Source organism: Mesocricetus auratus, unplaced genomic scaffold (genome assembly GCF_017639785.1).
Source record: "Mesocricetus auratus isolate SY011 unplaced genomic scaffold, BCM_Maur_2.0 Super-Scaffold_100022, whole genome shotgun sequence".
Lineage (NCBI taxonomy): Eukaryota > Metazoa > Chordata > Mammalia > Rodentia > Cricetidae > Mesocricetus > Mesocricetus auratus.
In genome coordinates, this window is record NW_024429203.1 from 12,794,552 (window position 1) to 12,938,730 (window position 144,179).

Here is a 144,179-nt window from a genome sequence, read left to right on the forward strand (position 1 = left end):
TGGCTTGGGCTTCGGTTCCCATGTAAGATCCTTAAACAAAGTCTGAGACTTGCAAATACCAGTTCTGATTATTGCTACTGTGTGGAGCTCTCCTGTTGGGGTGATGAGCATAGACCAGTTGGAGTTTCCCACGGCTAGCTCATTGTCTTTTAGCAAGCATGGGCCATCTAGGCTGTGACCTTAATGTATGTTTCTGTCTTCGCATCTGTTAGGTAACACAAGAAGTGCAGCTAGGAATGCCCTTAGTTCTTTCCATTTTCTTAGCTTAGTATTTTTCTGGTCCCTGGTTAGTGAATCTCTAGGAAAGTGTTTAGTGTTCAGGATCATGTAAAAGGGTTTGCATTGAAAGTAAGCATTGTTGCAGAGAACAGTAATACTGCTGACATGTTGCCGAAATGGTTACTTTTTCTTTTCTCTGGAATGAAGCCTAAAGAACATTGTCTCTGATTTTCACCATGATAGCCCTATAGATAGGTAGGTGGTTCTGTGAGTACAGGACAGTGTGGGGTTTTGCTTAAGGATACTCTTTGGGATCTTAACTCTTAACCCTGTCAGAGTGAGTTCCCCAGGAACATTTCCAGTTATAATTCTTCTGTCATGACATGGACCCTGGAGTGGGCTCTGTTCCTAGGTCTCCTGTCTAGGCAGCTGTGATTGTTGCCATTCACCTTCCTCTCCAACTCTGAAGCAAGAGTTTGCCCAAAATTTCCAAAAAAAACCAACCAAACAAACAAAAAAAACCCAAAATGGTCCTATTCAATTCTGAGAATTGTCATTATTGAGGTTGAAAATTTGAAGAGACATAAGCTGAGACCCTAACCATTTTAACTAAACCTCACTTTCCATAGCTGGACAGTAGACAGCTTATCCTGGATGGTTTGGACCTGAAGACAAAGTCAGCCGTGTAGCACCTGTTGCTCACTGTGTTAAGCATAAAGGTTTGGTGAGTGCTATTCTGGTCAATTCAGTTGGTCTAAGTAGAGAAAGCACTGCCTCTGATTGCATTCCCCATCCACAGACAAATGTGGAAGCACTAGGGAAACCACGAGTAGATAACAGGATGGCATACAGGACTCACATGTGCATATACCGGACTTGCTGTTCTCATCGTCCTTCCTGTGGGTACAGTATTACTCAGCAAAAATTCAGGATGCTCTATTTTTAAGCTGTAATCTCACAAGGATATATTTCATTTAATTATGTTGAAAATAATTCATTTTTTCCTAAAACAACAACAACAATAACAAAAAAACCCCTTGAAGTCAGATTATACAGCTATATTTACATGACATGAGGATTATGCATTTCTATGCCTCACTGGGAGTGAGGAGAAAGCAGACCATGCTATTAGTTTAGCTGAATTTCATGTTCAGGCCAACCCTGGTTTAGCAGAGTAATCTCATGGGGTAGGATATGTCATTTTGGTGAAGTTTTAGAACACCACATGACACAAGTAAGTGCTCAAAGCCAAAACATGTGCAGGATTTTATCCACAGAATAAAAAGCAAATGGCATTTAAGGAACCATGGATCTCAATAAAGTATGAATGGGCTCTATAAGGGAACAAGGAAAATGAACTCAGGCATTAATAACTTAGTAATAAGAGCTTCAAAGTAATCAGCATTTCTTTTCTTGAATCTCCCCTTCCTTTTTTCATTGCCAATTTTTATTTCTATTTCAAATGCAATGATAGAAAATTTTAAAAACATGGAAAAGAGTAAAGAAAATGATTTAAATGCCACTTAATCCCAAAGGCCAATGCTATATAACTTCTCTTTTCAGTATATACTATTTTATCCTTCCAGATTTTTTTCTTATACTGGGCTTAAGTCAATGCTACTGAGGTAGGATAAGGATGTTCTGATGTGTTATTGCTAGAGATGGGGAGTGTACCAGCAAGGAGGGTATGTGGATGGGGAACTGCAATTAAGTCTGTAGAATAAATGTGAGCTGTGGGTGCTTCTGAGGCCACTCTCAATTCATTGAATGTTCTTGCAACTTGAAAAAAACACCTTTTAAGACAATTTGTTCATCTGGAGTTTGTGGAAATTATGTTCCATGAAGAGGTAAGGCTAGAAAGTGTTCTTTATTGTTCTCCAGGAACAATTCCAGGATCATGTCAGTTTAGCAATGATTGGGTTGAATAAAATCAACTGGGTTCTTTACTGTAGAATGTCTCCTGTCATTTGAAATGAGTTAAGAAGAGTGTTGCTAGTGTACCTGCTGAAGGGTAATATTCCTGAACTAATGACTGTAAATGGTTATCATGGGGGGGCAGGATTCCAAAGGTTCAATGTGTCTATAACAGAGATGATAGGTTCTGAAAAGTGTAGTATTGGGTGACTTGATCACTGAATAATCATCATGGAATATGCTTTACTAAGTGATGTAATCTAATGAGTGGATCATCATAGATGGCCCATCTTGTGCATGGATGTTTTGGGGGAACTTTGGGAGACTCTATATCCATATGGGCTGATGCTTTGCTCATGTTTCCAGAGATGTATGAGCAAGAAGTCAGGTATCCTACAAAGGCAAGTCGTGAAGCAGAAGCCACTGCAATGACTGTGTGCAGCATGGAAGAAGATACTCAGCTTATTTAGAGCATCAGGTGGATGCTGCTGCTCAGCATAGGCAGAGGAGGAGGCAGAGAACCAGATGTGATTCAGGAATCTCAGATACACAGGATCTCTCGTTCCAACTCTGCCTCACCCATTTTGGGTGGCTATGGAGAAAGCTGGCTTATCAGGCCTTCCTGGAAACCAGCAATTCCTGGGGTTTCTCATTAGGTGAGAAGCTGCTGTTTTCAGTGGTCATGGTCACTCAGGTCACATCACTGTAGACAATGGTATTGCTTTTGAACTTCTCCAGGGAGGTTACACACTAAATTGTTCAATAGAGACTAAGGCAAATTGTGTCAAGTTTGTAGAGGAATCTGAGTGAAGTCAAACTGTGGCAGTCTTCAGGTGTAACTGTTGTTGTGGATATCTTTCATCTTCGAAGAATGAGAGATTTTAGGTCCTAGCAAACTGTATGGTGGAGACCTTGGACATGGGAATCCAGTTTAAGAATGTTGAAGTAGCAAAGGCCTTCATTTAAATGTAGCTGGGATATAGAAGGTTTGTTTAGCCTCTTAAGACCGTGCGGTGCAATGCCCTATACTAGAAAAAAACAAAACAAAATGAAGTCTTCAGCTCTCTCTTTGCATTGTTCCCAGGCCAAGACTTTAGTCAAGGCATTCATAAATATAATGCCCCAGATCACTATGTTCTCTGAGCTTAGCTGTTTAGAAATGTGCTGAACATTTGACTATTTTTGTAAAACCTCAATTCTGCATATCAAAAAATTGGATTGGTGTTACTTAACACATAAGGTTCAAATGTTGTAAAATTTAAATGTGTATAGCATGTTCTACAAGGTTTTTAAGAACACAATGAGTGATTTTTTGAAAAAGTGTTCATTCACTATGCAGGTTAGTGACAGACTGAACACATTTCACCTCATTTGGGGTTTAAGGTACAACTCATCAACTCCTGACATTTTCTTTAAATGGCAATAAAAGGCCTTGACTATTTAGTGAGATGCCTGGGTAACTTCAAGTAAATTATTAAATGTAGCTGTCCTCTGCCTTATGTCTTTAGAAATAAATCCATCTTAGCCTAGCACAAAATGGATTTGGGATCAAAAGTCCTAAGCAGGAGGTTCAATTTCTTAACATTAGTAAGTCTCAAGTCCCTTGTTCATCAATGCTCATGCTATTTGCCAGTCTATGTCACAGTATTGCGGTCAGGGGCAATTGAGATAAAGCATTTGGAAGTGCCATGTGAACTCTGCCATGGGGATTCCTCTAAAATGTGGATTCATCAGCTTCGGAGGAAGCCTATCTGCAGGTGTCTGCTGCTAGATCCTTTAGGATGCAGGTGGAAGAGGAGCTGGAGGGGGAGGTAAGATGTCCTTGTTCTCATCTGTGTCTGCCTGTGTTGTCTTTGATATGTAATTTCACCTAGTTATTCTATCTGACTCTTTCAAATGTCCTCCCGCTGATGAAAGAAACTTGGGAAGTATAAGAAAGGAGGTCTGAATAGGATTCTAAGATTTCTTTCTGCTCTCCATTCTAGGAGTTGATTCCAGTCCTTTTACTGCTTGCCTTGTAAGGGATGCAGTCAACATTTGTGAGTCTAATTGGATTCAGTTGTTCCTAGAGAGATACCTGCCAGAGGCATAGTGCATTTTGATAAGCCTGCTGTGCTTCTGCAAAATTACAACTGTTATTCCTTTCTTTCTGAGAAAATAGAAGCACAGTCTGGTCTCTTTTGCCAAAAAACTTTGTGTCCTACATTTTTGCTGGGTGGACACCAGGTGCCAACAAGCAAGTGAGCTTTCAGGAATTTCACCTTGGAGGTGCTGAGAAGGGGTCATTTACAACTCTTCACAATTCCTGGGCAAACTCTGCACCTAGTGTGGGGCATGGAGCCTGATTAATTGGGCTGTCACTCTCAACAATTCTGAGCTTTAGCCTTTTCATTTGCCAGGCAAAAAGAAGAAAGCAACATTCCTACAATTAATTTTCACAACCTTGAACCAAGAGAATTCAACAGAGGCTGGGTATTTCTCAACCATGAATTTCTTCCCCAGATACAGCTTAACATCTCTGGTTCATTTCAATTGTCAGAGTGAGAAAGCATATAATAGCCTGAATGCCCCAAACCATTCCTATAGGTTTACTCCTAAGACACACCTATCCACCCCTGCCCTCATACAAACACACAGCTTGGAAAAACAAAGTATTTGAAAGTTCAAGTTTATTTTGTTTTGAAGTTCTTTCTTTATTTCTGAGATGGATTATATTTTCCATTGTGTATGTTAATTCAGTTAATTGTTGATGGCAATATTTATGGTGATGGCCATAACATCTGGTTTTTATTGAATGCTGATTCTAGTCCAGGCTCTAGACTATATTTTTACAAACAATATCGTCTTAGAAAATGTAGGACTATGTAGACTTGATACATAAAAAAACAGAAAGTTTAATAAATGATTAATAAAGTCTCTTGCTAGAGAATGCACATCTACGGAAAATTTAAGCTTTGGCTCATCACACATGTATGTTCAAATTTAATATTTTATTGCATTCACTTATTTTGTATGTGTGTACATACACTGGAGAATTTGAAGACAACATGCTGGAGTTGCTGTGTCTTTCCACTATGTGGGGCCTGAGGATTGAACTCTGGTTGTCAGAATTAGTGGTAAGTGCCTTTAACCCTCCTACTGACTCATATATATTCAAATTTAAGATCTCAGACCACCAGTGTATTTAAAAAGCCAGAATACTTAGAAAATCCAAGCAAACAAAACAATTTGACAGCAATTACCTCTTCTAATTTGGGCCCCGTTCTTGTTATGAAACAGAGAATGGGTAGAAGTGCTCTCCTAATGGGGGGGGGTTGGGGGGAGGGCACGGGAGGAGGGGAGGGAAAGGGAGAGGGACCTGGAACTGACTTGTGAAGCGACCTTGTTTCTTATCTAAATTTAAACTGAAAAATAAATAAAAAAAAAAGAAGTGCTCTCCTAATCACAAAGCAGTAAATGAGCAGGAACTTACAGGTACAAGTGTGTGTGTGTGTGTGTGTGTGTGTGTGTGTGTGTGTGTGTGTGTGTGTGTGTGTGCTGTGAATGATAGTGAGTGTGCTTGTGTATGTACATCTTCAAGCCAGAGATTAAAGTCCAAATTGTCTCCCTTCACACTCATTTTTGTTTTTGAAGATAGGATGTCTCTCAATATCTAGATCTTACTGATTGACTGGACTAGCTGATCAATGGACTACCTATCTTTTTCTGACTCCCACAGCTCAGGGGTTGCAGATGCCTGCTGCACCAGGCTTTTACACAGAGTCTGGGAATAGATCTCAGGACCTTACATTCAGGTTACAAGCGTCTTAGCAGTTGAGCCATCTCTCTGGCTGCCCCCACCTCTGCTTCTTTTCAAGGCAAATCTTACCTAGTACTAGGGTGCAAGCTTGTCCCATCACATCCAGCCACCACTGGCCATTTTAAACAACAGAAGTTGCAGTCTAATATGGAATAACAAATTCAAAGTATGATCATAAACCAGGGTATCACAAACTAGATCCAGACAAGAAATTTCTGGGAGCCAAACAAGAGACATTAACTGTGTGAAGCAATCAATAAAAGACCTAGACTTGAAGCTCAAACAGAATATGTTCTTAGCATCTTCAGCACTCTCCTTTCAATCCCCATACCTGGCCCTGTAAGAAAGACAAATTATATGGATGAACAAAATACTGGGAAGGGCAGCCTTTGACAGAAGACATTTCCATAACATAAAAATGAAATTACCAACAAAAGTAAGTTTTATTAGCCTAGTTTAATAATTAGATTTGGTAGCCATTACAAAATGAAGAATTATTCAGAGATTTGAAATTTAGGAAGCTGAATAGAAGGGCAGATTCCTGGAGAAAGAGCCCTTCAGGGCCATGGACAAGAAGAATTTCAGTAAAGTGATCACGTGTCATTTACTTTAAAAGGATACAGTTCTATAGCATTTTAGCAGGACACAAGAGTTTACATAATATCTGGATGGATGGAAAACCAGTTATGACACAATGTCCTCCTAATAGATTCTACTGAACAGGACAGTGAAGCGTCAAGTAGTCCCTAAACAGCTCTATGCCACAGGCTTGTGCCTGGTGTCATGAGAAAATTGTTTCTAAAAAGTTTGGTCTAGGGTCTCAAGAGATTCCTGTGCTCATGAAGTCAACAACTTGAGTTTTAACTATTTCTGAGTTTGGTTTTCTGTCCCCACAGGTGCTGGCATTAAAGAGGAAGCCCAGATCAATCCTGGTCAAGTGGTTACTTCTGTATTCCTTTTAGCTACTGTTGCTTTTCTGTCAAATGGTGTCAGCCTTTCTATGTACAAAGATATGTTAGCTTATTTGGATAGAGAGGGAGGGACCTAGGGTCTCCCAGCTTTTCCCAGGGGGGTTGGGCTCCAGGCTCACTGTCATTCCCGGGAGGGGGAGGTGCTGCTCAAGCCAAATTAAGTCAATGCTGGGACTGACATGTAAATGAGCACAGGCTCCTTGGCTCTGTCTGCCCTTTCAGAAGGCAATCAAGTCAAATTATCTATGAGAAGAAACGATGCTCATGGCTGAGAGAGGGTGTGCAAATGAAAACCAGATCCAGAGGGAGGCTTGCATGAGAAAGCAGAGAGAAGAAGAAGGTGTGTGTGTGTGTGTGTGTGTGTGTGTGTGTGTGTGTGTGTGTGTGTGTGTGGCTGGGAGAGGCATGAGGCTTTGTCTCCAGGCCCAGACTCCAGTTTCTTTATATATTTTTATCTGTTGGTATCGCTGCTTATTCTTGTCCCTTTTGTATCTTTACATATTTGTTTGAATCTCCTGAAACCAAGCAGAGGATTTCAAGAATGTGAGTCGGGGATAAATCTTCTGCAAAGGTGAGAAAAAAAAGTAGGGCTCTGGGCCCAGAGTGATTGTCAATTAGGAATGACAGAGGTAGTCTAAAACTCAAGGCTGACCCTCTTGGTCTAAGCCCTGGCTTATTCATGAACTTTGTGAAACTCTGAATTCTCAGGACTCTTGGCTGTATAACAGCAGTTTTACTCCTCAGAGGACAGTTGGCAGTATCTTAAGGCATTTGAAGTTGGCATGTCGTTGAAAGGTGAGATTTGCTGCCGACACAGTTGAGACCGGGCAGCTGCTACATCCTGTTTCAGAATGCCAGGACAGTTTTCCACATACAGAAATAGCCAGCTCAAAATGTCAACTGTGCCCAAACTGAGAAAGCCGACGAAGGGAAAGTAACAATAGCGGGGTCTGCAAGGAAAAACTATCCTTTCCAGCTCCCTCTAACGCTCTCCTCACTGTGGTCTTTGACACCATTGCCCTCCCTTCCTTTGAAGCCAGAGGCTGAATCTGTGTTGAGAGTTACTTCTCTAATAGTGATCTCTTTCTCTTGGGAATGCAATGGAAATTTGGTAAACAGTCATATGACATTTTCTTATTGGAGGTATTCTTTTATTTTTTATGTTTTTTTCTTTTTTTAATTTTTTATTATTTATTTTTAAGTTTAAATTTATATTCGAAACAAGGTTGCTTCACAAGTCAGTTCCAGGTCCCTCTCTGTTTCCCTCCCCTCCTCCCGTGCCCTCCCCTAACCCCTCCCTCAATATCCCCTCAGAGGTATTCTTATTGAGCTAGACTTATTCTTCCATCTAGCCTTGAAAACCATAGTTTCCCTTTTTAAATCAAAGTCGCACCCAGAAAGCATCAGTCAAAACTAGATTATGAGCACTAATAACATTCCTTTCCCATGCTTTCATGTGTGTGTAGGTGAAATCAAGGAGGTCTTAAAGAGGGAAAATATCCAGTACGGTGTACAGATGGAAAGAGAGGAAATCAATTTATTATTCCATAAGACTCCATACCACCAGAAAAAAATGAGTTCCTCACCTATACAATATTGGTAGACAATTTCAGGCTAGTCAACAAATGATCCTTTGGATTTATATATGCTTGGATCTACAAGGCAGCTCAGCAATGGGAAGGTAAGAGCTAGGCACCATAGTGCCCTTGGAGCATGGCTCATTTTGTTCCCTGACAGACGCAGACCACGTCTCTACATTCAGTTGGCGTGACGATCAGGCTGTCTACACAACCTTGGCAGTGTCTTTGCAACCCTCAAGGTTAATCTCTGCTCCTGTTTCCATGCAGTCTTCTGAGGGGAAGTCCACCATTTCCATATCTAGAGAAAATATTTAATCCGGGATGATTCTTCTGTAGGTTTAGTCAGCAACATGGAGAGATTTGACTGATCACAGAGCTCTGACCATGTGTAACTGGTGAGGTGGACCTGGGAAAGCATCATTGAATAGTAGGACTCTCATTTCTTCACACTAAGTGGAAGGCAGCATTGCAGGCCAGATTTTATTGGGGGCACAGCAGGAGCAGGAGAGCACACATCCAACTTATAGGAAGACTCTTTCTGCATTTCTTCCCTCTGCTTTCCTTTCTGCTCCCAGTCCCCTCGCTCCTACTTCTCTCCCCCTTAACTTTTTATCTCTCTCTCACTATAAAGAGCCTTGCAAAGTTTTTTTTTTTTTTTTTTTTTTTTGGCTGTGACAAAAGCATCATTTCACATTTCTTTATGGTTTAAGTGCTTGGAAGGAGACCCAGCTGGTGGCTTGAAACATTTGGGCCTCCAGACTTTTGAACTCAATGACTGTAACCCATTGAGAGGTATTTAGGTTACATTTCGTATAAAATTCTCACATGTTAAAGGAGGAAATGGCAGTTCAAAGAGATGCTAAATTGCGTTCTTTCTCAAGAAACTATGGACTGACAAGAATCATTCATTCACTTTGGCTTCGGTTTTCCTCTTTAAAGTCAGGAGGTCACACTAGATAACCTTTCCTATCCTTTCTACCAACTGGAGTTCCAATGCTTTTCGAATGTCTCAGTGAAAATTCACCCTGCCTGGACACTCCTTCAGCCTTGCTCTGGTGTCTTCCCATGGTCTTTAGAAAGGCACTAAAATTGATTCTGAGACTGGATTTGTTCAGTGGGCAACTTCCACTAGTTTTCATTCTGCGTCAAAATGAAGAAAGGAAAGGAAAGCAGCCCCTCCTCAAACAAACAGGCCTTGTGGAATGGATGCCCTTGTCTTTTCTTGCCCTCTGAATCATGGTAGCTGGGGGAACAGCCATGGCGAGGGGCTTCAGAACAGCCTCTCCAACGGGACGTCAGGAAGCTGCCTTATTTTACAAGGCTTAACTGTGCTTACCTGAGGGAGAAGCCCAGAGGCTGAGCAGTTTCTACCTTACAGCACAACAGTCCTTTATTCAGATGACCTCTGCTTGCTCGCCAGGAGCGGTGGCTCAAGTGATTGCAAACAGGTGCTGGGACGGTCACAGCAGGCTCTGAACAGTGGCCCAGCAGAGGCACAATGCTGCATTTTTGTGGGGCCGGCGGGCGGCGTGGCCTTAGGAGTCGATGGAGCTCTGCCCAGCCTGAGGTCACACTCCACCACACAGAGCATAATAAGCAAACATACAAACAAAAACAACCAAGGAAAACATCAGCTTCGAGTCTTGTTAATGGGCCTCCATGCCAAGACTTCCTCCCTTCACTCAAGAAAAGTTCACTGAGTGCTGAAGTGAGACAGGCAGCCTGCTGAAGGCCTGGCCATGAGACAGAAAAAGACAAGTGCTTCCTGCCTCTGAGAAACTGAGAAAGAGGGGACAAAGCAAACAAACCCTCAGGGGTGTCATGTGACAGCTTTGTACTCCCTGTATGATAGAACTGTCTTCCGAATCCCCCAGTCCTCTCACAGAGGGCCATTTCATGCAGTTGAATAAACAGAGAGATGGAATAATTGGTTCAGTTCCACTAGGCCTGTCAAGGGATTTCATAATCTTTCAGATCCTTGCTTCGAATTCCTTGCAGGGTGTCAGGCTCTCGCTCGGGAGAAGAGCATAACTCCTTGTGGATGCAGTCCTTTCATCTCTCCAGTACCCCTGATGGAGATAATTTCCACAAGGTGTTTCCCAAGAGGTTTCCATTTGATTGCTAACACATTGCAGGGGCTCTTGGTCCATAAACGGACTTTAAAAGAAAAGTTTTAACTTTATTATTTCTAATTATGTGTGTGTGTGTGTGTGTGTGTGTGTGTGTGTGTGTGTATCTGTATGTGGCTATATGCACAAGTGTAGATACCTGAGGAGTCCAGAAGAGGGTATCAGGTGCCTTTGCAGTGGCCATCCCAGATGGCTATGAGCATCGCAAGGTAGGTGCTAGGAAATAACTCCAGTCTCCTGGAGGACCGCATGCTCAACTTGTGAGCTATCTTCCTAGTCCTAGAGTTGAGCATCTTGTGTGTGTGTGTGTGTGTGTGTGTGTGTGTGTGTATTATTTATTCTCACTCCCTCTTCCCCCATGGTGTGTATGTGTATGTGTACCTGTGCACACCTGTTCTCACACACACATGTTGTGGCACATGAGTGGAGGTCAGAGAACAACTTGCCGGCATCAATCATCCCCCTCTACCACATGGGTTCAGGGATTGAACTCTGATTGTCAGACTTGGAGGTAGGTGCCTTTGCCTACTGAACTATGACATACCCTTAAAGTGGGTTCCTCAGACTGTTCTTTTTCTCTTGGAATCTTTGTCTTTCCTTTCTTGTTTCTGTTTTGGTCATTTGTTTGTTTGTAACATCCCCCCCCCCTCATCTTCAGCCTGCTTTTCTGGCCTCCTGAAATCCTGGTGCTGCCTGAAACCTCACTCTTGTGTTGGGCTCTCTGTTTCTATTTTTTTTATTTTCTCTGGTTAGATAATCTAGTAACCTGGTTAGTTAGCTCTGACACTTCAGTTAGCCTATAGCTTCATGGGCTCCTGTCCAGAGATTTTCATGCCTGCCCCAAGCACATACCTGTTTGCTGTACAAGTATCCTTGTTTTTCAATGTGGATTGGTACTCAGTACCTGTTCAACTATCTCCTAGTTATACTTTCCAGAGCATAGGGGACTGACACAGCTGTAGTTCTGGTGGGAAGCATATTCTACCCATTAGAAGAATTCAGAAGAATTCACATGATGTCTCAAAGGTGACAGGTGGTGGAGAGCACCTGTTGTTGTTTTTGTAGGGCACAGGAGCCAGTCAAAGATGGCACCGAGGGGAAGTCAGATGGGCGAGTCATGAGTTGTTTACCAAAAAAGATGATTGGTTGCCTAGATCGAACAAGATGAGGTCACTGCATGAACAGCTCCTGTTCACTAAATAAAGCAAAGGGCTCCTAGGATAGTGATAGGCTGACATTTAAAACCATTGGCTGAGCCGGGCGGTGGTGCATGCCTTTAATCCCAGCACTCGGGAGGCAGAGGCAGGCGGATTTCTGTGAGTTCGAGGCCTGGCTGGACCGATAGCCTCCAAAACAATACAGAGAAACCCTGTCTCGTAAAACAAAAAAACAAAACAAAACAAAACAAAAAACATCGGCTGGCTGTTTTCCCACTCTGCATTTTTTTTCCTTTAAAAGATGCTTGTTGTGGGACAATAAGTGAGTTCCTACTTGACTAGACTCCATGCTTCGTATGATTGTCTCTGGTATCCTGGGAGGCTGGGAAATGGGTGAGCAGCAAGCATACTTACCTTTCCTCAGACACAGTTCAGCCTTCCATGGTTGGGCTAAGACCCTGCATCTACCACCCGACCCTGGGGCATGAAGGAACTAAATCTCGTCCAGGGCCAAGTGGTCTCTCAGGGTAAGTGAGACTCTCAGTATGGGTAACTCTATTTTCTGTAAGAAGGGAGAAGGAGAAGGACTGGAGAAGCAGTCCAAAGATGAGGCAGAGGAGGAATGGGTTGAACCATCTGTCCCAGATAACTCCAGATTCCTGCCTTATGCTACTGGGAGCAAGGTTGGGTCCCTCATACCGCCCTCAGGGAAAATCCATGGGACCCGGACCCCTATGATTGGCCAGACAATGGCAGGTCGAGACCTGGAGGCCCAGTTTATGCAGAGGCCTACCCAATTAAGGAGGGACAGGAGGATGCAGCTAGGGCCTATACTGCTACATTCAGAGGATTGTGAAAAATTTGCTTTCTCTGCTCCTTCACTTAATTATTCCAAACCTGATCAACTTTTTGAATGGGTAGTACTATGACAGGGAATGGCTAATATCCCAGCTTTCTGTCAACAGTATCTTGCTAGTCTCTTAAGGCCTACCCTAAAGTCAAAGGATTCAATAATATATGCTTATATGGATGATTTAATTTTGGGACATTGGGATCCAGTGTATATGGAGGGCTTTAGGACATAGGTGCTCCAATTGCTTAAAAAAGGGGGCTTTATTGTGGCCCCAGAAAAGGTTGAAAATGTGTTTCCCTTCAAAGTACTTGGGTTGCATTTCACACTGACACAGGCTAGGAAGGTCTGTCTTGCTGTCCATCTCTCTTGTGTCTCTTGTCTCATTCATTCATTCCAGGTTCCCGTGGGCTTCAACCTGCTGTGCCCTGCTGGCCAGGGCAAAGGAACATTGGGAGATGGCCCTTGTCATTTAGAAGGCCTTGGACACATGCTCTCTAAGGAGGTATTTGATGACTAGGCCCTTGTCCCTCTGGCTGTTTGCTGGAGCTTCCCTGACTACAGGGGTTCTAACCCAGGAGGGGGAGCCATTGGAATGGATCCATACATCTTTGGGAGGAACACCCTGTGTCTACTCTCAGGCAGATCATAAAGGGCAGGACCCAGTCCAGTGACACTATGGGCTGGACCCCCATACTATTGTCCTTCTCTTCTGTGTGGTGGATGTTAAGTGGCTTGCTTGGGCTAACGCCCGCCTTGCTCTCACTTTAGGAGGATTTATGGGGAGTATTGATTGCCACTACACACCGTCCAAAGAGGCTGCTTTTTTACAGAGACTCCCGCTTAAGATGCCTTCCTTGTTTCCATAGGAGCCCATCCCTGAAACTGTTTGCATATTCACCGATGGGGGGGCAGAACAGCCTTCTGCCTACATTTCCTATAGGGGATACTAAGTGACACCAAGCCACCAAAGATTTCAGCTCTGCCAAGATTCTGTCCAATATAAGGAAATGCTGGCTGTGATGCTGGCATTATAGGACATCTCTGAGCCCTGTAATCTTCTTTCAGACAGTCTCTACGTGGTTAACTTACTTCCCCATACCCTACAAGCACACATCCAGTTAGATTATAACCCTATATCTCCCCTCATGTCTCTTAAGGCCTTTTTAGAGGGTCGAGGGGCACCAATTTACCTTTAACTCCCTTGGGGGCATTGCAGCCTCCCAGGGTTCCTGATTAAGGGCAATGAAAGGGCAAGTAGACTGATGACAGTCCCAGAGGCACTAACCCTACAGGGAGTCACTCAATTGCATGATCTGACCCCTGTCATTGGGAGGGTATTACATAATAGATTCCCAATGATTACTATAAAAGAACTAAAAAAGATATTTCACACCAGCAAATCATGTCAACCATATCTAAGATTTCCCCCTCTACACCCTCCAGGAGTTAACTCCAGAGACCTAAGGCCCAATACCTCTGGCAAACTGAATTTACTAATTTTTCAGCTTTTGGCAAACAGAAGTATGTTTTTGTTTCCATAGATATTTCTTCAGGGGCCTGTTGGTTCACTACACATACAGGAGAAAAAAAACCCAAACATACTTAAGCACATTTCTTCCAGTGTTTCTCAACCACAGGATTACCCACACAGGTTAAGACTGATAATGGCCCTTGCTTTGCCAATAATTCCATGGCAGAATTTTTCGATAGATGGCACATCAAACATATTGCAGGAATCCCTTACAGCCCTCAGGGACAAACAATTGTAGAAAGAAACCATCAATGTCTTAAAGAACAACTTTTCAAACAAAAAGGGAGAATCAGCCCCCATTTACAAATAGGAATGGCTTTATTTACTATTATTTTAATTTTTTTAAGGGAGCAACTGAATGTAAGTTCCAAAAACATTGGGGCCACCTAAACCCCAAACCCCATGTTAAGGTCAAATGGAAAGACCCTCTATCATCCCAATGGAGAGGCCCAGACCCATTAATTATAATGGGAAGAGGATTTGGATGTGTCTTCCCCATAGGGGAGCAAGTGCCCATTTGGCTTCTGGCTAGAAATCTAAAATTCCTTCCTGCTCCCACAATGCAGGAGGATGACCAAGAACAGATTAACCAACAAGGAAAGGAAGTGACAAAGATGGTCAAGGCTCATCTTCTGAAATAAGAGGGCCAATATAATGATACCTAAGCATGTCCAAGGGCCTCAAACCCTTGTGAAGTTCTTGTATTCTTTAAAAAATTACAGATAATGTCCTGCTTCCTGACCGTTCTGACACTCCCGCTGGTGATGCTGACTTCCCCAGTAATCACCCAACAGAACCCTCATCGTCTCCAAAAGATGATGTGGATGGTGATCAATGCCACCAATGGAGATGTCCTCAACGACACCATGAATGAGGCAGTCCCCTGGACCTGATGACGTACATTCTTCTTCAACCTCTGTGACCTGGCCTGAGGATTTTGGGATGTGGGAGACTGGGCTTCTCTTCATCAAGGATGGTCTGAATGTGGAGGGTTGTGGGGATGCTACCTGCCCCACGTATTGGACCTCCAATCCCTGGGCTACTCACATGTTCCCAATAGGGCAGCCTTAAGGGACATTGGCTTCTACATATTCCCAGAAAGCAATCCACTAGCAATGGACATATCCAAATGTGGTGGGTGGACGTATTCTACTGTGCACAGTGGAGGTGTGAGAAAAATGGGGACTGACTACTAGATAAGGCAACCTCTACCCTGTTGGGTTCCTTTATAGTAATAACCTTAGTTTGTGTCTTTGGGCCTTGCCTTTCAGTAGGCTGGTCAGCCTAATCAGAACAAAGACCCAAGAGACCCAACTGAAGACCCCTCCTGTGCATTGTTATAGACTCAGCCCTGAGGATATCTGCCTTTTGAGTGAACCTTGACAAAAGGTACTATTAGACGTGAACTTCTGCAGAGGTGCTGAGAGGCCCATATTTCGAAATAAGGTGGGTCACAGTCTAAAACAAAAAGGAGGAACCTGTTGGGCACACAAGCCAGTGAAAGATGGTGCTGAGGGGAAATCAAATTGGCAAGTGCTGAGTTGTTTACAAAAATAAGATGATTGGTTGCCTAGATCGAACCAGATGAGGTCACTCCATGAACAGCTCCCGTTCACTAGGTAAAGCACAGGGCGCCTAGGCACATGATAGACTGGCCTTTAAAACCATTGGCTGCCTGTTTTCCCTGCTCTGTGTTTTTTTTTCTTTTAAAATAAGTTTACTGTGGGATAATAAACAAGTTCCTGCTGGAAGAGACTCCCTGCTGCATCTGATTGTCTCCGGGATTCCGGGAGGTTGGGGAACTTACCCTTCCTGGGACCTAGCTCAGCCTTCCGTGGTTGGGCTAGGGCTAAGACCTTGCAGTTTTTGCTGTGCTGCTGGAACTTTTTTGTTTCTTTGGTTCTCTTCCCTTGAAGTATCATTGGCTCTTAGCTTCATGGCCGTTGAAAGCACTCTGGCTGATGGGATCCTGAGATTTGTATTGCAGGTACACCTTAGGGATTTCTTTTTAAATGTCTCTAAAATATTTCATTAAGTTGCAAAATAGCACACACACTTGGTAGCCACCACATAGGAACTTTCATAGATGTCTACAGGGTAGTGGTGTTTAGATTGAGAGGTGAATGGTAAACCCCAAGCCCTCCTGACTCCTCACACAGGACAGAGTTGATATGTTCGAATGCAGGGAAGACAGGGATAAGGATATGCACCTGTTTATAAAACTGTACAAGTGGTCTGTTGCCATTTATTGAAAAATTATTTTCCCCACTGTACTGAAGGGTCATATTTCAGACAAATAAGGTATAAATACATATCAGTATATTTTTATATTTCAGTTTAATTTGTGTATGTGTAGACTAATCCTACATGACCTTCAGATCATAATACTCCATGATGTCCACAAAGCTTTTCACAAAACTGTTAGTAATCTGTAGTTCTATGTTTTTTGCAGATAATTAGCTTATAGACTTTATGCACACAAACAATACACATAGCTTCTTGAATTTTAATGGGAATAATCCTGAATATATATTTTAATTGTTTCATGAACTATTAGTTTCAACCCATTATGTTCAATTAGTGCTGTCCATATGTGCATGGGTATGAGATCATTCATTATAACATGACCAGCCTACTAGTGGCCACAGCTCCAGAGAAAAATGACTCCCTCTCTTCCAGCATCCATCAACTACTAATAGCTTTTCAGATATGAATGGGTGTCCTGGGGCATGCCAATATACTGCAACTTTTAACTGGCTTGACCATATGTGGTTCTTGTGAAAACAGCTACAACTTCTATGAGTTCGTGTGTACAGCAGTAAACAGTTTTTTTTTAAGAATCAGCATTTTCCTGTATGGAGCTATGTAACCCATGAACATGATGGAGATTTTCACTTACAAAGATGCTATTTATCTCATGCGAGCTTTGTTGTATCCAGGGTGGATATGTTTGCACATCTTTCTTTAAATTTGTTAGTGAATATTGGATGGTTTTAATAGTAACATTAAGTGGTGTTATTTTACATTTTATTTCTTACTCATAGAAAATACATTTTTTCATATTTGCTTTGTATGCAGTATTCTTGCAAAATGCATTTACTAATTTTTAATCAGTGTTGAATTAATTTTGACCTATGATTTCTTCTAAATAATAGCCTTAATTCCTTTTCCATAATTATGGCTATTTTCCTTCAATAAATTTTCTAGAAGCTCTAATGCAATTAAACATTTTTAATTTGGGTGCGTGCGTGTATGTGTGTGTGTGTGTGTGTGTGTGTGTGTGTGTGTGTGTGTGCGCATACTATTTGCAGGAACCTGCAGAGGTCAGATGGTCAGAAGAGGCCATTAGATCCCCGGAGCTGTAGTTACAGATAGCTCCTGGGAACCAAATCCAAGTTCCTTCCATTAGAGTAGTATGTACTCTTATCCACTGCATCATCTCTCAGCACCTCTAATGTAATTTTGGATGAAAATGATATTAGCATAAGCCTAGTCATCATTGTTTCAGAAAGGAAACTTGCAATAGTTTTCTGTTAAAATCTGTGACTTAGTACACACACACACACACACACACACACACACACACACACACACACACATTTGTAGTTTCAGGAAGCATGCATTATTCCTAGTTTGTGAAGCGTCTCTACAGTGAATGGTTCCAAGAACTTATTATGCATCTTCTCTCTTTTTGTCTGTCATAGTAGGAGATTTTCAAATTGATTTTTGATATTTCCCATCTCTTACTGAAACAACACTAGATTGATTGGACTCTAGTTTTCTTAAAAAGTATGTTGATGAATTTAATTTGCTTTCTTAAATTTTGAATGATTTTAAGCCTGTGTGTAGGGAGAGATCTTACATACCCATAGTGCTGACTACACCCGTTTGGGCATAGTTACAGGTACATAGAACGTAAGGGGGATAAAAGAGCTTGGGGAAGGAGATGTGCTCTCTTTGGATTCCGGTCAAGTCTCAGAGAGCAGCGAGTGGACCTTTGGTTCTTGGCTTTCTCTGTTTCTCATGTAAGTGACTTCCCTACCTTGGGAAGCTCAATATTTCCACTATACCTGTGTCTACATCAAAACTTCATTTGGAATTTCCCATTCATACTTTAGTCTTATTATTGGGGAGGTCTTATATAAGAAACAGAGAATTGCTCAGTCCACTTTTCAGAAGACTGAAATCTATACTACTTTTAGACTTTGGAATTGAAGGTATTATTTTCTATTTCATCTGTTGGAAGCTTTTCAGTTTTCTAATTACTTTTTTTTTTGGTTTTTCGAGACAGGGTTTCTCTGTAGCTTTGGAGGCTGTCCTGGAACTCACTTTGTAGACCAGGCTGGCCTCGAACTCACAGAGATCCGCCTGCCTCTGCCTCCCGAGTGCTGGGATTAAAGGCGTCGCCACCAACCCCCGGCCAGTTTTCTAATTACTGATTTTGGTTGTTATTTGAAGAATAGCCTTCAGTATAGCAAAGGGTAGCTTCAAACTCTTTGTGTAGCTTAGCTAGACTAGAACTAGTGAATTTCCCACGTCAAATTTCCATGTTTTGGCTTTAGAGGGTACCCCTGGACTTTTAAAAAAATGGTTCATTTTATCCAAGGTGTCAATTTGATTCTTTTAATCATAAAAATCTGGCATTATTTTAATGTCTGTAAGATGTGCAGTTCTCATTCCCTCTATGTTCCATGTTATCACAGCATAACTGTTATTTTGCTCCTTTTTCTCTTGTTTTTATTCATTGTTTTGGTTAGTATACAAATCAACGGGTTTCATTATTATATGTTCATACACAGATAGCACTGTAAAACCACTCTTAGTAGACCATACCCTCAAATATCTGCTTCCCACCAGCAAAAAAATCTCCCTTGTACTTTCAAGGCACATGAATATATAGATGCTTATATATGTGTATGTTTATATACCACATGAGAAAATATGCAGTACCTTATTTTCTTCTCGCAGACATCACCTCCTTTTGTTTCCTCCTCTTCCCTTATTTTGAGCACCTTTTATCCTCTTCACAGAAATCCTAGTTTAACCACACACAGACACACACATACACACATACACACATACACACAGACACACAGACAGACACACACACACACACACACTCACACACATACTCTCACACACACTTTCTCAGTGAGACTCCTTTTGGAGACAACTAATTTTTCCTTTGTGAGCAGTTGTCAGTCCTTTGTGAGATTGCTTCTGAATTAGGGATTAGGGTTTGTTTCTATCTCATCTCTCAGCTCTGGAACCTCATCTGGCTTAGACCTGTTCAGGTCCTGTGCTTGCTGCCATGGTCTTTGTGAGTTCATATGCCCACAAGTCCTATTCTGCCAAAACGGTTAACAAACCTTCCATACCCTTTGAATATTACAATCTTTCTGCTTCCTTTTCCACAGAGTTCCTTGAACCTTGAGCGGAGAGATTTGATGAAGACATTACATTTATGACTGATTGTTAAATGAACTTTTACTCTGCAATTTGTTCTGTTATGGATCTCTGCAGTTTTCCCATCTACAACAGGAGGAAGCTTCTCTGATAATGGCTGAGCAAGACACTGATCTATGAGTATAACAGATTGTTGTTATGATTTATTTTATTCATATGATCCTTTAGGAGGATAGAATTTGTTTTTTCCTAAGTCCATTGTCTATCTAGTCTCAGGTTCTCAGATTTTTGGCTACCCAAGAAGTTTCTGGCATGGGTTCCATCTCACAAAGTAGGCTTAAAATCAATTAAGTAGTAGTTGTTCACTCTCACAACGTTTATGCCACTATTGCATCAACATAGGTTGCAGGAAGCTCACCATTGTAGATTGCAGGGTTTGTAGTTGGGTTGCTGTTTACTTTTCTCCTGGTAGCGTGTTGAGTACCTTCCAATGCTGTGAGCACTATCAGTAAGGGTTAACACCCAAGGGAGACATCATTTCAACTTCTCAGTGTTCAGAGATATGTAGATGTTGTCTTCAACAATAGGGCCTTGTCATCAGTTTGTGGATGATGCACCAACAGCTTGGGCAATGGCTAATACATTTGGTAGTTTTCTGGGGGAACCTATTGGCCATCAACTCAGTTCCTGAAACTGAAGGTGTTATTTGACAGCTAAAGATGTCTACTTGGAGCTTTGTCTCCCCTATTATTTGGTGATTCCATTTAGATTTCCTTCATATATTTTAAGATGCTTCTATATTGCAGTATGTTTCCATACAACCCCTCGAACAGCGGTTAATTTTAGGTGTCTAACTCTGTATTTCCTACCTTATGTTCCCTTTCTTTCCCCAAAGTATCAAGATACAAATTTAGCACACAGAAGTTAGTAGTCTTCATAGGAAATGAGAGATAGACTGAGAAATAAATCAAGGAAACAATACCTTTCACGATAGTCTCAAAATATATTGGGGTAATTCTTACCAAGCAAGTGACAAGGTTGTATAACAAAAACCTTCAGACTTTGAAGAAAAAAATGAAGGTATCAGAAGACGGAACAATCTCTCTTCGTGGATAGGTAAGATTAATATAGTGACAATGACCCTCCAACCAAAGCAATCTACAGATTCAATGCGATTCCTCTTAAAATTTCAACAAAATTCTTCACAGAAATTGAAAGAACAATTTTCAGATACATATGGACACATGAGACACATACACACAAAATCCAGAATCACTTAAACTATCCTGAATAATCAAATAACTACTGGAGATATTACCATCTCTGACTTCAAATGGTACTACAAGAGGTATCATAATAAAAACAACATGGTATTGACGCAAAACATGGGCATGTTGTTCAACTTAACTGAATTGAAGATTCAGACGTAAATACACACACCTATGGACAAATGATTTTTTTTAAAGAAGCAAGAAATACACAATCCTAAAAGACAGCATCTTCAGTAAATGGTGCTGGTCAAACTGAAAGACTGCATGGAAAAGAATTCAAATAAATCCATACTTCTCACCCTGCACAAAACTCAAATCCAAATGTTTCAAAGACCTCAAAACCAGACACACAGAAACTGGCAGAAGAAAGAGTGGGGAATAGCCTTGAACTCTTGGCACAGGGAAAGACTTTCTGAACAGAACACTATTAGTACAGGCACTAAGATCAACAATTAATAAATGGGACCTCATTAAAATGAAAAGCTTCTGTAAGGCCAAGGATGCCATCATTTGAATAAAGCAATAGTCTACAGATTTGGAAAATATTTTTCAACTGCATATCTAATATCTAGAATACATAAACACAAAAAACCTGGAGAGCAGGAAAACAATATAACAAGAAAGCAAATAACCCAAGTAAAAATGGGACACAGATCTAAACAGATAATTATCAAAAGAGGAAACAAAAATGGAAGAGAAATACTTAATGTTTAACATCTTTGGTCACCTTGGACATGCAAATCAAAACTCCTTTGAAATTTTATGTTTTTCTAGAAAGAATGTCCAGGATCAATAAAAAAATGACAGTCACTATGTGTAAATCTCTCCTTTCAAATCAAATTCAGCATGTTTAACAATGATAAGAGTTTAAAATTTTTCCGCAGAGGCTGTTTATTTTATTTTCACTTTCATTCTTGTTATTGTATACTAGGTAACCAATGTCTTAAGGTAACTATGCAACCAATATCTACCAATGCCTTAAAGTTTGTGGTTCTTCCTCCAGTCAGCTTAAACCTATTATGAGCCTCTCCAGTGAATTTTTCATTTTGATATGCTTGATATTCCATGAAACCCATTCCTGTGTCTTGAGCATCATTTGTGTTAAATTTGCTATCTGATGAGGTTTACTATCCATATCCTTTATTTGTGGAGTCCTTGTAGTCTTTAGTTCTTTGAACATATTTGTAATAGTAAATGAGCATTTCTACTTAGTCCAGGCTCTCTGTCACTTCAAAGTCATTCATACCTCCTAATTTTTATCCATGTATGACTCATACTTTCCTTTCTTTGCATAGATCTTAATATTGGTTGAAAACTGGCCATTCCAGGTAATATAACTCTAGCAACTCTGTATACAGTTTCCATTGAATCTTTCAGGCGATGTTAACTTTGTCGCTATTGGCTTGGAGACCTGATAGTTACAGTTAGTGCCTCAGCAGAACTACCTTTGTTGAAGTGACTGATTTCCTGCATAGTTTATAGGCCCCATGATATATCCATGTTCCTCTTTCTCCTTGATTTTTACTTTTTAAGCTGAGTTTATCTTTTATTCTCCAGCAGGTTCTTGGGATGGCAAAAGCTGCTTATTTTACACAGGTTCTGCTTAAGTTTCCTTATTTTTAGTTGATTATGGACTGTAAGTATGTCTTTGAAACTGCTATAAAAATTAAGAGCATTTTTGCCATTGTTTTGCCTCCCCTACACACACCCACACCCATACACACTTTGGTAGGGTTCAGTTGCTTGAGGACTTTCTCTCTGATTGCTTCTGGGGGACACAGCATCAAATATGGGCTATTTGAATTTGCAGTCTGACTTCCTGCCAGCTAGTATTCTGTCAGAGGCCACATGTGAGACCGGTAATGAGCCCAGCTTCCTGTATATGCTGATGTGTTGATGTACAGTTTAGGAAATACTTTCAAATGTGCCCAGTTCTGGTTCCTTCTCTATGATGTAGCAATGGGCACACTCATCATTCCTGATCTTCATGCTAAGGGAGAGTCCAGGAGGGGATGGCCTGCCTGTCTCTATGGAACTATAGGGCTGCTATGCCAGTTCTATTGTTTTGTGGTTATTAACCTCGTAATTTCCCTCCAGAAAGGTTCCTGCTGTTTCACAAGATGCTTAGGTATGGCATTGTCCACACGCTAGTACATATTCAGTCTCCTCACCTCAGGGGGTTTTACTCATAGTATGCCTCTCTCTTCTGTGTTCACTCTGTAGCAACCAACAGAGGGCAACCGCTGTATTTCATTCCATTTCTTGGTCTGAGCACCGAGGCAGGTGGCACCTTCTGATTTATTTTCAGCTGTGACCTTTTATTCTGGAACTTTCACTCTACAGAAGCTCTGTAAGAAGAAATCAGGACCCCAGCTTGTTGAGCCCCCAATGCCTAGACTGTCTGATACTGTTGGCTCAGGCTGGGTGGTGGAAAGCAGAAATGTATTGGGTCATGACCACCTAGAACAGAACTTCTATAACTCAGGTCAGGAGGAGATAAGAAATATAAATTTTCAACTATATACTCTTGCAATGAGGGAAGATAGAGGCCCTGGCTGCTTGCCTTGACCATAGCAGAGACTCTGCAATAAAGCATCTGTAACAGAGCTTTAATAGAGCAACTAAGTTGAAGAAGTGAGGGAGGAGGAATATAGCTCAAAAAACTTGACACCATTTTTTAAATAATTAGTAGATTTTCTTAAATGAATATTTTATCCTTTAGCATATTCCCTTAGGAGAATTTTCATACATTTTAAATGTCTTCAAAAATAATTTCCATCATCAGTAAAATTGTTTTTCAGGGAAGATCTGTTGAGTTCGTTATTCTACCATCCCTGATCAGTTGACTCACTTTTGGCTTTATCCATCCTTCTCTTAATCTATATACTGTGGTAGTATATTTTAATACAAGTTTTAAAATTCATACCATATTATAATCTATGCTCCTTTTCTCTTTGTATTTATCCTTATATTCATCATTTCCTCTGTTACACATTCCTTCTGTCTCAAGCCATCTCATCTGGGATCACTTTGCTCCTAAATAAAGTATGTATTCAAAAATTTTCCTTTAATGGACTCCATAAATAAACACAAAGTCTTTGAGATTTTGTTCACTGTTTGCTTTGAAAGACATTCCTACCAGATATAGACTGTTGGCACTTTTCCACAATGAAGTATGCTTTATTCCCCCAGGTTCTTTTCTTCTTCCATTCCCTCTTCTCTCTTTACTCCTCCCCTATGCCTTTCCTTTACTTCTTCCCTCTCCCTTTCTTTTTTTATTTTCTTTTGGCCCTGGAACTTTAGCCCAGGGCGCCATTCATGCTAGATCAGTTCTCAAGCACCAGTCAGCATCCCCAGTCCCTTGTTCTCTGCACCCACATGGAAAGTAATTCTTCCCATTCATCAGGAGACAGAACCAGCTCTCAGCATCTTTCCTCTCTGGCTCACCATTGTCTTCGGAATTCTAAGCCTAGTTCTTTTATTTTTTAATTAGAAACAAGCTTGTTTTACATGTCAATCCCAGTTCTCTCATATCATTTGGAGCAGGACCTAGACCGTCCCCTGTGTGTCTAGGCTGAGAGAGTATCCCTCTATGTGGAGTGGGCTCCCAAAGTCCATTCGTGTACAAGGGATAAATACTGATCCACTACCAGAGGCCCCATAGATTAACTAGACCTACAAAATGAAATCCTCGTTCATGGGATCTGGGACAGCCCTGCGCTGGTTTCTCAGCTATCAGTCTGGGGTCCATGAGCTCCCCCTTGTTCAGGTCAGCTGTTTCTGTGGGTTTCTCCAGTCTGGTCTTGACCCCTTTGCTCATCACTCCTCTGTTAAGAGAAGCTTTTTCTTTTGCTAGCCGCTTTGGTTTATTCCCCGCCAGTTGCCTGGGCTCTGCCACGCCAGCCTGGTTCCAGAGCCGCATCAGTCCCAAATAAACACGCAGGAGGCTATATTAATTATGAAGCTGTTGGCCTTGCTTGTTCCTTACTGGCTAGCTCTGACTTAAGTAATTACCCCATAATTGTTAATCTAAGTATGTTTCTTACCGGAGAATAGTTCCCGGCATCCTACCCCCATGGCGTCACATGTTGACTCTCTTGTGTTTCTCCTTCCCAGAGTTCTCCTGGACTCCTAGTCCCTCCTATCTTGGTTCTCTATAGGCTCAACAGTACTTTATTGACAAATGCACAGGACTTCCCCCAACATCTCCTCTTTTCTGTTTAAACAAAAAGAAAGGTCTTAACTTTAACACAGTCAAATTGTGTATAACAGAACAGTTATCAAGTAAGAACATAGTTACAATATTTTAGCAAGATTTAAAGAAAATATCATCCATCCCATTCTTGTGAGTCCAAAGTTCTATATATAGCTTATCTTTTATCATCACTAAGGAAAACTATAACTATAACTATCTGTCTTCAACTCCATCAAAGACCACAGAAGGATAATATATAAACACTAGGATTGACAGAGACATCTTGCTACCTGGACAGTCACCCAAAGTTCCTCTGTAGCGTTGGGGCATCCATCTTCAGCCCATAGGCCACAATGTGTCTGGAACACTTCTCAGCAAAGCAGGAAATTTCAAACTGTCCATCTGCATTGGCAGTCTGTCAGTCATTTTTCTGTGTCCTGCAGAAAGTCTGATAGACTCTTCCATGAAGCAGGATCCCTGTAAGACTGAATTCAGCAGTCACTTTCCTGTGGGTCCTGCATGTTCAGTTTGTACAGCAACAGTCAAACAGTCTAGGGAAGAGCAGTTTCTTGCCCAAATGGCTAATCTTGCCATGTTGAAAGCAAACTCCATAACGAGTTTTTTCGATGCCCATCTTCCTCTCAGACATAATTGGTGCTGCCAGGAGCAGACATTTCTCATTGTCAAGAAAAACCCTAAACCATTTTAAATGCCATTTTCTGAAGGTCTTTGAAAGGTTTGAAGACTACCTATCTCAAATACATCTCTATATATCTAGAAAACCTAACTTACCTAACTATAAATTCTATTATAAGTAACTATCTATAGTCTGTATTCAATTATGTATTATGTTGTAAAAGATCAGTATAAGCACAATACTTAATCAAAAGGAGAAATATACATGTCACAAAATTGACCTTGAATTTGTATCAATAAATGAAAAACAATACCCATACCATAATTCCCTTTTTTACCATTAAAAAAGACTGGCTGTGATCACTAGCCAATTATAAATAATCCCATTTAAATGAAAACAAATATTTATAAACAAGATGGGAATTGGGACGTCGCTCATTCCAAACTGCTTCCTGCTGGAAGGGGGCGCTGTTCATACCATAGGGATCATGACAAAACTCAGAAACCTGTATAAGTCCTTATTTTCGTGGTCTGTAAATCTGCATCATCTTAGCTGTCTCAATTGTTGGAACACCTGGTCCACTGCTTCCGGGGGTCTTGGTTCGTGAAACCACAGAAGCCTGGAAGAAATCTTCAACTTTTCATTTTCTGTAGAAACATAAATAAAAACTCCTTTTCCGAGTAACATATCCTTATGCTTAAATTTTGAAGTCAAGGTATTTTCAAAAGATATAAGTTGTATTAATTTAGCAGCATTTATAAGCAAGTGTACTTTAGTAGCAGTTCCTTCCTGAGCAAGCAAAAAAAACTGAAAAACACAATAGCGTACAGTATCCAGACTCTCTGTGTATTTTCCATCTTTACATGGCTTTTTTATTTATCTATTATTACTTTATTTATTTTACTTTTATTTATTTTTCTTTGAGACAGGATTTCTCTTTGGAAATCTGCCTGCCTCTGCCTCTGGAGTAAATCATACCGGCGTGCGCCACCACAACGCCAGCTTTTGTATTTATATACCACTTTGTCGTTTCATTTTCTCTCTCAATCTCACGTATATTTTTAAACACACTGTAAACCTTTAGAGATTTTTCTTTATCCAAGTCTGACTTTACTGTAAATCCTTACGTTTTTCTGGCCACGTGTCTTATCTGTAAAACCGTGGCTGTTTTAAACTGCCGTTTCAAGATGGCGGGCGTAAGCGTGATTCCAGCTTACCGCCTCAGTCCATGCTGACATCCAGCAAAAGCTGCCACTTCCAGCTGTACGTACACACCTTTAAATCGTTAGCAGAGTCTCTTAAAACAACCTTGTTGTTGTTGGTTTTTTTTTTTTTTTTAACACCGAGTCAGGAAGACTCCAGTAAGTAATCCACGTGAATCTCGGCTTGTCGCTAGCAAAACAGAGCACACCTGAGAAAAATGCTGCTACCAAAATCTGTGCTTTTCTCCGTTCTTCTGTTTCTAAAATTCTTTTAAATCTTTTGTTATTTTGCGTGGAAATTCAATCCCACTCCTGACAACCATTATGTTAAGGGGAATCTTTTTCCTTATATTGTTAAGAGAAGCTTTACCTTTTGCTAGCCGCTTTGGTTTATCCCCCGCCAGTTGCCTGGGCTCTGCCACGCCAGCCTGGTTCCAGAGCCACATTAGTCCCAAATAAACACACAGGAGGCTATATTAATTATGAAGCTGTTGGCCTTGCTTGTCCCTTACTGGCTAGCTCTGACTTAAGTAATTACGCCATAATTGTTAATCTAAGTATGTTTCTTACCGGAGAATAGTTCCCGGCATCCTACCCCCATGGCGTCACATGTTGACTCTCTTGTGTTTCTCCTTCCCAGAGTTCTCCTGGACTCCTAGTCCCTCCTATCTTGGTTCTCTATAGGCTCAACAGTACTTTATTGACAAATGCACAGGACTTCCCCTAACACTCCTCTGTCTCTGCAACTGGATTCCAGAGTTCAGCTCAGCATTCAGCTGTGACTGTCTGCTTCTGCTTCCATCAGCTACTAGATGAAGGCTCTAGGATGGCATATAGGTAGTCATTAATTTCATTATTCGAGAAGGGCATTTAAGGTCACCTCTAGGCTATTGCTTAGATCGTTAGTTGAGGGTCAACCTTGTAGATCTCTGGGCCTTTACCTAGTGCCAGATTTCTCTTTAAACCTATAATGACTTCCTCCATTATGGTATCTCCTTTCTTGCTCTCCTCTATTCTTTCCCTGACTTGATCTTCTTGCTCTCTTATATCCTCTCCTCCCTTCCTCTTCTCCCCTTCTCTTTCTACAACTCTCTCTCCCCTTCCCCCATGCTCCAAATTAGCTCAGGAGATCTTGCCCCTTTCCCCTTCTCTGGATGACCATGTATATCTCTCCTAGGGTCCTCCTTGTTTCCTAGCTTCTCTGGTGTTGTGGATTGTAGGCTGGTAATCCTTTACTCTGTGTCTAAAATCCATATATGAGTGAGTATATACAACTTTTGTGTTTTTATGACTGGGTAAACTTACTTGGGATGATTTTATCTAGTTCTATTCATTTGCTTTCAAATTTCAAGATTATGGATTTTTTTTGGCTGAGTAGTAATCCATTGTGTAAATGTACCACATTCTCTATCCATTCTTCAGTTGAAGGGCATCTAGGTTGCTTCCAGGTTCTGGCTATTACAAATAATGTTGCTATGAATATAGTGGAACAGACATCCTTGTTGAATGAATGTGCATCTTTTGGGTATATGCCTAAGAGTGGACTTGCTGGATCATGTGATAGTCTAATTCCCATTTTCCTGAGGAACCATCATACTGATTTCTGGTGTCTAGTTCTTCCAATCCTTTAATTTATGCCTACATGATTTCATGTGTCACCACAAATCTCTTTGTTGTAGCTGTTGTTAGTCTTGTTGCATCTCTCATTGATTTCTAGAGAGATTCTCAGCCATTAGTTCTTTCCTAAGCTACCTCCAGGTCACTGTTGGGTTTTCCCTTCTTGTCCCTGGCTCTGGTTCAACCATCCTGCTCTGTTCCTCAGGTCTCTTTAACCAGATTTTCCTGTACTCCAGTCTCACTGCTATTTGGTGCAATATTTCCAATGATTCCTTTAAGTCCTTTTAATTTTCACTAGTTTTTCATTTGTTTTTTACCTGAGCATATTTTCAGTTTTTCCTATTTCCTTATTTTAGTGTCTTCTACCTTCCATTTATCATTCATATTCAGTTTGCTGAATTATACCCAAAAGAAGAAATCTTGCTTTCCTTATGAAAATAAATGTAATGCATGATTCTTATAATCTTTATAAATGTACAGAAACATGTCAGCTGTCATCACTGTAAATAATATAATATGCAAATTGTTAGATATTAAGCTTCCCTACTGCACCTCTTTGACTTTTTTTTATTTCCTTCTCATTTTGTACGTCTTTGTTTTTCTGTTTCTCGTGTGGCCATTTATTAGGTCCCTCTTGTTTAAATCTTATAGTAAATAATGCTTTGAACTATTTCTTTCTTTTTATTTTTTCTATTCCATTTTAAACACATATTTATAATATGATAAAGTATTAATGTAAGTGATATGAAAATAATTTTAATATGAGTCTGATTTTCCAAATAAAGACATTGTATTTTACTTTTATATAATCAGTTGGCATTGAATTTATAAAATCTTAGCATCTCATAACTCAGCATTCTAAATTCTTTGTGTGTGTGTGTGTGTGTGTGTGTGTGTGTGTGTGTGTGTGTGTGTGTGAGGGGGGATGCCTGGTAATTTTCTTTGTGTGTGCATGTGGGGGGGTGTACAGGTTCCCATGCATACCAGTGGTTTTGGAGGAGGCCAGCAATGGCAGGCCAAAGGCATAGCCCCATGTCCTCCCATGCAGCATCCTAGGAACTCACTTTGTCTTTTAGAGACTTGGACTCAAACAAACCCAAGACTTTCACCTTCAACCCAGAAAAGGACATCCAAACTAACCCGTTATGAGGCAGAGTTGGAGATTAAAAAACCTTTTAGTAATTACTACACAAGAGTTAAGAGAGAAGTGAGTAGAAAGAAACACACACACAAGTTTGTGTGTGGGGTCCTTGAGGGGGAAATGCAATTAACCGCCATAGTGCTAGCTATACATGCTATTTTGCTGGCTGCCAAGTTACATCACAAAAAGTCGTTAGGAAATGTTCTTTTTTCTTTTTCTTGTTTTGTATATGAGATGACAGAGTGGCTCTAGAAGTTCCTTGGATGATTTTATACCATGACAAGGAAATTCAGGAGCCACTGGGGTTGCACAGTGATTTGGGGGTGGGTCTTTTATTATAAAATTTATTTCTTTCCAGATGCCTAAATAGTTTTGGGTCTAACACTAAGAAAGGAAAAGGCCTTAAATTGTTGTTTGTGTTGAAGTTCTTTCTTCTTAACTGATGAGAGCCTTCAATGAAGGCAACAGCTTCCCACCCCAACCCCAGTCCCATAGTCCTATAATTTTAACCAACTTTATATCCGGCCTCAGAGGCCAGAGGTCAGACTCTGTTGTCATCCCTTAGGCTCTGTCTACCTGCTGTTTTCAGACAAGGCCTCTCACTGGGATCTGGGCCTTGCTGATTGGGCTGGTTACCAAGTCACAGATAACTATGCATCTCCACTTTCCCAGTGCTTGGGATTATTCCTTGCCTGGATTTTTATGTGGATGGTGGGGATTGAACTCAGGTCCTCATGCTTGCATGGCAAGTACTTTATACTGACTGGGCCATCTCCCCAGTCTTCTCACTGTGTTAAATTTTTCCTGTTTAAATTGATGCATTTTGCTTCTTCTAACTAATCATGTTCCGTTGTTTTAAAAGATCTGTGGTAACAGTTATATAAACCACTCACTGGGGTTTTAGAGCTGAGCATTTGAAAAGTTGTCAGTTATCATTTGACTCTGTGCCTCTTTGCCTCCTTGACTAGATACATGACCATATGGAAGGCTCTCAACTCTCTTCCATACCCTTGAACGTGACATGTACCTTTAAGGCTCAAGTGTTTCAATGCATAAGACCCCCCAGCAGGGAGCAGTGCTTTCTAAGATTGTGAAACATTTGGGTCTGAGACCTACTTGCCAGACTGGGTAAATAGGGCGGGACTAGAAGACTATACTAGCTTAATTTCAGGTCTCTGTCTATGTTTCTTGAGTTGCTAGATGTAAACGTGAAGCCTAATTCTGCTGCTGCCAGAAGCCCAAGCCATCATAATGGACTTTATCCTTTCGAACAGTGAGCAAAAATATACCCTCCTCCTACCTCCCCTCTCCTTTCAGGTGTTTTATTACAGAAAAATGTAAGTAATCCAGGAAGAGAATGAGAACTGCTTGACATTTGCCAAGTCCTGATTTTACATCTCTTTTGGGCCTTGCAATGTGATTGCTACTGCTGCTGGTACCCATTTAGGTAGCATTTGTTTTATCTTATTGTCATTTCATATTTTCATTTCCTATTTAAGAGCTACAAGTTGCTGGCCAGGCAGGTGGTGGTGCACACCTTTAATTCCAGCACTTGGGAGGCAGAGGCAGGTGGATCACTGTGAGTTTGAGGCCAGCCTGGTTTACAGAGTGAGTACCAGGACAGATTTCAAAGCTACACAGAGAAATATTGGCTCAAAAAAAAAAGGACAAAAAATAGACCTACAGGTTGCTATAGGAAGACCCACATTGAACTTCTAATGTATATTAGTAATGGGGAAGTATTCATTGCCCCTTACTTGGTCAAAATGGCTGCCTTCCTTAGTTTTACCATTATGTAATTTCATTCAATGTAATATGATGCACTTTATTTTATATAATTTCTGTCTATATTTTTAAACTTACTATTGACATTAGGCAACAAATCTTGTTGCATAAATCCAGCAATTACTATTCATTTTAACCTACATAACTAACTGTGATTCAGACTGGATTTAAAAACATGCTTAGAAACTCCAGTAGAACATAATCATATTCCTACTTTTTTCTTTTTTGATTTATTTATGTGTTTATTGTATATGGGGAAGCTTTCTAAGTATATCTATCAAGATGTCCCTGTAAGACACACACCATTAATATCTGAGCAGGGTTCTCACAATTTGTCATCTTAAGGTATGTAATCAATCTAGCATATCCTCTGTAAAATTCTGTTAGGTTAGTTCAGACAGAACCACTTACCCTCATTATTTGGTTGTAGTTTTCTTCTGTCCTCAGGACTTTATCCTATTCCAGATAAAATACCACTTTCCCTTCATTTTTGTACAATCTTCTTTTCTACTACAAAACTCCACTGTTGCTATACCCAATCCTATTGGGAAAATCCTGAAGGATTTCTGGCTTACTATGTTTTTGTTTGCTCATCTTTATGTTGTTGGGATTGAATCCAGGGCTTTATTCATGCTAAGCAACTGTTGTGTTACTGAACTGAACACTAAGTACCCCCTTAGGATGTTTTCATGTCTCACTAAATAATTATTGTTCCTAGCTGTTGGTGTAAGATAGGAATCAGAGATTCTTTATAACATGACATAGTTAATGAATATTATAACAGTTAGAACAGTGATTATGTCAAAGGAAAAGGAAGTTCAATGATGGTAGGATGGAGTATTGGCAGTTTTATTAGACTAGTATTATATTTACTGTCTTCTTTCATGAAGTTACAAGGCTACTTATAGTCACCCGCTAAAACATACAAGTGTTATGTTCACATTATGAATAGCCTAACATTTCTGTATTTTAAAATTAAAAATGGATGAGGTGTAAAAATTTAAGAATATTTGACACATCTCCTCATTTTGTGAAACGGAGGGTGTGCTTCAGTACATGTAATATAATTTTATTGTAGGCAATGTATTTCAGGTGCTTCTATATATTCTCATTATCACTATACTCCTTATAATGGTATGTGAGACTTCAGATCTATAGCTGGTTCTTCTTTGCTATCTCTAGCAGCTTATCATCCTTCTGTCAGATGTTTCAATTAACTTGACTTTTGCTTATTAAGAACTTTCACTATTTGCAGATGATACGATAGTCTATGTAAGCGACCCAAAGAATTCTACCAGGAAACTCCTACAGCTGATAAACACCTTCAGCAAAGTGGCAGGATACAAAATTAACTTAAAAAATCAGTAGCCTTACTATATATAGACAATAAAGGGGATGAGAAAGAAATCAGAGAAACATTACCCTTTACAATAGCCACAAACACCATAAAATATCTTGGGGTAACACTAACCAAACAGGTGAAAGACCTGTATAACAAGAACTTTGAGTCTTTAAAGAAAGAAATTAAAGAAGACAACAGAAAATGGAAAGATCTCCCATGCTTTTGGATAGGTAGGATCAACATAGTAAAAATGGCAATCTTACCAAAACCAATCTACAGATTCAATGCAATCCCTATCAAAATACCAGCACAATTTTTCACCGACCTCAAAAGGACAATCCTCAACTTTATATGGAAAAACAAAAGATCCATGAACTTCCGGAGGCATCACCATCCCTGACTTCAAGCTCTATTATAGAGCTATAGTCCTGAAAACAGCCTGGTATCAGTACAAAAACAGATAGGTAGACCAATGGAATTGAATCGAAGACCCTGATATCAACCCACACACCTTTGAAAACCTGATCTTTGACCCTGATATCAACCCACACACCTTTGAAAACCTGATCTTTGGCAAAGAAGTTAAAAATATACAATGGAAAAAAGAAGGCATCTCCAACAAATGGTGCTGGAGTAACTGGATGCTGGCATGTAAAAGACAACAGATAGATCCATATCTATCACTATGCACAAATCTTAAGTCCAAATGGATCAAAGACCTCAACATCAATCCAGCCACACTGAATCTCTTAGAGGAGAAAGTGAATGAATTGGTACAGGAGACCACTTCCTGAATATAACATCAGTAGCAAGACACTGAGATCAACAATTAATAAATGGGACCTCCTGAAGCTGAGGAGCTTCTGCAGGGCAAAGGACACAGTCAACAAGACAAAATGACAGTCCACAGAATGGGAAAAGATATTCACAAACCCCACATCTGACAGAGGGCTGATCTCCAAAAGAAGCAAGTCTCCAGAACACCAAAGGATCCAATTAAAAAATGGGGTACAGAACTAAATAGAGATTTGTCAATAGAGGAGTCCAAGATGGACAAGAGACACTTGAGAAAGTGCTCAACATCACTAGCCATTAGGGAAATGCAAATCAAAACAACTCTGAGATACCATCTCACTCCTGTCAGAATGGCTAAAATCAAAAACACTAATGACAGTTTATGCTGGACAGGATGAGGAGAAAGGGGTACACTCCTCCACTGATGGTGGGAATGTCAACTTGTGCAGCCACAGTATGGAGATTCCTCAGAAAAATGGAAATCAGTCTACCACAAGACCCAGAAATTCCACTCTAGGCATATACCCAAAAGATGTACCCTCATACAATAAGGGCATCTGTTCAACTATGCTTATAGCATCATTATTTGTAATGGCCAGAACCTGGAAAGAGCCTAGACATGTGACATGTGTTTGTCCTCCAAAGGACATTACAAATTCCTGGTAGCATCAAAATGTTCAGTCATGTCTTTAAATGATATGTGGTTCAGACCTTTCTCTGCTCTGGGAAAATCAGCTTCATTGGCTTCAGTGTTCCTCACATAGACACTGGGCACATGTTCATGTTTCTTCTGACTTCATCCACATTCAAGAGAAGTCAGAGAAACCAGCCAGGTTTTAACTTTTTCCAGAACAAATATTTTCTAACCAGATGAGAGATTTATTTTCTATGCAGGAAAACATGTCTTTTTTTCTCCCTCGCTTCATGGAAAAGTCTGAAGCAAAGTTGCTTTGAAAAGTCAACCAACTCTTCTGATTTGTCTTTCTCAGGATTGGCCTCCATAGGTAAATTTATTAGTAACAAAGGCCACAGCATGTTCCCTGAAGCTACAGGAAAGTATCCTCTAATCCTAACCACTGGTAAACAAACGTCTTACACCAAAAAGTTCATTTGAATTATGCCCTGAAAAACATGCCACGAGATTCCAAGAAACTTGGGAAAAAATTGGATCTTTCTCTCAGTCTCTAAACAAAACACTTGGCCTACTCAAATGTTTCAAATTAAATATAGTTAAACTTAGTTAGAATCATTTGTACCTTTCAATCTAAGAAACATAAAGCAGTACAGTTTCAAGAAAATTCTACAAGTTTCACTAGCTGTTATATGCAAGTAATACCTGTTACACAACACAAAAATCCCTAACACATTGATAGCCACACCACACTCTGTTAAAGTCATGATTTCCAAATGAATGTGTGATCATCTTGCTGCTGTTAAGTCTATGTATGCTTGATTCTGGCTTAAATGTGAAATCTTGGAAAGAAGTTGGCAGGAGAAGATGCTGAAAGCTGAAATTGCCTGTGGTGATGCTATGCTTTGAGAGACAGCATTATAACTCATGGGAAAATCCTTCCCATTGCCAATACAAGTCAGTTTTTCAGTGGAAAGTGATCTCTTTGTGGCAGTACTGTTTCTGGGGACATTTTCACACATTTGGTAATAAAAGTACACTCTAAAAACCAAAAATCTTTGGTAAATACAAAAATCAATTATAGGTAAGGCATAGTGCCTGTAATTATCTGGAACTGTTACGCTCATGATTTTTAGGTTATTAGATTACTAGTGCTGGGTGTGATAGCACATGCTGAGTCAGGAAGATCACAAGTTCAATCCCAGCTGGGCTACATATCAAGGCTTTATCTAAAAAAAAGACAAAAGCAAATAAACCAATAAATAAGATAATCCATTTAAAAAGGGTGATCAATCAGACAGATTTTATTTCTAGTTCTGACATGAATTATGTAAGTCTTGATAAAAGAATGTCTTCTCAGAGCCAAAAAATATTCCCCTCAGTAAATTATATCCTTCAAATAATTATTGATTTAATGACTTTTGCTAGAGCATCTTACATGGTATATATACAAGATAAAAGGATGGAAGATGAATTTTGTCCTCAAAGAGCTCATGTCTAGAAAGAAAAGGAGACATTTTAAATGCAGATAAGTAAAGTACAATAGGCACTTAGAGAGGCATGGAGATAGTTTTGTGACAGCACTTCTGAGAGATGTCTAAACTATTCAGGAGAGTCATGGTGGGTAATCAAGACAAAATGATAGCTGAGTAAAGTATGAAGTGCTGATGGGAGTTGCCAAGCCATGATAGGTGAGCACAGGAAGATGCTCAGTCAGAGGAAACATCAAAATCACAAAGACAATTGAGAGAAGCTACAGTATAGGAAACTGAAAAAAGAGTTCAAACATGCTCTACATTCAAACTGAATTCTGGGTTTTCACATTTACCTGCTTTTCAGAATTCATTTTAAGTATTGAATGTAGGCTATCAAGGAAACAGAAACAACAAGAAAGAATATAGATTTTGTTTTCAAAGACAAGAAAAACTTATTTTAAACTTCTTAAGGATTCTTCTTAATAAAATCAGTGCTACAACATGATTACTTTAGAAAAGTTGCCACCGTAAACAGCACACATTCACACAGGCTTTGGAGAAATAAAGTTGGCTCAGACATAGAAGCTTCCTTCCTGATGATCTGCTTTCACAATGTGAGAAGGTGCTATAAAATCGATCAGGGCAGAGATGTCATCAAATCTACCCAGCTGCAAACCTTGCAAACTACAATGACAACCAACAAGAGGTGCCTAATGGTGCAATAGTGGCATTAATATCTTGGGGGTAACCAACAGCTGTCTACTTGGTCTCAAACCTGTTCAGTAGAGGGAAGCTGTAAACATAGACAAGAACTCATGACTGGAAAGATCATATGCCCAAGATAAGTGAGAACTCTCTAGTATCATTTTGATAAAATCACCTTTTAAAAAGTCCTTCTTTTACCCTTAGATAAGTGCAACTTTCACTCCTCCCCCAGAGAATACCCCTTCCTCCTTTCCCCCCAGTAGGCAGAGGCTGTTACAAAGATCCACAGCTGCTCAAAATTCTGAGAACAAGTAACTATGGAGTGCCTAACACCACAGTAGGCTGCCTTTAATACAGTCCTATTCCTAAGACACATGGCACTTTAGAGAAGAGGAAGTAGGTAGATTATAAGAGCCAGAGAACCAGGACGACTCTTGCAAATTAACGTCTTCTGGAATGACAGGGAAGTTAAACCCAGGAACACTCAACAGTGTGGTTACCCACACAGGTCTTCGGAACAATACCAAAATCAACATCCTGGCATGACTCCATTTCTAGTTGAAGAGATACAGGCAGTATTTGGCTACAAAGGCAGGGAGAGTTGGTTTGTTTCTGTGATGAATCTCTTGATAAGTTATCCACACCTAAGTGGTCAGCCCTATACCTATGTACATGCAGACAACTCTGCTTGGATTCACTAGGACAGTAACACACATACACACACACTCTCTCTCTCTCTCTCTCTCTCTCTCTCTATATATATATATGTATATGTATGTGTGTATGACACACACACACTCTATACATATGTGTGTATACATATATATTTATATTGTATGTATATAATGTGTGTTTAAGCAATAATAATTGTGAAAGACTACATGAATTTGGGAGGGCAATAAAAAGGGGGTCATGAATTTGAAGAGAGGGAGAGATGGATATGATGGACATACATTGTACTCACATATGAAATTACAAAATAAAATAATTTAAAATTGCCTTTTTTTAAAAGGAAGTAGATTGGAATTTCTTCACATGCTCCCAATATAAAACTAAATGCAATGCTGCTTCCAAAAAATGATGGCAATGAGATATCTTTGGCTTTTATAAAATTCTGCAAAGCCAAGAAGTTTCATAGGACACACTTGTCAGTCTTCACGCATTAATAGTTATGTATTGCTTCATATTGGTGGCTATGTGAGACAGGCTGGCACATTATTGAACCTGGCCAATAAATGTCAATTAGTTTTGGATTGTTATTATAACTGGAAAATGTATTTGTTATATAATCTCACTGCCTCTTGCTAAATCCTTTATTTCCCTTACTATGACCTCCATTTTCAAATTGTAGAAGTTCATCTAGGCATCTGAACAAGGTGTATTCTTACAGAAATGTTAATCCACTCCAGGTCTCCGGGCTATGGCAGTGCCATTAAACCTTTGCAAGCATTCGCTGAGAGGAAGATCACTGTTTCTTTGAAAATAAAAAGCCTGCTTCCATAAACTGGCCTGTCTATGGGATCAGAGCCAACACCTGCCATAAAGCAATACCTCAATTGATAGGAAACACATCCATTTTGGGAACATCAGCATTGTGTCAGTAAAATCATGGCAGGTAGTCATAAAGTAGGAAAAACTTAATGTCAAGAAAGAAAAATATTTGGAAAAAACCTTTGAGGTAATAAATGAGAGTGTGGACTTTGATTAATTTTTAGTGTGTCATATTGTACAACTTCAAAAATTTTCAAAGAACTCAAAAAATAATGAAAGCAATGAGAAGATATATACATATACACACACATATATAATGAAGTTTCATTATATATGTATTTCATAATATGTACATATTCATGTATAAAATATATGCCTTCATTATATTTCCATGCATATTATATATATAATGTATATCATACAAAAGTCATGTAATGTATATTGTATAAACACATAATGCATATAAACCAGATGATGTATATTATATAAGTGAAGTATATAATTGATATATATTGCATATACACCTTATATAATACATATAATATACATATGGTTTTGGTTCTAAGTTTAGAGTTTCAAATGTGATAAAGTTGAAGAGAGGACAAATGAAATAATTAAAAACAAACTTTTCTTAATCTAAGTACTATTAGACTTTATCCTAATCTAAATACCATTACAATGAAATTGATAAGAGTAGAGCTATGTAAATAGAAAAAATACTGGTGCATTTATGCAAAAGTCTGAGTGGTAATCTCTTAAGAGTTAAAGTGGAAAAATGTGTTTATAAATTTTAAAAACACAGCTATTCATATTAACTAAGAGATTAATCAAAATAATAAGCTCCAAGCCTGGGGAATGTGCACTATTATACTCACAATGAGGTCAGAAAATAAGAACTGGATCTTAAATGCCAAACAGTATTTTTGAAATAAGAGATTTATTATGAAAACAATAAGACAGAAAATAAAAGATCCTAGTAACTAAGGTTGAAAAGATATTCAGGTAGCTGAATTAATACTGATGGTGTCCCAAGAAGGAAAGTCAATACAGTAGAACATTTGTTTGGTCATTTCTTTCATGATGAACCCTTAAATGAGTTTTAAAATATTTTCAAGTATAGTTTATATCTTAAAGTAAACTATTATTATAATTTTCAAGCATAAACACACACCTTTCAAAATGTCAGAAAGGATTAGGAAATAAAGCACTGTTTACATGAGAAATAAATTTAATTTTTAAAAAATACAAGAAAGGAACATATAAAACAAACATCACACAACTAAGAAAACAGAGTAATTTAACTTAAAAACTTACATAGGAAGCATAAGAGACATTATGATAGAACAATTATTTGGTTTTTATTTGTGAAAGATGAAAATGTAATGAAAAAAACTTAGGCCCACTAAAATGGAGAAGCAAGGTAGATAATATCAATAGTATACATAATGGAATTCAGAGAGAACAACATATACTATATGTATTAGTGAGGACTCTCCAAAGAAATAGGACCAATAAGAGATGACAAAAGATGGATAGACAGACAGACAGGCAGAGAGACAGATTTCTTATAAGTGTTGGTTCATAAAATCAAGGAGCCTGAGAAGTGCCATCCTCCACACTCTGCAAAATGGAGGTCTAGGAAAGGTATGTCTACTGCATCTGTCAGACTTCAGTCTCTGGAATCACATATGTGGCATAAGGGAGGGAAAGCTTATTTGAGCTCATGGTTTCAGCCATCATGACAAGCAGGAAATGGGAGAATAGAACAGCTCACTCATGATGGCTAGAAAGTAGGAAGAGAGAATGTATACTCTCCTGAAATTCCTGTTTCCTTCTTTTATTTTATCTTGAACCATAATCTTAGGAATGGTACTGCCGAGAATCAGGGTGGCCTGGTCTTCCGCAATTCAGCTAATCCTCTTCAGAAATGTTCTACAAATGCAGCATGGTTATGCCTTTGTAGATATTTCTCAATTTAAGCTAGCTGACCATCGAGATTTGCTATCACAAGTCCACCTGTTGTTAACCTGTTGACCTCATATCTCCTTATACCATAGCCATAGCATGACTCCAAAAGGCTGGTGTTCATCTGTAATGTAAATTATATTCCATAGTCAATCTCCAAGAATTCCATGGTCTTAATAATTCAATCATGGCCTAAAAGCCTAAATTAAAAATCTCTTTTGAGATTCAAGGCAAACTCCTATAAAATTAAAATAAGTTGATGCTGCAGAGATAGCTCAGCAACTAAAGGCACTGGAAATTCTTCCAGAGAATCTGGATTTAATTCACAGTACTCACATAGTTGCTCATAACTGCCTGTAACTCTAGTTCCAAGGGATCCAACTCCTTCTTTTGGCTTCTGTAGGTACCAGGCGTATATGTGGTGCATATATAAATGCCTATACACATAAAATATTAGAGTATAAATTAAAATATTTTAAAATTATAGAATAACAAGTTCCATGCATATTGTATATGGTGGCATAAAGTAAACCTTCCATTCTTTTCTCAAAGGGGAAGAATGGGAGAATAGCAAGCAAGAATTGTATCAAACAAATAACAAAATCTAGTGAAACAAACACTAATTCATAGAGATCTATGTTTGATAGCTGAGATATGTACAGTCCTGATGTAAGCTCTGATGGATTTGAGTAGCCCACGTCCCCCACCATCATATTGTCTACTTTAACATAGGGTCTTTCATTTTTGAGTGGTTATACATGCTATCTAAGGTTTTCCTTAGTAGATATTACACAATTCTGACATCACCAATATCTTGGGATCTCCAGTTCAGCTTAGGTTTTACCCTTATTGCTTCATGCACAATCCTCTCAGAAATTGCCTGTGTAGACCCTCTTACACATTTTCTGCCCTTCTAAACTTTCCTTACAAATCTTGGTGGAGGTATTCACAACCCTCTGAATCTTAAATTTTACATACTTGGTAAATCAATATCTTTCATCTGGACCAGTCTGCCACCAGCTCAAGTGTAGCAAGGGCCCATTGGACAATGTAAGGATTGACCCCTCAGTGTCTGAGCATAGTGAAACAAACATTGTGCAAATTCCAGGGCAGTTCTGTGAGCACAAGGTGTCCTGTGCTTTATTCCCGGGGAGGTGAATTTTTTTCAAATGAGTTTATTCTTTATTACCCTTAAGTCTGAAATGGGTAACATATGGCTAATTCCTGAATCACAGACAAGACATGTTTCCTATTGTCTCCATGCAGAGCTCTTGGCTTCTTTTTAAACACCACTAATCTTTTTTTTAAAACCATGCTTTCCATACATAGTCACAGATGTTTTTGTTTCTTTTTTATCATGTTTTAATTAAAAAACAATCCTTTCTCATTTTGCAATACAACCCCAGTTCCTACTCCCTCCCTTCCTCCGGCTACCCCCTTCATGCCCCCACGTCACCCCTCATCCACTCTTCAGACAGAGCAAGGCTTCTCATGGGGAGTAAATGAACTTGGGCATCTTACTTTGAGACAGGACCAAGGCCCTCCCCGCTATATCTAGGCTGAGCAAGTTATCCCTCCAAAGAGAATGAACTCCAAAAAGCCAGTTCAAGTTCTAGGGATAATTCCTGGTCTGCCAAGCACCCTACTTAGCCTTAGATTTATACAGACTTTCCTACCCAAACTTAAAGTTTTTCAAGTCCTTGTGCTTTTTTTAAAAGAAATTTTTATTTAAATTAAAACAATCTTATTTTACATACCAATCCCAATTCTCTCTCCCTCCAGTCCTCCCACATCCCCCACCAACCCCCCATAATCCCCCCATACACTCACCAGGGAGGGTGAGGCCTCCCATGAGGGATCATCAAAGTCCGACACATCATTTGTGGCAAGACCTAGTCCCTCTCCCGTGTATCTAGGCTGAGAGTGGATCTCTTCATAGGGAATTGGCTTCCAGAGCACATTGATGCACTAAGGATAAATACTGGTTCCACCGCAAGAGGCCCCATAGACTGCCCAGGCCTCCTAACTGTTACCCAAGTTCAGGGTGCCTGGTTCAGTCCTATGCTGGCTCCCCAGTTGTCTGGCTGGGGTCCATGAGCTCCCTCTTGTTCAGGTCAGCTGTTTCTGTGGGTTTGTCCAGCATGGTCTTGACTGCTTTGCCCATCACTTCTCCCTCTCAACAACTGGATTCCAGGAGTTCGGCTCAGTACTTAGCTGTGTGTCTGTTTCTGCTTCCATCAGCATTGGGTGAAGGCTCTAGGATGGCATTTAAGGTAGTCATCATTCTCATTATAGGGGAAGGATATTTAAGGTAGCGTCTCCACTATTGCTTAGATTCTTAGTTGGAGTCATCCTTGTATACCTCTGGACATCTCCTTAGTGCCAGATTTCTCTTTAAACCTATAATGGCTCCCTCTATTAAGGTATCTCTTTTCTTGCTCTCCTCTATTCATCCCCCAACTCAAACTTCCTAATCCCTCATGTTCTCCTCCACCCTCCTCTTCTCACCTCCTTTTTCTCCTCCCTCCCTTCCCTACCCTCCTCCCCTGTGCTCCCAATTTGTTCAGGAGCTCTTGTCCCTTTCTCCTTCTATGGGAGACCATGTATGTCTTTCTTAGGGTCTTCCTTGTTTCATAGGTTCTCTGGAGGTGTGGATTGTAGGTATTTTCTAATTGTTCCTCCATACCAGTTTCTAAGTTCTAAGAAGTAAGGTTTAGTCACAGCAGTCATCCTATTGCTGTAGGGCTAGTTCCTATAAAATCAGACTTTGGTCACTGTGATTGAACACTTGAGATGACTTAAGGCATCAAAGATTTCAGCTGGTAGTGGAAGCATAGTAGAGAGACAAGAGAAAGAGGGAGAGGAGAGAGAGAGAGAGAGAGAGAGAGAGAGAGAGAGAGAGAGAGAGAGAGAGAGCACATATGCCTATATTCTATATTTCTATATTTTTGGGTTCATACCTTTTCTTTTATCCCATTTGGTTGCCTTTCACATGGGTTGATGCTGCCCTCACTGAAGATGAGTTTGCCTCAGTTAATTCTTTTGGAAATGTACTTTCTTTCTCCTCTTTCTATCTCTATCTCTCTCTGTCTCTATCTCTGTCTCTGTATTTCTCTGTCTCTGTCTCTCTCTCTATCATATATCTAATAATATATTATACACTATATAAGATAATATATATCTTATATAATATTATCTTATATAATGTATACTATTACTATTGTATAAATGTATAATCTTCAGCAAGTTCTTCACCTTGCATTCTTTCTTTGTATGCTGAGATAATCCAAAAATGCTAGTGAAAGTTCTGGGCCCTTATCTCTCTTTCCTGGATTGATTTGTAGTTTTTGTTTGCTTGCTTGTTTTGTTTTGGTGTTTTTCACCTTACTCATAAGCTGTGGTAATGCTAAGAAATAGCTTGTAAATATATGAGCAAATAAATAAGCTAAAATAAAATTTATCAATCAAAAGAAAGAAACAAATATCTTGTATTATAAAATTACTTTTTGATAGCCATCTGCCTCCATTGTGAAGTAATTTCCCTATGGTGATCAAGATCAGTCAAGACAACCAACACAGTATTTCCATTACCTGTTGACTCAGAAGTATGCAGAGCACAAAGTGCTGCTAGGTAGCAATCTTAGTGTCCACTCAATGGAATGTTGATTGTGTTCCCTGAAAACAGCTTTATTTTTCTCTTGAAATTACATAGGACTAAGAAAACACCTAACTAGTGAATCACTGAATGAAATGGTAAATTATATTGCCTCTAGTTTCTTTGATTGAAGAATCCATGAACAGTGGATATCAGAGAAATCAACAAGTTCACACTACATCATGACAGATAATATACAAGAGAACCTTGTTACAGCCCTGGAAGATATTGCTACCAAGAAAGTCACATAACTGAGTCTTCAAACAGCCTTCCCATGACTCTGTAAAGCCAACTTCTCCAATAAGAAAAGAAACATGGTAAGACCAGCAAACTCCTTGAGACAGGCCCACTGCTTCACTGCTGTAAGAAATACCACAACAATGGAGACCATATTCAGTATGTAGATAGAGTTTTGAGAATTTTGTGCAAAGAAGTTGAACCCATATTCAGAATCTAAGTCTAGTAAGGATAAAAATAGTAATACTTGTATTGTATTTTTCATAATAGAAGAGGTCCCATTTAATCTGCTTACCACATGGTAGTGTGTGATCGCTGCAGTTGACCAGAAGCTCGTTGTTGGTGTATTCTGATGGGATATTCAGAATTCAGTGATGACTGTAGTAGCTTAGATTTCATGAATAAACAAAGTTACTAAAGTCACTTATAAATCCATCATGTCTACAGTGGCTGTTTTGCTTATGAATCACTGGGTGTTGACAGTGAAGGGGAAAGAGTCTGATTTGTGCCTACCCACACAACAGACCATTATATACTCTTGATTGATGAACACTTGCACTGCTGATTTGACCATTTTGTGAGTGTTCATATGGAGAACAAACATCTTCACAGTTTTGCCTATTCCTAGAGGTTAATACACAGACCCTTCTTTAATTATTAGGTACCAACTTTCCAATTATATTCTTTCCAAGTTCCTGACCATCCTGATAAACCAGATGATGAGTGGTTGAAGCTCTGATTATTGGGACTTTTTCTTTTAATAATTGTCCTCAGAGAGGTTGTAAGACTGCAATTCTCTGTTTCTAAGTTTTGTCTCCCTATCTTGCAAAACTTTTGGGACACAGAATTTTTTTTAAGCTAGTTGACTTTCTGGGCATACTTATGAGTACATAAATGCAGAATAGTAGAGAGAAAACAATGCTGTACAATTGAGGACTGCAGCAATTTGTGCCACTTCTTGTACTGACTTGTGACTCAGGAGCCTTTCAGCTTGCTCATATACATCACTTTAATCTGATAATAAAATGTTGCAGTAGGTTGTGGTACTCACAATCCTTTTTGTTTTTAGAGACAAAAGTTATACATGAGGTAAAGGCATGGAGAGGAAGAGACTTGGCAGATCATAATTATGAGAGAGGATACACATTCCTTGTTATATCATGGAGTTAAAATCATGATAAGCATGGTTTAATATAAATATATATATATAAACCATTTGGATGATAAGAAATGGCATTTTAATAAGCCCTATTCAATATTCTTCCTTAAATTCTTTGCATACCATAAGGGCAGTCAACAGTGAAGAGACAAAATTTTATTCTAGGATGTTCTATATTAATTTCATTTAAATTAATTATATTTAAATAATAATTATTGAAATGTGTTACATTTGGTTACAGAAAAGCTGGAATGATGAAACGGAAGATAGTTATAAAGATAATTAGTAAGAGGCTAATGGTTTAATACTTAAATACACTTGGGGTAGGGAAATGGCTCAGCAGTTAAGAATATGCATTGTTCACACAAAGGATCCAGGCTTGGCTCCCAGGGCCCAGATGTCTTGCAAACCTCATGGCATGTGACACCTCAAGTCCCTGTGGACACCTGCCTTTCATATGCATACCTGTTCCCAGGCACACATATCTACACATGCATAAATAAAAAATAAGTCTTTTAAAATGCGTTTAAAAGTTTGGTGTGTGTGTGTGTGTGTGTGTGTGTGTGTGTGTGTGTGTGTGTGTTAATAATACAACTTCTGTCTTGTTCAGCCAGCAGGTCCACCTTGCCTTGCTAATGTGGAAACTTTATGGACTGTTTAAACTCAGCCTTTACAGAAACAACATTTATTTCTTGTTAATTTCTATCCTATGACAAAGCTCTCCCTCTTTACACAATCCTACCCCTTTTATCTATGTCCACTGTGGAATAAATGTATACAGTACATGCATTCTTTCTCCTAAATTCATACTTCAGTTCTTGGTACAACAGATGTTTCCTGATAACGATCAAACTATGCTGTGCTGGATGCTGCAGAATGCCCTTTGAACCTGTCCTTTCTTGTTTGAGTGTCATCTGTAATGACTCAGTAAGCCTTTGGTTTTCAACGTCTGTCCTGTTCTCTACAGTTCTGATTCAGGATTCACTTCTCCTTTCCAAGTAAACATGTCCCTAAAATAAAATTAAAAATTTAGTTGTGTTTTGTGGGTTTATTTTTTAATTTTGTAAAGCAATGTCTGAATTACTATTGATCTGATATACTTGGCTGACTATGGAGTACTCTTGAAATTAATGTGCTTGAAGGGCAGAGAAAAACATATGGGTGTTTACAGCAAGTACATGTGTTTGCTCAGCCATGGAGTCATTTACAAGACACTGATCTCCAGGAAAGAATCACTATTGGTGCCCCTGCACTTACTATGAGGTTGCATATCAACACTAACTAATTAACTAATGTTTCATGTATATGACTATTGTTGTAAAAGAAATAACTGCATTCGGAGATAAATTTATTCTCTAGCCATTCTGCTTAATAGAGATATTCCAAATCATTTACTTTCTGTAACAAACAATAACAATTTAATAAAGAAGCCCTAGATGAACATTTTATGAAATATAAGGTGAATAGTTTTTCTAGTTGAGTTGATAATCAGTGTAAACAATATGCTATTCATGAGCAACTGATTTTCCAACATCTGACAAATAATATATGCTGTTACTGCAACATGCCCACAGAAATGTGATTGATTAATTTCTTTTTTCTCTTTTATAGATAATAATGAAAGTGCCATACCTTGAAGAAATACAGATCTCAAAAATACTATGTCATTTAAAACAGTTAACTTATTGAACATTGTAGCCTAGACTACAATGTTTTCTGCATGTTTGTTTACTTTGGCCTAGTTTTGAGCAACATCGTCTAATACAATGCATTTTTGATAATAGAGTGTTGAGTGGCTCAATTAGTTTATTGAATACAATTGGGAAAGATAAAATTAGTGTATAGGCATGATATGTACCTATAGGCATTATATAAACATGATGGAATTAAAAAAGAAGCACAAAAGATCACATCAAACACAACATCAAATGTATAAACAAGTAAAATATAGAATACTGACAGGAAAACACTAGCTACACGGGATGCTGGAGCATCCATAGTTTCCTCTCGTCTCCAGGATATCAAGAAATGGAACCTGGTGTATTTCTCAGCATCAGAAGAGTGTATGGCACTATGTATCCCTGGCTTAGAGTTCAAAGGCTGAAACTTGGTTCCTGTCTAGTGCATATTCATTTGTAACAACATAAAATCTATCAGTGATAAGTCCAGCTGCCAGAAGTTATGATCTGTTTTTTTTTCCTCAAGTAGATAACAGTGTAACTTCCTCTAGTCAGACACATTTAATCACTAAGGGAGCACCAAACAATAACAGCACAACACAAATTAAAATCTTAGTGTTGGGTTATAATGACTCACACCCTTAATCCCAGCACTCAGGAGGCAGAGTCAGGCAGATCTCTATGAGTTGGAAGCCAGCCTGGTCTATAGCCTGGTCCAAGACAGCTAGGGTTGTTACACAGAGAAACCCTGTCTCAAAAGACCGAAAAAATAAATCTTAGAAAATATTTCTCTGGCAGCTTTTTACCTTAAAGAAAAAAAGCCTAGAAATACAGAGTGGTAAAGAAATAAAAATGAAGAATTGTTACACCTGAAAGCAAAGACCATAAGTTTAGAAACATGAAGGCAAATTTTGCATTTCTAAATATTTTTGTTTTCATTAAAATAAGTAAAAATAGACTCAATAATTTACATAAAGTTATAGAAATGAATCTGGAATGCAAATAGTAAAGGAAATACATACATAAAATAATAGCAGACAATAAAGAAAATACTATGCTTATTCTTTATATGATTTTAATTTGTCCTGATGAACTGTTTAATTGAAATGCCTAAAAGACATTTCATTAAAGTTTGTGGTTATAAAACTAAAAAAATGAAATATATTAAGCATGCTACAATGCTTCGGAGATAATTGGGATTGTACTATGTAAGGTTTTCACCTGTTGTGAAAGGAGTGAAATATTTGTAAAGATGGAAGGGAGAATGGAAGGGAGGAAGGGAGGAAGGAAGAAAGGAAGAAGAAAAGGAATGAGGAAAGAAGGTCTTTAAAACAAATCCAAACTAATGCTTAAATGATTTTTCAAGAGACCATGTAAGGAAGGAACATATCAACTTGAGAATGACCTGTCCCTAGTGATGCACTGGTGGGCCGGTGGGAAGCTAAGGCAGGAGTATCACAGTTTTGGGACACCCTATGCAATAAGTGACATCCTGTCTCAAAAACAAATGCGACCAAATCAATCAATCGATCAATCTGACAAAGAATCCCCAAACAGAATATTAAGTTCACATTCAACCCAATTACATCAGCAATTAAAGGAACTAAAGGACTAAACTGAACACAGAATCAAGATACAGTTAAATGCTACTCACAAGAGTAACAACTGAAATGCAAATGTAATCAGGTTGGAAATACAAGTATGGAAACAGATATGCTATTAAAAATAATCAAAGAAAGTGGTGGTAGATGTATCAATACCAGAAAGGGTAAATTTCAACAGTAGGAACTATAAAAAATAAAGAAGATAGGCAGTCAGAAGTGCTTTGGAACTAAACAGCAGATATTTTAACATAAAAAGTGCTAGACAGAATTGCAGGGAGTCATGAAAAGTGCCAATCTATACATGAAGATGTAAGAACTCTGTTTAAAGCAGATAAATATGAGTGAGATGTAGAAACTGTGATAAATCTTATCAACCAATTTAAATAATAGGCAAGAATAAAATGTTACAGCCAAACAAAATATGTCTTTAATTTTTAAATGGAAACTAAAAATTATGCAACATTGGCCCATCCATATTCATTGTGGCCAAGGCAGATCATATAGTATGTTATGGCACTGACGAAAAATTCAATACCAGTAAGTTCATTTTATGAGTTATATGCAACCTTAGGAAATGTAGGGTGCACACTACTAGAGTAGTCAGAGCATCCAAAACAGGGATTCTTTGAACTGACTGATAATGAAATCACATCATATCAAAACTTGATGCTTGTTAAGCATGTTACAATTTTATAGCTGTAACTGGCTGTGGGTTTTTGTTGTTCTTGTTTGCTTTTTTTTTTTAGACTTAGCAGAGGAAAAATTAGCCACAGCTTGGAGATGTAGTATGAGGAAAGAAATAAAAAGTGGACATAACAGGTCAGAAAACAATGTAGAAAATCAACAAGGCCCACAGCTGTTTAACAAAATTAATAAACTATTACAAAGTATGAAAAATGAGCCATCAATATTAGTAACCAGATAAGGATATTATTGTAGAATATACTTACACTAAAAACATAACAGGTAGTCTCTATGAAAATGTTATGCATGCAAAATCAACAACATATAGTATTCATAAAAATTTTCTTACTGTGAATAAACAGAAAATTGTATATCATTAACTTTGTGAAGGCAAATGAGTATACTAATTTAGAAAACTTTCTACATGAAGAACTCTTGTATCTCCACTGGTAAATTCTAACACTTATTTAAGGTATAATTAATACCATCATGAACAATTTTGGAAAACAGAATTAAAGTTTTATGACTCTAACACAGCCCTGATACTTAAAATATCAACACTTTGTAAGAAAAGAAAATTGTAAAGAACATTTCTTGCTAGCAAATTACCAAATATTATGTGAAAAGCTGTCAAATCCAGTGAGATAAAAATAAAGCATGTTATAACTAAATGAATTCAAAGGGGAACAGGTTAGGCATTGGTGGCACATGCCTTTAATCCTGGCACTCAGGATCTCTGTGAGTGAGTTCAAGGTCAGCCTGGTCTACAGCGCGAGTGCCAGTATAGGTTCCAAAGTTAAACAGAAAAACCCTGTCTCAATAAACAAAACAAAACAAAAAAAAAGGAACCAAAGTGGGAACAGAAAATTAGATGAACAACAGGAATTCAACCCCCTGATTGACTAGTACCCAAAAACAGACAACCAAAACTGAAACAGGAAAGGCAGACTGTTAAGAATAAGTTGATCACACTGAGGTCCTGTTCGTCATACATCCCAGAAAGTGCTGCAGTCTAGGAATAGACTTTCCCAAAATAAAGGAAAGTCGATAGAATTAAAATATCTTAGTACTGGTAAAAAATGAATCCCACCCACTATGGCTGAGAACAAAGCTGGGATTTTCTCTTCTTTTATTTGACTCATGAAAGTCAGAGGTATGGAAATGACAAAAGACAATAACAAACACCACACTGCAGGGTAAAGAGACATAAACCTCTGTTTGTTGTTGTTGTTTTGTTTCACGCACAACTTAATGTCATACAGCATCCCAAAGAATGGACACAGTTATGATCTGAAGCTGTCCTCCAGAATTCATGCACTGATAATTCTGAGTGCACTTGTATTGGAAGGTTAATCTCTTTAGGTTGGGAGTGTCCACCTTAGTGAAGGTGTCAATGTTATTATTAAAAGGCATAAGGGGAGTTCATTCATTCCTAAGTGAAGATTTAGTCTTTCTCCTCTCGAGAGGATAGAGCCGCAGAATTCTATCTAGAAAGGGAACAGATCATCACTTAGTGGACAGAAAACTTGCTGCTTCTTGACCTTGGCTTTTTCCAGTCTTGGGAGGCATGGGAAATAGTTTTGTTTTTACTAATACCTAGGTGCTCTCTTGTTGCAAAGCAAAATGGATTGAGACAACTCTTAATCTAGTGTCGAAAAATAAGATTTGATCATCAGCATTCTTTATAGTGGGAAAAATCCACCAAGTACCCTCCAAATATGTGTGCAAGGGGCCAAATTTAAAGAAATATGCTATGAGAAATTGAAAAATGCTTGCATAAATGGAATGGCAGGCAATATTTATGATCTTACGTATTCAGTACTGTTAACATGTTCACTGTGTACAAACTGGTATTGACACTATTCCCAGAAGGAACTCTAAAATTCACATGATAATAGGATTGGGATGTAAGACCAGGACAACCTGAAGACAAGAACCTGTTTGGAGAATTTGACCTGGTTTTAAGATCTGAATATAAAGCTGTGTCAGTTATACCAGCTATATCCTTATAACATGATTCCATAAATAAAGATATATCTTGTAATATCATATATATTATCATACATGTGTGTGTCCAATTCATTTTCAGCAAAGTTGTCAAGCCAGCTAAGCAATGAAATCAATTTTTTCTGCAATATTGTGCTGGGACTTGGATATTTATTTATAAGAATCAAATTGTACCTTGACCACCCCATGCACAAAAATCAATTTGGTACAGAGTTCCCTATGCAAAGCATAGGACCACAGACTCCATAAAGAACAATAATCATATATAAAATGCCCTGTAAGTGGGACTTCTTAGAAATTAAATATTTCTTCTGGATAATATTCACTATCACATATATTTAAAACATGTTCCTGAATATTATGATAAACATGGGACACCTTATAGAGAAACAATAGTAAGGGAGCACAAGGAATAATAGATATTTAAATATTTTAATAGATATTTAAAACAAAATGTTTAAACAGACAACTTACCAAAAGCAGGTGAAGTGACTAGTAATTGACTCGAAAACTCCTCATCAGTAAACTTAGCAAGCTTTCCCCCATCCTATGGTAGTATCACACACCACCAGCTATGCATTAAATCAAGTTAACAAAAACTGATAGCAGCTCGTCTATGGACCCTAGCATGCTACCTCTCCACTCTAGACTTACTTATTTTTTTTAACTAATTGGTCACAATTGTTCAGAGAGATTTCTTAGTCTCATTTCCAGCTGCTGAGGTGAAATACTCTGACAAAAGCACCTTCATGGTAAAGGGGTTTATTTTAGCTCAGAATTCCAATTTACCGTGCTATCAGGGAAGCCACAAAGGCAGGAGCTGAAAAGATCTGTTCTTTACCTCCTCAGTCAAGAGCTCAGAGCAATGACTTAATGCATGGATGGCTGCTTTTAGCATTCTTTTTATTACTCTTTCAGGGTTCAGGATCCCCTGCCTGGGGAATGTTGCCACTCACAGTGGAATGTTCTTCCTGCTATGACTAATATAATGAAGACAACCTGATCTACACAATCCCCTATTGAGACTTTCCTCCCAGACTACTTTAGATTGTTCAAACAGGAAAAAAATTGCAATGGGGTACTGAATCTATTATAGTTCATCAATTCCTTATACTGCCGTGATTTTTTCATGCACACAATGTAAATACTTATTAATGCTCTGGTGAACTTAAATTCTAAACATTTAGTTAGTGATGCTTTTTACCTTTAGAATAGTAAGTCATAGATTTTAAAGATAATTCAATGTTGTATCTATTAAATAGTAAAGTACTGCCAACTAAAAGTAAAATATATATGAGTTCTCAGTTTCTTTATGTGTAGCTTTTCTTTGTTTTTATATTTCAAAACTTCTTATCAGCTGCGTATCATGGAATTTTTAAAAAGTAGTTTGAAAAACTGCTTTTTTGTTTTTGTTTTTTGCTTTTGTTTTTGAGACTGGGTTTCTCTGTGTAGCTTTGGAGGCTGTCCTGGGACTAGCATTTATTTAAACTGGAATGTTTATGTGTTTGTCCTTATAATAATTTTATGTTTGTGCACTTGTGGTATTTTTGCCTTCTTCCTAAGTCCTGTTTGATTTATTTCCCTCCTGATCAGTACATGTATTTTGTTGGTTTTTGAAACTTTTATGTGTGTCACAGGGAGTTTATTCTTATCTGTTATCTTATCTGTTAACTTGCTGGGTTTTTTTTTCTGCCTTCTAGGAAATCTTTTCTCCTCTGGTCACCCCTTTGGCTTAGGAGCAATTCTTAAGAAGCATCTTCCTGGTTGGGAATCTCAGGCAGGAGTAAACACTGCCACCCAGAGTTCCAGAGATGCAGCTACAGTCTCTGGTGCTTCATTCTGTGATCAGATAATGTGCATCTAACTCTCAAGAACAGCAGTGCCCTGCATGTTTAAGAATATGCAAAAGAATATCAGCACCATTTTGTGACCACCAGTTCCAAGTCAGTAGCATTGGCTAGCTGGGGCACCTCTACAGGGCTCAATATTGTGAAAAGCCACGTTGCTTCTCTAAAGTGTGACATCTATTTCAGACACAGAGGTTTTTGCATACATTAAAAGTTTTTAATCTGCTGCCCACCCATCCCAAGTATACACACGGACTTTGGACTCCCATAGAACAATGTGAGGTGCACTCTCACCCTGAACTCTTAGGGAAGGGTCTAGGCCCTGCCCTATATGAAATGACACACTATGCACACCCCCATGGAGGGCCTCACCCTCCCTGGAGAAATGAGGGGATAACGGGGGGGAGGGCACGGGAGAAAGGGAGGGAATGGGAGAGGGACCTGGAACTGACTTGTGAAGCAACCTTGTTTCTTATCTAAATTTAAACTGGAAAATAAAATTTAAAAAAAAGTTTTTAATCTTCTTATTTAGCATGCTTTTTGTGAAATTTCCTAGGTTCATGAACAGGAGCCCCTTTCCAAGATCACCTCAGGCTCTCTTGAGGAAGAAGAGGCATTTGCTGAGATTTTATAGTTCATTTTGTAGTACTATTATGGTTCATAAATTGCACCTGCGTTTCAGTCTTCCATTTGATTCAAGTATAGTCATTGTATAAATGTTTCATGTTTCTGAGATAATAATATAATTATCTTCCTTTTCATCCCCCAAACCTCCCCATATACCTCTCTCTTGCTCTCTTTCAAAATTCATGATTTCTTTTCTCTTGTTACAAATACCTTCCTTTGTAAAGCAGAACTCAGTCAAGACTCTTAAATGTAAGTCAATACAACCCAGTGACATCCCTTCTTTGCTCAACCTTACTGTTCCATCTTTTTCCAGTATTTGGGGGCTGTTATGTTTTAAATTAGGTGCTAACTTTTTATTATTACTTTATAGCCCAATTTAGTATTTTTCTTATATCTCATAATCTATTCCATAGCATCATTTCTTTCTTACTAAAGCCTATAATTCAAATAGTCTTTGTCTGAGTCATTTGAATTAACTCTATCACTTTAAAAATATTCATTGGGTGTGTGTGTGTGTATGTGTGTGTGCAGGTAGGTATTCATATATGTGTGTATATGCAAGTCAGAGGACAACCTTAGATGCCATCCTCGGGAATGCTATTCACTTTCTTAGAAACATGGTCTCTCAAGGGCATGGAGCTCATCAGCTAGTCTAGGCCATCCAAAACCAGGGATACTCCTGTCTCAGTCTCTTAAATGTAGGGATTATGGATGAGTGTCACTATGTCTTACATTTTTTACAAGAGGATCAAAGTCAGGTTCCCATACCAATAACTTTGCCAAATGAACTGTCTCCCAAGTTCCAGCATTCTAAAAATGTATCTAATAAAATGTATTTTCCCACTATCTTTCTTCAACAATAATTCATCTGTGCCTTTCCCAGTATATGAAAGGCACCATTTCACTGACATTTCCACTCCATACTTAAAGTTAAAAAGTCAGCTCTGAGTTGGGCCCTTCTTCCCAGGTAGTCTCCTTTTATGTTGGGGGTCTTTGAAGTCCTCTTTCTATCTATCCTCTGTGTCTTGCAGTCATTTAACTTTCTACCTTTTCACCATTATCATCACTATTTTTATTATTGCTATCATTGAGTTAGTAGATTTGTCTTAGGGTTCCTTAAATATCTCAAATCTAAAGAGATTTTTCTAGACTGAGCAGTTTTTTATTTAATCTGTTTATCATTTACTTATTCCATGTGTAAGTGTATGTATGTAGTGCTCACAGAAATCAAATGAGGGCATCAGATTCTGCTAGAGGTGAAATTACAGGTGACAGTAAGTCCCTTGTCATAAGTGTTGGGTACCGAACTCTGCGCAATCAATCATCTCTAACTGCTGGAATACCTTTCCAACTCTCTTTTTTTGTTTGCTTGTTTGTTGGTAGGTTGGTTGATTTTTTGAGACAGTGTTTCCCTGTGTTGCCCTTTATCTGAAGTACTGTTGAATAGGATAGTTAAGTAATCTATTAACTTTATAACATTTCATTAATAAACATTTTCAGTATTATATTCCCCTTTAGGTCTGTTTGGAAATTCATCACTCTTTATTCATGTTTCACAGGCCCAATTATTTAAACTACTTAACACCTACATTTTTTACGGGACTAGTCCAGACCATGAGGCTCTTATTGCAGTATGTGTGTTAATTATTTCTGCTGCCTCAACTCTTAGCTTTTTTCCTTCTCTTTCGAGATTTGTGACTGAGGATTCTTTTGTCCTGTCTAAAGTGAAATGTTTTTTAATCTCAGCCACAGAATGGCTCAGTTCGGCTGTGCCCTTTACAAAACAGATCCCTTAAAAATTCAAATTGTATTATTTTTCATGCCTCATAGAATGGCATATGTTCTGTGTCTCCTGTACAGCAAGATACATAAAAATTCCTTTCTTTGTGTTTCTGACTGTGCATGTCTTCCTAAAACATTATTGATAACTTCAAGACATTAAGTTAGCATGACATCACCACTTTAATTCTATCATCCCACCTTAGCATCTTCTTTCTTTTCAGTACACTGCTATTTAGTTTTCCCAGTAGTACTGAGGATGTATCTCTCCTTTGAGTAAGTTTCATAAACGGTAATATATTGCTGGGGTCCAGACTTCACCTCTCAGTCATATGCGTTGTATCCAAGTATGGTGTGTCTGTGTGTGGTGGATCCACCTGCCTCCTGAAGCCAGTGTCATGTAACTTTATGCTGGTTTCTTTATTCCTTCCCCACCCCACAGGAAGCACACTACCTCTGATTACCTTGCTATTGTTTTAAAAATGGAAATCCCTGTGCTTTCACTTGTATTTTTCTAAGCAAATGTCTGGCCACATTGCTGTCTACAGGTAACTGGGTTTCCTTGCCCTAGCATCCTCTGACCACCCGTACTCTTTGCTTGGATCAATGTAGTAGCTGCCATTTATCCCCAGGGTTAGTACAACCTTGCTCTGATTGTAGAGACTTTGAAATGGAATCCCAGCTTTAATTGATAACTATTAAAACTAAAGATAAACTGAGGGATTCATACATTGTTTACTTATCCTTATACTATTCTCAGTGTAAAGAGAAAGGACTGAGGCAGAAAGAAATGAAAAGGGGAGATGAACGAGGTGTCAGGAAAGTTATGTGTTACTACACAGGAAAGTGAGAAGATGAAAGGTAAGCTGAGGAGTCTTTGAGAAAGCACTTTCTGTTTCTACCCAGTTTTCTTCCAGTTAGGCCATATGACATGAACTCAAAAGGCATGGAATCCCTGAATTGAAGTGAAGGGGGGATAGGGAATGTGTCACTCACCCTGCAGAGGCTCGAGTGTAATAAATTATATGCAACATGGCAATGCATCCCATTATACCTTGGGCACACGCTGATGGGGTTTGGATGAAGTTCAGTGCAATGCACCAGCTCTGCAAACCTCCTAGGTTGCACTACTTATAGGAGCAGGGAAGGCCGAGCAGGGGGGTGATGTTTGGGGGGAATGTCTGAAACAGCTGAGTTATTCTCTGACAATTCTATTTGAGAAATGATGGAAGATAAAAAAGTAGGTAAAATCAAGAGGAGGAGCAAACACATGTGTCCTGAAGGATTCTGAAGGGTGGAGGACCTGCCTCTGTGAGTCTTTATTACCTCTATGACAGATTCTTCACAAGACATCCATGGCAATCAGAACCTCAAAACAAGACTAAGCAGATCTGAAATAGTCACAGCTACTGCCATTCTCCACACTCTGGGATGACAAATGAAGGGACACAAAAATAAGAGCACATATGTTGAGCATAGGAAGAATAAATAAGCAACACCCATGACTCTATATCTCTAAATTTCTTCCTTACAAGGTGAGTGAAATAACAACGACTCCAATCTGCATCATTCCATGCAGTGTGATGATTAAACTATGCTCCGTTCTGTGAAGAAAAACACAGACATACTCTCTGAAAACAAAGCAAACAGCAATGATCAAAATAACAGAATTCAATGGAATAGATGGAAAGGGATATCACTCACTTATCTTTTCCTTCTGGTAGACATATAATAGATGTAAACCCTGCTTTGTTTAAATGAGAGGCACAGACTCTGTAGATGATGCCCTGATGGGGTTCCAAGTCTTGACTGCATTTGTGTGTTCTACAATTTGGAGACTTTCCTCTTTTGTTAAGTGTGATCGTTTGGATTGTAAATGTAAGTCTTTACCCATCTTGAGATGCCTACTGTGGTGATCAGAACCTTCCAACTCAAGTAAAATCCAGCTCATGGCCTCATTTGGTAATGGCTGTCCAGGTCAAACCATTTTGGTAGCTTCTTCCTCTCACGGTGATACACACTTTTTAAGAGGATGCAGCCTGAATGGGAATGCCTTGGGAAACTTTGTGACTATCACTGCATGCTGATCTCAGGCATCACCACTGGACATTCTGTCACACAAAATGATAGGCAAACATAGCTTTTCAATGCCATTGAACACATAGAGATGCTGGATACAGGGGGGGAGGGTGAAGGAGTAGCTAAATCATTTTTTGAGGTTGGAACATTTTATTTTGGAAACAAGGCCTCACTATGGGCTAGGATTATGAGTAGCTAAACCTCTTATATCATAAGCTGGAGAACAGAGAGGAAAGTCTCCTTCTAGAGCATACCCTTAGTGAGTTAAGTCCCCTGAAGACTTTCACAATGCTCTATCACCTTTTCACAGCCCCAGCCTGGGGACCATACTTAGGCAAGGATGGAATTTGAGACAGTAATTACCAATTGTCAAAGAGAGTTGGGGGTGGACAACTAAGTGTTGTGTTAGTCCTGGTGATAACAGCAAAGAGAAAACAGAAGTGTTTTTGATATATAATCACCAAACTGTAATCTACCTGTTTGATGATGAATGGATCACAAAGATGACAGAATGTCGATCCTGGCTGATGAGTCCCAGCTTTTAGAAGAAGCTAGCCTTCGCACAATAGCATGCAAATGAAGAGTAGTCAGGAAGACCCATGAGTTATAAATCATTCATCTATTCATGTCTCATTCAATTTTCCTCTTCAAACTGACACTTTTGATCAGCAAGATCTGTGAGCAACAAGCTGGTTTCATACTTGAGTGATTTCTTTCCCTACTTATATTTGTCTCCAAAGGCTCTATTAATAGAAACAGAGGAAGCAGAAAACAAAGTCCTAGGAAGGAATAAACAAGTGTCAACACTTGGTAGAAGAAGCATTTAGCTGTGACTGTGGAGCTTTATTTGAAAACTGTGCTGAGGATGAGATGGTCAGAGTTGAGAGCACAAATCTATCCCTAGAAAATTGTTATTTGCATTGGACACACTTTCCATCTGTAAAAGAGCTTCCTGACGTGCGCTCATGTGTAGTGCACGCTTTGATGCGGACTCCTACCTAACCTTAGGAAACACATGGGCTACTATCACCTCTCCTAATTGCTGCATGGGATTCTCTAAGAAAGAATGTCAAAGACCATGCTGTACTTGTTGCTATGACAAGGAGCTCTTTTACCTGCCCTAAAGCAGAGGCAGCTAAGATAATACAAGGTTTAAGAAGATTTAGTCTAAACAGAAGTGACTCATTTGAAATGACTCTGTTTGCATAAGAGAGCACTCGGTCAGTTCTTAAAGGCAAATACTGATTGAGTTGAAAGTCTTCCTTTGAGCTAGTAGATTCTGCTAGCTAAACTCCAAAGTGTTAGAGGTAATTTGTTTTGCTTCTTTAAAGGAAATATCTTTCTGTTATAAAAAAAATGGTCACCAAGTAATAAGCATCCCTCAGTGCTCAGGTGAGAAAACAGTCTCTCTCCAGGAGCAGATTATTGTAGGGTAGCAAAAGCATTTTTGGGTTGGAAAAAAATAGAGTTAGAACACAGATTCTTCACTCCCTCTGAGTAAATTACTTAACTCTCCATTGCCTTAAAGTGGGTTTTGAAAGCCAAGTACTATGATGAATGAAGAGTGCCTGGTGTGGAGCCTGCTCTGTGGTGAAGGATGGGTGAGACGCTAAGCACAGGGTGTGTGCTGTCACTTGCCTCTTGTCAGTGTGAGATTTAGGGAGTGAATGACAAGCATTTGCTGAAGTAATCACACATTCCATCCTGAACTGCTAGATTCATCCATCAGCCAAAATGTAGATTGTAGTCAGCCCCATGATTAGAATTTGGATCACAAACCTCTTTGAATATATAATTAAAGTCATCGATATTCTTTCTCCTAAAGAAAAATACACATATTTCAAAAACATTAACAAAGTACACTATGGTTCCTAGCAATTTTATTCACCATAGCCAGAAATAGAATGTGTTCAAATGTTATACATGAAGAAACAAAATATGGTATACACTGGGAAGAAAATTCACACTTGAAAAAGCATAGAGAGCTGAGATACATACTGCAAGATGAACTTTGAAGATGTTATGCTAAGTAATAAATTTTTCTGAGAAACAAGCAGTGCATGATCCTAATTTCATGAAATACCAAGAATAGCAATGCTATGCATAAAAACAATAGTAGAATAATGGTTACCAAGGGGCAGGAGGATGGGAGAATCCCCCCAGTTCAGTTTGAGATGATAAAAGCATTCCAGAAATGGATGATGATGACCGATAGTAGCACAGCAAGGTGAATACAGGTAACGCCTACACCGTATATACAATGATTAATGGTGAATTTTGCAATATATATCTACAACTTAAAAGAACACAGAACCAGAAAAATCTGCTTTCTGCCTCTGTCTCTCTATCTCTCTGTTTCTCCCTGTCTCTGTCTGTCTCTTTCTCAGATTTTTATGTGTTCCAATGCTTTGCCAACATGCATATATGTGCACTGTGTACATGATGCCTGGTGCCCAAAGAGGTCAGAAAAGGGAATCTGATCCCCTGGAATGGAGTTACAAATCTCTGTGAGCCACCATGTGGGTGACAGAAACTGAACCTGGGTCCTCTTAACCGTTGAGCCATCTCTCCAGCCCTCGAAGTCTGGTTTAGTAAGTTTGGCGGAAAGCTAAAAATGTTTTAAGAAGCTATATAGCAAGGTAATATATACACAGCTAAAGTTCTTCAACTTTAAGGAAATGATTAACTCCGTGTCAGTAAATTCAAGTCTATGTACAGCCATACCCACAATAGCTTTCTAGTGTTTCCATCTCCAAAACGTTTGCTTCATGTCCATTTGTGGTGACTTAGTGTTTTCAAATTGAATCAGACAAATGGCTGAGTGATCTCTGTCTTTCTAGCTTTTCCTTTTCCTTTTCTAAAAATGTTACATAAAAATGAAATTCCATAATACATACTACTTCTTGTCTTGTTTCTCCCACACAGGATTTTATGATTGGCTTTTGTTTTTAGATTCATCCATGTTATTGTAGGTATCAGGATTTATTTCCTTTTGTGGATAAGTAATATCTCATTATATCACTGTGCTGCCAGTCACCAGTTAGTTTGCTGAGAATGGGATTCTTTTAGTTTGTGGCTACTGTGAGTAGCGTTTCTGCGAACCATCATTTGCAGGTGCTGGTGTGGACATATGATTTCATCTCTGACCTAAGTGCCTGGAATGGAACTGCTGGTTTCTGTGGTGGTGTACACGCAATTGTTTAGGAAACTGTGACTTCATTACAGATCATGGGAACCTTTCAGAGAAGGTAGGCCAGTTCCGGCTCCCTGGGTTATTTTGTTTTCATTTTGCAGTTCTGTAGAGATTTCAGGAGCATCTGGGTATGAAGGCAGAAGGGGCAGATGGAAACCAGTTGATTAGGGTGTTGAGCTGTTAACTAAAATTCTGGGGGGGGAGCAGAAATTCATTATTCTTTCACTGTCCTTTATTCTAATGTGAAAAATCTATATCTAATTTTCTCAGTCTTTTTCCATCTTCCCGTCGGACTTTGTCTAAGACCCTAGTTTTGAAGTCACCACACACTTCACAGAACATGGAGAAATTTAGCTAGTAATGATCTGGAAGCTTCCTCCCTGATTTTTGCTGCTAACAACACAATACCACAAAAGGGATCAGTTACAAAGAGAAGAGGGTTGAAGTGACTCACAGTTCAGTTCCAGGGTCAAGGGGCTATGCCTGGGGATGGCTTTCTGACTGACAGATATGTAAGTAGCACAGGGCATTGCTTGGTGAGAGATGTGGAGCACAAGGAAACCTTGTCAGTCTGGCTTCAGAGCAAACCCACTGTGACAATAACTCATTAACCATTAGTCACATAGATGGATGAATCCAGTATGACAAAGTCTCATGGTCTAGCTACCGCATAAAGGTTCGACCTTCGTGTAGTTTTTAGTAAATCATACTGGGAATTGAATTTCATCATGAGTATCAGAGAACAAATGCTATCAGACTCTCACCTCCTCTCATTTCTTACCCTTGAAGTGTATAAGTTTGAAGAAACGTCAGGGGTTTTCAGAAGTGATACAGTAAAATCTGTCTTTAGAAATGGAGCAGTGAAGTCCAAGTAGGTGAAATGACAGTACCATAAAAGACACACTTTCAGAGTAGGCCTGGAATTTTGAAATTTTTTTTCTTCAGGCTAAATTTTGCTCGGCCAACTGGTCTTGGCATCTTTGACTTAGAAGGAATGACTGTGTAATTGGGAAAGGTCAGCTGTTATTTTCTCAAGTGCCACTAGAGCCTTTACATTTCAGTCTGACACTTGCATTGCATCAGCTTACATGTGCTCTCTAAGAAGAAAAGCCATGCTTTCATCCCCATGGAAACCAGATGCCCTGATACTGTGCTCTGATATGACTGTAGAGCTCACATCAAGCATATATTGCAACAGGTAAGCCAATATTCCAATATTTACCTCCAACCTGCTTAATGTACCCTCCTGTGTGAGACCTGGAAAACAGCTTCTGTATCTCAGTATTTTCTTGTCTCCAGACACTAGAACTTAAGGTTCCTAAATGAAAGACTTAAGGAATGACCCTCAACTGTAGTAAATGGGCCAGTTTTCCCAAATCATTGAGAAACTTCTGGAGTCTGTACCTGAGTGATGCTTTGGTTAATGGCTTCTGTGAGAAGTCAACAGAGATCCAGAGACAAAGAGAGATGGATGGCTGAAAACTTGACTTAAAACTTTCTTCGAAGTTCGATATTGCATAGATATGATAAAAACTTAAGGATCTGTGCCTTAAAATGCTAATGTATTTACCTGAATGCTGAAGAAAAGTATCTGAGAGTGTGGATACCAAGGAATTATTACATACATAGTAGCTATTCATTGATAGTAAAGACAGACATTTCTCCTAAATTTTTGTCAATTGGGGCCCATTTAGTCCACATACTATTGTATAACACAACATAGCTTATACCAAGAGTAGCTAATACAAAACAGACCATATATGTTACCAAACATGAATACTTAGAATATGGGAGATACTCATTTAAAACCATCCCTCATGTAGGGTATCATATATTCTTTACAGAAACATACTAATTAATAATACATTATATAAGTTATATTAGTTATCATTCTCTTATAGTAATATTAATATAATATTCCTTTACACAGCAAGTATCTGAAACTGGGTACTGAGTCACCTGTGAGTGGCTATCCCCGGTGACCTAATGCCTCCTTCTGAGCCTTAATTCTTAGAGTCTGCATCATCTGCATTACCTCCAAATAGCATTATGAGCTCCTAACTCATGTGGTTTTAAGGGGTATTAAATGTACACATTATAATAATTCTTCTTGATGATTCCTGTAGCACATTTCTATTTTATTGTGTTGTGTACTTGTACTGTATTACTGTTAGTAACACCAATAGTGTAGTTTGATTTTAGGTTCAGAGGCCATCAGTGACTGAGTGAATATAATTCTTTGCTCCAAATTTTAGGTGCCATATTGTTACATGCTTCTCTTGTCCTTCATGTATGTTTTTATGTCCTCTTCCTTCCTGCCTGCCTGTCTTCCTTCTCTTTTTTGGACTATCAAATTAGACAATATGCTAAGCAAAGAATTTGATCACTGGCTTTCATCATCCCTTATTCTCTTCAGGAAACATTTGGAAACATCTGTGGCTCTTCTGAGAGTCGTTTGGGGAGGCTGGGAACTGCTATGCTGGATGGAGGCCACCGAATATCTTACTCAAAACCAGCACAGCACAACTCACTTCAAGAAAAGCTCTGCATATCATCAGCGTTGAAAAATGGGTAGTGAGATATAGAAGAATCAAAGGTCTCACAGCAGTTCATTGTCGGTGGAGGGGCAGCTGAGTGATAAATCATAATAACGTGTATAGCTAAGCACCTTGATGAAAGGATAAACAAGTTATCGGGGTGACCCAAGAGAGACATGTTCACATGGAGGCATAAAGAAGATTGACAAAGCAAGGCTTGTAGGGCCTGAAAGTTCAAAGCTCAGACGCAAGTTTAGCCTAACTCTGCTGGGGCAGCAGAAGGACTCTGGGAATGAAGAGAGTGCAGGGAAGTACAGTCTGTCTGGAGAAGCCCTAAATGATTAGGATTTCTGGAGAACTGATTGCAAGGACCTTAGGTTCTGCATTAGGAATGTGCCCTTCATTTATGGATAGCAGAGAATCACTGGGATGATTAAGGTAGAAAAATGGCAGGATCAAATGGACTCGTGGAAAAGTTACAGCCTACAGCAGAAACTCAGTTAAGGTAAGAAGACACTGAATGCACCACTGGAAAAGATGCTGTGGCAAGAGGCCAAGAAAATGGAGGGAATGTGAACCATGGCACTGGGATTTGGGATACAGACAAAGAGAAAAAATGAGGAAAATTTTATAGACAGATTCAATGACCCTAATGAGTAACCCGCAGGTAGTGGAAGAAAACAATCAAGACAAATTTCTTGCTTTGGACCTGGGAACTTGTGCAGAAACCATGAAATGTGTTACAGACAAAGGAGCTTGGCTCCCAGGGGTGGTGGGTTCACAGAAGTCACTGAGCTTTTTAATGAGCATGGTGAGTTTATGGAAACTGTGAGTAATAGAAATGGAGATTTGGGGAAGCCTTTTGATGAATGTGGCACTCAGGGAAATATTTTGGATGATGGTGTTCTGGAGAATATGGAAAGGGGAGAGCACAACTTTGGAGGAGACATCAGCTGTTCACTAAACAACAATGAGGAAGAAAGGCACAGCAAAATTAATCCTTGGAGGTATCAGACCTATGAGGTCCATTCTGACGGACCAACACTCATAGCAGGGTTTCTAGAAAGAAATGATTTGTAAGCCATGATAAGTGATCAAATTAGGGCTCTGGGTACAGCAGGCCAACCCAAAAAGCTGCTGTCTACTTGTGCTATGGGCATCTAGCAATCAATTAGTCCTACAACAGCCACTTGGGTTAAGGATATTGCTCACTAATATTCTTTCAGAGATCATGTAGAAAGGGATCAGAGAACATAGGACTAGCTCTGGTTGCTGAATTGCCCTCTTCAGGCAGTGCCCTAGTGATTATACCTTCTTATTATTCAGTGTAATTTAGTGATATCATTATAGATACCCATTTTGATCTTTCTTGTTAAACTGCCAAACTCCTAAAGATCATGCAACAGTTATCTTGCATGGAGCTGTTACTGACAACTCTGGTTTTGGCTCCAATCTTCCTTCTTTCCGTTTGCTCTACAAATGCAATTTTCTATTAATTTACTGTAAGCTATGTCACCCTAAATTACAGGACATGTGTTTTTCTTGATCTTCTTTGTGCATTGGGTATAGCAAGAAACCAATCAGTCTCAGCAGATTAAAAAAGAAAACTAATAGTAACTTCTTTAACTTATGTCTTGATTTGGGTTTGTGTTGACCTCATCTTTTAGCCACTGATCTGGCTCATTTAACCTCTAACATTTCCAGTTCTGTTAGCCTATGCATACACAGATGCACACGGAAGCACACATTTTTTGTTCAACAGTAGCCTCCATCTCTTAAGTCTAGTGCTTTCTTGTTCTAATATCCTGTCTCAAAATCACCATCCTCTTCTTGCTTCATTGGATACATTTGGAGTTTGGAGAAATATTTTGAAAATACAATGTTCAAATTATATTTAACAGAATATACCATCTTTCTCTTTCGCTAGTCCCACACTAACAAAGAATGTGATCAGATTTCCAAAACAATGTAAGAATTAAAAAATTAACACAGAAGAGGTTTCCCAGCTTAAACCCAAGCTATCCCACCACTGGGACTTAGAATTGTTTGAGCCTCACTGCTAAAGCCCCTGGCAGCCAGAAAGCACAATTGCACATGGGAGGGGAACCTACAGTACAGAATGTGGGTAGGAAATACCTTGGACACCACCTGTCTATGATGTTTTAGGTTCTCTGGAACAACAGCATTAGTAGCTCATGTCTGAGTTCTGTAGGAAATTAGGAACAACTAACTATATCGTAACTGAATTATTTTCCAATGCCACAGCCTCTTGGGAAGCTCTAGAACCCAGTCTCTTAGGTGTTAATGGTTTGGTGACAAGGCTGGGAGAGGACACTCCTCTTTACATTTGTACTACATCCAGCAAAGCCTTGGAATGTTGAGAGCTCTGTACTGTCATTGAAAGGTGTGCAGATCTGTATCACGGTGCAGTGGTTTGAATAAAAATGGCCCCCATAGGTCCATAGTGAGTGACACCATTAAGAGGTGTGGCCTTGTTGGAGGAAGTAGTCACTGCTCAAACCATACCCAGTGTGGCATTTACTTCCTGCTGCCTGTGGATCCTTCAGCAATACCATGTCTGCCTGTGTGCTGCCATGATGACAAGGGACTAAATCTCTGAACTGTAAGGCCAGCCCAATTAAGTGTTTTCCTTTATAAGAGTTGCCATGGTCATGATGTACCTTCACAGCAATAAAACCCTAAGACACATGGGTATAGAGAAATATTTCATGGTCAAAATCTCAAGAAAAGTAAAAGTGTGACTCTTTCAAGTACTTTATCAGGAGATACTTAGGGAAGTAAGGATGCTTCTTGTTAATGTTCAAGGCTGCTGTGGCCCAGGGAATTGTTTGCAAACTCTAGGGGTAAACCTCCAAGCCACCTGAGGGAACAACTTTGTGAGACTGGAGGGTGGCAGTAATTCTATGAAAGCAGGTGGCAGCTGGTGTTTATGAAAGAATGGCTATTCATTACACACAATGTAATCTCAAGTTGGCAAAGCCCACAGAAGCACATTCCAGTTTTCCATGCAGAGGCATCTGGGTGGTACGTCACTGAGGGTTAGAGAATTCAGCAATGTGTTTACTTTCTTCCTTTGTCACAAGATTTGAACTCACATATTTTCCAAAACGAATACTGTTTTCCATATAGAGGTGTTTTAAAATTGCCACTTGCAAATGTTACCCATTTATTCACTAAGTATCTTTTCAGAGGCTTTGAGATATAATGGATATGCTGTAGGACTCCAGATCAGGGAGATGTAGGCTCAGATTCTGTCCTCACTACTTATTACCTGGTCAGCACTGCCAGGATTCTTGTTTGTTTTTGTTTGTTTTACTCTATCTGTGCTTCAGTCTTTTCCTACGTAAAATGGGAATAGAGTCGACATATGTAAGCACATTCACTTTGAATTGTTACAAGAATGTTAATTAATTGTTCATGCTAGTATATGGATACAGTAAGTACTCCGTGGTGATAAATAACAATGTCCATTTGTACATACATCTGTTTCTGTCTTGAAGTCCTACTGTGTTATCTGAGTATAGAGAAGCTAAACTTCATTTATTGTCCACAAATTCCAGTTCTTCCTTTGCATAGGAAGAAAAGCTAAGTCACCTTTTTCCCTAGAGTAATCATGTCAGACCTGTCCTCAGGTTCATCACTTCTTCCTCTTGCAGTGGAGGGTTGCTGGCTTCTTTTGGAAGTTCTGTTATTTAGTGAATAGTAAAACCATGTAATGATTTTGTTGGCTGCACATGGTTTTCTATCTTTTCATTGGTGTTTTTCTTTAATGGAAAGGAACATGAATGATGATAATGAAGACAAGAAAATATAAGAAAGGTGACTGGCCTGTCCCCTTCCTCCCACTGTAGATACCTCCAGCCTATTGTGAATACTTACAGCTATAGCTCAGTGTTCTTTCCTTTGGACATAATCAGGACTGGATTTCCTTCAGCTTTTAGAGAAAGGATAAACATAAATTAACTATTACTTTCAAAATAAAAAAGGTGTTAATAATGGTGTTAATAAAAGTAATAAAAAGTGGTAATCAACAGATGAATGGGTAAATAAAAAGTGGCATATCCATATAATGGAGTGTTATTTGGCAATGATAAGAAAGTAGTTAGTAGCTGCTAAGACTAGGATAGAAGTAGGTTGGGACAAAACAAATAGTGTTAATGTGTATATGGTTTCTTTCTGGTTGAATGTAAAATGTTCTAAACTTTATTGCAGTAAATGTTATACAATTCTGTGAATATGCTAGAAACCGTTGGATTGTTAATTTTGACTGAATGTATTGCATGGCATGTAAATCACATCATAGTAAAGGTGAGACTTAAGAAATTTGTTTGATACAGTATAGATAACAACTTTTACTTGTACTCCTATCCCATTACATAGTAGACTCTGAAAAACCAGCACAAGATGTGAAAATCTATCACAGGAAGAAAGGGTCTCTCTGCAAACTTGGAAGGGTTCTTGAAGACACAATTAGGATGGTTAAGAGACTCATTGCTGAGGACCACCCTGCATCTCGGATTCTACAGGCAGCTTCCCATCACATGTGCTATAATCAGATCTTCATGCCAGTACATTCTTCTGACCCACAGGTTCTCATTAGGAGGTACTCTGTGAAATTGTCAAGACAGCCAAGCAGACAGAGAACAAGCTGAAGGAAAGATATCACATCTCCTTATCATACTACTCCATGGGCCCCCAGATCCTGAGAGGGGACTGAGTCACCCCACAAAACCACCTACAGGGGGCACATATAAAACTGAAACACGGCTTTTTCTCTGAAATAATCCACCATTTGGATTTAGCTATCTAGCTTACTGGCTCCCCCAAGGCAGGTGTGAGGAATGCCATCCCTCTCCAGAGTGTGGAGAGAAGTGTAGCAGGGTTACCCCACGGAAGCTCACTCCTAGGGAAGAGCAGAGGCCTGAGCTTCACTTCCATGCCCTGATACCATGGAAGCAGGCATTGAGTGACTGCAGGTCTGAGCTGGGAGCTCTCAGGAGATGCTGGGGCAACAGATCACATGGACAGGCTCAAGGCTGCTTTTAAACCAGATGCATCTGCTTCTTTTTACATAAAGAACAATCAGGGCAGGGCAGAGGTTAGCTCAGAATAGGGAGAAGAGAAAGGAAACAGCCAGCAGATGCTGCTGTGGTATTCTTCACACGTTTTCTTGCTGCAATGCTCCTGAGTGGGACCCATGTCCAGATACTTTAATACATATTACCTCTGCTTGGTGCTCACAAGACATCCATATGCTGCATCTAATACCAGTTTCACAGATGTGGAAACTCATGTGAAGACAGGTACATGAGGCCCCAAGATCCTGCACATAAGCGGGGGGGGGGGGGTCACAAACCAGTAACTTTAATCCATAGCTATTGATTTCCAGTTTATCCTTTTTCAGTCAGTGAAAGGAATTTCTAATAGATTCACAAAACATTATGAAACATTCTGATTTTTCTCTAAACGTTTGAATCGTTATCCATTTTTCCTGAATTCTTTTTCTTTTTGATAAAAAAAAATCCCTTTTTATTAAGTTTCATGTGTGTGCGCACACGCATGAGTCAAGCTGAGGTCAGAGGACACACCCCAAGGGCTGGTTCTGTTCCCACCAAGTGGGCCCTAGGAGTCTAACTGAGGTAGCCAGGTTTCATGGTCAGTAAGTACCATTACCAAGTCACTGAGCCAATTCCACCAAACTTTCCTGAGTTCTTAATCTCCCATCATATTTATGCAAAGAACTTTCTATTTAATTTTGATATTAATATTTTCCTTGAAAAGCCAAATGCTCAGGAACAAGAGCGGAGACTAGATACCATGGGCATGTATTGATTTGTAGTAAAGGTTCAATAAATGCTTAAAGAAAGGCATTCTTCAGACACTTCTCTATTGTGTTTCCTATTGTCTTTCTCATTTTGAGCTGTTTGCTTGTCAGAACCTATGCTCAGTGCAATTCATGAATGCGCACATAAAGAGACTGTTGTTATCTGCTCCTTCCTTTCCAGGGAATTGAGAAACAAAGGCACAGGGTTTCTTCTCACAAGCACCCAGAGCCTATACCTTCATCAGTCTGACCTCAGGCCTCTACAGTATTCTGCCACAAGACCACCCATCAATGTGGTAATGGGACCTGAAGTTGAACCCATGAGCACTGGCTCCTTGGCTGCTGGCCTCATCATTAGACCCTCCACCAGGGGAAATCAGCTAGTCAATAAGTATGCATCCCCTTCTGACCATTTCCCTCCACCTGGCTGACAGGGTATTCCCCAGCTGCTGTCTACCCTGGCACGCAAACTACACGTTAAAAAGCCAGAGCATCAAACTCCAACATTAGTGCGATAAATAGTGCATCTAATCACCCTCCTAAATCATCATGCTGAGCCCCTGGAATGCTAATTCTCCTTCTTTCCATTCCCCTCAGTCTCTCCTGAGGTTTTCATTCGAGCCTTTTCCTCCCAACTAAAACCAGATATGTAAGGCTGGCATTATATTTCTTCACAGCTAATAGCCAGACTATGAAATCATCCAGCAAGCAACTCCCAAGCCATGTGAATCAGTCGTAACAAATTTCCTTCATTTTTATAACCCTGGAGATGGAAGAAGGGCCAAGAGGTAGATGAAGGGAAGGGTGATTGCCAGACATGGTTAACGTTTTCCCTGGGTGATCAGGGAGAGAGAGAACAGCGAGGTCAGATGAGAAGTGGGATCTCTCTGGAAAATCGAGGGCCTATGGGGCCTGGTTGGACCATATTGGATTGATTATGATGCAGGAAGGGAAATCTGACGTGACTGACACTTAACACTCTCACCGCATCCTGTCTCCTAGACGATGAGAATAAAGATATTGTATTTTTGGGGGCATTGACATTTTTATTCCTCTTAACAAAAAGGGAAACTGTGTTTGGGGACTGGTTGAAAGGATAAGGAAGCAGAGAACACCTTCAGTGCTTCTGGGAGGGTAAAAATTTTAAGCTGGAAGTTGTATAGGAAGGAAACATCCAATCCTACATTCGGGGTAAATAAAGGAAATTCACTGCCTTTGTCTAAACAAAGAATAGGTTATAACAGTGGTTCTCAACCTTCCAAATGTTGTCACCCTTTAATAAAATTTCTCATGTCATGGTGACCCCAACCATAACATTATTTTCTTTGCTACTTCATAACTCTAATATTGCTACTGTTATGAACTGCTGCAAACATCTGATATACAAAACTTGTAAAAGGGTCCTTTGGCCCCAAAGGGGTTGCAACCCACAGCCTGAGAACTGCTGGGCTATATGAAATAAAAGAAATCAAAATAAACCAAATTGAACCCCAATATAGGAGCATTCATCACGTGACAGAGTTGTTCTGCTTTTAAAGGGATTCATTCTTGACACCTTCCCTAATTCCAGAAAGTGAAGGGACTTAAAATTGTGTTTACTGTTAGAGGTTGCGGTAGGGTTCATAGAATTGAAGCACAGCTGTTTCTGTCCACATTAATAACAGCATACCGATTGGGGTTTACTTCTGAGACAGAGTCCTACAAGAGCGTCTAGGTGGCCTGTGGACTAGTGAGCCTCCTGCTCCAGCCTCTTACATACATGCCATGAGCCTAGGTAAGCTTTGTAGCAGACCTTAGTCAATAGACAGAGCTTCACTGTCCTGCCTGAAGCTTTGACCTACTCCCTGGAAACAGTCCCTTCCAGTGGTCAATCTGAGTTCCATTCCAAGAATGTCTTCTAAACAAAGAAAAAGAAGCAGTGAACGATTATTTCTTGCCATCTCTGGGTAAGCAGTGGTTCTCTGTCTTTCATTGATGTACCTCCAAGCTTAAGTCACTTTCTGAACCCACGTCCTTGCTGCAATTTATGACCAATTTATCAAATTCTTATTACATGCAAATAAAAATAACTAGCTTGCTATCTTCCCATGATACGGTGTGGAGGTGACATCATAGAGGAGGCCTGTTCTACTGTCTCTGGAGGGCTGTTTAGACAGTATGTTCTGTATGGGATGGAATCACAGCCAAATATGTTGGAGCTGAACAAACCAATGGGTCGGCCATGAGTGAGCTTCAGGAAATACACTGTGATGACAGTTACAGTGACTGCAGCTAAAACAGCATTTACTACCACAATAGAATTCTATGGTTCACAGAGAACTTGACACAATCTATTCCGCTGGGTAGACATTTTAATATTTTAGAATATTATTATTATGATTATGTGTATATTTGTGCAGGAGGTGTGGGTGTGTGCATTGGAATACAGTGCCCATGGATGTCAGGAGATGGCATTGGATTCACTAGTGAACTGTCTAATGTGGATATGGGGTTCTCTATAAGAGCAGTAACTCTTCTCTCCAGATACAGTTTAGTATTTTTTTATTATTTATTTGTTTATTTGTGAGTGGTCCTGTTTGCAGTTTGAGATGTCAACTCTCAGCAGCTGCCCCAGCTCTCTTCCCTGCTGTTAAGAGAAGATTTTCTTTGCTAGCCGCTTTGGTTTATTCCCCGCCAGCCGCCTGGGCTCTGCCACTTTGTAGTTCCCAAATAAACACACAAGACGCTGTATTAATTATGAAGCTGTTGGCCTTGCTTGTTTCTTACTGGCTAGCTCTGACTTAAGTAATTACCCCATAATTGTTAATCTAAGTATGTCTCTTACCGGAGAATAGTTCCGGGCTCCTACCCCATGGCGTCACATGTTGACTCTCTTGTGTTTCTCCTTCCCAGAATCCCCCTGGACTCCTAGTCCCTCCTATCTTGGTTCCCTATAGGCTCAACAGTACTTTATTGACAAATGCACAGGACTTCCCCCAACACCCTGCTACCATGGACTATTGTCCCTATGAAACAATTAGTCAAATAGATCCTAAATAGATCTCTAAATTGCCTTGGTCATGGTGTTTTACCAGAGCGATCGAAATGTAACTAAGATTGGTGCTATTCCTTAGGTGTTGTCTATCTTTATTTTTGACATATGGTCTCTCCTTGTCCTAGAACTTGTGAACTAAGCTAGGCTGACCAGCCAGGGAGTCTGAGGGATCTGACCATCTTTAGCACCCTGATCGGGGATTAACAGTTGGTGCTCCCACATAGGACTTTTTAAAAACTTTGCTGACTGAACAATTTCTGCAGTTTTGATTTCTGCAGTTTAATTTACTTAGAACTCCTCCCTGATGTCACCACGAAAGTTCCTTTAAAAAAATTCTAGAGACTATTTTCTTTTTGTTGGAGCTCTCAAATGCTTATTGTTTTCAGTTTTATTATTTTAAAAATGAATTTAAATTCTCATCTCTAAAGCATTTCATCTTGATTTTGGTTGTTTTCAGTACTCTTTTCCACATCTAGAGGGTAATTCTCAAGCATGCATTGTTCCCTTTTTTCTCCTTTCTTACCCAAGGGAAATAAGTGCCTTGAAGAGATATTTGCACAACCCACCCAAGCAGCCTTACTCACAGTTCAGTACAGTAATTAGCTGTGAGTGTCTGCCTCTGCTTCTACCAGCTACTGGATGAAGGCTTTAGGATGGCTTGTAAAGTAGTCATCAATCTCATTATTGGGGGAGGGCTTTTAAGGTAGCCTTGATGCCAGTTGGTGTCATCCTTGTAGATCCCTGAAAATCTCACTAGTGCCAGATTTCTCCCAAACCTATGGTGACTCTCTCTATTATGGTATCTCTCATCCTGCTCTCCCCTATTCTTCCCCTGACTCAACCTTCATGCTCCCCCATGTCCTCCTCTCCCCTCATCTTCTCCCCCTCTCTTTCTTCCAGCTCCCTCTTAACCCCCCCTCTCCCCATGCTCCCAATACCCTCAGGAGATCCCATCACATTCCCCTTCTCTGGGGTACCATGAATATCTCTCTTAGGGTCCTCTCTATTTCCCAGACTCTCTGGTGGTAGGCTTGTAGGCAGGCAATCCCCCTGCATCATGTATAAAATCCATATATGAGTGAGTACATACCATATTTGTCTTTTTGTGACTGGGTTACCTCACTTAGGATGGTTTCTTCTAGTGCCATTCATTTACCTGCAAATTTCAAGATTCCATTGTTTTTTCCTGCTGAGTAGTACTCCATTATGTAAATGTATCACATTTTCTATAGCTACTCTTCAGATGAGGGGCATCTAGACTGCTTCCAGGTTCTGGCTATTACAAATAATGTTGCTATGAACATAGCTGAATTGTATGAATGTACATATTTTGGGCATATGCCTAAGAGTGGAATTGCTGGATCTTGTGGTAGACTGATTCCCATTTTCCTGAGGAATCTCCATACTGATCTCCAAAGTGGCTGTACGAGTTGGCACTCCCACCTGTAGTGGAGGAATGTTCCCCTTTCTCCACATCCTCTCCAGCATAAATTGTCATTGGTGTTTTTGATTTTAGCCATTCTGACAGGAGTGAGATGGTATCTCAGAGTTGTTTTGATTTGCATTTCCCTGATGGCTAGGGATGTTGAGCACTTTCTCAAGTACCTCTCAGCCATTTTAGACTCCTCTATTGAGAATTCTCTATTTAGTTCTGTACCCCACTTTTTAATTGGGACCTTTGGTGTTTTGGAGACTTGCTTCTTGAGTTCTTTGTAGGATCAATCTGCTCTTTAGAAGGAGATAACTCCAACTACTTCTTTTCTAGGTATCTCTCCATTTTCTCTGAAATTCAGGAAAATGTTGACTTTGTCCTTTGTCTCTGGCTATATGATGTGTCATTCTTTACACTCTTCCCAGATTCCAAGACAATTTCCTACTCCAAATTTCTAATTAAACTGTTACATGCATATTGATTCTCAGTTTACAATCTTCCTTTTAGTCCTATTTAAAAACACACATGACACAAGAGAAGCAAGCAAACAACAACAACAAAAAACTGCTGAGCTTGTTGCCTTTCCGCCATTTACTCTTTTTAACTTCCTCCTACCTGCCATTGGCAAGCAGAGCTGAGCCACAATGACATTTATCATAGAGCAAGCTTAGCAGTGAGATCTGCCCGCCCTGGAAGATGGCTTTTCAGGACATTTTTGCCTCATGGCTGACTTCTTAAACTGCCAAGCTTGCCATTCCATCCTTTTCTCCTTCCTTCCTGGATCTCTAGCTACTTCTGTTTAATCCTTTCTGCCTTGATTTCCTCCTTCCCCAGGTGGGTTCAGCATAAACCTCCTTGCTCTTGGCCTTCATCCTGGTGTCCCAGCATGACCTCCCTTTTGATTTTTGCTCACTCAGAGCGCTGGAGTGTGAGCTTTGATTCTCCTTTAAACTTTACTTGGTTCATGGCTGTTCCCCTGTCTTTTAAATTTTCCTTCCTGTTGGCCTTTGTTATTTCTACCCAAAATTCCTTCCCTTTTCCCTCCCATTTAATAATTCATTTGAGTACTCCCACAACTCGAACTTTCCGTTTAATTATCTTAAGTGTCCCCTTGAGTACTTCCTCTCTTCTTCCTTCCTTTCTTCTTCCTCCCCCACTCCTTTATTTTGCCTCAACTTTTAGGAATTAAAAATTGACTGGTCTGGTCCTTATGTCTCTTACCATGGTTCTAAATGTGTTTTTTTTTAACCTGTGGCTGTTTGTGCTCCATGTATCTTTGTCAAATTGGTGTCTGAGAAATTCAATTCAGATTTTACTAGAACATAACTAAAGCAGGTATTAGTACTCACTTAACACTTCTCAAGCTTCTCCACCCTGCCCATGAATCTTGCCTGCTCTGTGACTCTCCCATTTTCTTGGTCAGTGAATGTCAATGGTAGGTCATTTCAACAGTGCGTCATGTTCACAGGTATGTCACAAATCTGTCAGCACCATGCTTTTTGCCCTGTGTAGAATTTCTTATATACACAGAAAAAGTTATCAAAACAATGTTCAGGTTAAAAAATACTTAATGAGAATTTATGATGGACAGCATACTGTATTATCTTATTACATCAACTCTTTTTGATGTGTAGCTCTTTGGTATTCTATATGGCAGGTAGAGTAATAGATCAATTTTATACTTACTTTACTGTAACCTATAATGGCAATTTCCTGCTTCAGCTTCCTGAGTGGTGGTATTTTAGGAGGAAACATGAATATTTTAACATTTATTTTTAATTTCTCTAGATCTCCCTCTTTCTCTTCCCTCTCTTTAAGTGTGTCTGTGTGTAGTTTCTGACCAAGGCCAGAAGAGGGTACCATATGTGAGCTGCCCTATTCTCTGGAAAAATTGTGAGCACTCTTACATATGGAATCATCTCTGCAGCACAGGCTTGCAAGTTTCTACCACATAGAAAATAATGGCTGACAAGAGTGATGATCTCGGTGGTAAAATCACTATTCAAATACATACCTCCCTATTTTCACTGTGTCACACAATACACTATTTTTCTTAACTATTTTATTGCTAGAAAAAGCTGTAAACTGTTTTTGACACACACACACACAAAGGGGAAAACAGAGAAAATAAATAAGCTGGCAAAATAATGACTCATTTTAATATTTCCCCATGTTTATTTTAGAGTTTTTTAAAAAAGTGGTAGTATTTTACATAAATAAAAATATCATTGAAAATGAAAGTGTAGACACTGCGGTCTAACTCAATATTATGCTGAATAATTATTTCCAGTCAATACACAGTGCCGGGATGGAGAGAATGTTTGTTATTCATCAACTGATGCAGCTTGCATTTAGTTTGTTTGTGGTGCTTCATGTCACTAAGAGCAGGCCCTTTTGATTTCTAGGCTGTGTAATTTTTGCCAGTGGTGTTAGCAAATGGCTAAGGTCAGGAGATGCCTGTGCAGGTGAGGTACTGTCTACTTCATCTGGAGTGATGTAAGAAAGCTGGTTCTCAGTTTTCTGAAGTCCACGGCTATGTTGTATTTTACGACTGCTTAGCTTAGCCTGGTTAGGAATTCCTTACGTTTAGAGGAAGGTTGAGAATTTTGGGAAAATTAATAAACTTCACAAAACCAGCAGCAATCATCAAGAGTTGACAAACAGTATCTTTGAATGTAATAAAGCTAATTATCATGCAGTTACTAGGATTAGTGGAAACTGCTTTAAATAAGTCTTCTTGCTTAATATTCTATTGTTTGATTAAGCATTTTTATTCTCTTTTCAAATAAGAAAACTGAGTCTTAGTGTAAGAAATGTAGGCAGGAACTCCCTTATTAAACAATTACCTGTTTAAATGTTTAAATCTGATTCTTTCTCCTCTCCTCTCCCTCCCTCCCTCCCTCCCTCTCTCCCTCCTTCCCTCTGTTTCTCTCTGTCTCTCTGTATCTCTCTCTCTCTCTCTCTCTCTCTCTCTCGTGTGTGATTGTGTGTGTGTGTGTGTGTGTGTGTGTTAGTGTGTATTTCAAGACAAAGTTTCAGAATACAGATTTGACTGGATTTGAACTCACTAAATAGATCAGACTGGTCTAAATTTTGCAGTTATCTTCCTGCCTCTGCTTCCCTAGTGCAGTAATTACAGATATGAATCACCATGGCCCATTTTGGAGATGCTCTTTTATCTACCTTACCGGAGGGTGACCTTTTTTTTCATGGGACCTGCCAAATCCTAGTGTTTAATGTATTAAAGTTCCCTAGTGAAACAGAAAAAAGTACTTTTCTATTTTTCTGTGTTTCCACAGGATGTGCTACATAGTAGCCACTGTATTCATCTCATGTAGATTTTCATCTGCTTAACCTTTAGTTTGACACTTTATACAACAATGCTCTATTATATTTCATATAATCTAATGTGCATAGCATCAAGAGCTAATGAGAGATTTTCAATAATTTGTTTTAACTCCAGACAAACAGTTCCCAAGATTCAAGTACCAACATCACTTTATTTATTGCACAGCACACTTCTTCACAAAGTTCTGTTGGCTTTATTTTCAAACTAAAGATAATCACGATTGCATGTATGGCATGCTTGGAATACCATAATGCTCCTAGTATGCAGAAGGTGGTAGGTGGAGTCAGATCAAGTTAGTGTAGCACCTGGAATACAGAAAGTCATCAGTCAATGTAGTGTAGTCTCATTATATTTAGTCAAGACATTATGACAACAGAGCTGTACCAGGGCAAGAGGGGGGATACATAGCATGAAGGATAGATAATGACAACTTTCAATAGGCTTCTACATTAGCTACATTGACAGAAAATGCACAGAAAACTATTAGTTAGCATTTGAGTAGGTTCTAAATTTCTTTGTTAGGTTTAAGAGACTTACTTAATGCTTGCAATGTAGATTTTCTAATATAAACTATTTTAACCAGACTCTTATTTATTTTCTTTCCAAGAGATATTCACGCTTCAAATAAAGGAAGAGCCTTTGCTTCTGCAGGAATTTATATTACATGAATATATTGCCCCGGGATCAGTCCCTGCTAACAACAATTTTCATAGAACTTGCTTAGGATTTTCACACAAATTATTTTACCCTTTAGAACGCTGTGATTGAATAGCTTCAGCAATTTGCAGATGGGGAGACTGAGAAGGAGAGGTTAAATAACATACGTGATGATGTGTGATAAACAGTCCACATTTTTCATCATCAAGCCAGGGTGTTTCTGATATCCAGGCTCACATCTGGGGGTGTGAAGCCATTCCTAGCACTAATTATCATAACAAATTGAGGCGAAGTCACTTCAAAACAATGGGTTATTATGCTTGGATAACAGCAAATAATGGAACCTTCCCAAATTAGTACATTTATAATGTGCCTGAAAATTGAGAAGGGCTTTAGTTGTGTGGTTGGCTGCAGGGCTCAGAAGCTCATTTCCCTGGCGTGCGGAGCCTTATTGACTGGCTACTCCATCAGGACCTCACACTGTGAAGTGTTCTGCTCCTACCCAACAATGATTCCCCACAGAAACGCTATCTATCCTGTGGAATAGAGGAGGCTCCCTCCTCATGGGGATTAGTCCCACAGACTCTATGGCTTTGTCAGTGAGGAGCACAAACAAGTCACGAAGCAGAGGGGTCAGAAACTGGAAAGCTCTGTACACTCAAAGCTCTCTCCTGGTGACCAATGTCTGCTAGCTAGGCACTGTGTCCCAAAAGGATCACAATCTTCTCAAACAGTGCTGCTAGCTGCAGAGCAAAGATTCGAACATCTGAGCCTATGAGGGGCATTTCACATTTACATAATCGCAACTCTGTGTGCCTACCTTCTCAGGAAAGGGACATTCTGTTCCCTTTTCTTATTGCTCCATGACACTAGTTCCCATTCACAGCCACCATTTGCCACAACCACCACACCTTCCCAACTTTATGTGACTGAGGAATTTAAGGTTAGCAAGACTTTCAGTAAAGGGGAAAACTGCTAATGAAATAATTTTGAATACATAAATCTCCATTGTAGACTATGAGCTGAAATTTTTGTCCATTCATAAAAGACAAAAGTCCAACAAAATTGACTTTTATCCAAACATTTTTGCACTGAGAATAATAATTAAAACACTGGTGTCAATAATATCTAATATATGAACTTATTCCAAATAGAATTTTGTAATACCTTATTTTACAGAAGGGAAAAGATACATGGGGCACTTATGAACATGACAATGACTCTTTGGTAAATTGGTAAGAGTGAGTAGGAATTTGGACAGAGGGTTCTGGATTCCTCAGTCTAGAAGCCATGAGGATCAGTTCAGCAGAAAGTTTCTAAATGGTATGATTAGCAGCTAGGGAATAAGAGCCTTTAGGTTCACATTTTGAGAGAAGACTGTCAGCATCAGGCTCTACATAGGCCATCAGATGTGGGTAGACTATTTCAAATATATTGGTCAAAAAATTTCATCATCACCTTATCCACAAGTGAGTCTAAAATATGCCTCCTTTGTATTTTATTGTTTATTATTATTATTATCATCATCATTGTTTTTGTTATCATTGTTCATGTTGTTGGTGGTGTTGGTAGCAGTGGTTCTGGATTATTTGTTTTGAAGCAATATTAAAGAAAAGTGAGCCTGGGAAGAGGATATTGCATCCTCTGAAGGCTACTCCAAGAGGAGAATGACTGAGAATTGGAGTCATGGAAAAGCTGTACAGAAGATGATGGGGGGAAATCAAAGAGGACGAAGAGACTGTTTTCTGGAAAACCGTCAAATGGTTTGTTTACAGAAAACTAGATGAGGAGAAAATCTAACGGTGATTCATTTTGTAAAGCCGCAAGAACAGAATCCATAAGCTAACAGAAGGTGTAGCAAAATGACAAAAACAGTCACAAGAATTTGTCCATTGATTTACAAAATTTTGTATTGTCATCAAAATGTAAATGTATTTGTTGAACCGTTATCTGGAATGAACCATGTTAGGAGCCCACCAGTTGAGTATCTGGGATAGTAGCAGGTACACAAATTAAATCCTTGCCTCCAATAAGTAATAGCATTCAAAATGTGATATTTAACTTTTTTGTAGAAAGTCCCTTAGGCCTGGTAGAACCAGCATACATACTATTTAGAAATGCAGAAGCAGTGATCATTTGAATTTCCCCAAGGAATTAGGAATGCTTGATAGAGGGGTGGAAAGATTGAAAGAAAAGTCTGAGTGGGACAGGGTGCTTCATGCTAAGACTTAAAGAGTTATTTCACTCCAGTGATTAGAGTTGTACTGACAAAATATGAAAGCTACTTTAAAATCAACACAATTTGTATGGTTGATAAAATTTTAAAGGAAGAATCTGTAGCAGAAGTAGGGGAATAAAGAGTGCTCTCTGGTAGGGCTAGAGATGCGGCTCAGCCATCAAAGGCTAGGCTCACAACCAAAAAGAGGAGAGTGCTTTTGTCTTTTGGGATCAAAATGTAGCCCTGACTACTTTTGTCTAGCTGCTCAGGCAGTGTGGACAGACTCCAGTATCAGGGATGCGACCTGTGGATTTGAAGCTTTGCTTGACAGTCCCCACATCATGAGTCATGAAGGGAAGGTCACCAAAAGATGTAGCCTTTTCCTTTATTTTTCTTTGTTGCTGATACCCATCAGTGTAGACCCGCACATATGTTCTTTGAGCTCCATCTCAGCTGTGGACACTAGGGAGCACTCTCAGTCTCTTAGTTCACTCTACCCCGGTTTGCCTCACAGGAAGAGAGGCTGCTAATGAGCTGGACCATGGACAGTCACTGCACCCATTAATCACGCTTGTGACAGCCATCCTATCTCGTCCATCTCTTCTGGGCCTGATTAGTCAGGGCAGCCTTCATGTTCTCTCTCCCTGACAGGCATACACATACCCTGCACTGCTTTGACCAATACAGCCACTGATTTCCGTTCTGATTATGAAGCAGATTGGATGGGTGAAAGTCAATATTTACATACTGGCCTTGGGATAGGTGGGATGGCATGGTTAAAGTTAGACCAACTTGAACTGTAGCTCCAGCCTGGTATGCCAGACCAACATTTCCAGAAAGTTCCATGTTCAACTTTGGAACTAGATTCCGTTTATAATACAAGGACACTCTGTATTATTTGAGTTTTGCTCTTTTATTGTGGGTCACTTAGAAACTCAATGGGGAAGGTGTGTATAGTTTTAGGACAATGCTGTAGTAAACTTGGGTCCCAGTCCCTAAACAATATGTGGGAATTGAAGTCATGGAAAAGCCATACAGAAGATGATGGAGGAAAATCAAAGAGGAAAATATTAACATATTTTTAAAATGTGCTATGGGATTTTTCTTATTTGAAGTTCGTTTTCAAAGTGAGAATAATACTCTTTGGACTTAGACAAGATTTAGATTAATGAAACAGAATCATCTACACTCAGTAGGTGAGATGACAGAACAGGCCTAAATTCCTGTGGACATTATTTGAATCTCTGCTACAAATATCACATGGATGTTGGTCACAAGATACATAGATATATTATCTTAATTTCCTAGAAGGTGAAGTTTTGCTACTGTGAATTCACACTCTCAGCAATTCCCTTATGAGAAATGTGGAATCTGAAATTATCTCCCAGTTGTGCAACAGTTTGATGTGGTCAGTGGGTGTGACTCAAAGGCAGTCTCGCTGGCAGTGGGCAACCTGAGGTAAGCTTTCCTGAAAGGTTTCTAACTCCAAAGCTGATCAGGAGTGATGTTCCTAAACTGAGTAATTTTTTTTCCTCTTAGAAGCTCCTGTTACTTATCTAGCTTCACATTTTAAACCTGGATGTTTTATAAAAAGGAAGTTATTCAGATGTGTTGAAATATTCTCTGGTGAAAACTCTTAAAATAACATGTCATTTCAATACTTACTCCTTCAGGGCCAGTTGTTTTGACATTTCTGGAATCTCAACCCATCTTTCAGGCCAATGTCCCTTCTGACTGCTGTCTGAATATTTGTGTTTTTGCCTATCAGGAGAAGCTCTGATTTCTCTCTGCACATGAGAGATATCAGGGTTCTGTCACTTGGCAGAAGCTTCCTTAGGTAAGAGAGGGTTATGTATGATCTTTCTTCCATCCCTTCTCGGTTCCTCCTCTTCCTTTCCCCTCTCTTGGTTCGTATGGTTAGCATGTCTGAAGTGAAAATTCCAACAGCAATACTATGCCTATTGGTCATAAAAATATCAATTATCAACCTAAAGGTGTGCATAAATGACACAGAAATGATCACTATGAGACCCCTGTGTTTTGCTAGTTTCACTCATTGTTTCTTTGTCCTAAGTGTTACTAATAATGTTTTGCATTACCTATGTGCAGATAATAAAAATACTTGAGCGAAACAAACCAATTAAGCGAGGAATGCTAACCATCACTATCGTAGCTGCTGTAGAAGAGCTGCGGGTAGATGAACGATAATGCCCACCATAATAGGGCTAGCAGGGAAAACTGGCATCTAATTAGTGACTAATGCATAACATATCGTAATAGACAGTATGACATATACCAAGCAATATGGAAGGAGAAGACATGGACTTAACAATTGCTAATATGCATCTGAATGAGAGAGATCAATAACATATTACAAATAAATTCTTTTTATACAATTCTCTAACATATTTCCCCAGCTTGGTCTCACAAGAACAAACAATGCATGAGCTATTTTTAAGGCCCTCTCTATTTCTCTGTCACAACCCACACTCAAATTATTGTCTGCACTTTAAAATTCGTCTTCTAGGTGTCTGCCCCAAACACCCACTCTCTGAAAGATTGCCTCCTTGCCACACAGTACTGCAGAGCATTGCCAATGTGGTGAGCAGACTGTAGGATAGGCCAGGAAGCCTTTGTGAAAGAGTAGTTGTTGGTGGTTTGGCTCAAAGAGCACAAGTCTTTCCAAGGGTGTCTTTGTTGCTAGCTTTAGACATGATGGATGGAGACCACAGGCTGTTTTGGACAGAGCTCAGAAAAAGTTCATGAAAAATGGCATTATTGCACTTGGAGACTAACCCGGCAACCCCCTCTAAGCTCACTCACAGGGCACAAGCCCTCCTTTGGTCAGAATTTGTTGTATGCCATGTCTACTCTAGGGGAAGGCTTTTTAAAAGTCCATACACCCTTGTAATTGGCTTTAAAAGGGTGTGCATGAACAGGGTAGTCTGAGATATTAAAATTTCTCCACACCACACCTCCCAGCAAAAACCACAGAACAGGCCACCCATTCCCTGACTCACTGTTTGGCACTGATAAAGGCCCTGCTCACCGCAGGCCTTAACACTAGGAAAAACAAGAGTTCTTTTCCAAAAGTCCCTCAAGAATATGCTGGAACGTTCTTTGACTTAGTTCTTCATCTCTTTCCCTCTACAAAGAGGAACAATATCCATCACATTCTCTGGGAAGTTTTGTGTAATGAAAAAGCAAACAGTGAGCTTCAGAACCAAAGCGTACTCCCTTGTTCCCATGAGCAAGAAAGAGACACAAACCCCACCTGGCATTTTAAATCAGAAGATGCAATGTGTATAGGACTAGACATTCAAATAATATTCTTTTCAACCAACTTTGTTCCTGATCATCCGTGGAGCACCATTTGAGCTGCAGCCATTACAGAAGATGTTGGATATTTGAAGATGCCTGAGATGTGTCCGCCAAAACCAAGGATCTGAATGAACCCCGGCAGTAACCTCTCACAGTGACTTATGGGAGAGTTGGAACAACAGCTGTGCCCAGGGCACAAAGGCAGTAACCACAGGCTGGGCAGACCCCCGCCCTTAAAAAAGATGAGTATGCTGAGGTGGAGGGGAATGTGTTGAAGTTGTTATAAACACAAATTGAATGATATTCTCAATCTACCTACAGGGGAAAACTATGGCCCTGAGAGGCAAGGTGACTTACCTTATATCCAGTGACTGCAAATCGGTGCTCTTGCTCTCAGACAAGAGTAAAGAGAAGGGAGTGGTTGGAGAGCAAGCCACTTGACAAGCTGGACCAGAAATACCTAAAGCACCTGGAAGACTTCATAAATGAGGGAAGATTTTTAAAGAACCATGTAAACCACATAGAGGGACTCTTCTGGGATATGCTAGAAGGGGCTATTCCAAGAAGATTCTACAAGAGGGAAGAAAAGTATGTGAAGACTTTCAGAAAAGTTCTATGGAACAATATATATCTAATGTAATTTTTTATTCTTTTGATTTGTAGCCACTTGTATTTAATTCCTATTCATGTCTGTCCTAGCTCCAGTTCTTAAAAAGTCCTGGTCAGTGAAATGACATGTTAGTGATCCACAGGATGACCCACTGGTATTATGGCCAGGGACTGAATCACAGTACGTCCATTGATGAATCATTGTATGACTGGTATTCTACTAAGGCCTGCATTGTACAAAAGAGCCCCTAAGTTACAGCTGAATGATACGTCTTCATGGATAAATGGAATAAAAAGAAGACAGTAAAACGCTTAAAGCTTAAGGCATGTGCTCTCTACAAATGCTTCCCTTTACTGCTGTTGACTGTGCGCCTTCTCCCCTCTCTGACTGATGTCATTCCTCATTGCTCTTCTGTCTGCTGGCGTCTCTCCCCCAGTCTTCAGCCAGGCATTCTTCTTTCCATTTTTCTCTTCCTTCATGTTGCCATGGCTTTGCTGGCAAGGCTGATAGCATCCAGGTATGTCATCCCATCCATAGGCGGCTCACGTGTACTGGAGAGAAACTCAAACACTTTTTCACGAGGGCCAGTGTTTGTCCTCAACAATTTTCCTGGCAAATAATGCAAGAATCACATCTGTATCAGGAATCTGACCAGCATCCTGCTGTCTCTCTGGCTTGTTTTCTATGCCTTACCTAAGAGCCGTGGGCCTCCAGGAAAAAAACTCATTCTATATGGACTGTATAAGGGACACATTTAAGAAAACAATGGTAGAGAAGCACAGGCATCCACAGGAGTGATGGAATGGTGTGGTCTACAATGAAGCTTATGACAGGAACTGGCCTTCAGGCCTGAGGTTGTCCTCCAGCATGCAAGAACCTGGGAGATGGCTTCTCTCTGCGCCTGCCTCCACTCCCCTCTCTCTGTATATATAATGATATATATATATATACATATATGTGTGTGTATATAGATTTATGTATACTTATTTATTTATTTGTGTAATTGTCATAGACACAGAGTCAGTCCTCCAAGAATGTGACTATAGTTGGTTTAAGTTGTTCTTGGTTTTTACCTTGGGGATTATCACATTGGATTCTCAATAGCAATGCATATCTAGCTCACCCACTATATTCCCACAAGGCTGTGAGCTTCTTGTTCATATCTATATTCTGCAGGATGCCTTATAATCTGTGACATAATGGACATTCCTTAGAGGCATGCAGAACAGATGCTAATCTCTGCCTTCGAAGGGTCACCTTTTGTGGTAACTGCAGTATAAGTTGTCTCATTGTGACATTGCTACATCAAGCTCATCTCTGTCTTCTCCTACTTCCAACCTAGCTGGATTCCCCTGTCTCCCCTCTCTGTTGCCCACATTTCAGCTGGAGTGATTACTTTGAAACCAAAGGGGGATCTACTTATGCCTTTTCTAAAGTTTCTGATGACTTTCCATCTTCCACAAAGTAGGAGCCAATGTTTTGTGTTGTCACAGGAGGCGCTGTAGGACGTGATCTTCCTCTGCCTCATCCACCTGAGCTCCTACCCTCTGCACTCAATCACAGGAGTCCCTTTAGTGTCTCCATTAAAGCCCACCAAGAGGCACTTCTTCTTTCTTTGCCTAAGAGACCTGTCGCGGGTAATGTCATGATTGCATCTTCATTTACTCTGTCTCACCTGCCACGCAGAAAGGCCCAGGTCATTCCAGGCAGACGCCCCTGCACTTCTTCCCATGCTGTGATCCTTCATGTGGCATTTCACAATGAATGCCTGTCTCACATTCTATATTATTTTTGTACTCTGTATCTCAAAACATTGAACTTGTGTTTACGGTAGAAGACTTTTAATTTGTTCTTTCACCCAGTATCTAATTCAGTTCCTGTCTACTTTTAGGTGTTGAAGAATGATTTTTTGTATGGATTCATAAATAAACAGCAAGATATCATGGTGATTTTTCCATTTTTCTCAGTTTGACCTATTCTTCTGGATTTCTTTTTTTAAATATTACCGCTCTATTCCTTTTTTGACAAATAGGTCGTGTGTCCTCCACCTTTGATTGGGGGAGATAATTTTTCTTCAATATTTCAGTTCAAGCATGTTGCCTCCCTTCCATCCCAGAAAAAAGAAACATTCCAACAGGGCTGGCTGGGAGGAAGAGCTGTCAGTAAGAATGCAATATTTCTTAAATAGATGTACATGCACATACTTGTGAACTTTGGATAGATGCTTGTACAAATATTCTTGCCTTAGGTGAATGCACTAACTTGTGCACAAGCATATGTGTCTATGCATAAGTGTGCAGATACTTGCAATCCTGCCCATCAGGACTATTGAAGGACATCCTAGGGGATAAATAAGTGAATAAATAAAATGATTTGCATCCAGATCCTGGTCTCCCACTCTGAAAACAAAGGGATCCTCAGAGTAATGGCTGATGGCAGTGTTAGGAGATAATCCAGAACTGCTTATGGTAGGAAGAATGGCACTGATTAAAAGCACAGGAGAGGATATGTCACACAGAGGTAGCATCTATCCTAAAAATGTCCTCATTGGCTAAATTTGAGTCTTTGAGCATCATGGTTACTTGGTACAATGGTCGACCATGAACCACCAAAAATGCATAGAGTCTTGAGTTGATGTTGGTAACAAGCAAACAAAAAATAAAATGAGATGAAAATGTTTGGTGCTGATGGGAGGGAAGTTGGGGCAGAAAGCCATTATTTGAAGCTGTCACAGTAAAGATTGGCTACTACAAGAATAGGGATCATAGATCTTGGGGTTAATTGACAAAGAGATGGACAGCACTTTGATTTTAATTCCCCACTACACATTGCTAATTACAAAAGGGACAAAGTCGCAAGTGCACATTGGAGAAATTAGATATCAGAAATAATGAAATTTTCTTTTATCAGTAGGAGATCATTTATATGGTATGCCCCCAGGTGGACCTCATGAGATGGACTCAGCATCATCTAGGATGTGTTCAGAGTGGCAATGAACAGTCTGTGTTCGTGTCTATGAGTCTGTGTGCCACACACACTGTAATGAGAAATGCTTTCCTTTTGAAAGGGAGTAAGTGGTATTCTTCAAATAAGTCAGTTTAATTAAAACTACAAAGAAGAATTCAGAGTTGCTTTATATTAGATACGACTACAGGGACACAACCTGCAAATATAATTAACCAACTCCTGGCTACCTCTTACTCTGTAAGAAAACAAGTGTTGTTGAAGACAACATTGAGGCAATTGACAGAGTTGTGTTGTTGGTGTCAAATTACAAGATTACAGGGATGTTAGTGCTACTGACAATGTTGGCAATGACCCTACATTTAGTGGCAGGACATTCTGATGAACAAAAATGTACACTCTGGTGTTTAAAAGTGATGTGAAGCACCTTAGTGTATAAAATTTACCCCCACGTTTTTCTGTTTTAAAAAATTGCAATGGTGTTTTGATGAACTTAGAACCAATTATAAAGCAGAGTCAAATATCAGCTACAGTCTACGGGAAAGGTCTGTGGATCTTTTGCACTGTGATGATTCTTTATTTTCTCTTAAGGTTGAAATCACCTAAATCTACAAAGTGGAATTTATTTTAAATGCACCATAGGGAACATTCTGCACACCCAACAGAGTCCATCTCTACTGTTGTCTGCGTTTGCTATAGCAACACTATGTAACTGAGACACCTGACTGCTACCTTCCTCTACCACAAGCAAGTGCACTTCCAAAGCAATATAATAAAAGTAGGAGACCTTTGCTGAAGACTCAGAGCTTGGAAGCATGGTGACTTTACAGGATAATTAGCCTTTCAGAGCAGGGGGTGTGACTCAGTGGTAGAGCATGTGCTTAGCATGTGTGAGGTCCTAGGTTCAATTCAGAGCATCAGAAGAAGAAGAAAAAAAACCCAAGGGTGGGGGAAACAAGAAAAACAAGAATCAAAAGTCAGACTGTGTGCTACTCATTCTTCTAGCGTCTGGGTTGATAGGAGCCATTCTCAAGGTCTGTTCTTAGGCTCTAAGTTCCTGCCACCGCAGAGCACCAGACCGCTTATCTCTCCAGGCCCAGAATCATGGCATGCTGCCCTCTCAGAAATGCTCTAAACCTTCCTTGTGCTGAGAAAGCCAGCTTGTTCATCACAGCCCGTACCCCTCCCGACCAGTCCATCAAAGCTATTTCTAACTAACTACCCAGAGGTGCATCAGCCCCTATGTAGACCGAAATGACTGACTTCAGAGTTCCGTTAGCAAATACAGTTTTATTTTATTGCCATGTCTGTTACTCTTTCGTTTATTTCCTACTACTGTGATAAGGCACCGCTAGCAAGGAAAGTTATATAAGGGAGAGCCGAATTGGATGTAGAGTTTAACTGAATAAGGGTCCACGATGGTAGAGACAAGGCATGGAGCAGGAGGCTGGAGCAGCAGCTGAGAGCTCACATCTGGATCCACACACAGGAGCTGAAGTGTGCACTGGGAATGGTTGGGATCTTTTGAAACTTCAGAGGCTACCTTGGAAAACACACCTCCTCCAAAAAAGACTACACGTTCAAATACTCCCCAAACAGCTTCACCACCTGCTGATCAAGATTCGAACGTATAAGCTTATAACACAATTTTCATTCAAACCACCACAGCTACAGATTGCTGATATTAAGACAAAAGACAGATGAGAATGACTCCTAAATGTAGTCATTGAATAAGAGTCCCACTTCCTAGGCGATAAAATCTGGAGTTTGGTGTCCAGGCTCATGAATCATCTGTTTGACCTTGGCTTTCTGATTCTACAATGGCTGACTTCCAGATTCAGGGAAGGTTACCACAATGAGTGTGTGTGATGTCTAGAAGTAGACACCATCATAGGGCAGGTACAACATAGGTGTTTCAAAGATCAGTTTTCAGGACTTTAATTAGCAATCATTGGGACATTGGAAGTAGGACAGGAAGAACTCTGCTGCCATCTGGTGGCCACATTGGAATATGAGTCTCACTGAGGGCTAGAAGTTCATTCTGTGTAAAATCAAACAGCGAACATATCATTCAGAGGTTGAGTACCCATTTCATTGTAACATCAAATTTGGAGGAAGAGGGTTGTCAAGCCGGAGCCAAAATACAATTGCTTCTGGAAATTGGCCTGCATCTCAGTGCCAAGTCTCTCTTCAACATGCCTCCCTATTGAAGTAATGTTTTTTTTCTTTCATTGTGTTTGTTTTAATTCACATTACTGGAAAGTTTATAACATGCTAAAACATACCCTGAATATTTAAATTTCCATAACCCTCCAATGGAGTAAAAACATGCTGCTTTATAAATGTGAAAGGTTGAGGCACAGCGACTTTGGCTGTCAACTCCCACATACTCCCTGGGAACTAGGTGGCCACGCCAGCCAAGGAATCAGACAGATGATCTTCAGACCTTCTTGTTCCCTCCTTTCTTCCGAATCCAATCCCCCTGTCTCACTCCCAGCTCTGTAGCAGACCACAGGTTCTAGTCTCCCCTCCATCCCTGACCCCATTCTCAGGGAACTAAGCAGATTCTGGCAGCACAGCATACTTGTCCCCGTCCTGTGGACCTCATCCAGGCCATTTCCTTCCCTAAGTGTCAACTCCCAATTCCAGAACCCATAGTGGCTAAACCTGGTAGGATATCAAAAGTGTTCCCACCAGACAGTCACCACACTGCCCTAAGAACCAGAGAGGGCAACAGAAACTAAGGAATGAAATACCTACCCAACAAGCACAAGACCAGGTATCAGAACCTAGAATTACAGTTATCCCAAATCCAGATGCCTATACTCCAGCTTAAGACCACAAACCAAAACAGTCAGGAAGATACATCTCCACTAAAGCCCAGCAGCCCTACTACAGTGGGCCCTGAACAATGCAACATAACTGAAGCCTATGAGGACTTCAAAATAATCTCTATGATTATTTAGAGAAATCTATGAAAACACAATTAGTGGAACGACGTGAAGAAAACAGTTCAGGATTTGCAAGAGGAAATAAATAATAAAGAAAACCCACACTGGGGGAAAATTGAAAATTTAGTAATTGGAGTAGGAAACTCAGAGGCAAGCCTCACCAACAGAATATAGAGATGGGAGAGAAATTTTCCAATTATTGAAGGCAAGATAGAAGAAATGGATAACTCTGTCAAAGAAAATGTTAAATCTAAAATAAAAATCCAGACATAAAACACACAGCAAACTTAGACACTGTGAAAAGACAAAATCTATGAATAATAGTAATATAGCAAAGAAAAGAAATCCAGGTCAGAGCATAGGAAATATTTTCAATAAAATCATAGGCCCAATCTAAAGAAGGAGGTGCCTACCAAGAAGCTTACAGAATATCAAATAGGATGTACCAGAAAAGAAATTCCCCATGTCACATAATAATCAAAAAACTAAATATGAGCCCAAAGTACAAATGGACTTTGGGCTCCCATCCAACAATGAGAGATGCACTCACACCCTGGACTCTTGGAGGAGGGTCTAGGTCCTGCCCTGGATGAAATAACAGATTATGGACACCCCATGGAGGGCCTCACCCACCATGGGGAAGTGAGGGGATACTGGTGGGGGTTGGTGGTAGGGCGTGGGAGGAAGGGAGGCAAAGGGAGAGGGACCTGGGATTGGCATGTGAAGCAACCTTGTTTCTAATTTAAATTTAAATTAAAAAATAAAAAGCAAATAGAAAATAAAAAGAAGTTGAAATGAAAGAGACTAAATGTACAGAACAAAGAAAGGATATTTAAAACTACAAGAGAAAAAGACCAAGTAACTCATGAGAATAACATTCAATTTCTCAATGGCGACTCTAAAAGTCAGAAGGGTCTGTTTTGCAGACTCCAAGGGATCACAGGTTCCAGCACAGACTACTATAGCCAGCAAAACTTTCAATTATAATATATGGAGAAAGAAAGATATTCGGTGATAAAACCAAACTTAAGTAGCGTCTGTCTACAAATCCAGTTTTATAGAAGGCACTAGAAGGAAAACTTCAACTGAAGAGGCTAATCACATGTAAAAAACACAAGGAATATATAAAATAACTAGCAAATCAAAAGGAAGTGGGGGGAACTACCCACATCAACACAACAATATAGCAACAATCTAAAAACACTGTTGATTGATAACTCTCAACATCAGTGGTCTCAGTTCCCTAATAAAAAGATACAGACGAACAGAATGGGTTCCAAACAGGACCCATCCAAGAAAAATCAAGGATAGACATCACCTGGGGTTAAAGAAAAAGATATTTCAAGCAAGCCAGTGTAGCCATTTTAATATTCAACAAAACAGACCTCAAAACAAAACTAATCAAAAGAGATAGGGAAAGGAACTACATTCTCATCAAAGGAAAAATCCGCTAAAAGGGAATTGCAATTCTTAACATCTGTGCACCCAAAAAAGGGCTCCCAATTCATCAAGAAACACTACAACAGTTTAAATCACATATTGACTCTCACTCAGTAATAATAAATGACTCACCAATAGACTGGTCATCCAGATGTAGACTAAACAGAGAAGTGATTTAGCCACCTGACACAAATCTCAACAGATACAGGAAAATTCAAATAACACCCTTTATCCCATCTGACCACTGTGGTTTAGAGCTGGATATTAACAACAACAGAAAACTTACAAACCTGTGGAAACTTAATGCACCACTGAATGAAAACTGACACAAGATGGAAACTAGCAAAAGAATTAATAGTGTTTTAGAACTGAGTAAAAATGAAAATACAATATATCCAAACTTATAGAGCACAATGAGGTGCACTAAGTGCCTACATAAAAAGTTTGAGGGATCCCATATTTGCAACATTACAGCTCATCTAAAAGCTGTAGAATAAAAAGAATGAATAACACTCAAAAGGAATAGAAGCAAGAAATAGATCCCTGATTGATTCAATAAAATAAAAAAAACAACAACAAATATGTTGAGTCAACACAATATAGATTCAGTTATTTGAGAAAATCAGTAAGATTGGCAAACCCTTAGCCAAATTAACTAAAAGGATAAGAGAAATTATCCAAATATACAATATGAGAGATGAAAATGGCAACATAACATCAGACGCAAAAGGAATCCAGATAAGGACATACTTAAAGGCCTGTCATCTACACAATTGGAAAATCTAAAAGGAATGGATACTTTCATTGAAATACACCACCTACAGCATTTAAACCAAGTGGCACTGTGACGAAGGTATATTCATTTGTGTTTGGATAGAATGTTCTATAGTTGTCTGTTAAACCCAATTGGGTCACAACTTCTATTAGTTCCTTTGCTTCTTTGAAAATCAGTAGCCCTACTATATACAGATGACATAAGGGCTGAGAAAACAATTAGAGAAACATCACCCTTTACAATTGCCACAAACAACATATAATATCTTGGGGTAACGCTAACCAAACAAGTGAAAGACTTGTATTGCAAGAACTTTGAGTCTTTAAAGAAAGAAATTAAACAAGACACCAGAAAATGTAAAGATCTCCCATGTGCATGGATAGGTAGGATCAACATAGTAAAAATGGCAATCCTGCCAAAAACAATCTACAGATTAAATGCAATCCCCATTAAAGTCCCAGCACAGTTCTTCACAGACCTTGAAAGAGTAATTCTCAACTTTATATGGAAAAACAAAAGACATAGCATAGCCAAAACAACCCTGTTCAACAAATCAACGTCTGGAGGCATCACCATCCCTGACTTCAAGCTCTATTTCAGAGCTATAGTACTGAAAATAGCTTGGTACTGGAACAAAAATAGACAGGAAGACCAATGGAATCGAATAGAACACCCCAATATTAACCAATACATGTATGATATTTGACAAAGATGCTAAAATTATACAATGGAAAAAAGAAAGCATCTTCAACAAATGGTGCTGGCATAGCTGGAGGCTGACAAGTAGAAGACTGCAGATAGATCCATGTCTATTGCCATGCACAGAACTTAAATCCAAATGGATCAAATACCTCAGCATCAATCCAGCCACACTGAACCACTTGGAAGAGAAAGTGGGAGGTACCCTTGAATGCATTGGTACACGAGATGGCTTCCTGAACATAACACCAGTAGTACAGACACTGAGACCGACGATTAATAAATGGGACCTCCTGGAACTGAGAAACTTCTGTAAGGCAAAGGACACAGTCAGCAAGAAAAAAAGGCAACCCACAGAATAGGAAAATACATTCACTAACCCCACATCTGACAAGGGGCTGATCTCCAAAATTTACAAAGAACTCAAAAAACAACTCTCCAAAACACCAAAGGATCCAATTAAAAAGTGGGCTACAGAACTAAATAGAGAATTCTCAATGGAGGAGTCTAAAATGGCTGAGAAACATAAGAAAGTGTTCACCATTCCTAGCCATCTGGGAAATGCAAATCAAAACAACTCTGAGAAACCATCTTACTCCTGCCAATATGGCTAAAATCAAAAACTCCAATGACAGTTTATGCTGGAGAGGATGTAGAAAAAGGGGAACATTCCTTCACTGCTGGTGGGAGTGCCAACTCGTAAGGCCACTTTGTAAATCAGTATGGCGATTCCTCAGGAAAATTGAAATCAGTCTACCACAAGACCCAGCAATTCCACTCTTAGGCATATACCCTAAAGATGCTCATTCACACATCAGGACATCTGTTCCACTATATTCATAGCAGCATTGTTTGTAATACTCAGAACCTGGAAGCAACCTAGATGCCCCTCAACTGAAGAGTGGATAGAGAAAATGTGCTACAGTTACACAATGGATTATTCAATGGAAAAAAATGGAATCTTAAAATTTGCAGCCAAATGGACCGCACTAGACGAAATCATCCTGAGTGAGGTAACCCAGTCACAAAAATAGAAACATGGTATGTACGCACTCATATATGGATTTTAGACATGGATCAGTGGAGTGCCAGCCTACAATCCCACTGCCAGAGAGTCTGGGAAACAGTACCTTCATCCAGTGACTGATAGAAGCAGAGGCAGATACCACAGCTAAATACTGAACTGAACTCCTGGAATTCAGTGACAGACAGGGAGGACTGATGAGCAAAGGGGTCAAGACTGGGCTAGTTTAACCCACAGAAACAGCTGACCTGAACAAGGGGGAGTTCTTGGACCCCAGACTGATGGCTGAGAGGCCAGAATGGGACAGACCCAGACCCCCTGAATGTGGTTATCAGTGAGGAGGCCTTACGCAATCTATGGAGCCTTGGATAGTAGATCGGTATTTATCCCTGGCATACAAATGGACTTTGGGTGCCTATCCCACAATGAGGGATGCTCTCTCAGTCTGGACTCTTGGAGGAGGACCTAGGCCCTGCCCTGAATGAAATGACAAGACTCTGGAGATCCTCCATGGAGGGCCTCACCCTCCCTGGGGATCATAGTGGGTATTGGGTGGGGGGCTGGTGTGCCTGGTAAGGGTGCTGGGGAGGAAGGGATGAAGAAGGGGTTGGGATTGACATGTGAAGCAAGCTTGTTTCTAATTTAAATAAGAAAAAGAATTTAAACCAAAACCAGATAAGCAATTTAAACAGACCTTTAACCCAGCCCAGTGAATTAGAAGCAGTAATTAAATCTCAGAACCAAAAACTAAAGTCCAAGGCCAGATGCTTTTAGTGCAGAATTCTATCATACTTTCAGAAAAGAGTTAACCCCAATACTCCTCAAATTATTCCACAAAATAGAAACAGAAGTAATGTTGCTCAATTCTTTTTATTAAGCCACAGTCACTCTGATACTTAAGCCACATAAAGACCCAACAAAGAAAGCATTACAGGCCAGTTCCCCTTATGAACACAGATATAAAAATTCTCAATACAATACTTACAGACTGAATCCAAAAACAATCAAAAAGGTCATCATCATGATCAAGAGGGCATCAAGAAACCGACAGTCTGCCCTTTCAAGTGCTGAATGGGGCTCAGAGTTTTAGAGGCTGTTTCAGTCCTGGACACCCACCTCTGTCTTTCCCTATTAGATGATTTTATGTGTTTGTTTGTTTGTTTAATTAAATTTTAAAAAGGAATGGCAGATTCCAAAGCTAGAAACCATTAGGGAAAGGAAACTATCTTCTCTTAAAGAAGATTTGATAATAATAGACAATATAGGTGGGCTAGCTTTGTTAATCATTTTCTGAAAGCCATAGACCATAGACATTTTGCCCAGGCCAGAAAACAACAGCTTGACTTCGGTCTTGTTTCTTTCTTTTTGCTCTTTTGTATTGATTCTTTCTTCTTCATGAACTCCCTGACTCCGAGAATGGACACAAATAGCTCTGTACAGGAAATCCATTATACATTTTCCTCGGGGCTGTCCTGGGAGCTGAAATAAAACTATAGGAGGACTACACTGCAAGGCAGTCTCTGGGTAAATCTCCCTTCTTCCTATTCACTTCTGCTCAGTGACCGTGACCTTGGGGTTATCCCGAAGCAAGGTCATAGCCTGTCTGTCAATAGCCACTGAAGTTCCCTTTAGCCCCTGAGGTATGTGTGTGGGGTCTTTCTAGAAGTCATCTTCTGTGTGCTGTGGCATATCCAGTTCCTGTCTTGTGCCTGTACTATTAAAAATCCATTTCTTGCTTCTCTTTCCGGTGTCTATATATAGTCTTGTTGGTGTGTCTGTCAGTGCTTGCTTGCTTCCTACCTTCTCTTTGTTGTCTCTAGGTTTCATGCCACATGGCTCTCATTGTGCCCTAGTGGACTCCTATGAATACAGACCCAAATCCTCTGCAAGAGTTCAGACATTATTAGGAAGGAGGCTGCTTTCTTAGAGGCTAATTCTCTTTCATTAAAACGCTGTGCCAATCCTACTAAATTAGCTTCTTGTAATTCTTCCTAACACTAGGATTTTGTCATGGAGAAAAAGCAGCCCACTCCCTTCGACTCTTCAACCTGGCATGGTTTGAGGTCCACTGGGCTACAGAGCTACATTTGACTCCACAGTAGAAGCTGCCAGATAATGGGTCAGTGGGTCCAGATGGCAAAGGTTTTGGTTTAGTGACTGCCATCTGGGCAAAACTAAGAAATAACTCCTGTAGCAGTTCTTGAGTTCTGGTTTTCATCCCTCTTGGAAAGCCAAGGTCAAGGAACTTGTGGCTGTCAGTAGGAAAAGGTGTAAATGAATTTTGTAAGTCAACAGATGGCAAGGGCCCCTTACCATCTACTGGGAGAGTCTATACTCGTCCAAGGGCCCAGTCTTCTGCGTGGTAATAAACTTTGTTATTTTCTTCTTTTATTCCAGATAATGCTGCAGCTTGACATCTATTAACCACATCATTCCTTTCCAAAATTTTCCAGGAAATGCCAAATGCAGACAAAGAAGAGGGAGGACTTTCTGTTTCTACAGCTAAAGGGTTTGTTCTGGTTTTTCTGAGCTGAGAAGTTGGAATGCCCTTGTAATCTTTCTTTCATTTCATGGATGTATCTCAAGCCTGCTTAGCTTACAGAAGTGAATTGTCCTACAAGATGGCCAGCTTTATCCTTAGGTACAAATAGCTACCTGGTGAAGAAACATGACTATTGGCATCTATCTCATCGATGATTATAGGGTTTCACAGAATTCATCTGTGTTGGGTCAGGGACAATTGGAAAAGTGGGCAACGGAACTCTTGCCAACTACTGTCCTCTTCACCTGTTTTACTCAATTCAAATTCTTAATTAACACTCAGCATCTTTATGCTTCTATATGTGTTAAATGGGGATAAAAGCAATTATTGTTAATTTTACACTAGACACAAACTGTTCTTTGATAGTCATTCTGCATGTTTTATGTTTACTTAATGATTAAAAACAAATGGCCTACATGTTTATGGGCAGGTATGTTGTTAAGTCACAGAAATTCTTCTCATAAGAGCATTAAATAAAGGAAGTGTACATGATCAAAATGATGCTTTCCAATTCCTTGAGGTTCTCAAGGTGTTACACTTGTTAGGGGTATTTTGAATTCATATGAGTACTAGCTCTTGTCAAGTCAGAAATTTTCCATTGATGTTTCATTTTCTTCCTCTGTCATGTTGGTAAGACAATTTTAACTCCTTCCTGGGTCTGTGTATATGGGTGGCACCTCTATAACTCTAGTCATAAACCATTAAAATGCCATGACCTTTAAGGAGCTACTGGGAGAATACTCTTTAAAAGATGTTCTCATTAAGTTTTATAAAGAAGAAAGCTTAATTATGTTAATAAGACCCACTTTATTGATGAGGGATTAGTGTTAGGAAAATTATTATCCATGTTTTACTGTTACACTACAGTATGGCAGAGCTGACCTAGGGCAATAGAAATTAATGGTACCTGGTACACTATGTTGCTTTCCTATGCAGACTGTGGCAGGAAGAAAAAGGCGATGAATGCAGAAAGTACATGGCAGATCCTAAGCATCATGTGATGCTAAAAGGTATTAGTTATTTTGCTAAGTGAGGTACCCATGTAATTGGTGAGGTACTTCCTTACAGCTCATATTTCTATTCAGTATGCTTCTTCTCCCTCCCTCCTTTCTTCATATGTTGCTCCAAGACCAACATCTAATAAGCATTGTAATCTCTCATTTCTGTATAATCTGAGTCAGCCTCCTAGGAACTCAGTTCCCAGCCAATCCTATGGGAAGCCAGAAAGCTGAATGACTTTGTTGGGGTTGTCATGATAACAAGGAATACATACTTTTGTAACCCATCAGTGACTAGTCACAAGATACTGGCTGCCCTTGGAAGGGGTGTGATTTTTCTACAGCTGAGGCCATCCTCAAAGGACTCCACAGGTGAGGCTGGGAGAACATTTTTCATTTTCATCCCTAAGATGAAAGGAAATGTGACATGCAACACATACCAATTTAGTAATACTTGGATATCTTTTTAAAAATTTGCTTCATCAAACATTTTTTCTTACTTAAATATCGTTTGAGAGTTTATGGTTTGAGCTGAGAGTTTATGGTTAGTCTTATTTCAGTAGGAAAAAAGCACATTTTAGCTAATTATATTAAGGGAGAGTTGGGCCATTTCTCTAGCATCTTCAGTCTGTGTTAAGTCTTTTGCCCCTGTCCTACTCTCCCTTTAGTGCTGGGTGAACCAACTTTGCTCCTAAGTCTCAGCCATTTGTCAGGGAGGGAAACAACCCCATACTTGTATTTTTTCTTTCATTGAATATCAGTACCTTTCAAAATCCAACCTTCATCTATTGGACATTCAAGTACCAGAGATGCCATTAGATGAAATAGGATCTACCTTGGGGCTGTGGGATTTATAGAAATAGGATTCAAGAGATTTACAACCACGAAAGCCTTTGGAAAGAACACATGTGGTTATAAATTACTTACAGGAGTAGAAGCTACATTTCCCTGGAAGGAAGCATGAAGGCAGGGCTCTTCTGGATGCTATGAGCACTACAGGTAAGTATCCCTATTCCAAAATGTTTGGGAACAGAAGTATTTCGGGTTTTTTTCTGATTTTGAATTATCTACATTTACATAAGGTGATATCTTAAGGGTGGGGCCCACATAATTTAAATTTATATAAAACTTATAGCTCAACTGTAATTTTAACTTAATGTCTTAAATGTGTCCCCATTTTGATTAGAACTAAAGGATAAGTGTGGGACTTTCTGCAAGTGATGTGAGAACCCAAGTTTCAGGTTTAGGGATTTCTTATGTTTTTGATTAAGGATCATCACTCAGCATGTGCTACTATTATACAAAATATTTTGAAATTGTGAATGTATGACACACACATAATAACTATAGAGATAAAATAGTAGAAAATTATCAACATTCAAATAAAATCTAAAAGGTAAGAAACAAAGAGGAATATGGTTACATCCTAGTCTATCCACACAAGAACACAACTCTTACCTCAAAGGCAATAAAAAATGTGTCATGTCAAATAGAGTAACCATCACCTAGGAACATAGATTTAGGTTACCTCAAATTCCATTTTCCAACATGGTATCAATTTCACGAAGTTTTTACAGCCACAGAACAAAGAGTTCATAAACCCATTGGTAGAATCATCAGGTGGGCAGATCATAGACAAGGAGGAAATTCTCAGCTTTAGTTCTTAGATGTCTGACCACATTCTTAGACTTTTGGTTGATGGAAGCTAGTGTTCTGTTTGCACATTCCCAAGGATTTACCTAATCACCAAAACATTCCAGGTCTGACAGAAATAGGCAAGAATGGCTGTGAAAGGAGCTAAATGTGGCCCACCATAAATTGTAATAAGGCTTTAAACCACCTACCACATCCCAACCTCTCCACAATCATTGAGTTCTAATCAGTTGATCACCCTTGAGGAAGGTCAAGTATAACATTCAATGTTCTTTTGTTTGTTGTTTGCTGGCTTTTTATTGTTTTGCGTTGTTTATTACCCCCACCATATTCTACACATCTGTCTATCCATCCATCTATCCATTCATTCATCCTTCCTTCCATCCATCTATAAAGTCTCACTGTGTAGCCCTGGCTGGTTCTCTTGGAACTCACGATGTAGACCAGGCTAATCTCAAACCCACAGAGATCTAGCTGCCTCTGCCTCTTGGAACTAACTATGCAGACTAGGCTATCCTCAAACCCACAGAGATATAGCTGCCTTTGCCTCCAAGTGCTGAAATTAAAGAAGGTGTGTGTAATAACAAAATGTTCCTCTGAATGAGAGCTGATGCAGTTGCACATAAAATGTGACTCAACTTTCTTGTGGTTGATGTCCCAAACCTCTTAAAGCTTCTTTAAGAAGAGAAAGAGACAAAGAAAGCTGAGCTCTAGGCTTAAGGATCTCCACTTAAGAAGGAATCATTTAGGGGGTTCTATCACAAATGTCAGACAGGCATCCTAAATTTCAGGTGACAGCAGGTTAAGGTATATGTGTGCTGTGTGGGTGGGTGTGAACATAATAGTGCCTGGGTCATCTTCATGAGCAGTAGGTCCCTGGTGGCTCAAAACCTCTGGACTGATCACATGGGCTGCACAGCATGTGTCTCTACCCTAGGAATATTTAACAAGCATTAATGCAGAAAGAGAAAATTCTTTGCTGGTACCAACTTCTAGGCGAATGACAAGTGCGATTGTCCAGTTGTCATTCGTGCCCCAGGGGTTGAGCAAGAAATATTAATGAAAGCTTGTCTGCCACAGGCTTTCTGTCCCCCTATGAGGCTACTTCTCCATTTAACTACCTCTTGCCCATGGCTTGCTACAGAGATTAGAGATTTGAAAAAAGGCACAGGCAGGTAGAGATAGTGGCAGTTTTGTGGAGTGTGTTTCCCTTTGAAACCTGACATTAGAAAAGCACATTGTGGACCCCCTTTAACAAGTTTCCTTTGCTAGGGACTCTTACAGTTATTCCTTTAGACACCCCAAGTGCCCTGAGGGTCTGGCTGTAAGGAATCACCAATGTACATAAGAGCTATGTTCTCTAAACTGTGTACCTAGGATTATTGGCTGACACCATGAGAATTGGAGTCTTTCTTCCCTTTTCCCTTCAGTAAAACAAGAACACGGCTGTGCCCTAATGGATCATCTTCAAAGACAGAGACATACTTCTGATCAATACACCAGTGTGACTACTTTAAAAAAAAAAGGAAAGAAAGGATAAGGTTAGAGCGGCATTAGAAACTAAACTTAAAATATTATATCAAGCTTAGAGTAGTCACTGCTAGGGTCTTGCTTTGGTTGCTGCAACCCAATAATAAGTAATGCTTGGTGAGCATTTGTTAGGTGCCTGGCACTGGGACTAAGCACTCTGCATGCCTGATCTCCCTTAATCCCTCAACAGCCCCGGGCAGCAGGGACTATTCTTAGCCCTAGTTTGTAAATGAGGAAATTGGGGTTTAGAGTAATTTGCACAAGATGATTCAAATAGCCGCGTGGTTACTGACCTAGTGAGGTCTATGGCAGTGCAGAACTTCCCAGGCAGCAGGCACCATGTTCCACTTGCTTTCATTAGTAATCAGAGAATAGCAGAGAAGAGTGATTTCATTTCCACGTCTCCGCGGTTCTCTGCGGCCCACTGTGGTGTCTTCACACCTCCAGATAATTCATATTAGAATTTTGAGGCCAAAATTGTAGCACAATTTATAAAGTTAGGCAGTCTATTCTGAGAAACCTTGGATATGGCTCAGACTTTCAAATTCTGACCTTCACTTCATGGCAAACCGGACTTCACAGGGCCTCTAACTAAGGTCATACCTTTAACAGACAGTCAAAGCCCTTCATGGTCTGCTTCTGGGGGAACCATCACTCCCTGGTTCAGATACTAGCCCACACTACCCTGTGCACCATGAACTAATGCTGCCTAAAGCTATTGTGGCACATTCAAGCATGGTCTCCTCTCAGGCTGCATGCACTCATTTCTGTTTCCTCAGTTGGAGAACCTTAACCTGCCTGTTCTTGAAAGAGGGTTACAAGTATTACCGTTGATATAAACCACTAAGTCCCTTATACAGAAGTGTGTGTGTGTGTGTGTGTGTGTGTGTGTAGATATATGTATATGTGCATATGTGGGTATATCATCCTATGTCATCTATCATCTATTTTTCTATTTAAGATTTTAAATATGTATGTATATGTGTTTCTCTGAGGATGCAAAAACAAGTACTGGTGCCCATAGAGGCTAGAAGCAACCTATCCACCTGGAGCTGAAATTATAGGCTATTGTAATTCAGGTCCTTTGGGGGAGCAGTGTGTCCTCTTAAATTCTGAGCCATCTCAACAGCCACTATCATCTCTCTGTCTGTCAGTCTATCTGTTAACCTATCTATCTCTCTATCTACCTATGCATCCAATTTTTATCATTGAGCAATTAAAGGACTTAATATATGGAGACATTATGATGTCTGATTAAAGTGAAATCAAGAGGGCCATCCAGAAGTCTGTAGCCTCAGGGAGGAGCTGATAGGACACTTGGATTCTGTAGGATATCAGGAAGCAAAGATGCCCTGCTATGGGCACCTAAATCTTTTCTTGGAAAGCCTGTGATTGCTTGGGTGAAGTTCATCCATATAATGGAGGATGACAATCCTAACTCAAATTCTACTGATGAAAATACAAACCCAATCTGAAAAATAATTTTCAGAATAGCAACTAGACTAGGGTCTGACCAAAACTTAGTACCACACTCTTGCCACACTGATGCATAATATTGATCATAACACATTTTAACATTGTTCTTCAACAACTCATTGATATGTCAGTGAGCTACTAAGAATGATTTATTGCAGACAGCAATCATCAAGTTTAAGCTACTTCTTGGCCATATGTAAAAACATACACTTGTACGCTTGTTCTACATACATAACTGCAAGCATTGCAGCTGTTTTCAAAAACATGTCCCCAGAGTGACTTACTCAGTGGCCAATACAAAGATGGCAGAGAACACAGAAATGGCTATAGCCATTTATCATGGTGAATTAATATAGTAGAGTAGTGAGCTCCCTAGATTCAAATGTGAAGCTGGTTTTTTTTCCGATGCTTTTCCTTGGTCAAGGGACACATCTCATGGCCATATGTGGCCACCTCTGGTAGGAAAGCAGACCTTACTGCTAGTTTTCAGCAGCTCAATGGATTATTGAAAATGCACCCTGTTGGGTGTCTGGTAAATGAATCTCCCAGTGAGATTTTTTTTTAAAAGTAACTTCTGCTTTGGTTGTGTTCTGTCCAGTTAGTTACCATGACTTCTCTGGAGTGATGAAGGATGAGGAGGCAGCCCATACTCTGCTGTCCACTAGGTGGTGGTGGAATCCCACCTCTGGAAGTCTTAGTGACTGCTCTCTGACCAAAGTCTGGGGAGAAAACATCTAATCCAGAGCAGAACACAATTGGGAATTTCAGGTTAACTGAGTAAGCCACTTTAATTTTCTTGGGAAAATAGTTGTACTTACACATCAGATAAGAGGTTGCTGAGGCACCAAGACTTGTGGCATAGCTTTTTCCAGCCCCTAGGCAGAAGGAAGCTTCTTTTACACCACTATACATAACCCCCACCTGGCCCTCAGAAGCCAGGTCAAACATGGACCTGGCACCAGCCCACTGAAAATCTGCTAACTTCACTCCCCAAACAAGGACAGAGTTGAGGCCTTGCCCCTTCTGTTGGAGTCTCCCAGTGGCCTCTCGGTCTCCAACAGCTTCTTGTACACTGCTCCACTATGAGCAGGCTCCCAGTCAGCAGATAACTACCAATAGCTGGCATCTTCACCCTCGTCTTCATGGGACCTACTTACTACTTGATGGAGTCAAACGAAATATAAGTAGTAAAAAAAAGAAGCACAATTCTTAAATCAGACAAGCTTGGAATTTAAGGCATTTAAAGATATTTCTCTTTTCTTTCCATTTTAATTTTCTTTCCTTTTCTTCTAACTGAATTTATAACAGCCCAACAGCTAATTATTTCTGCTGGGCAACCATTCCAGAGGCAAAGACTAATTTGTAGTTTTAGTTAACCTGGTGTGTGGGCTATACAGTGCGGGGCTCCGATGTGTATGCATATGTAGAGCTCATGCTCATATATGTTGGTTAACACTGATACTTCTTTCTGGGACTTTTTATAGGAGCTTCCTTCTCCCCATGACTTCAAAGTCCTTCACCTACAGGATCTCATTGTCTAGTTGGTGATAACAACAGACACGGATTATTATCTCCCATTTATAGGCAGGGACAATATTTTACAGAAAAAAAATGACCTGCTCAGGAATACAAAGGAAGTCAATGGAGAAAGCCACCCAGTTCTTTGTGCCAAGCAGCCCTTGGTGCCTTTTACCAGCGAGGGGATAACATGTTATCCCAAACCCAAACCCAAAAATGTACAATTAGAATCTCTTGAAGTAGCCTGGAAGCCTGGTGTCTTCATTACCCACTCCCTTGGTGGCCACCACTGCCTCTTGTTCCTGTCTCTTTTTACTGCTCCCTAGTCACCAGCAGGACAGCTCATCAATGGCCTCTTCAGGTGGATCAATAGCAACAATATCTCATTACTGGGAGAATCAAATTGCTACAGCAGGCTAGTTCTGATTTCCTTCAAGTCAGAACATTTTAAAGGATTAAGCATGGTTCACTTCCAAACTCTTCATACCATTGATTTGCAATTCCCAACTGATGTCAACCTTTGATATGGGGCACTGGAAAGCAAGTCTGTAGAGTAGTAGTGACACAGTTTCCCAGATTGTGCAATTGGAGTAGAATATACAGATGCTATTCTCTCAGTCAAGACTCTATACATGTTACCCATAAGCCATCCTGCCCACAGTTGATATTAATTGGTTATTCCTTGAAACTCACTCTAAATGTCATGGCTATTTGTCTTGAAATCTTTCTTACAATGTCTTATCCAAAGTTCTCCATTGCTCATCTTACCAGAACTGTGATCTCCTAGGGAGAATATATCATGCTATATTTGCCTAGGGCTGCACCTGTAGATAGCACACTGCTTGACCCCAGAACAATGTTATAGGACAATGTCACACAATCACAGGAAGCCTCAATAAATGCTTGTTGAGGAGAACTTAATTCTCCCAACTACCTGAACATCATTTTAGCCATATCCAGTCCCTTCAGAATTTGGTCAGACTTGTCTTCTGAAAACAGTACAGTCTTCATGTTCCTTCTCTGCTAAAACTTTCTTAATGTTCACTCACTGCTGTATAATTATAGCTGAAGCAGGGAGCATAGAATGAAAAGTCAACTTGATTCACTTATATCCAAGTATTTTAGTTTTATCTGCCTCTACCTCCAACATTTCATCCTTTATTGCCCATAGGTTTTGTGTGCCCTTTGAACAATTATTTCATAGCTTTTCCTACATGCTGTCATTTTAAAGTCATGTTTGCACCTAAAATCTACTCTCTGCTTCTTTGCTTCTCACATTCCACTTTCTCTTAAAGGAAGGTGATGAATGGAGAACAGATTATTAGATTTTATAGAAAAGAGCAGAAAATGAATATTTTTTGTAGTTGGAAATGAAATTAGATCCCTCAAAGCAAGGAAAGAAAGGAGAGGTGAGAACAGCATGTATAATTCATTTATTTGGTTGCTTGACAGTAAGAATGACCAGCAGTGTCACTAGGGAGGAAACTCAGTGACTACAAAGACATTGTGCTTGGGTTATTCACATGGGTTATCACCACAAAAGTATTGTGCTTGGGGTATGAGCATAGGTTGTCCCCAGTTTGAATAGAGATAGTAGCAACATCTGGAGAAAAAATTCAAACGTTTCTGGACAGGAATAGTCTGAGTGCAATCACCTCTCCACCAAAGTCTTAAAACTATGTTTCCAGCTACTCCCTACTGCTTGCCTAACCTCCAACTTAAAAAAAAATCCTATGATATTCTTTCTGGATTCATGTATCAGCCCCTGTTCTCTACTTCTACTCTAACCCACATTTCTCACCAGTACTGACCATCATTATTTCATAAGGCTTCAAGTTCCCTTTCCTTATGCTAAATATTATCCCTATCTGTTGAAATACCAACCCTCTTGGATCAAAACATTCATTACCTTTGTTGTTTTATCTTAAAATTAAGACATGATAAAAGCTTCATAAAATAAGACATATTGATTCCTTATTTGGTTTTTGTTAACCAAATTCAAGTGGTTCCTACAACTGCCAAAGTTCTTAGTAAATTTTATTGTCCATGCATTTTATCACCTGGTTTACATGCTTCAAGTTTCTTCCTATAATATCCAAACTAGTATTACCTTTCTGCTGTCCTCCCCACAATTTGTGCTTCTACTACACATTTTGTTCTTAGTCATTTTCTCAAAAGGACCTCACTTCTACTTTTGAATAGGACGTAGGAACTGTTGGTGGGAAACCTCTCAGCCTCCCATGAGCATAGTATTTCCCTAGGCCTTCCTCTTTGCTTTTCCTAGTGTTAAAAAGGAACACTGCTTTTCTTCTCTTCTAAGGTACTAGCTTAGCTTGATCTTTGGAGGCAGATTATTACCAATCTCTGAGAAGACACCAGTCCTTATTTAGTTTCTCTTCATGGCTTGCTTTTTCAATTTCAACATTGCTATCTCCATTTCAGACATGCTTATGTTCAGGTCTTTCTAAAACATTTTAAGGTAATGAGAAAACCACATCTTACAGTGTGTATACTACTGGTTTGCAGTTTTTATTTTACCTGATATTGGGGCAGATTTAAACATCACTGGCCATACTATTTTTCTCCAAGCTCCTCCTTTCCTGCACTCCATAACATTATGTCCTGCCTGATTAACTATTTGGCATTGTTTTTCATTGTCTCATTTGCAGAATCATCTTATAACATTGGGTATGATAGATGATGATGATAGTAATAATTAAGAAACAAGAGAAGAAACAACTAATATGTGGACATGCTGTTCTTAGGACTTTGCCATTTTATTAAATATTTCCAAAGCCCTAGGGGGTAAGTATTATTAGTTCTAATTATATCAATGAGAGAATGGTTAAGCTAGGGGGCTAAGTAAATTGCTTGAGGCTGCATAGTTAATGTGTAACAGACTGTAATTTACACAAAGGCAATCTGGATTCAGAGTCCCAACCGTTTCTTACTGGTCTTTAGCTGAGTTACTCAGTATTGGACACCACAGCATGTCCTTCTGTATTCCCTGGATTTCATTGATCTTTATGAAGCAATCATGTAGGAGTTCAGGCCTCTAGCCTAGACTTCTTCAAGCCCTAGACTTGAGGTTTCCTACCAGATGGTTCTCTGGTCATTTTATGTATTCATTTAGAAAGCAAAAAGACTTTCCAGAGAAAATTCAAGCCCAGACTGGTAGTTTTCCTAATTTCTTGTCTTTCATAGTTCTTTTAACTGATAGCATCATCATTCACTAAGGAGCTAATGTCAAAAACCTAGGAGTAATAGCCTTCACTAGCTGAAATAACTATGACCTGAGGAGTCGTGTGTCATACCAGTCTCTAACCCTGATTTGAAAATCTGGCCTTGTTTGAGCCAAGGAGAATGTTCCATATCCTTTCTTGCCCTAGGTGTAGTCCTTTCCTCTGCCTAGAATGGTCTACATTTCTTCTGGATGGATTCTCCTAAATCTCCAACAGACCCAGTTAAAATGTTTTCTTATAATATCTTTCCCATCTCCCCAAACTCTCAGGCTTCTTTGTCACATACACACTTTGTTTACTTGCTCATCATCTACTTTCCATTTAAGACTGAGCACACTTGCTCATGGAAACATTAGTTTTATCTTAGTTGTTTTCTCGAATCTCATTTCTTAATCAGATAGTAAACTCTGTTTAAGCAATAATGTCATCATCACAAGAAAGAAAGAAAGAAAGAAAGAAAGAGAGAGAGAGAGAGAAAGAAAGAAAGAAAGAAAGAGAGAAAGAAAGAAAGAAAGAGGAGAAAGAAAAGAAATATTCAAACCCAGTGTTGGAAGAAATCAGGGAAAATTAGAAAAAATAGACAATGTTCCTAATAAAATGTATTTTCTTTTCTATTTCCTGTATGGTCTATTTACAGAGAGCTCTGCTTGTGAGAAAATATTGAGTTTGTTAGTCATGATAACATACAGCTTGATTATTGTAGTCTCAGATGAGTTGGAGTAATAAAGGTAAAGTGTGTGTGTGTGTGTGTGTGTGTGTGTGTAGGCAGGTTAATAAAAAACTATTTGTCACATGTAATTCTGAGATCTTCTTGTAAAGCTACTTATGTTCTGTACAGTCCATGTGTGACACTAATAAGTTAGCAAAGAGCTATAAACTTTGCCTCTCCTATTATGTATAGCTTGTGACATGGAGAATCAGCTTTTGGGGCTAGATAGTCTAGAAACGCTCAGTATTTGAATGTAGAAATACCTAGTAGGCAAAAAAAAAGCAAGTGAAATTTGAACATGGATCTCAGCTTACAATGAAGGAGAAGGTTGAGTTCCAGTTATAGATAATTTTCATGAAATCAGTGCAAGTGATGTGTCCCCATACACCAACAACACTAGGTCAGTCTGCCTCAACAATCATGGGATTATGTGGAGATGCTGAAACATTTTTAGACAACTTTAAAGTCTACTAGACTTTAATAGTTGACAGCAGAGTGTTTGGGATTTGTAGGCCTGGAAGGGAATCCTTTGATCAGAAGTTGTTATAAAGGATATAGGTGGAATAGCCATCTAAGGAGATGTCTAAGCCATGTCTCATGTGAGAACAAGGCCATGGGCTAGATGACCTACTGCAGACTGACCATATGGATAGATGATTCTGGTTTGAGTTTAAATAATAGACATAGGCTATTCCTCTGATCCCCATGCTTGCTTCTCATCTCTTGACACCAGATACCAACAATCAGCATCTTTCTCCCATGGTCTGCCTGTGCCCATCTGTGTGTCTTGCCTTATTTCTTACTTAGCTGATGTGGTACAGGATCATTATTGTCAGTTCCCAAGATCCTGAGTACTGTCTCTGTCTCTGTCTCTCTCTGTCTCTCTGTCTCTCTGTCTCTCTGTCTCTCTGTCTCTCTGTCTCTCTCTCTCTCACCCTTAAAAGGATTGAATGTAAAAAAAGCAGGAGTAATCATGGAACATAATGTCCAGGGACCTGCCTCTGTGTTTTTCATGGAACCCAGGGTTACAGAGGAGTTAATTCCTTGGGAAGGGCAGTGCATTCCACCACTGCAGAGGACCCTGAAGGAGGACTTTGGCTAGATCTTTAACCCCCTCACATTGGAAGGAGTTGTCAAATGTCAGACTTCTAATCACCATATCCTCTCCTGACCCTCCAGGGCATTGCTTAGCTAGGGATAACCCCTGAACTGAAAATAGAGTCAGTCTTTTGAATCAGCAACTAGGATGCTGGAAAGGAAAATAGGTTTCCCTGCTCTCAGACACCTCTTTGCTGTTGGATCTCTGACATGCCTCTTCCTCCTTCACAAGATGATTTTGTTATCTCACTTCACTATTACTACTGTCAAGCAGGCCCATCTTCTTCCCAGCGTCTCATTATTCCTAAAGTGTACAAGTTGGTCTGGCTGCACTCTCTGCCTGGTTTGGCTTATCTTGTTAGGTTTAACCACCCACCTCCAACAAGAGGCTGAAATTTCACAGATGGTGAATTTCATGGCCAGGATCGCCCTCAGTGAAGTGTCCTCACCTATTTCAATGCTAGTTGTTGAGTTTCAATTGCACTGGGCATTCAGGCAGGAATCTGTAGCACTGGTGTTTTAAAACAAACATGGGAAGGATGGCAGGTGAACAGTAGTACACAGAGGATGCTCAGGGGACAAACATTAGGACAAAGAATGGATGAATCAAATGGGGGTGAAGATTATGGCTTTCTGGGGGGACTCTTTGACTTTATTGTCCCACTGAGGCAATATGTTTTATGTTTTTCTGCATCAGAACTAGAAGAAGGAGAGAAAGTTGCAAAGCCTTTGGGAACAACCATGGACAATGCTTAGCTATACCTCATTGATTGGGAGACATAGATATATATTTTCCATTAGGAAAGAGCAAATACTAGTGCCATCCACATGCCGTTAAGTGTTCCGTCTTGGAAAACATTTCCTCTCAATAGTTTCTTTCCTGTGAAAGCTCAGAAGCACAAATCATGACGTCATTCTTTGTAAGACCTTTAGGGAACTGGTTTAGTGATTCCAGAAGGAAATGAAGACTATCTGCTCTCCAATCCTTCTCTTTCTCCAGCCATGAGTTACTGTTTCATGAGTTGCAGTTGAAGGAAGATTCATGTAGAGAAGTGATGCTATTGTTATTTTCTGTGGAAAGGTGGTTCCAACAGTGGCTGGTGCTGGAGGACAACTCCTGTGCTTGAGGATGTAAGTTGTTTGAGTAGATCCTTCTTCTACCAGCCCACCAATCCAGCATCCTTAATTAAATCCTTGGCCCTCACACTGTGCTTCTGTCTGTGTGCTCTGTCTAGTGGGAAGTTCTTACAAAGGCAAATACATACATTTCTAAAGGAAAGTTACACAGAATGATTGACTTTTAGCCAGAGCTGAGTCCTTCACACTTTCATGTAGGAGAATGGTTCCTAGAAATGCATTAACCTTTCTATGGACAAAATCCATGCTAAGCAGCTGATTGTAATGCAAAAATATAGCCTACCTAAGTATCATTTAGGTAGGCTGGATCAGGCTTGACCAAGGCAGGGTGGACAGGGAGTCGTCGGAACTGGAGTGAATGGTCAGCCAATGAGTATGAACTGGACTTGTAAATGCTTTTAAATGTCTCAGTCTGTGAAGAAGGAACACTATTTCCTTATAATGAAAATTGGTATAATTTTTATTAAACTTTTATTTCTAAATAGTAAAGCCCTAAATGGTTAGTTTTGTTAATGTTGTTATAACTCCAGATCTTGTTAACTATTGTACATCTATTCAACCCAACAGATGCATGTGTGCATCTGTCACTTAATGTGAAATAGTGTACCAAAAAAAACAGAACTTCAGTGTGTGTGTGTGTGTGTGTGTGTGTGTGTGTTTGGGTGTGCGCACGTGCGCACGTGCTCACATGTTTATTAAGGAAAGTGGTATTTTGGAAAACTTTAGTCTGATTATCAAGTGAACCAGACTCTAAAGTAACCTTATTTTTAGTTTGATTTCAGTGTTTCTTTTTCAAAATCTAGAAAAGATTTTTTATTTCTGTCAAACTCACAAAGAAACTCTGAGCATCACTGAAATGGATAAATTAGGGGGTTTTGAGAGTTTTTAAAATGATTTTATTACTACTGCTGCTGCTGCTACTACTACTATTTTACATCCCAACCACAGTTTCCCCTCCTCCTTTCCTCTCAGTACCTCCTCCAACTTCTCCTCTGCCCACCTCCATCCACTTTTCCTCCTCCAATTCTATTCCGAAAAGGGTGGATTCCCATGAATATTAACCAAACATGGCATATCAAGTTGCAGTAAGACTAGGCACCTCCCCTCATGGTAAGACTGGACAATGCCACCCAGGAAAGGAATAGGGACCCAAAAGCAAGAACAGAGTCAGAAACAGCCTATGCTCCCACTGCAATGAGGTCTATAAGAAGACCAAATTACACAACTGTGACATATATGCAGAGTGCTTAGGTCAATCCTATACAGACTTCCTGGTTGTCTGTTCAGTCTCTGTGAGGTCCTATGAGCCCAGTTTAGTTGATTCTATGGGTTTTCTTGTGTTGTTCTTGACCCCTGTGGCTCCTACAATTCTTTCTCTCCTTTCACAGGATTCCCTGAGATTTGCCTAATATTTGGCTGTGGGTCTCTGCATCTGTTTCCATCAGTCAATGGATGAAGCCTCTCTGATGATAATTGAGCTAGTTACTAGTATGTGAATACAGCAGAATATCATCAGGCATCATTATATTGACCTTTTTTTAACTAATTTTATTTGGTTCTATCCTAGGTCTTTGGGCTATCTAGCCTCAGGGTTCTGGTACTCCAGGTAGCATCAGGGGTGGGCTCCCTCTTTGTGGCATGGGTCTTAGGTTGAACCAATCATTAGTTGAACATTCCCATAATTTCTGCACCACGTTTATTCTCCACATATGTTGTATGAAGGAAAAATTATAATTTGAAGGCTGGCTTGCTGTCCAGATCTCTCCATTGGAAGTTTTGCCTGGCTGCAGGAGATGTCAGTTTAAGCTACAAACCCCCTATTACTAGGAGTCTTAGGGTCACCCTAATAGATTCCTGCAAGTTTTCATTGCATTTGGTTTCTACCTCCCCAAAAAACACCCCCGTTTTCCAGATATCTCTTCTTGTACTCTCTCCTTCAATCGCCCTGACCCGATCCTTCCTGTTCCCACCCTTACCCACCACTAGTACACCAGCAAAATCTATTATATCTCTCCTCCCCGTGAAGATCCAAGTAAAATGCCTTGAGTCTCCCTTGTTGCTTATCCTCTCTGGATATGTGAACTGTAGCATGGTTAGCTTTACAGCTAATATCCATTTATAAATGAGTACATACCATGTTTGTCTTCCTGGTCTAGGTTACCTCTCTTGGGGTGATTTTATATAGTTCTCTACATTTTGCGTGCAAGTTTCATGACTGACATTCTCCAAATCAATACAGAGAAACCCCCGTCTCAAAAAAAAACCCATTCATGATGTAATTATTTTTAGTAGCTGTGTAATGATCCCTTATATAAATGTACCACATTTTCTTTACCCATTAGTTCATTAGGGACATCTAGGTTGTTTTTAGTTTCTGACTAATGTAAATAAAGGTGCTATGAACATAGTTGAGCAAGTGCCCTTGTGGTGTGATGGAGCATCCTTTGGGTATATGCCAAAGAATGATAGACCTGGGTTTTGACATAGAATGATTCCTAATTTCGTGAGAATCCACTATATTGATTTCTAAAGTGGCTGTATAAGTTTGTACTCCCACTAGAAATGGATAGGTGTTCCTTTTGCTCCACACCCACACCAGCATGAGCTATCAGTTATACTTTTTATCTCAGCCATTCTTACAGTTGTAAGATGGTATCTCAGGGTCATTTTGATTTGCATTTCATTGATGGTTAATGATGTTAAGCATTTTTATTAAAAAATTATTTTGCATACCAACCCCAGTTCCCTCTCCCTTCCCTGATCCTGTCCTCACCTCTCCCCTTCCCAGCCCCCATCAACTCCTCATAAGGGATAAGGCCTTCCTTGGGGAGTCAACAAAGTCTGGTGTACCAAGTTGAGGCAGAACCAAGCCCCTCTCTCCTATATCAAGGTTTAGCAAGGTATCCCACCTTAGGGAATGGACTCTAAAAAGCCCGGTTTGTGGCTGGTGCTACTGCCAGACCTCACAACAGATCAAGTCATATAACTGTCACCCACATTGAAAGGGTCTATTTCAGTCCCATTCAGGTTCCCCAGCTGTAAGTTCATAGTTCATGAGCTTTCACTAGCTCAGGTCAGCTGACTTTGGTTTTTCCTCTTCATGATCTTGACCCCCCCTTGTTCATATGATTCACCCCGCCCTCTTTAAACTGAACTCTAGATCAGTCCAGTACTTGGCTGTGGGTCACTGCATCTGCTTCCATCAGTTTCTGAATGTATGTTCTATGATGACAATTTGGGTAGTCACTAATCTGATTAAAGGGGAAGGCCCATTCAGACAACCTCTCCATTATTGCTAGGAGTCTTAGCTGGGGTCATCCTTGTGGATTACTGAGAATTTCTCTAGCAACAGGTTTCTTCCTGGCACCATAATGACTCCCTCTATCAATATTGTCTCTTCCACTGCTCTTCCTGTCTCTCTCCCACAATTCGGTTTTCTCCATCCCTCCTGTTCCCATCCACCATCCCCTCCCTTCAATCCCTCCTCTCAGTTTACTCAGGAGATCTTAAATTTTTCCTTTCCTGGGACCCTCCATGTATGTACCTCTTAGGGTCCCCTTTTTTACCTAGCTTCTCTGAGGTTCTGGATTATAGCTTGGTTATCCTATGCTTTACATCTAATATCCACTGAGTGAATATATATCATGTTTGTCTTTCTGGGTCTGAGTTACCTCATTCAGGATGTTTTTTTTTCTAGTTCCATCCATTTGCCTGCAAATTCCAAGATGTCGTTGTTTTTACTGCTGAGTAATGCCATTGTGTAACTATAACACATTTACACATTTTCTTTATCAATTCTTCAGTTGATGAGCATCTAGGCCTTTACAAATAATGCTGCTATGGACATAGTTGAGCAAATATCCTTGTGGTATGATTGTGCATCCTTTGGGCATATGCCCAAGAGTGGTATTGCTGGGTGTTACAGAATTTCCACATTGGGCCCCATTTTGTTACCTGAATGTTCTGGCATGACAGGTCCTACTGCTCTTCTCAGACCCAAAGAAAAACATGGGCGATATACTAATTATAAAATTGTTAGCCATTGGCTTCAGCTTCTTATTTTGCTAGCTCTGTCTTAATTACTTCTATTAATCTAAGTATTTCTACGTTGTCTTCTATTAGCAGAGAAAGGGTCTAGACCTGCTACCCCTATTGTGTCCTGCATCATGACAGAAGAGAGCAATTTCCTGTTTGTCCCTGCTTATATTATGATTCTGCCAAGCTATGTCACATCCTGCCGGTATGTACAGACCTCCGAACCTACGGTTAGCTAGTAGCATTTTCTGCCCAGTTACATCACTTCCTAGGATCACATGACAACTACTCTGCCTACACTTCCTAGAATCCTCCTTGCCTCCTACTCCTACCTATCATCCTGCCTGGCCAACTAATGTTTTATTCATTAACCAATAAGAGAAACATACACACAGAAGAACATTCCCCATCAGCTGTGTCTTGAGTTAGATTGAGTACCAATTTTATGAGAAGCTGTCATACTGATTTCCAAAGTGGCTGTATAAGCTTGCACTTCTACCAGCAGTGGGGGAATGATCCCCCTTATTCCACATTCTCTCCAACAAGAACATTATTTCATGTGTTCCTTAGGCCTTTGAGATTTCTGTGTTGAGAATTCTCTGTGTAGATCTGTACCCCAATTTAATTGGATTATTTGGCTTGTTGATAACTAGTTTCTTGATATATCTATGTCTATATCTCTATGTATGTATGTATGTATGTATGTATGTATGTATGTATCTCTCTATCTATCTATCTATCTATCTATCCAAAATAAGTCCTCTGTAAGATGTAGGGTTGTGGAAGATCTTTTCCCATACTGAAGACTGCTGACTGTGTCTTTTGCCTGACAGAAACTTTTCAGTTTCATGAGGTCTCCTTTATTAACTGTTGATCTTAGTGTCTGTGCTATTGGTGTTTGATTCAGGAAGTGGTCTCCTGTGCCAATGCATTCAATGCAGCTTGTCACTTTCTCTTCTATCTGGGTTTATTTCAAGGTTTGATCCACTTCAGTTTTCTGTAGGGTGATATATATGGATCTACCTGCATTCTTCTACATGCCAACATCCAGATAGATCACTGTTGGGCCTAAGAAAGGCTTGGATGCGAGGCCCAGTGTAAGCTCCTGAGCCTGACTTGAGTTTTGGGCTCAGATGTGAGGCCCAGTGTAACCTCCTGAGCCTGGCTAGAGTTTAGCAACCTGTCTCTAACCTGTAACCTCCACGTGGGGGTGACTCAGCCAGATCTGATGCAAGATTGCCCCCGGTTTAGCTACCTGCCTGCTTGGTGGAATACTATTGGCCCTTAATTCCTCACCTTACCCTATCCTAAGATTCCCATCCCCTACCTCAGTCCTATATAAGTTCCTGCGTGTTGGAATAAATCGAGATCCTGCTTTGACAGACTCCTGAGTCAGTGTGTGTTTTTTCCCTGTTAACTATTGGGGGGACAGTCTGAGTCATTGACACTCACCATCTGGCTCAGCACCATCTGGCTCAGTCATTTTCTTGTGCTTCAGCTGTGTTGGAATATTCAGGCTTTGATGTAGTGAGTTTGTTGACCTCTGACATTTACTCTGGTTATTGTTGTTTGTATTCTTACCTTAACATGTAGGTATCTGGATTTGGGGACATATAGGTCTAGGCTCCTATTTCTGGGTTTGTACTTGTTGGATATGCGTTTTGTTTCTTGATTTATGTTTCCTCTCTGGTATTTTGACTGGAGTTGCTTGTTGTTGAGTAGAGGGTCTCAGCCGAAGTTGGAGAATGTACTTCTGATGGCCTGAATGGCCTCTGGTCAAACAGGGGGCTACTGCAGAAGATGGGAGCTGGAGTTCTGGCTATGTATGTATATAGTCCCTGATCTGGCCAGAGGTCCTCTGGGCTTCAGGATGCTGGCCTGACTTCTGGTGGCTAGATTTAAGGGAACTGGACTGGTCTCTGGGGCTCAGGATGCATGTACAGTCTCTGGTGGGCTAGGATACTGATGTAAGAATTGTAGGGCCAAGACATGATGACCAACATAGGAGGGAAAGTTGTGGTTATGAGGGCAGGCATGGGTGGAATGGAGAGAAATCTTATCTGGGGCTTATGATGCTGGCCTGGGGTCTATTGTGGCAGGAGGCTTTTGCCTGAGGTTTGGGCCAGGATATGGTAAAGAGGAGAGGAGATGTGGTTGAAGTTATGCTGGGTGGGCACAGGCAGGGCAGGGAATGGAGTCGGATGGTGGCTTACCTGGTTTTCAGTGACCTTGCCTGGCCTCTAGTGGGGTAGGAGGAGTCTGCTGGAGATGTGGGATTTTTTTATATTAATAAGGAGGGGAGGGGCTTTTCGTGTTACGCTGGGTTGTAGAGGTAGGTGGTGTGTCTTATCTGGATTTCAGGGAGTCTGCCCAACCTCAGATGGGGTCAGAGCCTTCTTAGGTTCTGGGACCTGTCCTAGCTTCTGAGGGGATTTTGTGTTTTTAATACAAACACAAAACAAAACAACAACAGCAACAAAAAACTTGGGTGCATATGCAGGAACTTGTGTGTGGTAAGTATTTTTCATTTCCAGTCCTAATAAGAATACATGTTAAGAGTGTGACACACACACACACACACACACACACACACACACACACATATATATATATATCACTTTTCAGAATGCTATAGAATTTCCTCAATAAATGAAGTACCATATAAGGATTATAGCCCACAATCTTACTTGTATAAATTAATCTGAAAGAAAATGATACCATTTTAACTTCTGCATCATTCACAAGAGCCAAGTTATGGAAGATGCCTAGGCATCAATAGATGAATAGACAAAGAAATGTACACAATGAAATACCATGTATGAGTGGAACCTAAGTACATGGTAGTAAACGAAGTAAGTCACACACAAAAAGATAAAGCATTATCACATTTATGTGTGTAATCTAAAGAATATGATATAATAGTTACTGGGAGCATGGGAAATATTCAAGTATATGTTTGTATGAAAATGAATTTATGAAACATGCACTATATGAAATGAACAGATGCCAATAGAAATAAGAATAAATAGTACTATAGAACCTAGTAACAGAAAAGGAAATAAAACTGGTGCTGATTCTTTCTTAGCAGGAACATGAAAGTTTCTAATAATCCCCTCTTTTGTTTCTAGAAATATAAACTAATTACTTGTTCGATAGACTTGTGTAAAATTTTTTCTGCAGTAAAATTTAAAGTCACCACTTTACAGTTTCTGAAACTGTTCCTTCCATTTGCATGCTTGCTCATTGGCTTGTTTCCATTTGTCCTGTCTGATTTGGCTTTATAAAGATTATCTGCCATTGAAAATAACTTTAGAGGGCTGGAGAGATTCTTCAGAGGTTAAGAGCACTGGCTGCTCTTCCGAATGTCCAGAGTTCAATTCCCAGCAACCACATGGTGGTTCACAAACATCTGCAATGAAATCTGGTGCCCTCTTCTGGTATGTAGGCATACTGTATACATAATAAATAAAATTAAAACACTAATATTGTTTAAAAAATAACTTTAGTAAAGTATGACTTTAAAAAGCTACATACTCATATATCATTTCTTATTGACTGAGAAAATAATGCTTATTTCTATATCTTATATTTTAGACATATTAACCCATTTCCCGGTAAATAATATACAGGTTTTTAAGTACTGTTGAACTAATGTCAGAAATTAAGAATACTAAATAATCTTTAAAGTCACGGAAAAAATGTTGTAATTTGAAGTCTACAACAATACACATACATCAGACTATTAATAGAGCATTTTGCATGCTTAAGCCCCTCTTCATGCAGCTGAGAGTCAAACCCAGATCTTACTCATGTTAGGCAATGACCTGTACGTCTAAGACCTACTCCTAGCCCTAGTCCTTAAATTCTGTCTTTGTGTGTGGTAGGTAGGGCAGTGACTCATAGCTCAGAGTAGCTTGGAACTTCCTATAGAACCAAGGCTTTCTTGAAATGCTCGTTCTACTGCTTCTTCCACCAAGTTCTGTTATTATAGGCATGTCCACCAAGCCATGTGTACTTTAGGCCTCAATGGTAGGCAAGTAAACATTCCATCAACTGAATTGTCCCCTAGCACCTAATTTACTTTTCTCTCAAAGTTATATTTGATATACTGTAAATTAAGTCAATAAAGTTTAAACTTAACTGAAAAATGTATATATATATATATGTGTGTGTGTATATATATATGCACATATATGTATGTAAATATATATATATCTAATAGTTTATTTTTGGGGTTACAATTTAATTGCAACATTTCTCCCCTTTTTGTCCCCTAAATCCTCCCATATACCTCTCACCCTCTCCTTCAAATTCATGGCTTCTTTCTTCACTAATTGTTGTTGTATGCCTTTATGTATCATGCAGACCAGGCTAGCCTTGTAACATGCCATTTTCCCTTTTCCCCCCTACCATCTGCCTGGGCTGTGCTGAGCTGTCTGAACCCCCAAATAACACACAGGACACTATATTAACTATAAGCTGTTGGCCATTTGCTATTGTTTCTCATTGCCTAATTAATTATTGACCCATAATCATCAATATAGATTTTCATAAGGACTTGCATTCTCTTCTTTGGGGATCACATGGGGATGGCTCAGTTCACTACATTTCCCAGAATCCTGCTAGACTCCTAGTCCTACCTATCTTGCTTCTCTATTGGCCAACAGTGCTTTATTGACATGTACACAGGACTTCCCCATCATAGGCTTAAACCTACAGAAATCTGCCTCCTAAGGGACTTCACCAGACTCAGCCCACTATCCCTTTTTAGTAGCTCAAACGTCTGTTTTGTTTAGCCTCAGTCCTTCAGAGATATAATATTAGATAAATCATCTTTAAGACATTACATATTCTTTGAGTGAAATGTTCTATTTTTTAAAATTTACTAAATCATTACTCATTTGTTATCATCAATCCTCATTTTACTAATGAACTTCTGAGTTGGTACTTTTCCCACAAATGATGTCGGTTCTCTGGCATTACAAAATGTCATTAGTGTTCTCTCAGATGAATCCCTGATTTGTTACTGTGTCAGGTTTTTGGCTCAGCAGGGAGGGACTTTTCTAACCATGGTATAAATAAGGTTTAGAAGACAGGACTTTTAATTTCCCTTTCTAGAAGCTTCAGCGGATACTATGAAGGATGAAGAACTCAAGTGGGGGTGTTTGTGAGCTTCCATTTGCTTTATGAGAGCAAGGGCCATCTGGTCTCATGCTTTGTTCTTTGCTCTATCCCACATTTAACACTTCCCATAACTCATCATTGTCAACTTTGTGTTACATAACAAGAAAGTTCTGATTTTTTAAAAAAAATCTTCTTGGATAAAACTTAAATAACTTTCCAAGAGAAGCTAGTATTTCCATATTTCTTCTCCCATTTTCTGTCTTTTTGGCACCCTGAGTCTGGTGCTCTTAATTATTAATGAAATTTAGAGGCATGCCACTCTGGGGCTTTAGTGCGATGGGGAAGCTGTAATGAAAAGACAGCAGGGTGTGTGAACATGCTCCAGGAGTTCATACCAGTGTTAGTTCTTAAAGTCTACATCTTCTGTGCAATGCTCCATCCGGCTTCCCAGGAAGAAGCTGGCTGTGCATAATGACTGGATTGTAGAGGCAAGAGAGTTGGTATGTTACGATAAACCAATGCACCTTGCAGTTATTCATATGCTGTGCTTAGAACTCAATTATTTCTTAGTCAGCCAATGAGAATAATGCAGAGAGACAGTCTATGGTTTTATCTACTGTGGACAGCACAGAATACTGCTCTAGCAAGTATAATGGTTGGAAATTAGGCTTAGAATTCTGGCTGGAGAGAGCTTGCCATCGATGCAGAAAAATCACAGCAGTTTGAGGGCAGGAAGTTCAGCTCAATGGTCTCCATGATAGGCTCTCATAAATGGAAACCCGGTCTCCTGCTTGCAATTGCTGTTTTGTTATTAATTGCAGATCTGAGCTTTGCATAGGAAGGGACTCTGTGAGGTTTGTCATCACTTCCTCTAAGCTCTATCAATGACTCATTCTGACACATCCTGTCACCTTCTCCCTCTGTATCACAAGCTAAGAGACTATTTTGTCCACTTAAAATGCTAATGCCAGTGAAAAAGTATCCAGTTTGCTAAAATTAGAGCAAGGATGTATCACAAGGTAGAGATAAGGAATGGGGCTTTTCCCATGAGGAAAGATAATATAAGAAAGCTTTCAACACAAAACTGTGAAAAGAAGAAACTAAGTAAAATTAATGGAAAATTATAATTCCTGTTAGGCTTCTGAATATAATTCAAATATCCCCTTTTATATATAAACACTGTGCATGTAAATGTCTACAAACAAGACTCTGATTCTGTTGTTTCAGTGTATATCAAAAGTCACTATGTCATCTAATCCTCTCTGTAAGGAATATAGACAACTGTGATTCTCTTTATTGGGCTGTTATGGAAACTAAACCTTGAAAATATGATTTGCCCATTGTTACAGAATAAGTAAGAGAGATCCTCTCACAGAATGTTACGCAGGTAAAAGCCACTAGTCAAATGAGTTCACAAATGCAAGATTCTGAGCCCAGTTCAATTTTATTCTCTCACACAACATTTCATAAACTCCTGCTCACATCTGGTATATTTTCAAACATAGGAGAAATTTGACACATGCTACCTACAAAAGTATAAGCTTTAAAAACTCCTATTGTTCATTGCCTGGTACAGTGGTAAATAAACCTGCAGTTATATAGCTTTGTGCTCTCTTTTCTTTGCTCACCAGAGAAGTAGAGTGTGTGTTTGGTGTGTCTCTGTGTGTGTGCATTTAAGTGCTGGAGCTCAATCTTAGGCTCCTAATAGGTATGCAAGTGCTCCACAATGAGCTACACCCTGTCCCAGAGTAGCAGGTTTTTTAAATAAAGTTCTAAGAATGATGATATGAGTTATCAAAGTTGAATCTCATTTTTCCAGAAGTTCAATATTGAGAGAAGGAGTCAAGAACTAATTTTCAGCACCGGGTGCTCTACTCCATTGTTTTTCTTTGATTTAGGTAGAAGTACCAGCTCCACTTCCTTTATATAGGTCTCCAGAAACTGATGGGGTTAGGGACTGAAAATTATATCAAGATATTTAAACTGAAATGAATCTTTCAGTGAATTTCTTACACTGAGTCACTGAGAAGGCCTTCTTGGGAAGTCAAAGTTCATAAGGAGCTTCTGGTCTCTATTACTGTGGGCAACCCTTAGCCTTATAAATAGAGATTCTTATTCCAAAAGCCTTTTGACGTCAATTTCCTGTATCCTATGCAATAACGTCCCATCTTGCAACAACCACAAATTTATAAGATCTGGCATAAAAAAGCATGGGGGAAACAATGCAACAAATAAAGCAAATCTTATAATTAGACTTAGATATGGCCACAGAGTTGGAAGAATCAGATGGGAAGCTTTAAATAAGTTTCATTCATATGTCAAGACTCTAACAAAAGAAGTAGGTTACATACAAGAAGACATGGACAATGCAAGCAGAGCGAAAAACACTAACAAAGCATCAAAATGAAATGGTTGGAAACATCTACTGCCCCTGGGTATGGCATAACATGTCTGTATTCTCAGCACTGGGAAGATGGAGGTAGTAGAATCAGATGTTCAAGGGCATCCTTAGATATAGAGCAACTTCAATGCCAACCAGATTACCCAGGTGAAACAGTGTCTCAAAATGTTTTTATAAATCCACTGTTAGCTAAAAGAATTTCTTTGACGTCCCATTGGACAGACATGAGGAATGGAGTGTGTCTTTGAAGAGCAGCTCAATAAAATATCCCCAATTAAAGTGTAAAGAGACAGAAATATGGAAATCATGAGACAATATGAAAATCTATGAGGAAATATGTGAGATGTCAGTGAACACTTACCCTAGAATGCCAAAAAAACACAATCAAGAACAAAAAAAAATGATGGAGAACAAAAGGTCTAATGTCAAAGATTTTTCAAATGTAATTACAAACATCAGTCCACAAAGCTCAGGAAGCTCGGGAACAGCCAGCAGGATGGACAGGAAACAAACAAACAAAAAGCTGGGACCATCATATTTAAATTATGTAAAGTCATCATTTGATTGTGATGACAAGGGCTTGGGACATTGCTTATCTATAGAGGCACAAGGAACCAGAAGGCTTCCCAAATAGTGGAATAATTATTCAAATTTAATGAAGAACTAAAAACTTTCAAAGAAAAACAAAAACTAAGGAAATTCATTACTGACATAATTCCCTTTAAATAACTCTTTAAAAAGTTTTACCTTCAGAGAAAGAAAATTAAAAATAAGACTTAATAAAAAGGCAGATTTATTAGAGAAAATGAAAATAGCATATTTTACATTTCTTAATAACTTTTTCAAAACATGACTATTTGAAAAAATAATAAGCAAACATTACTGGTTATCGTGACAGTCAAACTACCCTGCTTCCATGTCAAACTTCCTACAGTAGATGTAATGGACTTAAATTGCTTACGTGTGTGTGTATGTGTGTGTGTGTGTGTGTGTGTGTGTGTGTATTAAAACACTAACTGAAGTAGTAAACTTATTAAAACAATGTATATTTCAGATGATGGATGGTTGAAGACAGTTACAAACAATAGATTGTATGTTATTTGTCAGTGATAAAATTATAGCCCCAAAAGGCATATGCTATTATTATGTATTGAAAAGGAGATTTAAATTGTCTAAATAAAACAACTTGATTATAAACAAAAAATGAAAGATGTACCATAGGGATAAGAATAAAAGGAAATGTGAAATAGTTATGTTTAGATAGGACAAAGAAGATACCATAACCAGGGAAATTCCATGCATTATATAATGACAAGTGGTCAATTAAAAAATGGAAACTTAAACTTTCATGAATATGTTCCTTTTATAAAAACAGCATTTAATTTATGAACCGAGAAATCAGAACTGAGAAAGTAATAGGCAATAGACAAATGTGTTCTCATAACTGAGGACTTCCACGGTTTTATAATTGAGAGATCAAATGAGCAGGCAAGCAGGAAGAATATATGTGATATGCGCCACACTATCAATCAAATTGAACTAATTGGCATTTCTAGCATTGTCCACAGAACACCTGACTGACCCCTCTTCTCTCACACACAGGGATATTAACCTAGAAAGATCATATTTGCATCTAGATTATAAAATACACATTCGTAAATTTAAAAGACTATAAATCAGACAAGAGAAATGCTTGAACTACGAAGGAATTAAACTAGAAACTCATAGCCAAAAGAAAATTGGAAGATATATAAGTATGTATAAATCAAAATACAGTTCTAGATTTTATCCCTCTCAAAGAAGAAGCAAAAATCAATTTAAAATTATTTGGAGCTAAATGAAAAAAAGAATGTAGTATATCAAAATGTGTAGAAAGCAGAGAAAGTGATGTTCAACGCTTTGGAAAAGGAGACACAAAACCCCCTAGAAACTGGAATTGCTGAAGTGTAAGCATGCAAAACAAAGATATAATAACAATATAAATCAGTGAAATCAAAAGCAAAAATCAATACAAAATCAATTAAACTGAAAGTTATGTCAATCTACCCAGGTACAAATTCACAATATGTATAAAGAAAAATGAAAAAAAATCACTCTTGATATACAGATTGGTATAATGATAGAAAAGGAATATTAACCACTGTATTTGCACAAATTTGGCAATGTGGGTGAAATTATCAAGTTACTTTAAGGATATAACCTACTGAAACTCACATAAAGAAAAATGATCTTTGTCTATACCCACTAAGCAAATTGAAGCAATAAAAATTTCTCCACAGAGAAAGATGCAGACATGCTGTAGAGCTGAAGCACTGATAATTATTTCAGGCATTTAGCAAAACATTTTAAATAATTCCTGCCATCAAATGAAACTAGAAGCAAAGAAAGTGCAACCTGGAATTTACTCCATGAGGTCAGCACACCAAAAACGATAAAACGGTTGCAAGAAAAGAATCTTCACACTAGTTTCATTCAGGAACACAAGTGTAAAATTCTTTGGTGTTATATTAAGTTAATTTTGTGTGTAAAAAGGAGTTAAACACCCTAACAAGGTGAATTTATCCCAAGCATAGAAAGTAGAAGCTTAGATCAGTTATCTGGGAATCAATAGTACATCAGCTGATTGAAGAAGGGAAATCATACTATTACATTATGTGGGGACTATTCTCCAAAACCCCAGATTGAGGCAAGCATGCCCATTCTCCTTAACTTTATTTCTTATTGTACAAATAATTTACATAGTTCAAGGAAATACCTGCATGCACACATATACAATTAACCATAAATAATTAAATAATAAATATACTATTTATATGACACATAAATTAAAAAATCACACTTTCCTTATCCCTAGATGATATGATTGGCCATTTATTGGCAAAATATCACAGTACTGACAAAAATAAACCCCAACTAATAAACAAACATATGTGGAATCAATAAACATTCATAACAAGTTTTCAGAATGCTGAGTTGTCACCCTGCCTCCTAAATACCTTGAATTAACAACTAGAACTAAAATAAGAAAGAGAACAGTGTTTGCAATCAAATTCAAAGCATGGAATATTTAGGTGTAAGTCCAATGAAATAGAAGAGCTATGTGCAGATAATTATCAAACTCAGATAAAAGAGATCAGTAGAGATCTAAATAATTTTATAGATGTTTGATGTCTATGCAATAGTGTGAAGATAATGTCTTTGCCAGCCAGTCTCCCCCCATATTCAATAATATCTGACAAAAATCCTCAGTATCCATTTTGTAGATATCTACAGATAGATCCCCAACATTTGAACAGAAAGTTCGAAGCTTAAGAGTAGTCACTATAATACTACAGAACCAGGTTAAGGATTCATATCACTCATGTTGAAGACATTATACAATGGGACAGAATAAAAAACCCAAGCAGACTTGCATAAATACAGTTCACTGGTGTTTGACAAAGTTATAAAGGTGGCTTAGTATAGAAAAGATAGCCTTTCATTAACAGATGGGACAACTGGGTATCTGTGTATAAAAAAATACATACATAAACAACAAATCAGAAAATGGAGACACTTTACATTTTTCACAAAAATAAACTCAGCCCAGATTGTAGAAGTAAATATACAGTAAAAAAAAAGTTTACTGCTTCCATAAAAATGAGTGGGGAAATGTAGGCAATCTTGGCTTTGGTAATGAGTTTCAGACAGGGCATCCAAACTATGATTCATGAAATAATAAAACTGACAAGTTGGAGTTCATCAAACTTAAAAGTTTCTGCTTTGTAAAAGACTGTTAACAGGATGAGAAGAACAATCACAAACTGGAAAAAATTATTAATTGCATTCTATATAAAACTTGGATTCAAAAATATATAAATAACTCTTAGGATTCAATAATAAAATAAATAACACAGTTACATATTAAGAAAGGGTTGAGAGATGCAATACAGATGACAACTAAGTGTTTGAAAATATGAGTTGTCAACAGAAAACTGCAAAATAAAATACGTAATAGTGGTATAAGCTTATTAAAATGTGTAAAATTTGAGAAAATAATGACAATACTAATTAATGGCTAAGGTTGGAGGAGAGGGAATTCATATTCATTGATGGTGAGATGCCAAATGATAGGGCCACTTTTAAGTTCAGTGTGTCAGTTTGTTAGAAATACAAACACAACCTTCCTACTGGATCCAGTAATCACTCACCTTGATATTTACACAAATGATTTGGAAAAACTTATACACACACTAAAACCTGTACGTGAATGTTTATGGTTGCTTCATTCATAATCTGCAGAAGTAAAGCAGGAAAGATGCCTTCAGTAGGAGAGTGAATAAACAAACTTTAGTATATCTACACCATGGGATATCATTATTCAGTGATAAAAAGAAATGAACTAACAGACTGAGAAAATATATGGAGGAAACTGAAATGCCTATTGCTCTATGGCAGGAAGTGGCCTGCAAAGGACTGTCTGTTTTATGGTTCTAATTGCATCACACTGTGTAAAATTAAAGAAACAGTAAAATCATGATGAAACCCAATTAGAACTTGGGGAGCAGTGCTGCAGAGCTCAACAGATGGAGTGTGAGGTCTGTTACTTTGAAACTCTTTTGTATGCCAGTGAAACAGGGGACTTAGGACATTGTGCACTTGTTGGCCCCTGTGGAATGGGCAGTATCAGCATTACTCCATGATGGATCCAAGACTTGAAAATTCAAATGAAGTGTCAACTGCCCTCTGGATGGAAAATGAAGTTTATCAAAAATGGTCTAATTGTGATACAAATAGAACAGTTCACTGAAGAAAGAGAAAGGTGTGGCCAGAAGCCAATAGTGCCTGTAAGACTAAAGAGGAGAGAGAGCATACAGAAACTTGCACTTCAGTTTTAAAGACACTGTCCCCTAGGAGACAGGGCCACTCCTCTGACACTGTTGCTCACATACCACCAGGAGCCTTGTCTCTGTTGAAATGGAAGGTTACGATGGCATGGAGAGATGGCTAGAATCACTCCCAGGTATGGGATGAAACATAGAGGCATCGCTATGAAGTCCTGTCCAGTTCATACAGACAGACACACAGTGTTACAGTTTGGATCTGGGGTGTCTCCCAAAGGTGCATGTGTCCATGTGTCCACGTGAAGGCTTGGCTTCCCAGGTTGTTGCTATTAGGAGGTGGAAGGAATTTTAGGAGGGGAGAACCTAGTTGGAGCCAATTAGGTCATCATTTGGAGGGTTATTAGGACTTCAGTCAATTCTTTTCTCTCTTCCTGTGCTTTCTATCTGCCATGATATAAACAGTTGTTCTGACAGGTTCCAACACAGTAAACCAAATGAACATGGACTGCAGTCTCCAAAGCCATGAGACAACCTTTTCCTTATAAATATTTTTTTCATGTTTTTCCAAATTTTTTTCCTTTCCCTTTTTTAATTTAAGTTAGAGTCAATTTTGTTTCACATGCCAATCCCAGTTCCCCCCCTCCTTCTCCCCACCCCTCCCCCCAGCCCCCCAGCCCCCTACCCAATCTATTTATCTAAGGTGTTTTATCATAGTGATGTGAATCTCAACAACATAGATGGTGCCAGGCATGCTTGTCTATATAATGGTTGATAGCCATACAGGCATTTCCTTGTTCTGTCAGGCAAGAGGGGCTAGAAGAAATTACAACCAGTAACAATATTCCAGAACAAAAAAAGGAGAAAAGAAAATCATCTCAGAATCCCTGAACCTGTCTACTTCTATGATTTAGTCATTAATAAATAAATGAACCAGGCTTTAGAGATGGCTCAGTTGGTTCCTAGTAAACATGAGGACCCAAGTTTGATCCCAACCCATACAATGAAAGCAAAGCATGGTAGGCGCATATTTGTACTTCCAATACTGGAGAGGTGGTGACAGGTAGAGATCTCTGATACTCACTGGCCAGTTGGCCTAGACTACTTGGTGAGTTCCAGACAAATACCCTTTGTTATAACAAACAATATCACTAAATGTGTATGGTACCTGAAGTATGTCCTTTGCCTTCTGTGGGAAGATACACGCATGTGCACCTACCTTTTCATACATACACATGGACTTCACATACATGAACACATATATTGTATACACAAAAACATAACTAAACAATGAATTAAACCTCCCTTATGATATGAATTTTATGATGCCTTATCATGGTATCTCAGAGGTGTTCCACATATATGACAGTATCTTAGACTTTAAAGAAGGTTATTCTAGAGTTTGTAAAGAAAATACAATGGGTTATTATCCTCTTTGGGTGTAAAATAGCAGACCCTGGAATAGTTTTATGCTATGAAGAGCACAAATAGACTCGTGTATAAATAATGTTACAACTGATAATGAAACTGGTATTAAAGCTATGTGCTAGACATGGCTCAAAGCTTTCTGTGACATGCATCATCTCCTTATCCAGCAGAACAGTCACAGCAACTTCAGATAAATAGCATTACTGTCTCCATTTCACTGGGATTTCAAAATGTAGCTAAGGTTAAATACCAAGTAGATGAAGGAACTGAAGTTGTAACCTATGTAATTTGACTTACGATCACTCATTTTTTAAATTAATTTTTATTTAAATTAAAAACAATGTTATTTTACATACCCATCACAGTTCCCTTTCCCTCTTGTCCTTCCATCCACCCCCAACCATGAATGCAGAACTCACTTTGCAAAGGTAAGACACCACCTTAAACCATCCCTGTTCATTGTGAGAAGTCCACTATATTTTGGATGGCACCATCTGCTATGGAGCACCCACGTACTAAAGAGAGGAATGGACGTTTTTAATTATCCACCTACCCTCTGGAGCGTGAGGTTTGATGGCCCATCATTTAAAGCAGAAGTGCTTTAATGACACAAAATAATTTGGATCATGTGGAAGTCCTGTCCCTGCCCCCAATTTAGAATATAAAGAGGATTCTGTGGAGACAGAGCTGCTAGAAGGCTGGAAAAAAATGCTAGCTCTGGAAAACATCAGAAGGGTTCCAGAGACTCTTCTATGAATCTGTAACTGAACACAGTGTAGTAAAGAACTGAATCCTCAGTCCGATGAGCTGCTGCCATGTTGTAAAATGACTTCAGGATCTCATTTAACCCTCTGAGATAGGTATTACTGTGTACATATGATAGAGGAGGGAACTGGTACCCACAGGTAGTGATTTATATGTATTTACATGTTGATAGTTCCAGGATCACAAGGCAGTCAGGATATCTGATGGCAAAACGTGTTGTCAGTGGCTGAACAATCTCCCTACAGCTAACTCACACTGAGGGAAGAGTGAAGTGGGGCATGCCTCATGTTTACAGAGTCCTGTGGCAACTTGTAGAGAGTGTGCTATGTGCTTCACACCAGACCCGATGTACGCATGTGCAGTGAAGAAAAGCAGAGGAAACATTCAGATGGAGTGAGAGCTGTGGGTTTCTTCTGGGGATGAAGTATGCATTCCAAAATGTCCGTCAAGTTCTGCATCTTTGTTTGGCTCTCAATTGCTGCTATAAACACCATGATCAAAAGCAACCTAGGGAGAAATGGGTTTTATTTTCTGTTACAGCTTACAATCCATCATAGGAAGTCATGGCAGGAACCTGGAGTCAAGAACTGATTAGTACCCTTAGATGGAAGCTGCTTACTGGCTTGCTCCCCATAGCTTACCGGGCCTGCTTTTTTATACAACTTAAGACCACCTGCCCAAAGGATAGTACAGCCCACTGTAGTGCAGCCCAGGCATGTCAATCATTTATCAAGAACGTGCCCTAGAAACCACCTTACAGACCACCTGTTGGAGGCGTTTTCTTAATTGACCAACTTCTTCCTGGATAACTCTAGCTTATGTCAAGTTGACTTATATCTAACCGGGACATTCAGCTGGTGCTTAAGATTGTGGTAGTGAAAATATGGTTCAGGACTCATCCCTGCATGTGCCTGTTTAATGCTCATGTGTGTTTCTGTGTGTGTGTGTGTGTGTGTGTGTGTGTGTGTGCAATCATGAATAGATGTGTGGTTTCCGCTGCCACAGAAAACATTCTACAAATGGCCTATTGTAATAAGGACTAGTGAATCATCAGAATACCCAAATGGGATGGCACTCCTGGAGTACTGAAGCTCTGTATTTGATGAGCTTTACATTTACCACACTGCTCATAATTCTCAGAGACACCAGATCTCTTTGCAAAGTAAACCAACAGATTTCTAGAAGCAAAACAGTGAATCAAGAAATGTGTTCCAGTGCCTACCCCCCAGGCAACTTGAGGAGAGTCACAGTAATTTAGTTTTGTATAGCCCTTTACTATAAAAAGGACTCTTAGCTCTAGCCTCTATGGGTCCTTATGTCGGCAGGGAATGCTGCAACATGTCTTAGAGATAAAATGCGACTTAGATGTTAAATGGCTTGTCAGGTTTACCTATGGAGTACATATATACAAATTAGTTCTTGACTTAGTCTTAAGTTTGTGTTAACTCACAATCCCGGACATCTTCAGAGATAGCATTTTGCTCCGACTCACTAAAGGAACAAAGTATGCTGTTCATCCACTTTTTTGTAGGTCAGGATAAGCTTACCTTATTCACACAGCACTGTTCTGAGAACTGTGGGGTCTTCTAGTGTAGGAAAGTGGGAAGTTGGGTAAAACTTTCCAATGATCAAAAGCCTTAAACAGAGATCATGATTTAGTTTTAATATCTAAGTGAGAAATACTTTAAAAATCCTGTTTACACATTCCAGGTATGAAAATTATATAGTAAAATTAATATTCATTAAAAGATGATGTCACTGTGACAACCTCTACTGCTTTATCTACAGGAAAGAGCATAAGTTTACCGTGGCAAGCTGCCTGGCACATGGAGAGAATGACATTATCTACATAATGTGTCCAGTAGTTTTGATTATATGGCTGGAACAATACCCAGAAGATGGCTATGATGTTAACTGAATACTATGTATAAGGTAACCCATAGTACAGAGGACATGAGGCAGATGCTAATATACATTCATACTTCTTTGAAACAAAGGAACCTTCAGGGGAGAAGTGTAGTGCTAGATTATGTTTACAGGGCATGAAGAATGTGAACTGAACTGACTGCTGCAGGCATTTGAAAGACCCAGTGTGTTGGGGAGAATTTAAGTCTTATTTCAAAGGATTAGATATGTTGACTGCCCATATACTATTGCTGACAAAATACAGCCAGATCATCACTCCTTTGCTTTCTTATCACAAATCTATCACCAAAAGATTTTTTACAGATAGATCAAGAAAGAAAAGAATACCCCACAGTCAGAAATCCCCTCATTCTCCTTTAAATTTTTTTTACCACACTGAAACCTTTTATTTAGAAATTTTCCCATACATTATACTTAGATCATATTCTTTCCCTTACCCCAGCTACTCCCTTGCTCCTACAAATGCAACTTCATATTCAAAATAAACCCCTTTCCAATTCAGTTTGTTTTTTTTCCTTCCCCACACTAGAGTGAAAACCAATACTTTTAACTTGACCTCTTTTGCTGCCTACCTGGCCTTGTTTCCCTGGAAATGCACATCAGAAATGGCAGATAAGGAATCTGGCTCCATGGACAGGCATTCCTCTAAGAGTCACAATTAGAGCAGTGATCTGGTACTCCCCATCCACTGGGTCCTACAGATGCACACACACAGTCCTTTACACACATAGGTACACACATACACACATCCAGTAAATGCTGTTGCTCACTCATATTTCCCCAAGGCTGTTTTAAACTGCTGGAAGTTTAATTGTGAAGCCAGTCATAGAAAGCAGAAGTTAACTAACAAATCGACCTTCCCTAAACTGCACTTACATATCAATGATCCTTCTACTGCAAAGCACAGAGCAGTGAAGTCTGATTGCCTTGTATGTAGGAGGGGAAAAGACAGTCAGAATGGGTGGGGAACAAGGGATTTAGCAGCTGAAGGAAATCTAGTCACACAAACTGTCATCTTCTGCAAGGCAGGTCTTAGGGGCATACTGGAGCAAACATTGGTTCTAACATTTGGCATGTTGGGGTAGATGTAGTGGGACAGGAATGGGACTTGACACGGTTGCTTAGGAGCTTGTTGCATAGTCCAGCTCTGCAGCCCACCTCAGGAGCAAAGGAGCATACTTACAATGCATGGCACACTCTCTGCTTGTATGTGTGTTGACTGACTATTATCTAGTAATGCATTTGTGCTATGCAGATTGATCCTCAGGAGACTCAGGAGAGGATGAGGAGCAGACCTTGGCTCCAACAGGGCTAAAGATTAGAACCTTACGCTTCATTCAATGACTAGAACTCAACCTATCTTGGTCACCCAACGCTCGTCCTCTCGCCTGTCTTCTCACAATCCTTGGAAGGATCACAGGACATAACAGTGCCCCTTATAGTACCTGATAGGCAGCAAGTGTGCAAGCACAGCAGTTCTTATTGTCTAACAGCAAAGCCTGAGAAATTCCCTGGAGTGATTGCCAACAGGCCCTCCAGATGGTGACCCAATTATGTGAGGACTTCACACTCAAACTGTGGACTCAACTGCCAGGTCTATTTAGGTTTGCAGAAGAGGCATGAAGAAAGGCTCTGGCCACTCTCTCATCTAATCAAGTAATGCTCACCAGCTTTCCTCTCGGCAAGTTCATGGAACCCCTTGCATTTCATGTGATGCTTCCATCTTGGCCCTCTGTTTATCTTTCAAGCATCACCATCCCGTTTCCTTGAGTTAACGTGATGCTGTTTGCAGGACGCAAAGAAATAAAGCTGCATGTGCACGTGACTAATGTATTAATTAAAATTAAGATTATAGTAACAAGGGGAGTTAATTTTTTCTTTTAAGAAATAGAAGCTAATCAATTTAATTATGTCCTATTAGAACAAATGATGGTATACTTGCTGCACACAAGACTGAGTGTTTCATAGGTTGAATTGTGACCCTCACAGCAGATATGCTGGATTCCTCTGTGTGGGCTTTGATTTGAAGAAGGTTCTTTATGGGATACCCACAGGGTCCAAAAAGATCATTAAGATGGCCTTTGCTCTAACATGATTGGTAAGTTATGCAAAGAGAAATTTGGACCTAGAGTCAGAAATGCATGGAAGGAGAATACCAGGGCTAGAGAAAGTATATCTGCCTTTAAGCTAAGGATACAATTACTGCCATTAAAACAACAGGAGAAATAGGGAAGAGTTCTATTTCACAGCCCTCCAAAGAAGGTCTTATGCTATGACCTCAGCCTCACAACCTACTGCATGGGGAGAGAATACCTTTCCATGATTGAGATAACTTACTTTGTGGTGCCTTGTCAGGGTAACCCTAGGGGACTGACTCAAAGAACTCTCAGATCTTCATCCTTTGTTTTTACGAAAGAAGTGGGTTTTGGATGAGCCTTTAATGTATCCCTTATTGAGTCATAATGCAAGTTTGACAGCTAAATATAGCAGGTAAAATTAAACAGGTCAGGTAAAACAAAGGTTCTAATTAAAAACAATCATGAAGAGATTGTAAAAATGCATTTCTACATCCCCACATTTGCAGGTGGGACAATTAACCAGTACCTCTCTTGGTTAGGTCATTCTACCATGTGCTCAGCTATAATGTGAAGAAGAGGAGACACCTAAAGGTATAGTGGCTGATGTTGGAAAACTCCTCAGAGAGAATGACACCATTCATGGGATACGACTATGGTCAAACACTCCAGTCACGCTGACAAGGCATCACTAGCATCTTCCTCCACTTAAAATAACAATGCCTGCAGCAAAAACCTCTGTGTCCAAAGGGCTTTTATGAGCATGCATGTTAAGATCAAGTTTGCATAAAATATTGTTTCTTTTAAAATTAATTTTGTGTGTGTGTGCCCCTGCACACACAAGCAAGCCACAGCATGGGTGTAGAGGCCAGAGAGCAGCTTTCTGGAGCCCTTTCTTTCTTACACCACGTGGGTGGAGACAGGACTCTGGTAGACTTGGCAGCAAGTACTTTCACCTGCTGAGCCATCTCATCAACCTGCAAAATCTGGTTCCTATCTTGTCAAGACTTTATATTTGTTGATGATCTTGGCAAAACTCAATACATGGTATGACCAAAAACAGAAGTGCATGATTTCAACTTTAATATACAATATTTTAAAGTTTTAACTTTACAAAACCTTTGCAGAGAGCATTTAAGAAAAAACACAATGTAGAAATGCTAATTATACACACAGTTTTCTCATGACTGTGACTAATTTATCAGACAAGAAGCAACTTAAAGGTAGGAAGATTTGTATTGTTTTAAGAGGATAAAATCCACTGTGGCAAGGAAATTGGGGTAGCAGAGCAGTTTGGGAGCTCACTAGGATTGGGAGCATCAAGAAGTAGAGAGAGGGAGATGTGACAAGAAGCTGTAAACTCGTCCCCTATGAATCTACCGCCTTCCAGCAAGGTTCCACTCTTAAAAGTTCCACAGCCTCCCCAAACACCACCTCCATCTGGAGACCAAATGCTTAAGCATATGGGCCTCTCAGGATCATTTCATATTCAAACCATAACAACACAGATTTAATTTTCATTTTTTGGCAGAAGGCATGTGTGGGCAATATCAAGGTAAAGCAAGGGGTGCAGGTCTTTACCAAATTGCTGGGTCAGTACTTTGGGACTGGGGTATCTAATTCCTATGAGCACTAAGCCCTATTCCTAAAGGAGAATAAGAAATGACAGACAGGCTGGGGAACTTCTTGCAAAAACTTAAGTACTCTAAAGTTCAAAACTTTTCAATTGTTTCCTGAAGTAATACAACCAACAAATGATGTAAATATTCTTGAAACCCAAGAAACACCCACTAGTCATAGGTATTTCAGATGAGATAAACTGTACTGGGAGATTGCACTTTATAAAAGTATATTTATTTTGTTTCATTTGTGTGTGTACATATTAATATGTGTGTGTATACATGCATATATATGCATGTGAATTTGAGCTTATGGTTCTGTACACAGTGTGTCTATATTTGAGATAAGAGCCAAAATGCTTTTTCTGGCTTAATCTAGTAAAATATCCTTTTCAGAAAACAACTAGTTGATGGAGGCAGACAGCTGCTCACTGAGATACACAACTTATCTATAAAGCACTGGTATACTTGAAGCCTCACTGTTCATTGTAACACATTTATCATATATATGATATATTCCACTGTAGAGGACAGCATATTTAAAGCTAACTCTTGGTTTGTCTTAGATCATTTACAGCATTGTGTGCTGACATATGGTTTGGGTATCTGTATGCGTTATAGGGTGTTCAGTTGTGTTCCTGAAGGTTAGTGAGCAGAAAGGATGGCAGAAGATGCTAGTGGTATTCCCCTATGCCTGCTCAGAAGAAAGCAGTAACATATAATGTGGCCGGGAAGAGAGAAAACCATCTCTGACACCCAGGTCTGTAATTGTCCCCTGAGCAGTTCCTCCCCAAATGGAACTCATTACACAAACTTTTGAAGAAGGAAATCACCTTTTCAAGTTAAAGGCTTCAAGGAAAGAAGTCAAGGCTTTATCTTTTTATTTTTAGGTTTGAATTATTTATTGCAATTGGAGAAACACCTCCAGAAATATGAAAATTGAGTGAGAAAATCTTGGTAGCTAGAAGGATGACCTTTGAAGTCAGGTCACTTCACTAGACTGGGGGACTTTCTAATGAAAGCGATGCAGAACCCCAATATTTACATTAAGGCTGAGGAATAGGGAACTTGTACCTGGATGCTGGGTGCAGGGGACAAATTACCCTGAAGCTAAGTTTTCCTATGTTCTGTATGGTCTGTGGGTATTGACTCTTAACAGACCTGTGTTAGGCATCTGGCACTAACTCTTCAAGCTATGGTGTTGGTAATCTGTTTGTGGTCAGTGTTCTATCAAAGAGTTTTCTCTTAGTCAAGGTCAACAGTGCTGAACATCTGATTTCTTAGGCTTTGTTGTAGCAAGAACATAATCCAACTCTGGCTAACTGGATCTTGGAGAACTGTATTTGATATCAGGAATGACTTTGTCTCTTGAGAAAGAAATGGAAAGACAGCAATCTTGAGCCATTTGTGGATATGGTTATCTTTAGGACACATGCTCTGATCTATAATGCTCATCTACCTTTTGTAAGAGAAAGATCAGAGAACAGACAACCAAGACAATACCACTGCCAGAGGATCACAGAAATGAAAAGGAGGCCGATGTCAGCACTGGCTTGGTTTTCCTCCAGGCTAACTACAATATGAGGTAAATATTCTTACTGTTAAACCATAGGTATCTGGTATTCTCTTTCTGGTGCTGAAAAGATTCTGTACAGTAGTCAAGTCGCTAACTTTGATCAAAAGTTTAAGTTCTGTGCCTTAATGTAATGTAAACCCATAAAAGATAAGTAGTGTAAATATATATATATGTGTGTGTGTGTGTGTGTGTATGTGTGTGTGTGCATTCTCAAGTTTCTTGGGAAATAAGCATTAACTGACATAGTTTAGTAGGTTGTCTGTGACAAAAAATACTTTCTTTATCACTTTTTATTTTAATTTTAAATAGCTTGTTTTACATGTCAATCCCAGTTCCCTCTCCCCGCCCCTCCGGCACTCCCCATCCCTCCCCAGCCTCCCACCCTATTGCCAATTCCTTCCACATAGGGGATATCTAGAGTCTGACATTTCCCTCAGAGTAGGGCCCAGGCACTCTCCTAAGAGTCCAGGCTGAGAGAGCATCCCTCTTTGTGCTATGGGATAGACACTGATCCACTGCTCAGGGCCCCATAGGTTGTCCAGGCCTTCTCACTGACACTCACATTTGGGGGGTCCAGATCAGTCCCATGCTGGCCTCCCCACTGTCAGTCTGGGGTCCAAGAGCTCTCCCCTGTTCAGATCAGCTGTCTCTGCTGGTTTTGCCAGCCCATTCTTTGCCAATTTGCTCATCACTCCTCTCTCTCTGTCACTGGGTTTCTTGGGTTCAGTTCAGTGCATAATTGTGCGTGTTTGCCTCTGCTTCCATCAGTCACTGGATGAAGGTTATAGACATCAAGTTCATTATCAGGAATGGGCATTTGAGTTGGTCTCTCCACTATTGCTTAGCTTGCCAATTGGGGTTATCCCTTTAGATCACTAGAGGTCACTCTGGTGCCTGATCTGTCTTCTAACCTATGATTCCCTCTTCCCCCTATTCTACACCCACCCACTCAGACTTTCTGTTTCCCTATGACCTACTCTCTCTTCCTCTTCTCCCCCCCTCTCTTCTTCCCAGCTCCCACTCCCCCCCCACCCCATCCATTCAGAGGATCTTGTTTCAATCCTCTTTTCTTGGGTACTATGCATATATGCATATCTTTTAGGTTCTTTCCTGTTTCCCAGACTCTCTATCAGTGGAAGTGCAGACTGGCACTATCCTGATCCATGTATAAAATCCATATATGAGTAAGTACATACCATGTTTGTCTTTTTGCGACTGGGTTACCTCACTCAGGATGGTTTCTTCCAGTGCTATCCATTTCCCTGCGAATTTCAAGATTCCATTGTTTTTTTCTGCTGAGTAATACTCTATTGTGTAAATGTACCACATTTTCTCTATCCACTCTTCAGTTGAGGGGCATCTAGGTCGCTTCCAGGTTCTGGCTATTACAAATAATGCTGCTATGAACATAGTGGAGCAGATGCCCTTGTTGTATGAATTTGCCTCATTTGGATATATGCCTAGGAGTGGAAATAATATTTACCACTGTTTGGAATTAACATAACCGAATATCCCCAAAGTTCATGTCTTTCCTTTAACTATTGTAATTCTTCAAACATATTAACCTTTATGCTAAATAATAGATCCACAAATACAAACACAGATAATGCTTCTCCCACCTCTAGGCTTTTATTATGTTCTGGATAAATTCAAGGGATAGAAGAATTAGAAACTGACCTTGGGAGGATGCATCTCCCCCTCCACTGTCTTGCACTTGAGCTGCCAAGTGTGTCTAGACAACAGTCTTGAAACAGAGGCTGGTTCCCAGGGTTTCGAGTGTAAACGCCACAGAGCTTCATCTCAACCTCTTACCAAGCTCCCCTCTCCCAATCTCTATAGTGAGTATTCCATACCTTCACCGTGATCCCAGACATCAACTTCAAATCTGTCTTCACTCGTCATGAATGGCCCAACTTCACATTTCAGACAGCACAGATGCCAACAAAGAAAATCTGTCACCTTTCAACCTCTGCAGCCCGGGCCACGTGCTCTTTGTCTCCTTCTCGTTGCTCCTGCGGAGCGAGTTATTCCTGAAGCTAGTTTACCTCTGTTCTCTCGAACCCATTTGTCTTGGTGACTTCTCTTGTTCTGACAAAATCAACTTTAGAAAGGTCATTTTGGCTCACAGGTCAAGGTCCATCATGGCAGGGAGGAAGCGGCTGGTCACACTCAGGTAAGAAGCAGAGAATGGTGGAGATGTGGGCTTTGTTCTCTTTCTCCATTTTGTGCAGTCATTGGGGCCAGAGCAGTTCCTACTCATACTTCTCATCTCAAGACCTTCTCATGTTCTGGCCAATGTCTGTGAAGCCTTTTGTCTTTGTGATAGCACTAAGGAATGAGGTTCTTTGTCATTGCAAACAAAAGAACCAGAAACCTTACCCAGCATTCAGGTTTCCAGATACTCTTAAGGGCACAGCCATTGTAAGACCAAGGTCCCTGCAAGCATTTTTTCCTCTTTAATACCTAGGTTTTATTCTAAGTCTGGCCTCTTAGGGCTCATATGTGTCCCTAGAATTTACTGGCTAAAAATGATTATTTATAAGCTAACCCTAGAAGTCCTGTCTGTATATCTTCTCTCTCTTTCCCTCCTGGGACTGTGTATAGAGAAACAGTTGAAACTTCAAAAGGAAATTTGTTTTTAGGTTCCTTTGCTCATGGCCTCAAGGTAAGCTGGAGGCGAGTAACTATTTTCCCCTTTCTCCTGTCTTTCCGAAGCCCATAAAGTCCCTTTCAGACTGTTAGATCTCCAGGAATGTACAGAGGTATGAAAAGGACCCTATGCTTGTTTATGTCTCTAGAATTTCCCTTTGAACTTCCCTTCAGAATGACAACCCTAGGGAACTGAGATCTTAGTCACTTGTGCTTCCCTGAAGGGAAATCCCAAGCCTGCCCCCTATCTGTATACCAGAGCTGGGAGCCTGGTTTGAATCAAATCAAGTAACACCATACTCTGAATTTCTACTTCCAGAGAACTCTGCTTCTGGCAGCATGTGGACTATGCTCTGGGGATTTTATGGAATCACAAAAGCAATCAGGTTCCTGTCTGTCTACACTGCTGGTGGCTCTTGGTTATTTGTTGAGCTGGGGAAGGTATGGCAGGGATTATAATTTTAAATTCAAATTTCATGCTTGTATCTGGTTTCAGAATTTGTTTTTGTTTTTACTCCTGGATAGACTTTTTTTTTACCCCAGTTCTTTCTGTACCCTGAATTTTGCTGGGATTCTTAAATTATTTAATGTTTGTGTGTTTTACCTACATTTTATTGTTTCACAGGAACGTAATTTTACTGAGGTTCTCAATAGTCTAGAAAATGATCATCTCTATGTTCTGCCTTGTGGATTATAGTCAGAGGTTCTGTTCTGCCCAGTCCCGCTGCCCTTAGTCCCAAATAAATACACAGAAGATTATATTAAATGTAAACTGTTTGGCCAATGGCTTAGGCTTCTTACTGGTTAGCTCTCTCCTAATTATTAACCCATTTCTATTAAACTATGTATTGCCCCAAGACTGTGGCTTGCCTGTAATCTGGCATGCTATTTCTTTGGGAGCATGGTGTCTCCCTGGTAGCTTCTCTCTGCATCCTCTCCCTAGAATTCTGGTCTTGTAGCCCCTCCTACACTTCCTGCCTGGCTACTGGCCAATCGTTTTATTCATCAACCAATAAGAGAAACATAAGACATCTCCCATCAGTGGATAAGAAACACAATGCCTCTGCCCCCATCTCTTATGGGCAAATGCATTATCTTACATGGCAAAAGACAATTTCAAATGAGACTGGTTCAAACATATTTGTGTGTGTGTGTGTGTGTGTGTGTGTGTGTGTGTGTGTGTGTGTGTAGAGGTTATATTGATTTATCCAAGAGGGCTCCATGGGCTTAATGGAAATGCAAGTGAGAGGCACATGTGTGGTACTGAGGAGAGGAGAAGCAATGTCAACAGCAGGCATTAGAGACAGAGTGCTGCTGATTGCCAAGACAGAGGAGGGTCCAGGAGCTGAGAAGGCCAGGCATCTCTATAACCCATAGAACACAAGAAAGCAGGGTTTTCCAGCCTTGATTTGGATCTTAAACACTCCCCCAAAGGCCGGAGATTTAAAAGTGTGGTCCCCAATCTGTGGGACTATTGGTAGATGTGGGAATTTTCACAGGAGACTGAGTTTTTTGGAAGGATGTCAGGTCACTGGGAGTTTGTCTTTAAAAGGGGATTGGGATCTTGGCCCTCGACCCTCTCTCCTCTTTGCCTCCTCACTAACAAGAAGTGATCAGCCTTCGTCTGCCATGCACTGCTGCCATAATACACTGCACTGCCACAGGCTCAGAGTGACAGGGACAAATGACCATAGACTGAAATAACTGAAACTGTGAGTCAAAACAAACCTGCATCTATGGTAACTTGATTATTTCAGGGACATTGTTGCAGCAACCAAGAAATGGCTGGCACAATCTCCTAAAAGCTGTGAGGAAAAGTTGAAGCACTTCAGATTCAATTTTAGTTCAGTGAAATATACCTCAAGTTCTGATCTTAAAAACTGTGAGATAATAAATTTGTTTTATTTTAAGGCACCAAATTTATAGCAATTCGTTATAGTAGTAATAGGACACTAATACAGTCTATCTTTAATTTATTTGATCTGTTGTTTTATATATAGTGGCTTAAAATAACACAAATTTAATATCTTTATGCCTACATAGCTTGCTGCATATTAAATTATGTATAGGTAATTTTAACTGACTATTCAATTACAGTATAAGCTTCTTGCTTTCAAGGGTCCTTTTTATTATGAATACTTAATGACCTCCCTGCCATATATTAGAAACTCACAAAATGCTCATGGATGTTTTCAATGGCAGAGAAGGAAAATTTAGTTTTACTTGCTAGATTAAAGTGTCAAGAGAGAGGAGGGACTATGACATTGTCTCTAAATTTATTTCCTTATATTTTTGAATTGCTGGGGATAGAATCCAGGACCTACTACATGATAAGCTATGTGCTTTGTCTCTAAGTTACATCATTTATTGGAGAAGCATAATTAAAATGAAGGGGATAATTAATGGAAATAAAGGCTACCTTAAAAAATTTTAATACAAGAAAATGGAAGATGAAGAAAATAAAAGTTTTATGAATGGTGGTTATGTATTCAATGTTATCTAACCCATGGACTACTGATTGTTAATATTATGGTGCAATATGGGTATTTTAGAAAATGCATTAAGTATCTAAAACATGAAGCATACCATGAAGCCTGGAAGAACCATTATCTCAGTTAAGTATACCCCATCAAGTTGTATGCCAATGTATAAGACATAGTTATAAGAATTACTATCATCCAAACAGCACTTTAAACTGCTATGCAAAATTTATATTTAAAATTTTTGCTAAGAATTTATGTTTGTGTAAAAGCATACAATACTTTATATATTATATCTAAAGGTTTTTATATCAAAGATAAAGTTGTAAATATTGAAAAGTGCACTTTCATTCGCAAGAATGTTTCTCAGAAAAGTACTACATTTATCTTTAATTTTCCTCTCAGAGCACCAATTTTCTCATCTGTAAGATGTGTTTAGTAGTGCTGCACTGATACACTTTAAAGGATTGGTTAACTGGTTTAAATGGTACAGTGTACATTGATTACTTATCAGGTATTTATTATTTCTTGTTTTCATACATCTATCCATTACTTGTTGAATTATGTTTCTTTAGCTACCCTTCTAAGAGTCAGTGTGGCCAAGAGTCAGTGTTTTGTAGGCATATACATAGGTCTGAAATCCAGACAAGGGGCATTTTATCTATAGAAAATGCACAAATGCTGAGCTTCCCTTTGCTGGAGATCTACAAAGATTACAATACCATTTACCAAACAGAGCTACTTAATGGCTGAATATAGAATTTGGGGAGGGGACTGAAAAGTCATATTGTGTTTCTGGCAAAACATAACTAAGAAATTTACCACCTAAAAGTACGGAGGAACTTCTGAGACTCTGAGAACTTCAGGGTATGTGTTCCAGAGAGAAGTGGGGCTCACAGAGGTGGGCTGACATTTTTGTGTTGTGCCTCCCTTGGAAAAGATGGCAATTTAAAAACAACACTGTGGTGCTCTAAATGAGAGTGAACTCCATGGGTCCATGCATTTGAACACATTCTCCGGAATTGATGATGTCCTTTGGGGGAGGTTATGAATCCACCAGGAGGCACACTTTTGCTGAAAGAAGTATGTTCCTGGCTTTGAAAGTTCATAGCCTAACCACGCCTGCTGGTCTCTCCCTTTGCTTCTTATGTGTAGATGTAAATTTGATCAGCGGCCAATTCACTCCTGATGTCATGCCATGCCTCCCCTGTCATTTGTAAAACTCTTTGTATTAGTCATGGTTCTCTAGAGTAGCAGGACTTACAGAATTAATCTCTCTCTCTCTCTCTCTCTCTCATATATATATATATATATATACATATATACATATATATATACATATATATAGATACAGATATAGATATATATGCGATTTATTATAATCACTTTCAGGTTATGTTCTGACAAATCCAACAGTGGTGTGTTTTATACAGAGAATCTAAGAATTCGAAGTTGCTCATTCCACCATACTGGATGTCTCCACTAGTCTTTGGTAGATGATGGAACTCCAAAGAAGTATGCTCTAATACCAGTGAAGGAATGGACTTGTTAGCAGGGCAAGAGCAAGCAAGCAAAGAGCAAAGGTTTCCTTCTTCCACGCCCAGATTAAAGGTCTGTCTTCCTGCCTCAAGATGCTGATTTTCCTACCTGTGTCCTTCCTACACATGTCTTCCTACATCAAAGATTAGGACTAGAAGTGGATTCATTCACTTCAAACAAAGCCCAAAATCCTCTTACAGGTGCACCCTCCATTTCTAGTTTGTAGTTCATTCCAGATATAGTCACTTTGACAGCCAAGAATAGCCATCCTAACTCTATCCTTCAGGAACCAAAGGCTAAAATAAATGCTTTCTTTCATAATTTGCTTTATTCTTGCTATCTTATCACAAAAGTAACCAATACAAACACATAAAGAAGGACTGCAAAGTAATTAATAAGACTAATGCCCAAATTGTAAAAAATAGAAATCGAAGTATCAATAAATTTAGTTTAGCAATACATGATGACCAGAGAAGATTCATGCTAGGGACTCAAGGTTTGATTTGATTTTTTTAAATCAATCTATAATCCCTACATTGAGTCTAATGCTCATCACAATAGATTTAGAAAAAGTACAAAAAGAAATCAATTCTGGAAAAATAATAGGGATTTCAGCTTTGGCTTCAATATGTAGAGTTTGGAAATCAGCCTTCTCATCCTCATAGAAAAGAATACATTGAGCTAAAATGTTTTTCTTAGATATATGAGAAAGTCGAGGTCAAAGCTCTTCCTGAAAATACTCAAAGAAGGCAAATGGTTTATGTAGAAATGACCAAAGAGCTAACCAGAACCAAAGAAACACACGAAACACTCCTAAAACAAATACACAATTATAGCAAGGCTCCAGGACACAATGTTAATATTTTTAAAAAATCTATGTCTTTTCTGTAAAGCAGGAATGAAAAATAAAAGTGAAATTTAAACCCCATTTATATTAGTTGTCCTAGTTATATTTCTATTGCTGTAATAAAATACCACAACCTAAAGCAACTTGGGGAAGAAGGATCTATTTTATCTTATAATTCTCAGATCCCACTCCATCCCAAAGGGAAGAGAGGAAATCAAGCTGAAACCTGGGGACAGGAACTGAAGGAGAATCCATGGTGTGGTGCTGCTTACTGCCTTGCTCTCTGTGGCTTGCTTGGCTTGCTTTCTTATATAGCTCAGGATCATAACTTCAGGAGAGGCACTGGCTGCTGTGAGTTTGGGCTTCCTACATCAGTCATTAAGAAAATGCCCAACAGACTTTCCTACAGGCAATCTTAATTGATTTTTCTTCTTCCTAGATAGCTCTAGCTTGTGTCAAGTTGACAATAATAGAAATCAAGACATTAGTATTCCTTAATATCAAATACTTGAAACAAATAACTAAATAATAAAATGTACACAACAATCCATATAAGGAGGTACCAAATATCTGTGAAAGAAGTTTAATGACATCTAAATGAATGTGAAACAGTACATCCTCATGAATAGGGAGCCTCAAAAATGCTAGATTTTGGTACTTATTTTTGTCTGCAGTCTATGCCATCCCAATCCGAATCTGAGGAATTTATTGAGGATGCCACCAACCTTGTCCTAAAAACAACACAGAAAATCAAAAATTTAGACTAACACTCATATTACTGAAAAAAAAATCTAACCGTGACCACTGTCCTTCTACATTCAAGCTCTACAAAAAAGGCATAATAAACAATGAAGAACATCATTGACAAAGACCAATTGTACTGACAGAACATCAAGAGTAGCCTTACACAAAGTCACAGGATTTGATACATGAACTAATAGAGAAAACAATGACTAAAGGATTTTTAAGAAATGGTACTAAAAGCAATTGGATATTCATTTGCAAGAAAAGAAATATGAACAGACTAGGTACTATTTGTAGTGATTAAGTCAAGATACAATATGGACCAAAATGTAGACTGCAAAAGTGGAACGCTTCTAGATGAAAACTTAGAATAAAATCCGTATGGCTTAGGGTTGGTGGTGGCTTTTTAGAAACAATTTCTAAGCATAATATAGGAAAGAAAACAATTGGCATTTTGATTGCCGTTAAAATTACCCACTCTATTCTGTGAAAGAGAATTTAAGGGAAAGGAATTATAAACCATGCAAAAATTAAATAAAGGAGTTGACAATTGGAAGTATACAAATATCCCTCATAAACAAGAACACAAATGAAAATGTAACTGTCACAATTTTTATGTAAATGTTTTGTCTTACTGCCCAAGTCCATTGTGAAAAAATATATATATGTGTGTTTATAGTTAATATATAATTATAGAATTATATATGTGTAATTAATATATGTTATATATTAATTTATATATTATTCTGTAGCATGCTGGGCTGTAACATAGTCCCTTTCATTCAATTGCCTCTTCACCAGCTTTCTGTTTTTGATTGATCCGTTCATTACCTAAACTTGACTGTACTGAAACTTGATCTGTAGGCCAAACTGGCCTCAAATTCAGAGATCTGTCAGCCTCTGCTTTCCAAATTCTAAGATTCAGGACATGCACCATCACACACTGCTCTAAGATTTTCTTTAGTTCCTTTTTATGAGTTGGAAACTTAGCTGGGTAGGATCTTACCTTGAGGTAACAACTTACTTTATTC